Raw genomic sequence first — 117409 nt, 5'->3', positions numbered from 1 at the left:
CCACAGAACTCACTCTGTGTTCCAGTGCTGCCGCCCTTTCCTGCACTTTTTGCAGGTCTTGTTTGATTATAGATAGCTCCACCTTGATTTCATCCGTTTTTGAGCACTGTAGACTGTTGCTAGTTTCTTTTGAGGCTCTTATTTCAGCCATTAAATCAGCCATTGTGGGTTCCTGCGAGTTTGGGTTCTCGTGGCTTTGGCCTGCCCTCCCTTCGGGTTCTGGGGATTGGTCTCTGGCGCCATTTTGGTCGTGCTGCGCATCTCGTGCATATTTCTCTAAACGGGAGGCAGCCTCTGAGGCTCGCTTCACTGCCCGATTTTGCCCCATTAGTGACCGCTGGGGTATTACTTCACCTGTGGAAGCTTCTGGCTCCGTGTTCGAGCTGCTTTTTCAGGATACTATCAGGGGTTTTTAGGTCCGAATGCTGGAGCTACTCTGCTCTGCGTCCGTTCACATTGAGCTTCAAGCCACGCCCCCCGCACTTGATTCACTTTTACTTGTTTCACTTGAAGTTGATGCAGTTGCTGTACTTGCAGTTGATTCACTTTTACTTGTTTCACTTGAAGTTGATGCAGTTGCTGTACTTGCAGTTGATTCACTTTTACTTGTTTCACTTGAAGTTGATGCAGTTGCTGTACTTGCAGTTGATTCACTTTTACTTGTTTCACTTGAAGTTGATGCAGTTGCTGTACTTGCAGTTGATTCACTTTTACTTGTTTCACTTGCAGTTGCTGTACTTGCAGTTGCTTTACTTGCAGTTGATTCACTTTCTTCATCTTGTGCTTTTATCATCTGGAGCAAAGCTGAAAAACAGAAAATAATAATGATATAAAAATACAATAGGGAGCACTTTCAGTTCTAAATAATGGCTGCATTACTGCTATTGCTTTCTGTATATTCTTTCTGTGTATATGTATATATATATATATATATATATATATATATATATATATATTTGTGCGTTACCTTCTCCAGTAATCACTTCGCCAAGTGGCTCATCCTCATCATAGGGTTTATGTGGAGTGAAGCAACAGCGGCATAAGTCCTTCAGAAACACTCGAACACAATGACGTGTCAAACTGCCAAGGGGAAGAATAACAGAGAAAGTGTCAGATGATTACATTTCTATTGGAATCTCACAGTTCACCTAGATTCCAAGTATCATGGATTCTAGCATTGCCAAAAGGAAAAAATAAAATAAAAAGGAATATATATTGCAATGCACCGGGAGTACAAGTAAAGAGGGGAGAAATGTCAGTTCTCTATTGTTTTCTGTTTGGGAAATAAGAATTAACAGATGAAGAAGTTAACCAATACTTACACAAAACAAACCCCGCAGAGGAGGAGCATAACACAAAATTCCATTTTTTTTTCGGTGTAATAATGATAAAAGGGACCTATAACAGGTACCCTGTCTGACCCTACAAATAGAGAAAAACATATATTATTAATAAACTTACATAGACTGACTGTAGAACAGGAGCAGTTGGTCTAGTTTTGCCACTAAATTCTTATATGTTTCTTGTTTTAGTTGCCCTTTAACTGCCTCTGAGTATTTTAATTCCTTAATTAGATCTACTGCAAGGCCATTTATTGTATAGACCACCATTGTGGTATAGAAATGTTTCCTTATATTATAATAATTTATAAATGTGAGGGAGGAAAGCCTAAAGCTTAGACTATGGGCCTCGTTTGGGAAGAGTGTAAAATGCAACAGTGACAGGTGAAACCGTTGCATACTTTGCCCAATATTTATAAATGACCCACTGTGTTTTTACGTTTATATTTAAGAGCTTAGGAATCATCCTGAAGGGTTTCACCAAAGCAAGAGGAGCTAATGATAAATAAAAAAATACTTACAGTGAATGGTATCTGCGGAAATAGCTTCGGCAATAGAAAATATCATGAAAATAATGTAATATTGAAGAATATCCATAGTTCTGACTGATTAGAATAAGATGTCTGTAAGGAATGAATGTCTGTCAAGAATGAATGTCTGTAAGGAATGAATGTCTGTAAGGAATGAATGTCTGTAAGGAATGAATGTCTGTCAAGAATGAATGTCTGTAAAGAATGAATGTCTGTAAGGAATTAATGTCTGTAAAGAATGAATGTCTGTAAGGAATGAATGTCTGTAAAGACTGAATCAAGTATTTCAGTGTTTGAGTATGTGTGATATTATCATGGCATTGTGACATCACTATGGCACTGTGCCAGTTATTGTGACATCATCATTGCATTGTGAGATCATTGCATTGTGACATCATCAGGGCATTGTGACATCACACTGTGCCAGTTATTGTGACCTCATCATTGCATTGTGAGATCATTGCATTGTGACATCATCAAATGTGGGAGGGGCAGCAAGGCTAAAAGAGGTCAGTTTACAGTGGTGATGAGAATCTATGTGCTTGTCTGCAATGATAATGTAGTAACATTGATGTTCTGGGCAGTATCAATAATATCTGCACTATTATATTAAGAACCTAGGATTCATACAGAACCACATCTGTTCTCACTAGCTGTTCTATTTCAGCACAACAACATCTAAACATTTTAAATAAACGAAATACTTCCATGGCAAATATCATGAAAATGAGAATAATCCATGGCGGAAGTGGTGGTTATTGTTAATGTTTGTGATTAAAGGTCTTGTCCAGAGGTTTGAAAGCAGTGGATGTCATTGTTGCATTGTGACATCAGCTGCCCTACTGAATGTGAAGAGATGGCAGAAGTATTGCCATAGTAACAAATAGTCATAACCATGAAGCACTTTAAAGCAGTGATGAGGGTCACATTTTTGATATGTGATACCATTTATAAATAGCTTCTGGGGAAACAAAATCATTATTATTCTGCTACATTTTCCCCATTGGCAAATGATTTTGTTTTTCTATTATTATTACACTTCTTCAACACACACTGGCAAATTATTTTTTTGTATTATTATTATTATTATTATTAATAAGCTTCTTCAACCTAACATGCAGGAGTTTGTAACAGCTTACGAAGTAGATTTGTTGTGTTACAACGAATCACCGGTATTAACTGATCCGCGCCTCCTCTGTAGGGAGTGTAGCCAGTGGGGCACATGTAAATGCTGAATGAAGCCTGGGAATGGCCAATGTTATCTGCATTGCTTGTGCTCCTGTGGGTACAGTGTCCATAGAGGAGACTTGGGCCAGTTCACTTATTTGTTCCTGTACAGTGGGAAGTGCATAAATCCTCATTGTAGTAACATCGAAGTGGATGTAGAGGGTCCCCCCCCAGAGGGGTGAGATTGACCTGACCCCACACAACAGTACTTCGGTCTAAACCACACATCTAGGGGTCTATTTATCATGCTGTGTAAAAAGTAGAGTAAAACATTACCAGTGATGTTGCTCATAGCAACCAATCAGACCCTTTGACATGTAATTGCTGATTGGTTTCTCTGAGCAATCTCACCAGTAATGCTTCTCTCTACTATTTATGCAGCATGATGAATAGACGCCCTACTCTTCTCTGAATCTTCTAAGCTCCTTTGCCAGTTGGACTTTAGTATGTTATGGAATGACTTTTTCATTGGCCTTCATTTTTTCCCCCTTTTATATAGTTTTTGAATTATTTGCCTCCTTTGTCTGACTCTCTCAGTGAATCTTACTTGTATACATGTGAATGTACGGTTTAGATCAGGGGTCCCCAACCTTTGAGCCACATTTAAATGTAAAAAAGAGTTGGAGAGAAACACAAACATGAAAAAGGTCCATGGAGGTGCCAAATAAGTGCTGTGATTGGTTGTTTGGTAGCCCCTATATGGACTGGTTGCCTACAGGGGGCTCTGTTTGGCAGTACACTTGATCTTTATACAACCAAAACTTGCCTCCAAGCCTGGAATTCAAAAATTTTCACCTGCTTTGAGGACACTGGGTGCAACATCCAAGGGGTTGGTGAGCAACATGATGCTCGCGAGCTACTGGTTGGGGACCACTGGTTTAGATGATGGGTGTCAGGAGATAGGCCCTGAGAAGCAAATGTCACTGTGCATCTTGGGACAGGGTCTGTGTCACGTGATTTTTTTCTGTTCAAATTCTCTTTATCGTGCGTCACATAACTGCCCAGGTTAGGGAATTTTGGCATAAGGTACTTTTAACAATTTCATTACACACAGCTGAAGTTTCATGCTGAACAGATTTGTTACAAATTCCATCTTAAATCAGACTCCTGTGGCACATTTGTTATCAGAAACAGTAAAGCACATATAATGCAGGGGAGACGGCAAACATTTTAAAACAGTATATCGGTAGCCTCTAAGGTCTTCCAGGGATTTGCATTGCATGTTAAATCTTCTGCTTCTCATTAAACGTGATAATCTTCTAAAGCAGCCTTCCCACATTTAATAGAGTGTCCTTTGTTCAGTCGTAGAAGATTTATTTACAAAGAGAGTCAACAATAGGTGCTGCTCATACTGGCGCCGCTGTTTGAATACATAAAATCTGTGCCTTTTAATCCCTGTCTCTTGTGCTGGTTAGCAGTGTGATAATATACTGTGCTATAAATGCCTGAATAGAATAGGAAATGGCAGTGACAGGAGAAAAGCCTATTGCCTTAGGTGCCCCCAAAGACAGATGTACTAAGGTTGGTAAATACTAACGGATCTTTCTGTAATTTGGAACTTTATGGCTTAAAGGGTACCTGTTTAGTAAAAATGTTATCCCCAACCAAAGTTGTGGGCTAACAGAGCCCGCATTCCAGTTGGGGATAACAGTAGTTTTTTTTGTTTGTTTTTTAAGAAAAATGCCCCCCGCCAGTGTGTAAGGGGGGTTAAGGGTTAACACCGAATTATGAAAGGGTAGGAAGGGGTTAACACTGTCACCATGGAAACCCAACTTGATCCAAGGATTGAAGTCCACACTCTTGATGATAAAACAAACTTGAACTGTTTATTTGGGTACACTTTCTTTCATCAGATGACTCTTCCACACATCATACATATAGGGCATACAGATATACAATCCACGGCAATGATACACTTCTCCTTTGCTGGCTAAGCCGACACTCCAAACACACAAAGGTTTTTCCCCGAAACCTTCCGAAGGACATCCCTTTCCAGGGTTACTCACCACCTCCCTGCTTCAGCCGGGCTGACACCACGCCAGTGCACCACTGACCTTTCAGGGTAGGACTTTTCTTGTGACACCTTCCGGTCCTACCAGTCCAGCATACGACCTATGCCCCTCTGGCCTACTCCGGATAGGACTTTTCTTTTCCCCCTCCGTCAGGATGTCCTTTTTCCTATAACTTCCACCCTAACTGGCTTAGCCTTGGCACATATGCCTCTACCTCCTTGTTGGGGTCTTAACTACCCATGCTAAATAGTCCTGACTATCTGAAATACCTAGTATTTCACACTTGTGCCCTCTCTCTATCTTAATCCAAATGCATGTGAACAAACCTTTGGGTGTGTCTCCCCTTTAAATACCTTCTTCAATTAAACACTACCCTAACACTTACTGTTCATGTGCTATTCTCAATACTGTACATGTGCTTTCCCTCTGTTACCCAGCATGGAACCTTTACCATTCATTTATATGACAACACTGCCATCTTGTGGTACATTTTACACATTACAGTCTTCCAACACATTTAACACTTTCAATCACTTAAACATTACTTTAACATTTTTACAGCACTCACATTCACTTTACACATTCAATACATTTTCTCATGCACACAATCCAATCACCTTCTTACAAGTTCACCGCTTCCCGCACCACGAGCAGCCATGTCCGATCACTCACCATGCGAGTGACACAACATGGCTGCTTGCACCAGGAGCTCCCTCCCGGTGCAGGTAGCATAGCGCTGGTGGGGGGCATTTAAAAATAAATAAATAATAAAATACTGTTATCCCCAACTGGAATGCGGGCTCTATTAGCCCGGACCTTTGGTTGGGGAAATTTTTTTACCCAACAGGTGCCCCTTAAGTCTACTAGAAAATCATGTAGCCCATTGGCTGGTTTTGCTTCCAATAAGGATTAATTATATCTTAGTTGGGATCAAGTACAAACTACTGTTTTATTATTACAGAGAAAAAGGAAATCATTTTTAAACATTTTGATTATTTGGAAAAAATGGAGTTGGCCATTCTGTTATTCAGAGCATTCTGGATACCGGGTTTACCAGATAAAGGATCACTTACCTGTACAAGGTATTCTATTACTAGTCTTTAGAAGTAAATAACACCATGCCCAGCTGGCAGCCAGCCACAGCCAGATTATGGATAAGAAATAGACTGTTTATGTAGTAGAAAGCCAAGGTCGGCATGGCCGAAAACACACCAAAACAACAGCGTGTAATTTACAAAATACTTTATGTAAGGTCAGCAACTGAATTAAATACACAGATTGGCAATCATTTACATCACTGATGTTAAAGGGAAAGTATTGGCAACAAGAATGAAGAATAATCTGTGGTTTTTGAGTTTTTTATCTTTTTATTCAGCAGCTCTCCAGTTTGCAATATCAGCAATCTGGTTGCTAGGGTCCAACTTACCCCAGCAACATGCACTTATTTGAATAAGAGACTGGAATATGAATAGGAGAGGCCTGAATAGGAAGATGAGTAATAAAAAAGTAGCAATAACAATACATTTGTAGCCTTACAGAGCATTTGTTTTTAGATGGGGTCAGTGACCCCCATTTGAAAGCTAGAACAAGTCAGAAGAAGGCACCAAATAATTAAAAAACTATAAAAACCTAAAGGTGAACCATGCCTTTAAAGAGGTTGGGCTGTTTGGTTGAAATCAGCCAAAGTGCCTAATCAAACAAGTGTGGGGGTCGAAACTAGGGATAAGCAGGAGACGCACCACCCTGGGGCGCAATGGTGGGGGCCACTAGGACCCAAAGCCAGTTGTCCCTGCAGCCTCTAAATTTGTCCCTGCGCTTTGATTGGGAAGCGGCAATGAAAAAAACATAAAGCCTGTGAGCAGTAGTGTGAGCACGGAAGGGTTGCTGAGTGAGGTGTGACCAGGATATAGGCTACCAAACAGAGGGCTGGGGCACCCATTGTGTGACACCTTGAATGTGACCAGGCCAGGACTGGCAATCTGTGGGTTCTGGCTATAAGTTGCCATAGACAGTGGCTATTTATTGGGCTGGTGGGGGAGGGCTGCTTGAGCCTCTGTGTTCCTGAACATGCCGGGGCCTATTCTGATTTGCAAACCAGATCGGAGTGTGACTACCTTTAGTCTTGCTTAAAAGTGTTCTAAAGCCTGTTCTAACGCCTAAAGGATCAGGCTACAAATTTTACACTTAAGAGGGTTATTTATCAAATTTTAGAGTTTTTTTGACCTACTCGAAAGAACTCACAACTGGAACAGTTTCTAATTCATGAAAAAACTCGAATGGAGACAACTCAAATCAGCGAGTCGGAGTTACCAACTCGAAAACTCAGATTGATAAAGAGTTTTCGACGAAAAAACCCTCAAATTTCTCATATTGTTTGAGGGGCTAACCCCTCTGAAAAAAACTCGAACATCATAAAGGCTATTAAAGGCACACAAAGGCTATCAAAGGCACACAGGCAGATTCGGGGAGATCAGTCGCCCCGGTGATAAATCGGCTCTTCTTCGGGCTGACAATCTCCCCCAACTGCCTCCCCGCCGGCTCAGGTACAAGGAACTGTTTTATCATTAGGTATGGAATCCGTTATCCAGAAAGCTCTGAATTACAGAAAGGCTACCTCCCACAGACTACATTTTATCTAAATTTGTAAAAATTATTTCCTTTTTCTCTGTAATAATAAAACAGTAGCTTTTACTTGATCCCAACTAAAATATAATTAATCCTTATTGGAAGCAAAACCAGACTATTGGGTATGTTTAATGATTTTCTAGTAGACAAAGTATGAAGATCCAAATTACAAAATTTTTAGAACTAGATTATTTTGATAAAATGGAGTTTATGGGACACGGCCTTTTGGTAATTCGGAGCTTTCTGGATAATGGGTTTCCAGATAACAGATCCATACCTGTACAATATTACAAATTCTTTCCATGTTTGTTTTTAGGTTAAGTTCTGCTTTGAGTTGTCACAGACATAACTGCACCAGGGACAACTCCTTACACTAAGCACAATTTACAAGAAAATGTAGTGTACAGAAGCCCTTATTTATAGGAACAGGTATATAACATTTTCATAAGACCAGTTCTGGAATTTAAACCAATTAAATAACACAAAAAAAAGAATTCTTTACTTTTTCTCAGTTTGTCATAAAAAAAAATTGCAATATACAAAGTATAAATCCCTCCCATGAATTTGTTATACAACATATTTTCTTTATTACAGTGTCCATGTACAATAAGAGTCTATTTACAAATGCAATACAAGTCTATAAACCCAATTTATTCTGTTACTGGCAGCTGCTACAGTTTTAAGAGGTAGCTTTAAAAATTTGACAAAATAAACTGAAGCCTTAGTCCCCCCCCCCCACAAATTGTGCTCTATCCAATAATTTACAATACAAAAATAGGCTAATTATGTACAGCTTCAATTTCGTAAATCCTCGGTTACACTGTTATACAGGAATGTCTATAGACAAATAAAGATACAGACAAACGCATGGACATGAATTGGATCAGAAGAATTGTGCTTCGCCTGCGCCGTTCATTACATTCAACAAATATGAGAATTAGCAACGTACGATGTACGACGTGTAGCTGCTCTAAAATAGCTTGGAATTCATAGGATGCGACTGAATCAAAACTAATTGCTGGAGTAATTAAAGTTTACATTTATTTATAAGTGCTTATAAAAGGGTTGATGATGTTTAAAGGGATTGTTCACCTTTGAGTTAAAGGGATACCGTCATGGGAAAACAACATTTTTTTCAAAATGAATCAGTTAATAGTGCTACTCCAGCAGAATTCTGCACTGAAATCCATTTCTCAAAAGAGCAAACAGATTTTTTTTATATTTAATTTTGAAATGGGGCTAGACATATTGTCAATTTCCCAGCTGCCCCAAGTCATCCGACTTGTGCTCTGATAAACTTCAATAACTCTTTACTGCAGTACTGCAAGTTGGAGTGATATCACCCCCTCCCTTCCCCCCCCCAGCAGCCAAACAAAAGAACAATGGGAAGGTAACCAGATAACAGCTCCCTAACACAAGATAACAGCTGCCTGGTAGATCTAAGAACAACACTCAATAGTAAAATCCCATGTCCCACTGAGACACATTCAGTTACATTGAGAAGGAAAAACAGCAGCCTGCCAGAAAGCATTTCTCTCCTAAAGTGCAGGCACAAGTCACATGACCAGGGGCAGCTGGGAAATTGACAAAATGTCTAGCCCCATGTCAGGTTTCAAAATTGAATATAAAAAAAAATCTGTTTGCTCTTTTGAGAAATGGATTTCATTGCAGAAGTCTGCTGGAGCAGCACTATTAACTGATGCGTTATGAAAAAAAACGTTTTCTGATGACAGGATCCCTTTAACTTTATTATAATGTAGAGAGTCAATTTGCTATTGTTTTTTAATTTTTAAATTATTTGTGGTTTTTGAGTTATTTAGCTTTTTATTCCGCAGCTCTCCAGTTTGCAATGTCAGCAATCTGGTTGCTAGGGTCCCTAGCAACCATGCGCTGATTTGAATTATAGACTGGAATATGAATATGAGGTTGGAATATAAAGAGGAGTAATAAAAAGTAGACAAATGAACAAAAAAAGGACCGCAAACAGCTCACCGCTTTCCCCTCAGGCCAGGTGCTCAGTCAAACAGTGTCCCCACTGTACGTACAACAAAAAATCGAAAGGCAGACGGCACTTCTGAAATTGGGGTTTATTGGAGTTCCTGCTGGAAAGACCTGACGCATTTCGGGAGTTATCCCTTAGTCATAGGTTACCATACCTATGACTAAGGGATAACTCCCGAAATGCGTCAGGTCTTTCCAGCAGGAACTCCAATAAACCCCAATTTCAGAAGTGCCGTCTGCCTTTCGATTTTTTGTAATAAAAAGTAGCAATAACAATACATTTGTAGCCTTACAGAGCATTTGTTTGTTTTTTTTTAGAAAAGCTGAAAAGAAGAAGGCAAATAATTAAAGGAAAACTATAGATAATAAATAATGAAGATTGCTTATAGTAGAACATTCTGACAGTTAACTGAAAGGTGAACCACCCACTTTGGTTTTCATAGGCGAGTTTAACTAAAGTGCAAGGGTTTATGAGATGCCGTTGTGTTGTTATTGGAAAGGCAAACATCCTTGGGCCAAAGGTTGCACCTCAAATGTTTGCACCCCCTACAAAGACTAGAATGTCCTGACAAAAGGAAATAAGAGTAATGTGAAATTGTGTGCAGGCAAGGCCGGAACTAGGGGTAGACAGAGTAGGCACGTGCCTAGGGCGCAAAGGTGGAGGGGCGGCAGGCCCGTACTTACTCCTACCCCTAGTCCGGTCCCTTCTCTGCCAACCGCCCATCTGTGCGAGTACGCGAACACATTTGTCGATTCGCGCATGCACAGAAGCGTCTATGCGCTGAAGCGTCTTTTCGCGCATGCGCAGAAGCGCGCAACTAGCCTGCGCAGCAGCCGGGCAGGCTGCCTAGGGCGCCTGCCCAGCTCTGTGTGCAGGTATTTCAGCAAAACTGGGTTTCAGGTCTAGACTGAGAATTAAAAATAGGCCCCTGGCATTTCAGTTACAAAGAGGCCCAAACAGCCCCCACCAACCCACTAAATACCGATTTTCTATGGGACCTTATAGCAGCCCCTCTGGCATTTGCCAGAACCCACAGATTGCCAGTCCGGGCCTGCTGGGTTTATCCAAGGTAATTGAGTAACACCATTATTTGGCCATGGGATGTCACACTCAGATGTTCATAACCAACTTTTTTTAGAAGAGTGTTTGCTGCTCTATGGGGTAAAACCATATTTTATAAGGATTAAAATACTGATTGCAAAGTTATGAAAGGAATCTGGGGAAACCGTATTTGCAATTTACCATCCCATATCAATCACAGCTTAGCAGTAACCTTTCCTGATCCTGTGCAGAGATGGAAAGATACAATTGGGTCCCAGACATAGCTATAATTTGGGGTTTCTTACCTTTTAGGATAAGTAGTAAAGAAAGAAAAAGTTAACCCTTGAAATTGCACCACCCCATCATAGAGTCCGATAACTCAGGGAACAATATTAAAACTTAACTTTTACTGATAAATTAAATAAAATCGAGAGTCCAGGAGAACATTTAAAATAAAGTTAAGGAACAGGGAGACGAGGAACCTAAATTAGGTAAAGCGATAAAATGCCGTTTTAATATTGTTCCCTGAGTTATCGGGCTCTATGATGGGGTGGTGCAATTTCAAGGGTTAACTTTTTCTTTCTTTACTAATCTCTTTAACCCTGCACACCATCTACTGTTTCTCTCAATTGATGGGTGGTGCTCCCTTATTTTGTGTGTGATTATATGGTTCCTTATAGGATAACCTGTATTGTGCCCCACAAAGCAACAATTTTTGTTGCGGCAATTTTTCGCCAGTTTCGCAAATTTGTCCCTGGCAAATTTATTCGCTCCTCGTCAGTCTAGAACAGTGATCCCCAACCAGTATCTCGTGAGCAACATGTTGCTCCCCAACTCTTTGGATGTTGCTCCCAGTGGCCGCAAATCAGGTGCTTATTTTTGAATTCCAGGCTTGGAGGCAAGTTTTGGTTGTATAAATACCAGGTGCACTGCCAAACAGAACCTCAATGTAGGTTGTCAATCCACATAGGAGCTACCAAATGACCACAACACTTATTTGGCACCCCAAGAACATTTTCCATGCAAGTGTTGCTCCTCAACTCCTTCTGAATGTTGTTTAGGAGTTCAATAGGTCGGGGATCCCTGGTCTGGAACATGGGGGAGACCCTAAAACTGATGGGGATTTCCATAAAAGACTAGGGAGCTTTCAAATAATGAAGCTATGAACCACCACACTAACTGGCACACACTCTGGCTGCAAAATGTGAAAATGATTCTCTTTTTTTGGCCCTGTGTTAATGCACAATTATAGCTTAGTTAGAGTACGTTGGTGCCAGCTGAATTCAAACCAGCTGGCTTTTTTTTAATGTCAACATACAACAATCCTACTCATACTTGAAGGGGGTCATAGAAAATGAATCTAAATTTACTCCGAGTGCTCCTCTCAGGCACGGTCAGTTAGCATTAGAGGAGCTTATAAGACAACTGCTGAACCGAAACCCTGGTAATAGCAGTATAAAACTGCAAACATGTGAAACAACGAAATATACGTTGCAGAAGTGCTCAGTGGAGCACCCAGAGTCAGTGGACATTCGTTTTCCGTTTGGGACAAGAACCCTCTACAACTGAAACAAAGCACAGATACACATTTAAATGGAAAACATAAATTGTAAAGAGCGGCAAGATACTACTTGCTTTAAACAGAAAACATTAAACAAAAAAAGAAAACGATAAAACATTTAGCGACAAATTTTGGTTTACAAATTATTCATAGTCCAGGCAACATTTTTGACAGTGAGACGTGAAACTGAGAGCTCCCGAACCAACCGCATAGCGTTTTAAAACTCCAGAAGTCTTTTGCCTGCTTCCCTTCTTTTATTACAAAAGTGCTCCTTTGCTTGTCAAGGCATTTGTTATGTTCTGAATAGTCCTGGTCTCCTCACAGTGAGGAGGTCTAAGCCCATGGCTTTCCAGCTGTTCTACATCTGCCAGACTTGTGCTGGCTATCTCAGCCTCACAAGAGTCAACTAGTTTGATGGATTCAGTCTTTCATTCTTGGTATATTATACGCATAACGGACCAAAGGCAAACCTCGGCTTTGGTAAAAGCAGGCTCGGCCACAGGCCTGCACTTGGTCTGAGCTGTCAGAGACAAAAGAGTCCTCTTCATCTGCACAATCCGAGTGGGCAGACTGGGTACCGAAGTCGGACCAGTAATTATCAGGTCGTTGGCAAGGCACAACTGCCAGCGTAGGGCAGCTATGAGACTTTATTAAATGTTTACAAGGTGGAGGGTTCTTTAAAAGAACTGACTCGCAGTAGTCACAAACTGCAAAGTTTCCCCCCTGCAGATGTGAATACATGCCAAAGTCATGGTAAAAATCCTGAGTGACGCATTCTCTTTGAGAGTTTGTGGCGACTGGAACGGAGCCGCTTCTTTTGGTCAAACGCCATCTCAAGAGCTTCCAATCTTCTTTAAATTTCGGATTGAAGAATACATACAGGACAGGATTGAGACACGCAGGCAAGGGCAGAAATATTAATGTGATGGATTTCATAATCTCCGGACTAATGTAGATGGCAGTGATCAGTGGGGCGAATGAGCAGAAGGCCACAGGACAGAAGAAGATGCAGTTGGTGAAGATGAGCCAAGCGATGTGCTTGATCATGCTGGACTCTGCGTTTTCCGAGAGATCCTCTTTCTCTATGGTGCAATATAGTTTGGTGTAGGTGATAACCATTATCAAAAAGGCCAATGAATTTAGAAGGACCAGGGTTACTGTGAATCCCAAAGAAGGTGTTTCGCCTGTAGGGAAAGGCAAGCAGAGAGGGGAGGAAGAGAACTCTCCAACGTGGAACAACGGTAGGCATCCTGCGGCAGCGGCCAACAAAACAGCAAGAAGGGAAGCAACCTGAAATTTCCTCAAATGCGGATGCTTCTCTTTTTTAATGATGTCTTTGGCTAATAAGCTTCTCTCTAAGGCAGCCAACATCAGGAAGAAAATGGCACTTTCAGAAGAGAAGATAGCAAGGAAACCGGCCACTTTGCATCCACTGCCAGTCTCCCACCATATACCGAATTCAGCAAACTGTCCCCACGAGATGGCGTCTAGGAGGGTCAGAGTTCCAGTGTACACTCCCATGAAAAGGTTGGAGACAGCAATGAGACCGATGAAGAGTTTGGAGGAGGTGAGCGGGGAGCAGGAGGCAAACATTGTCACAATGACAATTACATTGAAGATCAGAGCCAGGAGGAAGATGAACCAAACAGTGAGTCTTATCATCCAGCTGCCAAGGAGATATTCGCATGGTTTGAAGGGCCCTAAAAATAAAACCCGAAAATAATTAAATGGTAATAACAAAGGGCTTTACTTCTGCATAGAAATTTCCAGTGCCCCTCTGTAGAGGTTATCCAATATAAGGTTAATGGAACAAGATGCCAACCAGGGGAGAATTTGGAAGAACTGCACAACTCTGAGCTCTACTACTGCTACTGCTACCTTCCCTCGCTTTCTTTTCAATAAAACCTTTATTTACCTGTGGCAGGATTGCACTGGATTAAGGTTTGAACGTGTTCTTTATCATCTTCTGTACCAATATAATCAGGATCCACAGCAGCGGCTGTACAAGAGGGATACAAAAGGTGAAATAATAATTATACAATTCTTCCTGTCCAAAGCTACATGTATTTGTGCGACAGCAGAAACACTGAGCATCTCTAATAGATTTGATCACAGGATAGCAGACCAGGGTTATCCTAATGGAGTCCTGCTGCCTAAATGCATTTTTATGGCCCTGAGCCTGCCCCAATGGCACACCACTTGCTTCCTTAAAGGAGAAGGAAAGGTCCAAGCCAGTTTATTCAACAGATTAGCAACAATAGTGCAAGTTAGAACACTATTTTTATTCTGCAGAATGCTTTATCATACCCGAGTAAACAGCTCTAGACACTGTCTCTGTTTGTTTAGGATAGAAGCTGCCATTTAAGCTTGGTGTGACATCACTTCCTGCCTGAGTCTCTCCCTGACTCATAGCTCTGGGCTCAGATTACAGCAGGGAGGGGAGAGAGGAACAAACTGAGCATGCTCAAGCCCTAGCCCTGGAGGTTTAAGCTGAAAACATGAAGTCTGATACAGAAGCCCATGAGTACACAATAGAAGGAAAGAAATGTGGTGTTTCTTTTGACAGAGGACTCAGAGCAGCTTTACTTTGAGGGTTTACTGGTGTATTTATATAGACCTTTCTGATAAAGCTTACTTAGTTTTAACCTTTACTTTACCTTCATTTTATTAGAACATGGCCTCCAAACATGTAGAATAAATATAAAGTTATAAGTATCATCATATAATTCTATATAATAATTCTATTCCTTCCCAAAAAAAGGGTGCTGTTTATGTAATTTTTTTTGGGGGGGGGTCGTTTCAACCTGGAGCAAGATGGTGCCGAGCTTGTGCAGTGATCAGAGCACTCTGGCCATCGACTGTACATCCATTTCAGATACCGTCAATAACAGCTTGTGTCCAGTTTTTGCTAATTCGCCATAATGTGCACAAACCTCTGTCCCAATAATAAATGACATACCTCTGTCGTGGTCAAGCAATAGTCTTTGGGCCCTCAAGTGGTCTTCTTCTATGCTTGTGGCCATATAGGAATTACATGCAGAAAAGGCACAGCATTGATATGCATATGGAACAGACAAAAACCTGCAGAAGGAGAAGGATTCGTAGATTACAGATGGACACTATAAGGCAGAACAGCTCATCTGAACCAGTTATTCCCTTATAGTAGGTGTGTCAGACTCTAAGAATCAGCATATGAAATATAACATGGAATACCTGCTGAAGCCCTGTTCTATCTTTCTATGTTCCCCTTGGGTGTAGCATCAGGTCTGCAACTTACCCTAGCAGCTGTAGGTACCCCCACCCCAAACATGTAATGGGCTATGTAATCACAGAGCCCAGGAGGAAAGACAGAATATAGCCTTTATTCCATTAATTATAATAAAAATAGGGTAGTGAACATCAACCCTGTGCAAACAAAAAACTAGGCTTTATGCCTGTCTATAAAATCTTTCAAAAATGTTCTCTGCTTTCGTTACATCGAATCCTTCCGCAGATCACTTACGAGAGCTTAACTAGAGCCTTTGCTGCTAGTGTTTCTTTAAAGTCTGGGTTCCCTGTAAGCTTCAGTTGATTCAGGCCATGAAGTCCATCAGTTGGAAATGTAGAGAGGTCATTGAAACTCAGGTCTCTGAAATTATAAAATCAATAGGTTACTGCCAGAAAAATCATCAGAACCCGGAGGAACATATTCTACAGACATACGGATAAGCCAAATGGGATATGGCACAAGCCGGGTGTTCATGTTGGGTCTGTTAGGAACTAATTTCACATGTAAAACGTTCTGTTTTAGCGCATTTTCACCCCAAATTACTTACAGGCTAGTCATTGCTTTCAGAGTGATGAAGGCTTCCTTATGAATCATTCGAATTCTATTTCGACTTAGATCCCTGGGGGAAAAAATACATAATGGAATAAGAGGAAAATTTTGCACATACTTGGGCTGTATTGGATATTATAATGAATATGTGTTGGGGTTAATGATGTAGTTTAGTACTGGTCAATAGAATGAGTGCAGGGTCAAATTAAATCTTTTCGAAAAACCATGTGTTTTAATAAGAATGGTTTAACTTAATTAAGTTAATTAAGAAAGGAGAAGGAAAGTCATTTGCCACTTGGGGGTGCCAAATGTTAGGCATCTCCAAGTGATTGTATATACTTACCGGACACCCCGGCTAGTGTTTCTCAGCAAAAAACTGCTTCTTCAAATTTCCCAGGGCAAACGCATGCGCAGAAGAATGAAATAGCTCAACTGTGCATGCGCACCCGCGAGTAGAAAGTGGAAGACGGAAGAGGATCTCTCTGTGGTGGTCGCTGGAATAACCCAGGGTCGGTGTAGTTTTTTTCTGATAGGAGTGTCAGGTAAGTAAATACAATCACTTGGGGTGCCTAACATTTGGCACCTCCAAGTGGCAAATGACTTTCCTTCTCCTTTAAGAGCATGCCAGCCAACCAAGCCAAAGGTGCATAGGGTCTTGGGCATTTACACATAATACGGTGGTGAAACGGAAAATAATACAAATATGTACTTACAGCACCCGTACAGCCGTCAGGCCTTGGAACGTCTCGTTCTGGACTTCTTGGATCTGATTATTCTGCAGGTAACTGCAAACACAACAACATTAGCATGCAGCAAAATGCATGGCGTATACTGGGAATATCAAACTCAAACAGGATTTGTGTGTGATGTGGGATCAGGAAGGGAAAGCTGTTACAAGTGAGTATAACAAGAGACAAACAGGAAATGTAAGGAGAGAGATAAGCGATGGAGGTGCTGACGGATGCTGCTAAATGAAGTGTGCACAGAGCTATCCATGCAATTGCCATTTCCCTGATCTGATTCATGGCAGGGTCAGGAAGGAGGATACGTTTGTAATTGCTACACTGTGGTACATGAATAGTTTCAAGTAGGATTCTTCATATTCTAAATCCGGCAATTTTATAACGGGGTTTCTTAAATCAAGGACACTATATGCTTGAATTTGGCTTAGGACTCCAGAGAGTAGCCATGCAAGCTTCTGGAATAGCAGTTGCGTGTTAACAAGACAAAAGGATAAGCTTGGAAGACTGCTGGAATCACCAAGACAAGCAGAAGATTGTCCATCTCCAACTGAATGCCGATGTGCTGTAGCCTCCATTTCCCAGGAAAACGAGTTAAAGGGATACTGTCATGGGAAAAAAACATTTTTTTGTAGTGCTGATCCAGCAGAATTCTGCACTGAAATCCATTTCTCAAAAGAGCAAACAGATTTTTTTATATTCAGTTTTGAAATCTGACATGGGGCTAGACATTTTGTCAATTTCCCAGCTGCCTCTGGTTATGTGACTTGTGCCTGCACTGTAGGAGAGAAATGCTTTCTGGCCGGCTGCTGTTTTTCCTTCTCAACGTAACTGAATGTGTCTCAGTGAGACATGGGTTTTTACTATTGAGTGCTGTTCTTAGATCTACCAGGCAGCTGTTATCTTGTGTTTGGGAGCTGCTATCTGGTTACCTTCACATTGGCTGATAGGGGAAAACGGAGGGGGTGATATCACTCCAACTTGCAGTACAGCAGTAAAGAGTGATTGAAGTTTATCAGAGCACAAGTCACATGACTTGGGGCAGCTGGGAAATTGACAATATGTCTAGCCCCTTGTCAGATTTTAAAATTGAATATAAAAAAATCAGTTTGCTCTTTTGAGAAATGGATTTCAGTGCAGAATTCTGCTGGAGCAGCACTATTAACTGATACATTTTGAAAAAATGTTTTTTTCCCATGACAGTATCCCTTTAAGTGGGTATCTGGGAATAAATGCATTGGGCACAGGGACACCTACATCCAGCAGGATTCTGTGAAACTGTGATACTGCTCTTCACGCCATCATCAGCTGCCCCCAGGCATTGGCCAACATGGTGCCCGTATCCATGGTACATAGTTATTGGCCAGGATTTCCTGGGCATCCAAAAGTGGCCTCTCCTTCCTCTAAAGTTCTTGTCAGTTATTCCTTCTCCTTTTCAATGTAAAGCTGAACAATCATCAGCAGATCATGGACTAGATTTTAAAACAGATTTTAAAAGGAGGTAACCCCAAAGCACTGGTTCAAGGGCCAGAAAATACCAACTGAACACGGTCTACAGCATTAATTTTGTGGGATCTTTTCTGCGTCCACAAATCAGAACATCAATCAAAGGCCTATACAGTACTAACTGCACAGGAGAAAATACCCCAGGGCACTTGAAGCTGATGTAGATCACAGCTTCCGAGGAGTTACAGTCTTCTTTCCTTTTTCCTAAGAAGTGATGCATTGACATCGTTTCATGCATTCCCTCTGCTGGATTGTGGGAGTATTTCAGCACAGTGTTTTTATTTTTTCCAAAGCTTGGAAATTCCAAGATGCAAAGTGGCATAATATTACCTTCATAACTTTACCTGGAGCTTAGAAAGACTATCATTTAGCTCTGCTCAAACCCTACATAGCGACATGTGAAGGTACCTACCAATACTAATGGCATAAATGAAAGGTTTGTGCACTTACACTTCCTCTAAGGCACTGCAACCTTCGAATCCAACCGGTGCCGTGATCTCATTGTAGGATAAGTCCCTGCAAATAAAAAGGGAAAAATAAATATATTTCATGTATATAACTGGTCATACAAAGTAGCACCACTGCTCATTAAAGGGGATGTAAAGGCAAAAAAATAAAATCCTAATTTAGCTGGTTATGAAAGTTTAAAAACACTCCCTTTCCCTGCATGTTTGCTGCTCAGCCGTCGCTTCCCCTCCCTGCTTGTTGCTGTCGACCTTCCCTTCTATGTCCGTGCTTGTCCCCCACTCATAAGCAGTTTAAACATATGTTTATGAAAATAAACATATGTTTAAAAAAAAAATGTTTTATGCACTATATTAGGGGAGGGGCATTAAAATAAATTTACTGTGAAGTTCAGCGACCTCAAATTCTGAGGGCCTGAAGGTTCCAGCAGGGCAGGGTGTGTTAACACAGTAGAATTTTATTTAGACTTTTAGAGACTCTTGCCGTTCAGAGTATGGCCATTATTGCTATTATGTGTGTCAAGCAGGAGTTGAACAGCAGCTGAAGGACTCAATGACGGCCAGCAAGTTCCTAATGTCCCCCGCGCAGCGGCACCGGAGGGGTTACACATTGAGCCAGGCCATGTTCTCTTTAAAAGGGCCATGCTGGGGGTCTGATCCCATGTTCTGCGCAGTCCACAGCGGGTTACACATTCTGTGGAACAGAGTGTCAGAAGCCCAAGTGGGAGCGGGTGCTATCTATCCAGGTCACCTCACCCTCTGTTGCGCTTTGGAAAGTTTGCGCAAACTCCACCGTGCTTTGTATTTGTGAGGGGAATCTGCCGCTGCCCCAGGTGGCATGAGACTGGCAGCAGGGGGGCTTGGCACAGGGATCGTGAGTGATACTAGATTCGTCGCGATGTCCCGTAAGCAGCGTTTGATGCCTGGAACAGGTGAGCAGCTGGGAGCACTGGTGTGCTGCTTTATCTGTGGAGGAGGGGTCCCCAACGTGCGAGAGGTGAGGTGGAACGTCCAGTGTCCTGCCCGGGAAGGTTGAGCCTTTTTCCCGTTTCTTCAGCAGCAGGAGCCGGCCCCTGGTGCTGAACCGCTGAGTCTGGGGGTGCGTCCAAGTGTGTGCCAGCGGCTCAGTGGGACACATTCAAGCGCAGCCGGACACTGCTAGATAAGCGCATGTACTGGCTCAAGCAGTCCTACCAGTGTGTGGGGACAGAATGCAGGGACTCCAGGGACTGAATCCCCAACTACGACTCAGACTTCTCTAACCTGTCCAACAATGCTCTCAGCGAGCCTGAGGAGAGCAGGGAAGCCTGGCCAGAACCCAAACAGAATAACCGGAGACCGTGGGCATCCACAGCGCCTAGCTTGGCACCCCAACACTGCGCCAGGCCCCAGGTCGTGGTCTACCAGGAACTTGACAGGGATCTATTTGTAGACCGCGATTGACGTCCCGGGCACCCCTGCCTTAAATGCTCTGCAGGGAAACGATACTTTCAAAAAGCATGGGGAGCCCCCCACCTTACTTCCCAAAACTCAAGCTGCTTTGTTTGTTTCCCTGTAAAGCAGCCGGCGACTGTGTAGAAATTTGTATCCGCAGACCCAGTGCAGTCTGTATATTTTGATTACTAATCAGTCTTGCTGTATCGGCTTCTATGGCAGATATTATTTGACTTGTGCTGTCTTGATAATTTATGACGATCCCTAAACTTAATCTCACAACTGAAGTTCAGACCACACTGAGCATGTGCACAGTCTTGGTCTTGCAAAGATGTTTAACATAGTGACAAAATGATGACCCCCTGCGGCCAACTTTGAAAGCATAAATCATTTGTTTAATCAGGCTTCTGGTGCAGTAACTTCATGTTTATGTTTAGTATACAAAATACAGCATTTCTAGTATTATTCTATTTTAGACTTTAGTTCCCCTTTAACACTCGTGTTGATCAGTAGTCATCTCTGGTGTCTGTGGTTGTTGCCATGTATTTCAACATATGAAACACATTTATTTCTCTGGTCTCCTTTGTCCTTTATGGTCTATGACCCTGCCATATACCTTTCGAATCAATCGGAAATGCATATTAGTACCGGTACTTTTCAGACAGAAAAAGTTCCAACTCTAGTTCTGTCGTGCATTTTTGGGGTGTTTCTCTTCCGGCTCAAATATGGTGGTCAACATTACTTTCAACTTAGCCAAAAGTCTATACCCAAGGGAAGGGTGCTTCAGGGCTAAAGTACTCATACAGTTCTTTATTACTTAAAAAAATTATATAACAGAAGGTAAACCCTAATTATAAATGGATATTTTCCCATTTTATGTTAGACGAACATAAAAATGATATTGACCTATTTGGCAACCAGCTCGGTGGACCTCTCCGGGACACTGATCAGTGGCTAAAAAGATTTGTATAGGAAATATATGCCATAAGGTTGTAATGATGACCAAAAGAAACATACTGTATGGTTTGGCTTTACTTGTCCTTTAAAAATAATTGTACTGTATGAAAATTAAAGGTGTGTACTTACAAGGTTCGAAGCATCTTTTGCTCTTCGCAAAACTTTATTGGAATACTTTTTATCTTTGTGCCCGTCAAGGTCCTTTACAACAAAACAAGACGCGCGTGTAAATATTTAACAAGATCTTGTGATAGCGGATGTAAAGATAAGATGCAAGAGAGAGAAATGCCTGCAGAGCCTCCACATTTACTGCCCTTTGTTAGCACTTTGGGAAGAAACACGGAACCATGCGCCAGTGATAAATGAGCATTCTTCTATCTGCTTTCTATCTCATTCACCTCACTCAATAGGAGAAATGCTGAGAGATGTTTGGTTTGTACCAAAACGTCCATTTGCAGAAGCCCTGGTATATGTTTAGGGGCAAATCTCAGTCTAATTTGGTCACCCAAGTTATGGACCCAATCAGACTGGCTCACCAAATCAAGCATGGACACTTATCAGCTGCAATCAGGGGATTTCTCTACTGGCCCAATTCAGTAGTACAAAATTGACTGGTTATTGTGAGGATGGCTTCCATGTCCTTGCAAGACTGGGCTCTGCATGTATAGTAGCTAACCTCTATAAGGGATAAACAACCCCCTTCTACCCCAGTTATTACAGAGACATGAAGAACATGGATGAGAAGGAAGTCTTCATTTTTACACAGTTCCTCCAGCAACTGGGCAGTTTTTGACCTGCGTTGGTGTGCCTCCAAGTTCGGAGCGCATAACAAATAGATTATCTCCTTAAAGGAGAACTAAACCCCTGTGATGTTAATTGCCCACTGACCCCTCTCCCTGCTTCCCCCCTCCCTGCACAGTCTTACCCCAGAATTCTGTGCCCTCTTGAAATAGTGACCGCAGATGCAGAGTGAGCGCAGCGGAGCTAACGGGCTCAATCTTCTTCTCTTCGGTAATCTTTGTGTCTTCTTCCTCCCCTTCGGCAATTTCCATCTCTTTTGGCCCATGCATAGTTGTCGCAAACCGGAAAATTGCTTCAACTGCGCATAAGCCATTACGCCACTAACTTCAAGAAGATTACCGAAGAGAAGAATATTGCACCCGTAAGCTCTGCTGCGCTCACTCTGCATTTGCAGTCACTATTTCAAGAGGGGACAGAATTCTGGGGTAAGACTGTGCAGAGGGGAGGCAGGGAGAGGGGCCAGTGGGGACTTAACATCACGGGGGGGGTTAGTTCTCCTTTAATCTAGGTGTTTGGGACACCTGGATTCGGACCACGCTGTTTAACTGGTGTGTGACCTTCTACCTGCTTACTCTCTGAAAGGACTTTAGTCTCCACTAAGTCTCAATGTATCTTAATTGAGAAATTTTAGTTCTACTTAAGGTATTTGATCGTTTCAAGTGACAGAACCAAACCATTGGCACCTGGGTCTCAAAAATTGGTGAATGTCAATGGATATTTAAATTGGAGCCATACAATTGTTCTCTTTTTACTCCATCATACCTTGCCCTGGCTCATTAGAATCATGGCACCTACATAAGAAGATGGTGGTATTGGACACATTTGGTCAAAGCCATCATAGGCAAAAGTGTGAACAATTAAAAGCTGCAAGAAGGTGACTCCCCATTTATAGCAAAAAAAAACAAAAAACAAATAAATACTTACAGGCTTTCTAGATTATTAGTCCCAGTCAAATTAGGAAACCATTGAACATTGTTTGCCCCACGAATGATTCTAGTTAGAGACAAAGGAGGACATTTAGTTGCAATTTAGGGATATATTTATCCCTATAAATGAAATATTGTCTAAAAACAAAACAAAAAAAACAAACAAATAAGCTTTATTTTCCCACAGCTCTGTCCATGTAGATGTATCTAAGGAACCGTTCCCCCTTCAATCCATTTAGAGGTCACCAAATCACACACGCAGAGTTGTAGAATGCAGACAGTGTCATTGCTCCTTTCAAGTATCTCACTTCACACGTTCTAACAAGGGGTAGACAAGTACTTACAAGATGTGGAGGTCTGATAAGTTCTGAAATGCTGAATTCCCAACCAAAGACAAGGGATTATCATACAACTGTCTGAAAAAAAAAGAGAGTTATCTGGTTAATGAAACCGCTCATCGACTTATAATAAGCGCAGAGGAGGAGCAGTTAAATGTTCAGCGGTGCAAGGGGGCCAGGAAAGGATTTCTCTCCCGGCAGAAATGGTTTTACCAGTCACTGTTGTGGGGTTCAGAATGGGATCCTTGTAAGTGTAGCAAATTAATTAGGGATGCACCGAAACCAGGATTCGGTTCGTATTCAGCCTTTTTCAGCAGGATTCAGATTTGGCCAAATCCTTCTAGGGCAGGGTGGGCAATCACATGACCTTTTGTCACAAAACAGGGAAGTAAAATTTTTACCCTTCACACCCCTAATTTGCATATGCAAATTAGGGGTAGGATTTGGTTCGGTATTCTGATGAATCTTTGGAGGTTTCAGCCGAATTCAAAAAAGTGGGTTCAGCCGAATCCAAAATAGTGGATTTGGTGCATCCCTAAAATGAATGACGGGATACTATATCATAACTTGCAATGCCAACTTTAAGGAACAATTAGGATGATATTTCTCATGACAACCACCACAACTACTGTGTAATATTCCAGAATGTTACAGTAGCTATATGAGCCCAAAAAACCCCAATAAAAACAGACAAACACCCTACAGAGAGCCTAAAGCAGACCACTTGCTGCTTGCCCCTACAAGGAATAACTAGCAACAGCCTGACTTCCGGTGCTCCACTACTTTTTTGGGCTATTGTTGCCCGTATTATGTTTGAAATCTCACATTTATAAGTGAAAGCTTTTGTATTCTTATAGATATCTGGAGTAGCAGCTCCACTTTTGCTGTTAATGAAGGTTGAGCCCTTTGACAGATAGAGAAATTCATTGGATATTTTGCCTTCTGGACCTTTCAGGCGATTCCAACTGAATAGAGGGTAGACTGAACAATTTCATATGGTCCAATGCTTTGTATTCAGGCGATGCCTAATGATTGCCCCATGTGCTGTAGGCCATATACATATTTTGTCTCAATAGCAGGTCGGAACGATACATAACAATACGGGTAATATTATACTTACATGGTCCTTAACAGTGGGTTCTTCACAAACGCTCCATCTGGGATTGTTGTGATGGAATTACTGTGGAAACCTCTAGACAGATGTGGAAACAAAACAGTATGAGAAAACGTATATATATCCAATGAACTGAATGAAGGATTCTCACAATCCACCCTGATCTTAGAAGGAATTAACAATACTTACAACTCCTTCAAGTTGGGCAAAGATTTGATGGCGTCAGGGAAATCTATCAGGTTGTTGTAATTTAAATCCCTGAGAAGAACAGATTAAAGGCATTTAGGAAACAACTGCACATACAGTGTAATTACCCATAATAAATGTGAAGTGTATGTTGTTCAGGATGCATTATTAGAAGAACATAAATTGTCTTTCCTTTGGCAATTACAAAGGGTGGAGGGAATTCTATAATTCAATGTTGTTGACCTTTAGTGCTCAGTGCATACCCCCTGCAGACTCTGATAAAAGAAAATAGAATTGTTTGAGGGTTTGAAGGGGAGTAAAGGCAGAGACACATGGTCAGATTCAGGGAGATTAATTGCCTGGTGACAAATCTCTTCTTCGGGGTGACTAATCTCCCCGAACGGCAGTTGGAGCCGTTTGTTTCCGAAGTCTCCTGAAGTTTCCTCGTGAGGCAACTTGGGAAAACGAACGGCTCCGAGTACCATCCCGCCGGCGATTTTCATTCTAGCTTGCGGGAAGGCCGTTGGGGGAGATTAGTCGCCTTGAAGAAGAGGAGATTTGTGGCTGGGCGACTAATCTCCCCCAAATACCATTGTGTGCCTCTACCATTAAAGTGGAGCAGAAACAAGTTGTGGCTGTAAGACAACCAAGACCACTTATTTGATTATGGTAGGGTTAAGCGATTTCCTTAGTAGGTTGAAGTTGCTTCAAAATTCAAGTTTTATTCAGCTTTAAGGTTGGTGCATTTGGGGGGTGTAAGAGAAGCCTAATGTTTTGTCATTTTTCTCTGCAAAAATAAAAATGTGAAGAAAAAAACAGTGTTGAGAACAGAAAGAGCTATTGGTTGCATTTCTGCAAAAACAAGTCCACAGAGAAGTTAATTTATAGATTTTTTTTTTATTTTTTTTTGGCAAGATTATCTGATTATCTGGAACGTCACCCAAACTTCCAAAATAAGCTTTCTGCAAAGGAATGGCATTTTCTAGGTAATGTGTCTAAATGAAATCCTGCCCACATCCTGGATTTTATTCTGTAAAAGCAATTATACTGTGCGGATACAAACCATCCTTGCAACCCCTCTGGGCAAAACAACTGTAATGAAGGGAAGTATCCTTTGTCACAATATACAAACAAGTCCTGCTTTGGGGTCTGATCACTGCACAAAAGATTAAGTCCATGGAGACTTGAGTTAAAATAGAAAGGACATTTCCTTCTACTTACAGAGCTTCGAGATTATCCAGCCCATGGAAAGAATGTGGCCCAAGAGTCCTGATTCTATTGTTGTGAAGATGTCTGGAATTAGGAAAAAGGACGCAAAATTGTGATGGTTAATCATGATGTATGGATAAATGGTTTTGCTTAAGAAGAATTACAGACGGAATGAAAACTTGCTTCTTTTGAGAAACATTAGATTCGACTTTACAAAGGCCCAGACTTGTATGGCCCCAATAAGTGTTTCACTGGTTTAAAGCAGCTTGATTGGTGAAAGCAGAAACATTTATTCAGAACATGTTTAATGGGTCACACTGCCCCAGGACCGCCATCAGAAATCGCAGGGCCCCGTACGATAAATTTCCTGGGCCCCCTGGGCTGCATCCACCGCAAGCCCCACCTACAGGTCCGCTCTCCCAACCACACAGTAAAAAATGGCCCCCCATAAAAAAACATTTGTGGCCAGTGCCCCCCATTAAAAATATTGGTGGCTAGGACCCCACATGAGAAAAAAAAATTGGTCAGCCAAAATTGGTGGCCAGGCCCCCCCCCCCACATTATAAGAAAATTGGTGACCAGGGCCCCTTAAACGTCCATGCCTTCCCGAAGTCAGCAGCTCTTAGAAAGATGGGGGGCCCGGCTAATCAAGTAAGTGTGGCGTGGCCGGGGCCCCCTACAACTCTCCCCCCTGTCCCCCCCTGATGGCTGCCCTGCACTGCCCCATCGAGGAACACACAACACCTTGATTGTAGCCCAGAAGACCCATGTTTATAAAAGCCTTAGTACAGTGGTTGTTGGACTGTTCCAATTTAAGCCCCCGTGGAGGTCCAAACTCTGACCAGGGTTCTCCTGGTTCAATGTTTCACAAAGAAACCAGTGGTGTATCAGTCGTTTGTCACCTCCATCTAGCAAGGTACTTGTGTAAATCCAGCTCTGGTATCTCAGGAGGCTTTTGTAGGCACCATGAGAAACCTGTCCTGTGATATTTGCTTTTAACTCCAGTAGTCACAGACTATTAATAAAAAGGAGACTATTAGTAATAAAAAGGAGATGGCTTGTTTGAAATAGGCCATCAAAGCTGAGTAACCTACACCTATTTGTGAGGAAAGCCAACAATATATCATTCATTACTTCCTCCTGTTCATCTTTATAGTGAATGGCATTAGATAATGCAGGGTTTTATAGATGGATACACTTTTAGTTCTAGATATCAATGCATTCATATTGATAAACAAGACGGAAATCTACAGGTAGATCCTATAGAACACACATGTCCAGTATTTTGGCGAACAAGTTAAATACTTACAAAACCACAAGGCTGGACAGATTGGAGAAAGCATAATCGGGTATATGGGTGATTTTGTTAAGCGCCAAGGTCAAGGCCTGTAGAGATGGGAGGTTGCTGAGTGGACGAATTGGCACTTCAGTCAAACTGTTGTCGTCCAGCCAAAGATGACGGAGTTGCACAAGGCCCTCAAAGCTATCTTCTGGAACGGTGACAATGTGATTTGCATCTAAGCGCCTGCAGGAGACAAGCACGGAATTAATGCTTTTAGATTCAATATCGGGTGCCCAAAGCGGCAACTACACCCTGTGGTAGTAAATGACGGTACAATAGGCATCCTTCTCAAATTTCCCTGGCACAGCCTGCTGGCTTTAACATATAGGGCCCATGGGCAAGTGGCAAGGGCAGTGTGGGATGTTTTGGCAGCTGAAACTGAGCTTTAGGGCATTGGCACAAGAGGCAGTTGAGAGCCTTTGGGCAAGTGAGGAAAAAACTTTCAGCGCACTGTATATTTGAGCGAATATCAACTGACCCACAATCAAACCGTCAGGAACTGAGTCAATTAAGATTTAATGCCGGGGCAATTTTAAAGGAATACTGTCATGGGAAAACATGTTTTTTTCAAAATGCTCCAGCAGAATACTGCACTGAAATTCATTTTTCAAAAGCGCAAACAGGCAATAGACATATAGACAATAGACATATTGTCAGTTTCCCAGCTGCCCCCCGTCACGTGATAAACTTCAGTCACTCTTTACTGCTGTACTGCAAGTTGGAGTGATATCACCCTCCTCAACCCCCCCAGCAGCCTAACAACAGAACAATGAGTTTTGGAAAAAACAACAAGTTTTCCCATGACAGTATCCCTTTAAGTGTTTGGCCGCCTGCCGAGCTTGAAATCACGCGTATAGCAAAACGATGCCCTTATGCCGGGTCTCTCCTTTCCATTAGATCTGGCTCTGCTTTTAGACGGGTAACTTGCCGCTGTGTTGGCTCCTGTCAGTACAAATAGTAACACACACAAAAAACTATTCTTTATATTGTTCAGGGGATTACATGTCCCAAATGTCTGCATTCCACTAAACCGAGCGATGGCACTGGAGAAAAAACAATGTTGTGAAGTTAATTAAACCGAACTGTTTTTCTTTTATTTGCCTTTAAGACAAAAGGTCTGCATTATTACCGCACAGTGCTACGCAATATGTTGGCGCTATATAAATACATGTTAATAATAATTATCGCTCAGAGCCCCGTGGAACGACATAGGGTCAAACAAGAAAACACCGGCTTGCTCTTATTTAAACAAAAACCACCTGCACCCTCCTGTCAGCTCCCTGATTAATAACCGCTCGGCCCAGGTTTCCCCAAACAAAGCCCAGGGAGAGAGGGATCGGTTACAGGTCACTGATCCTTAGATTTCTCCCTTTGTTTCAGCTGAAAAATGAAGATAAAATGGGCAAAGGGAAAACAAAGTGCGATCAGAGGGGCTTATTAATGACCTTATAGGGAGAGGGGGTAGCGGTGCTAATCTGCCAACAGCTGAATTGATTTTGCCGCATAATTGTGCATTTAATATTTTACATATGTTCTACGTTCCTTCACACGGGGGCATCAAAGACAAGAGGATCCCATGGGTGAGTCTATAATATCTGTACCCATAGCACACAGGGATCCATTGCATTTAGCATTCTAGTATTTGACAATGAATCAGTGGTACTAGTTGTTTCACTCTTGTAGGAAAAAATGGAATATAAAATGAATACACCACCACTGAATATTCTGCAGCTCCGTGAATAATCAGAATAAAACTTAATGGGGTGGTTCACCTTTCAATTAACTTTTAGTATGTTATAGAATGACTAATTCTAAGCAACTTTTCAATATGGATTCACTGAATCCAGGATTTGTCCAGGATTCTGCCTTTTTCAGCAGGATTTGGATTCAGCTAAATCCTTTTGCCTGGCCGAACCAAATCCGAACTTGCATATGCAAATTAGGGGTGGGGAAGTAAGTAAAAAATGTTTCCCCTTAACACCCCTAATTTGCATATGCAAATTAGGATTTGGATTGGAATTAGGTCAAATCTTTCACGAAGGATTCGGCCGAATCCAAACTGATTCGTTGTATCCCTACTTTTCAATTGGTCTTGGATTTTTTTCTTTTTTTTTTTATCGTACAATTGCCTTCTTTTTCTGACTCTTTCCAGCTTTCAAATGGGGGTCACTGACCCCATCTGAAAAACAAATGTTCTGTAAGGCTACAGATGTATTGTTATTACTGTTTATTACTCATCCTTCTATTTCAGCCCTCTCCTATTCATGTTCCAGTCTCTTATTCAAATCAGTGCACAGTTGCTAGGGTAATTAGGACCCTAGCAACCACATTGCTGAAACTGGAGAGCTGCTGAATAAAAAGCTAAATAAGTCAAAAACCACAAATAGTAAAAAATGAAAACCAACTGTATCACTCTCTGCATCATACTAAAAGTTAATTCAAAGGTGAACAACCGCTTTAATTTATTTTCCCAGTTCATTAAAACCTTTGAATTCTTTTAGCCTCATTGAAAATAAGTAAATGTGACTTTTTGCTTAAAAATACTGTTGTGTTTTTTTCTTAATTAGTAAATATATCAAGAAAAAATGTATGTAAATTGTAAAAGTGCTCAGAAGAGTAGCGCATTAACAGAAACAGAAGGAAATAGTTATACGATTAAGTCAACCTCTTACAGGGCATTTCTGTAGAGCCCAGTAACCGTTTCAGTTCCAAAACTGGAATGTTCCAGAACAAAAAGAAACAGCACAGGTATGGGATCCGTTATCTGGAAACCGGTTACCCAGAAAGCTCGGAATTACAGAGAAACAGTCTCCCATAGACTCAATTTTATCCAAATAATCCTAATTTTTTAAAATGTTTAAAAAGGCTATCCGATGTAATCTACATTGTTAGTACAAGCATGGGATCTGTTATCTGGAAAGCTCCAAATCACAGCAAACCTTGCCTCCCATAGACTCTATTTTATGCAAATAATGAAATTTAAAAAAAAAAAAAAAAGATTTCCTTTTTCTGTGTAATAATAAAACAGTAGCTTGTACTTGATCCCGACTATATATAATTAATCCTTATTGGAAGCAAAACCAGCCTATTGGGTTTATTTAATGATTTTCAAGTAGACCCAGGGTAAGGTCACACGGGGAGATTCAGTCGCCTGGCGACTAATCGCCTCTTTTTCTGGGCGACAATCTCCCAGAATTGCTTTACCCTGCCTTCCCATCGGCTATAATTAGAAATCGCCAGCGGTATAGCACTTGCAAAGCTTTGTTTTCTGAAGTCGCCCAAAGTTTCCTCGTGAGGCGACTTCGGAAATGGAAGCGATGCGAGTGCCATTGCACTGGCGATTTTTCATTATAGCTGGCGGGAAGGCAGGGTAAAGCAATTTGGGGAGATTTTTGTCAGGCGACTAAAGATGGCCATACACGGGCCGATAAAAGCTGCCGACAGACCGAGTCGGCATCTTATTGGCCCGTGTATGGGGCCCCCCAAAGGGCTTCACCGATCGAGATCTGGCCGAAAGTCGGCAAAATCTCGATCGGATGGGACTAAAAATCCCGTCAGATCTCGGCCACATCTGTTCGTTGATGCGTTCCCTCGATCCGACCGCCCGTAAAGCCACTGTTAGGATCCGATCGTTGGGCCCTAGGGCTCATGATCGGATCAGCCCGATATTGCCTCAAGGTGGGCATATCGGGCAGAGATCCGCTCCTTTGGCGAGATCGCAAAACGAGGGGATCTCTCCGTGTATGGCCACCTTATATCTCCTCGAATCTCCCAGTATGACTTTACCCTTAAAGGAGAAGCAAATCCTAAAGTTAAAAAAAAAACCCTACCCTACATAAACCCCCCAACCTCCTTTCCCCCAGCCTAGCTGCTACCCAGGCAAATGCCCCTGAGTCTTTACATACCCCTCGGTGTAGATTCTGTCCAGCAGAGTTCACGGTCGCCATCTTCAGCCGCTTCAGTAATCTTCGGGTCTTCTCCCAGAGATTCTGCAATTTCCGTGAGTTTCATCAAATGCGCAGTTGTCGCAAAACAGAAAATTGCTCCAACTGCCAATTGCGCCCATACGGCACTTACTTCCCGTAGATAAGAAGATGACGGCCGTGAACTCCGCTGGAAAAAATCTGCACCGAGGGGTAAGCAAAAGCATTTGCCCGGGGTAGCAGCCAGGCTTGGGGGGGGGGTACATGTAGGGTAGAGGGGTAAGGGCATTTTAGGGTTTGCTTCTCCTTTAAGGTACGAAGATCCAAATTACAGAAAGATCCGTTATCCAGAAGAACCTAGGTCCTGAGCATTGTCCCTTACCTGTAATCCAAAGAGGCCAACTGCAAATTGTCTGACTGCGGCATATTAAAGATTAATTTTAAGATGAGCTGTCCCATAAAACCTCCTATTACACTGCAGTCTCTTTCTCGTTTACTTGATGTTTAACACCCAGGACTTTTCCCGCAGTGTTGACGTGGTGCCCAGTGAATTGGGGGTAAATAACAGCAAAACTAGTCCTTTAAAAAAAAAAAACACTCTCTCTAAAAGAAAAGGCCACTCAGAAAATACTACAAAACGGGTCCTTTAAATGCTAAGGGCTAAAAGTATGAAGTTGCTGGGACTTTCCTGGAATGTTTCCTGTGCTCCGAGTAACGTGGCCCCTCTCTGCCCTGCATTGTTCCTGCTGTCAAATACTGACAGTTTGCTCATGGGCAAAACATCTGTCACTGCCATTTGCACTGGGGCAGAAAGACATTCTCAGTAAATATTTACTGAAAAGATCTCCTCGCCTTCCATAATGTCTAGCACCCACCTAGCACCCGCCTAGCACCAGCCTAGAACCCTAATCAAAGAAATTGTTCCTTAGCACAGACATTGGATCTATTATCAGGAAACCAGTCATCCAAAAAGTTCCAAAATATGAAGAGCTTCATATAGTCTTTTTTTTCTCATTTTAATATTTAAAGGGGAAGTTCACTTTTCCAATACATTTAAGCGTGTTATGGGAAGACCAATTCCAATCATCTTTCCTATAGGTCCACGTTATTTATTTAGTATGTTTTTTTTTAGAATTTTCTGACTCTTTCCAGTCGGAATCTGACATTTTTTTTCCCTCTGAAGGAGGTCGCTGACCCCAGCATGTAAAACAATTTTCTGACTCTTTCCAGTCGGAATCTGACATTTTTTTCCCTCTTAAGGAGGTCGCTGACCCCAGCATGTAAAACAAAAGTTTGACTGTGAGCTTTGATTTTTCCTTCAAGACTGTACCTTGGTTGCTAGGGTAAGTAACTCCTGGCAACCAGAAAATATTTCATATCCCAAGCCCCAGAACCAAAAAAAAGTAAATAACTGGGTAAAGAATCACACACAAAAAACAAAGACTGAATCTGATTTTTTTCCCTCTAAAGGAGATCGCTGACCCCAGCAAGAAAACAAAAACTGGACCGTGAGCTCTGATTTTACCTTCAAGACTGTACCTTGGTTGCTAGGGTAAGTAACCCCTGGCAACCAGAAAATATTTCATATCCCAAGCCCCAGAACCAAAAAAAGTAAATAACTGGGGAAAGAATCACACACACAAAGACTAATAAATAATCCTGTATATCTCATACCTGTGAAAGGTGAACATTTAAACACAGATGCAGTAAATTCTTCAAGCTGACTTATTGCCCGAGGCTCCATTAAAACCCTCAAATACCCGTCTATCTCAATTCACACGCTTCCCTGAAGATCAGAGACTTGTTTTCTAGTAGGATAATGGAATTCTGTTATTAGCAGCCAACTCAACTGTTACTCCTTTATACACAGTACGTTGCTTCTCTACATATTTGCATTCATATATTAAAGTGGGAAATGCCATAGAGCTTGGCTCTGGTGAGATGGTCCTCGTAGAATGCAACAGAACAGCTTGCTCTGCCTGGCCATCCTAAACTCATCTCAGTAATTCACATCCATTTTTAGTGGTTTCTGAGATATTAACGGTTTTAGACTGCTAAAAAAAACCAATACGCTCAACAGTTCTCTCTCTCTTTACTGACTATACACAACCTGAACAGAAGTTAACCTAGGCTCTCTGACTTCCAAAAGGGGCTGTTGAGCCAAAAGGCTGTTAATAGCAGTCTAAAATTGCTAATACCTGTGAATATTTGTATGGGGATTATTCGATTATATTGACAGGGAGTCTTTAGGAGGCAGCAGCCAGTCAGTATTACTTTTACAGAAGCCAGGAAACCTCCTACTTTGACATACGATGTTATATTCCTTTAAAAGGATAAGTAAACCATAAAAAAAAGTGAATAGAAAATTAGGGATTTGCATATATGCAAATTAGGGGCAGGGAGGGAAACTGTGTGACTTTGTCACAAAACAAGGAAGTAAAATAGGTTTTTCCTTCCCACCCCTAATTTGCATATGCAAATTTAGATTAGGATTCGGTTCGGTATTAGGATTTGGGGTTTCGGCCGAATTCAAAATAGTGGATTCGGTGCATCCCTATATAAAGTTTAAGAGGGGGCTATTCTGAGCACTTTTGTAATGTACATACATTATTTATTTATTTTTAATTCCAAAATATTAGGATACATGTGCTGTTAACATGAATGAATTCTGGTACAACAGCGCCACCTGCTGGTCAGTTTCAGACCAGTCTGACCACCAAGTAGTCAAGGAAGTTGTCAGGAGAAAATAAGAGGCTGCTCTGATGTTCTTCTGCTTAGGAATAAAATTAATAAAAACCTTTCTCAAATCTTTCCTAAGTAGAAGAACATCAGAGCAGCCTCTTTCTTTCTCCTGACAACTTCCTTGACTACTTGGTGGTCAGACTGGTGGAAAAATGACCAGCGGGTGGTGCTGTTGTAACAAAATTCATTCATATCATGGATCCTTAATATCTTGGAATTAAAAAAAAGAAAAAAAGAATGTACATTACAAAAGAGCTTAGAACTAATAACCCCCATTTTACTTTCATTTATTTTTAAGGTTTGCTTATCCTTTAATATTTCCCTTTGCTCAGTAAGAAAAATTAATTTTTTTTTCTTTTAAAGTTTTATTTATTTGTTTGAACAACAACTTATTTGTCGATGAGTATAAAAAAAAACATTTCTTCCTTATACGGGTGAAAAATGAAGGTTTTCGTTGTCCTTATCTGATCTTTGCATATGGATATCTAGGAGCAGCACATCCCTCTACCTGAACAAGCAGCACATTTCCAGCACTTAGCAAAGTAACTGTTTGTTCAGGAAGGAACAGTGAATGGAACCCGATGGCACCAACGATATTGTGTATTCAACTGCAGCTTGGCAGCCGCCCGGTAGCTACGCAAACACGGCAACCTCTAGAAGGAGCTGCTGTAGGTTAGACCACCTGGTAGGTCCAACGTTAGCTTGTGCCAAGCCTGCCCGGCTTAGTGGGCTTACTATATGCCAACAACATCAAGTAGGAATGCCTTTCCTGGCCACTAAACAGAAGTATCTTTCAGCAAAACATCCTGCAGGATAAATAGTAATTCAGAATACAAAGGTATGGTCTGTTAACCCTCACATTTATGAAAATAAAAGGGGAAGTTGACCTTTAAATATGACGTAGACCGTGGCATTCTGAGACAATTTCTAGTTGGTCTTTCTTTTTCAGTTTTTTTTAATCAGGTTGTTTATTGTTCAACAGTTATGCAGTTTGGATTTTAGCAGCTCTCTGGTGTTGCTAGGGTTCAATATACCCTAGCAACCAGGCAGCAGTTTCAAAGAGAGACTGCCATATGATTAGGAAAGCCCTGAATAGAAAGTTAAGTCATGAAACGTACCGATAAAATCGTAGCCTCTCTGAGACAGTAGCTGTTTTAGCTGCTGGGGGTCTGTGACCCTTTTTAAAAAGCTGGAGGCTGAAAAGGAAGGCAATTCCAAAACGAACAAAAATGGTAAACGTTGCCAAGAATAGGACATTTTACGACGTACCACAATAACTATGAAGGTGCACACTCCCCCCTCTCCCATTAGTACATAAAAACCAACAATCAGGGTTTTGCTTTCATTATTTTATCTGCACTGAACTAATGAAAGCTCATTGCTGATTGGTTGTTAATGAATAATTCCCTTCTAGCAAACGAGGACTGACAACACCTAAGAAAGGGAGGCTGCAGTTTGAAAGTTACACCATAGCCAAAAGTTTTCCCAAATACCAGAAGAAGGGGTATTTAACCAGTGATGTTTCCCGAGAGGGCGACTTTCCAGCCAAAATTTGCCCATGTTTGATCACCTTTAGATCATTATCTGACACTATATCCAAGGTCAGATGTGGGGGCTGTAAAATGAAGGGCCCTCCTTGCAGTCCCCTGGGGCCCCTCCCGATCTCCAAACTCTCACCCCCGTGCGTGCATGAGTGAACACTCCAGCGGCCACTGTTTCTGGGGGAGCAGGTCTGGGCCGACAGGGGCGCTTGAGGGCAACTACAATGCCCAAACATACAATACACTAACACTTACAGCGACTGCAGAGATGTGAGGCCCTTCAGAGATTCACTGGGGACAGTCTTCAGCTGGTTGTTTTGAAGGGTCCTAAGCAAAGGACAAGTAAAAACACATGATTAATGCATATGATCTATTTATCCATCTTGGTTGCATTTTCTGTATCTTATCTGTATATTCAATGTATAGGCCCATCTAGTGTACTGTTTTGTAACATGTTTATATTAATAACAATTGCATAAGTTACATTTTACTAGGGTTTTAGTGTCAGCGAGTGTCTTCTCTATAGAGATCTATATCCCAGCGTGTCATCGCGTGACCATTAGTGAATGTTCTAATCCCTTCTTCCTACCCATTATACTCTTAAATGAAAGATAGAAAATAAAAAATAAAGTATAAAAAGACCCACAGGTCTGTACTTGCACGGCTCACAGATGCGCCCAGTATGAACGTGTGTATGTATATATATATATATATATATATATATATATATATAGATATATATATATATAGATATATATATATAGATATATATATATATATATATAGATATATATATATATATATATATATATATATATATATATATATATATATATATATATATCCCAGAATAACAGGACTAGAGTCTGCAAGTACGGGGCCATGTGAAATTTGGCCAAATAAAATGTTTCTTTGATTCTGGTTAAATAAGCCCTCGGAGGCCTGTTCTTTTGGACTCGGCTCTATTAGCTTTGGAACTCTGTGTACCGAATATATTTGTTTTTTTGTGAGCGAAGCCAGCACCCCTCTTTCACATCCCAGCACATAAAGGGTTAGGCCTGTTCCCAGAGTCGGAGGATGGGGGCGATTTATCCAGTTAACATTTTAGAAATGTAAAAAGAGAACTAGAATCAAGGACTTTTTAGGTGGCAGAAGCGCTAGCAAGCACAACTGTGCAGCCATTATTATGCAGTAATCGAAAACATCATTTTTTGGGAGCCAAATTACATTAACTAGGACTTCTTAATGTCCCTTTCCAGAGAATTTGTGCACTTCCCACCACAGAAAGCACTTCATGTCCAAGAACCCATCACTGGGATTCCAGTGGAACAAGGAGGAGTCTAATGATTCTGCCAGCCTGAGGGTGGGAGGGCAATATTCCCTGTAAGTAAGAGGCAGACTGTCATGGCCTCCTCCCTATCGGGTATAACTGTGTATAGAAACATAAATATATGTTTATTTCTGGCAGTTCAGTGGGTGTCTATGCAGCTATTATTTTACATAACCCCAATCGAACAAGTTAATGTAAAAAAGAATTTGTTCCTTAAAATTGAAGGGACACGAGTTTGGTTTTAAGTTAGTAAATATGTCACTTATGCGCGAGGCGAAATTGGGCTGATAAACTAGTTGGTCCGGTACAACGTGGCCCTCACCCAACTGCCGATATAGGCCGAGCAGCCCAGAGCACCCCATACAGGGGCCTATAAGGTGTCAACTAGGTCTGGGTGAACCCAAATCTGCAGCTGTTATTGGCTCATGCATGGCCAGCGTAACTCCTTTGTGAATATTTATTAAAAACAAAAAAAACAAGAATTAACTCATGGGAAACCACACAATGTTAAAGTGCTGGTTTGGGTTTAAAGGAGAAGGAAACCCCCTGGGCGCAAAAACCCTCCCCCCTCCCCTGTGTTGCTTCCCCTCCCTCCTGGCCTACCTGTCCCACTGGGCAAATGCCCCTAACTTGTTACTTACCCCTCTGCGCAGGTCCAGTCCACGGAGTTCAGACGCCATCTTCTTCCACGCGATCTTCTTCCTGCTTTGACCGGCGTTTTGGCGCATGCGCAGTAGGAGCATTTCGCCGGTATGGATCTACTGCGCATGTGCCAAAAGTCGCAAAGTTTTCCGATTTCACTTCGTGACTTTTGGCGCATGCGCAGTAGATCCGTACCGGCGAAATACTCCTACTGCACATGCGCCGGTCAAAGCAGGAAGAAGATCACTTGGAAGAAGATGGCGGCGGTGAACTACGTGGACTGGACCTGCGCAGAAGGGTAAGTAACAAGTTAGGGGCATTTGCCCAGCGGGACAGGTAGGCCAGGGGGAGGAGGGAGGGGAAGCAACACAGGGGAGGGGGGGAGGGTTTTTGCGCCCAAGGGGTTTCCTTCTCCTTTAAGGGCAGACTAGTGGAGTGTGGCTCAGAATGGGTTTCATGAAAAGGCACCAGTGAGCGGATGGAGGGATCAGGGTGCTCATGGAACAAAACATGTTTTGTAACATGTTTATAATAAGAACAAATCCATAAGTTACATTTTACTAGGGTTTTAGTGGCCCTCTAAGAATGAATCTGTCAGCGAGTGTCTATAGAGATCTATACATCAGTGTGCCATAGCGTGACCATTAGTGAATGTACTAATTCCTTCTTCCTACAGTTACTTACAGTACTTTGAGTTCTTTCAGGCCAGACAAGGCCATGGGGTGGATGAAGGAAAGGTCATTGCCCGCCAGTCTCCTAGAAGAGAAATGGAAACCGGTGAAATATGGAAATAATGAATAAAAAAAGTGTCACAGATTTACATAGAAAGAATTACCTGTGCTGAATCCTGAAATGACTTGTTAGTTTTCTAGTGTGAATCACTAAATGTGAATTACGCAACAGAAACAATTATACCAAAGCTATTTGCACAAACTGGCAGTATAAATACACCACTTACTAAGCACAGTCAAGATATTGCCCTTTGCTGGAGCTTTCTGGTTCAGTTTATAGTTCCACCACTTTCCTTGAGTCCACAGCAAAGCACCCAAAGAGTCTGCAGCCTTGCCAAGCCAACTCAGCTATGTACCAGCCGACAATAGTTACGATGCCACTGAGATGAGACAAGAGCAGGTGCCCAGTAAGTGGTCCCCAACCAGTAGCACATGAGTAACATGTTGCTCTCCAACCCCTTGGATGTCGCTCCCAGTGGCCTCATACCAAGTGCTTAATTTTGAATTCCAGGCTTGGAGGCAAGTTTTGGTTGTATAAAACCAGATGTACTGACAAACAGAGTCTCAATGTAGGTTGACAATCCTACTTTTTTTCATGCTAGTGTTGCCCCTCAACTCCTTTTACTTCTGAATGTTGCTCACAGGATCAAAAGGTTGGGGATCCCTGCCATAGGGGGTTTTGGATAACTTGGGACAATCCTGTTACATGTGAGGACCCTGAAATATTAAATGGTGCCAACAGCAGCAAAAAGGGCCACCCTTTAGATCCGGTGTGGAGTTAGCACACTGCAATACCTTTTCAATAAAAGAAACAGCCCCAAATGTTCTTTTCTGCAACAAGCATGGGGGCCTCAGGACAATGGATATAACTGAATTAATACTGATTATAAAGGGATCAAGTGCCCAATTTAGCATCCGTCAACGGCTTCTACCTTTACCAAATTGGGCTGCACAAATTGTAATATTTGGTTTACCATCCCCTAATTTCTTTTCACCCTTCCTCTCAATTCTCTTACTGCTAACATCACATACACACATACATAAGTATACATATAGGAATACCTTGTGCACATGTATTTTATAGGATGGTTTCCATGAGAGCCAGCTGCATTTTAAAGTTAGCATCCTCTATTAGAGAACGTGTAATTATGGCAATGCAAGGCATGATGCTGGCAAGAGATCACGGAGCCACCCCTTAATTACTTACAATCTAGTCTGCTGCACATTAAGGGATTCAGACAACTTTTGGCCGACAAGCTCCTTTAAAGGAGAAGGAAAGCTACGGAGGCATTTTATTGCCAATAGATTAGCTGCAATAGTGCAAGCTAGAATGCTATATTTATTCTGTAGAATGTTTTACCATACCTGAGTAAACAGCTCTAGAAACTCTCTGTTTGTTAAGGATAGGAGCTGCAGTATTAACATGGTGTGACATCACTTCCTGCCTGAGTCTCTCCCTGCTCTTGGCTCAGATTACAGTAGAGAAGGGAGGGGTGGGGGGAGAGGAGCAAACTGAGCATGCTCTTGCCCAGGGCAATGATGTTTAAGCTGAAGGCAGGAAGTCTGATACAGAAGCTCATGTGTACAGCATAGAAGGAAAGAAATGCTGTGTTTCTTTTGACAGAAGACTCAGAGCAACACTATTTTGAGGGTTTACTGGTATATTTAGGTGGACCTTAGTTTTAACCTTTCCTTCTCCTTTAAGACTATATTTATGATTCAGCATGCTCCACTTTACAAAAGCACTATGTTTAGCACCCCCAAAATTCTAAATGGTAACTTTAGCTACACTACGGAATAAAGCTTTAGCACATTACACAGCACTCGCTGCTCCAGTGGAGCTTACAATCTAATTTCCTTACTGCAAGCACATAAATTGGAGTCCGCTTCATCATAGGTCAGTTAACCAATCACGATGGTTTTTGGAGTACGTATCGTTAACCCGCTAAATACAGGGAGGCAAAACCAAGTTCATGCAGATAGTGCCCTTCTGAAAACTGAACCCACCAGCCGATTGTAGAGGGACTCAGTCTCTGCACTTTTGGTTTTGACTCTTGAAACAAAGTAGCCAAAGAAGCTTGTTCTGAACAAACAGGACTGGATTCTGCTACATACGTTAAATGGTCAGGACACAATAATGCTGCTTTCAATTGCAAATACATTTATAAATAGCCACTGAAAATGTTTAAAGGAGTTGTTCACCTTTAAATTATCTTTTAGATAAAAAAAAATAAAGCCCCATTGAAAAAATTGCTTAGAATTAGCCATTCTACAATAGCTAATTCTAAACAACTTTTCAATTGGGCTTTATTTTTATAGTTTTAGATGTTTTTCCTTCTTCTACGAAGTCTTTCCATCTTTCAGATGGGGATCACTTACCCCATCTACAAATCAAATGCTCTGTAAGGCTACACATTCACTGGTATTGCTACTTGTTATTATTCATATTTCTATTCAGGGCCTCTCCTATTCATATTCAAATTAATGTGTCGTTGCTAGGATAATTTGGACCCTAGCAACCAGTCACTGAAATTGCAAGCTGGAGAGCTGCTGAATAAAAAGCTAAATAACTCAAAAACTACAAATAATAAAAAATGATAAGCAACTGCAAACTGTCTCAGAATATCCCTCTCTACATCATACTAAGGGGGTAATTTTTTTTATAAAATAGGACTCTTCAAAAATTTTTTGGAAATTATTAAAAGCAAGAATGGAAAAGTCCAATTCTGAAAATCTGGCATCTCAGAACTGTTGAGGTTGCATATACTGTAAGTCAATGGGAGAAGTCCCAATGATTTTCTGATGTGAGATACCCCGAAGTTTTCGAGTGAAAATTCGGGAAAAAATTTTGAAAATCGAATGAAAAATCCCCCAAAAAAATAGTGAAAATCTAATTTTGTCCCGCAAAGAAAATTTTCTGTAAAATTTAATAATAAATTAGTGTAAAAAACCCGAGCGGATTTGATCAGAGTTTGTATCAGAAAATATTGAGATAATTTCTAAGTTTGATAAATAACCCCCTAAATGTTAAGTCAAAGGTGAACAACCCCTCTAATGAAAGTTATAAATATGTCACTGCATTATGCAATAAAACAATTAAAAGTGTGATGGGTTATGTAAAATAAAGAAATATTTCTATAGAATTAAACGAGGTTAATTGAAGGAGACAAAGGAGGCCTTGCAATGGGCATTCCACTGCAGAACATTCTCTCTTCAGATTGTTTGAATGATTGGCCGACTTCCTGATAAACATTCCCTGTGTGGTCCAACCTGGGCTGCACCAAAGCTTAAATATCACAAGTCCCTTCCTGAAAGCAGAATTAGAGAGGTGCTAAAACCTGGCACAACTAGTATTCCAGGCGGCACGGATGCCAAGGCTCACGGATCTTGTCTCAGAAAACTCCAACCAGATTTGGCACAGTTATTAGAGAGGAGAAGTCTGCAGAATCATTGGCTAATTAGTTTTACATCTGGCACCCCAGACTTGCACAGCACTGTCATACCGTTTTATACACAATAGAGAGAGATAGAGAGAGATAGATAAGATAGACAGACAGACAGACAGATGGATAGATAGATATAGACAGACAGACTGACAGATGGATAGATAGATATAGACAGACAGACTGACAGATAGATAGATAGATATAGACAGACAGACTGACAGATGGATAGATAGATATAGACAGACAGACACAGATGGATAGATAGATAGATAGATAGATAGATAGATAGATAGATAGATAGATAGATAGATAGATAGATAGATAGATAGAGACAGACAGATAGATATAGAAAGATTATAGATAGACAGACATTGATATAGATGATAGACAGACAGGATAGCTAGATAGATGATAGATATAGACAGACACACTGAGATAGACAGACAGACAGACGATAGATTGATATAGATAGATTATAGATAGACAGAGTGATATAGATGACAGACAGATTGATAGATAGATAGATAGATAGATAGATAGAGATAGATAGATAGATATGGATAGACAGACAGACAGCGTGATATAGATAGATGATAGATAGAAAGACAGAGACTGATATAGATGACAGATATAGACAGACACAGATAGATAGACAGACAGACAGATAGAGAGAGAGACAGGGAAAGATAGATAGACAGAGAGATGGACAGAAGGAGATTGATAAATAGACATTATTTTTTGGGGATCAAGTTTTCCCTTTAACTTCCATTAAAGGAGTTGTTCTTTTAGTATGATTGAAAGTGATATTCTGAGCCAATTTTTTTTTTATTATTTGAGTTATTTAGCTTTTTATTTAGCGGTTTCATCAATCTGGTTGCTAGGGTACAAATAACCCTAGAGAAACATGCATTTATCTGAATGAAAGACTAGAATATGATTAGGAAAGGCCTGAATAGAAAGATGAGTAATAAAAAGTAGCAATAACAATACATGTGTAGCCTTACAGAGCATTTGTTTTACATGGGGTCAGTGACCCCCATTTGAAACTGGAAAGTGTTAGAAGAAAAAGGCAAATAATGAAAAAACAATAAAAAATAAATGAAGACCAATTGACAAGTTGCTTAGAATTAACCATTCTATAACATACTAAAAATTAACTGAAAGGTGAACCACCCCCTTTAAACAAAAAAAAAATATTTATTCTGTATATCTATATCCATGTGATGACAGTCTTGGGTTTGATTTTAAACAGGACAAATATAACCGTTTTTCAGTGCAGGTCAAGCCACAGATCAAACCAAAAAGGGATGAATTGTGCAGGGAATGGAGCTGGAACCAATAGGTGCCATTAAGTAGAGATGCTCGGTCTATCTCAATGCAACTCCTGTTTATTCAGCAATGACAGAAAACATTAATCATTCAACTTCCGATTCTCCTGACCCTGGCAAGATTCCAGGAAACAGGATACAACTGGCCAAATGTGTTTGGGACTCCACTGACATGGGCGCTAGATATTCTCATGTTGCTGACAGACGCAACGCTCTGGAGGGTCAAGGAACTCATAATAAGGGGGATGTACGGCATTATCTTAGAATAGGATAACATTTCCATAGGGATGAGGAAACGTTGGATGAGCCAAGTCTTGGCCTTAAGGTAACAACGTTTTTTTTAGAACATATTAGACCTTTAAAGATCAACATCAAAAATTACCATTACTATAGATAACCGCAGAAGAGAGCGGTCATGTAATTACCCAATTTGGTACTGATCTTTAGGCCAAAGAGAAGCAGCTCAGCGACTGGTCAGCTAGACCTGGACACCATAAATGGATAGATGGATGGGAAGGGACCTGAGGAACCTTCTAGCTTATTGTTAGACAATTATAACAAGTTAAAGGTGCCGATATAAGCTGCCGACAGACAGGAGCCTATTTGCCAGTGTATCGGGCCATCCAATGGGCTTCCCCCGATCAATATCTGCCACATTTAAAATCCTGTTGGATTAAGGACCACATCTGTTCGTTGACAAGGTCCTTGTTCAGACACACTGCATTCTTGGCGTTGTGATTCAATTGTTGAGCTCGAAGGTCCACGATTGGATCAGCCCTATATTGCCCACCTCAAGGTGATCATATCAGAGAAAGATTGCCAAACGAGCAGATCTCTGCATGTATATATTGTTATAGTGGTCCTTTAATGACAAAAGTAAGGAATTTAATCCAACTGGGAAAGAATTTGGTTTCAACCCATGGCTTCATAGTGATCAAATAGGTGACAAGATCCACGTCTGTTATGATGGTAAAATGTAAAAGCTGTTTGTTTACATTAGTGAAGAGGTGCCATGGGGCCATAAACACAACATGTTAAGGGCCACACTATTACTCTGTGGGAACCAACTCACTAATAATTCTCAGAGGGCACAAGGGCATCACTTATGGCTGGATGAAAGGAGGTTTCATATCCCAATGCAGAGAAGTTTTTAACCGTGAGAGTAGTAAAGTCGTGGAATGTATTGCCTGAAGAGATCATATTGTCATACTGGATTTAGAAAGAAAAAAAATCTGAAAATACAAGGTACTTATACTAATTCATACTATACTGTCTTAATACAGAGATTAGTGTGATTGCCATTTTGGATGCACCCCTTTGATGGAGTCTGGAGGCGACTTCTGAAGATGAAAAGGACTTCATTAGACTTTAATAACTGTTCTTGCTACGTCTCATACGGTGGGCTTGGCAGTTAATCCAGTGACTTTTGTCCCAGAGTAATGACAGTTCTTTTGAAGGTCTTTTTTTCATAACCAATTGAAGAAGGGCTGGCGTCAGAGGGTAAAATGGGTCCCTGGCAATGTCGATGGGGCACCCATATATATTATATAAAAACATATACGTCTCTTCCCTGAGGCTCATGTGATATTTAAACTGGGTTCTTTAACAGTGAACCCAAACCATACTTTAATTACTGCAGAACCAGATTAATGATGCATGGGCTAAAGCTGGACATACATGTACTAATAAGATCAGTTCATGCATGGTGGCTTGCTGATCTATACGCATGTACTATGGATAACGGTCGGTTCATGAATTGGGCAGGTTTGAAAAAGTATGTCCCTGTGGTTTCTCATTGTGCACCCTCTTTGCACAAATGGTTGCAATAGGAAGATGACTAGCAATTAGGTCTTAAGCTGGCCAGGACTGGCCATGACTAGCAATTAGGTCTTAACAGGCCAGGACTGGCAATCTGTGAGTTCTGGCAAATGCCAGAGGGGTTGCTGTAAGATGCCACAGACAGTCACCGTGGAGTGGGCTGTTGGGGGGCTGGTTGGGCCTCTGTATACTTGAAATGGCAGGGCCTATTATGACTCCCAGTTCAGAGCTGTATATGGAGATCCACTCATTTGGTGAGGTCAAGAAATGAGTGGATCTCTCTCCGATATGCCCAACTTGAGGTGGACGATATTGGGCTAATCCAATTGTAGGCTTTAGGGCTTCCCCTGATCAATATCTGCCACATTTTAAAACCCATAGACAGAAGTAATATAAAACTACAAAACTTTATCCATCGGTAAAAATTGGCACATTACAGACGTTGCTTGACGCGTTTCGGGCGCATACGCCCTTAATCATAAACATCCCGTTGGATTATCCAGACCTGTATATGGAGATCCACTCATTTGGCGAGGTCGCAAAACGAGTGGATCTCTCTCCGATGTGCCCACCTTGAGGTCAACGATTTTGGGCTGATCTGATCGTAGGCCTTAAGGTGGCCATAGACGCACAGATAATATCGTACGAAACGAATTTTCGTCTGATATTCGTTGCGTGTATGGTGGAAAAAGAGCCGACTGATATCGGCAGAAGACTTGGATATCGGTCGGCTCGTTGATCGGGCTGGATGGAAAATTTTGATCGGGTGCCTTTGAAGGGACCCAAACATCGCCCATTGTTAGTGCTGAATAGTCAGATACAGGTAGAATTCTATTGTTTCTCCCTGTATATCTACCTGTATATCTGACAATTCAGCTCTACACGTGTGTATTGAAACGAACAATCTTTCTTGGAAAGATCTTTTCCAAGAAAGATCGTAATTGTTACGTCTATGGCCACCTTTAGGGCCCATTGATCGGAACACAAAGAGCAGAATACGGGCGGTAGGATTGCATCTATGAAACAATGCAGTCCTCAATCCAACAGGATTTTTAAACCCGTCCGATCGACATCTGCCTGACTTTCTGCCAGATATCGGGGAAGCCTGTCTGAGGGCCCATACACTATCTTTCTGCAACTCATATCTGCTAGTGTATGGGGGCCTTTATGCAATATTTGCCATGGACGCAATGTTCTAACATGCCATGGCTAAAATGTAGTTTTACCAAAAGAGAGAGAACAAGATCAACACAATCTTCCCCTTTTGATTTTCATAAATGGCAATATCTAAGGATGCTTTGCTGCTGCCCAGACTTCCTGAGGTCCATGACATGGCCACTAACATTGTATGGGACTACTCATACTTCATATACAGTAATTGCCCTGCTGAGGTGACTTCCTTGACACCATCATTTGTTTCCCAAGTGCCACAGTCTGTTTCATATGTAAAGCAAAAAGAATATTTTGGAGAGGCGCCCACTGGCGTATTGTAACCTACTGCTTTTACAAAGTTCACCCACAAGTCAAATTACACTCATCTTGTTTGAACAATGACTTAATCGTTCTTCTATTCCTATCCGTCAGATAAGTGGATCAGTTCTTGTGCAGAAACATGACACTTCATTCAACACTGACTTTAACCCAAAGTAAACCTGCCTAACCCAAAAAGTGGTAATGTGTGATCATGGGGTTGTGGCACAGACACAATTTGCACATTTATTATTTACTGATAAAGATAAATAATAAATGGATAAGGGGATCAAAAAACGAATAGAAACATAATTGTAGTGTTGCTTTTGCATAGTGATTACATACAGCGATGTCTCAGGAGCAGTTCCATCCAAGGAATATTTCTAGCAAACCACCTTCTGTCACAGAGCACTGTAGTTGCCAATGCATAAACAACGGAGCTTCCAACAATGGTCCGCAAACTATAAACAGATAAAACTTGTCTGCAAAGCTGACTTTCTTACAATTACTGGATAAAAATAGCTGGAAATTCAGGTGTTGAGTTCAGTTTATCACTCTTTACAATCGTTTGCCTCTGGATAATAGAGAAAGATATTTCCCATGTCGACAAAGTTAAAGAAAAGTACAGACAGGCTTATTTCATGCAGCTATGCAAACATTTACCTATGTAAGCGTCATGTCTTAGCTTGCCACTTCCTAGAAGGTTCATGTGTTTTTATTCAATGGTTCCCCTTTACCATGAATGCAGCTCCCTTCTATGTTCCAAGCTCTATACGATCTACTCCACCAATATTATTCTTAGCTCCAGCTACACAAACATTTAATTAGGGCCCATATTATATAGCAGAAAGTTAACGGAGCCACACATCAGACTATGTAACCTGGATAATCAACAAGTGCCAGGTGACAGTTATTAAGAAGTGGGTATGGTGTGGATGAAGACCATTATTGGGGTATCTGCGGCATATTAGAGATAACAGTTATTTTGTAATTGTGTGTTCATAAACACTATCCTGGTACACTGAAGAACAATCTACTTTCTTTTTCACATTACAGGTATGGGATCCGTTAACTGGAAACAAGTTATCCAGAAAACTCTGAAAGATGGAAAGGCCATCTTCCATAGACTCCATTCTATCCAAATTTTTAAAAACTATTTCCTTTTTCTCTGTAATAATAATAATAAAACAGTAGCTTGTACTTGATCCCAACTAAGATATAATTAATCCTTATTGGAGGCAAAACCAGCCTATTGGGTTTATTTAATGTTTACACGGTTTTCTAGTAGACTTTAGTTATGAAGATCCAAATTACAGAAAGATCCATTATCCGGAAAACCCCAGATCCCGAGCATTCTGGATAAGAGGTCCACTGGTGTGGGACCTCTTATCCAGAATGTAATTTGGATCTCCATACCATAAGGCTACTATAAATAATTTAAACATTATGTATGGCCACCTTTACATGCAGATACAGGCCTGGCATCTGTTATCCAGAAAGCTCAGAATTACGAGACGCCCATCTCCCATGACTGCATTTTAATCAAAGAACTCACATATTTAAAAATGGATTTCCTTTTTCTCTGTAATAAAACAAAAACTTGTACTTGATCACAACTAAAATATAATCAATCATTATTCCAGGCAAAACATTTCTATTGGGTTTAATTAATGTTTAAATTATTTATAGTCGCCTTATGGTATGGAGATCCAAATTACGGCACATTCTGGATAAGAGGTCCCACACCTGTACTAATTAAGGCTGTCCTTGATACTTCTGAGTGACTATTTGGGTAAAGTCCCTAGAGAGCTGGCTATTAGTTCTTCCATTCTCAAAGCCTGGCCCATGATCAAGCCCATGGCTGAAGGGAGCAGATACAGTTTTTCCCCAGAACTTGGAACAATTCTTTAAAAAATTTAATAGGTGTCTTAGAACTGTTTTTTTTAGGAGATGGGGCCTAGTATAGCTAGATGAGTTGTTTATTGGGCTGTGAGATATTAGGAGGCAAAAAAATGATTTACTGTGAATCATGGCTGAATTTAAGGTGGCCATACACAGCTGCCAATATCGGTCCTTTAGACCAATTCAGCAGTTTATCTGCCCGTGTATGGGGCGTTCCAACGGGTCTCCCCAATCATTATCAGGCCAAATATCGGGCACATATTGATCGGGCAGGTTTGATTTTTCTTGGCGATTGAGGGTCGCATCTGCTAGTTGATGTCCTCATCCCGTTGTGCCCATTTCCTTTGTTGTAACACGACTGTTTGGCCCTAGGGCCAAAAAATCGGATTAACCTGATATCACCATGCCTTTGGTGGGCATATCGGGTTAAGATCTGCTCATTTGTTGACCTTGCCAAAACAAATGGATCTTATTGTGTATGGCCACCTTTACATGCAGATACAGGCAAGGCATCTGTTATCCAGAAAGCTCAGAATTACGAGAAGCCCATCTCCCATGACTGCATTTTAATCAAAAAACTCACATATTTAAAAATGGATTTCCTTTTTCTCTGTAATAAAACAAAAACTTGTACTTGATCCCAACTAAAATATAATCAATCATTATTCCAGGCAAAACATTTCTATTGGGTTTAATTAATGTTTAAATTATTTATAGTAGTCTTATGGTATGGAGATCCAAATTACAGCACAATCCCTGATTTGGAAAACGCCAGGTCCTGAGCATTCCGGATAACAGGTCCCATACCTGTAACATAGAGACAGCAAAGGAAGGACATTCCTCCACCAGACCTATAGATTAATGATTACCAAACCATTTAAAACAGTATATGCAGATAACTTTACTGTTGTAAATAGCTTTGCACACTGTGAAAATACCTTGCATTCCATTCTAGTGGCACAATTTGTCACTCTATTAACATCTGTCCGGCACTGAAGGAGTTTCGGGAGCATGAAATGTAGCCATCTGGCCGAGCCCCAGTAAATAGTTTATTGGGCACACAGAAGGCATAAGTTCAAGGTGTAAAGCGTAGGAACATATAATAAATACACACTTGTAGTTGAGTAGAAATAGCTCTGCCCAAGCCGGGGTGATGGTAAACATTCCAGGAACCAGGATAACACCTTCCAATCTGGACGGGAATCTGTGGACATTTTTCACACCTCAACAGCTGGCAGATTGTGCCGTCTCTTTAGGGCTATTCCACACGGGGAGATAGCCAGGCGTTTGCGGTCGCGGCGACAAAGCGCCGCGCCAGTCGCCGCGACCGGCGCAGGCGACAGTTTTGTATGGGCGCCTATGTAAAAACGCCTGTGCTAACCACACGAGGCGATGCGCTTTTCAAAAGTCGCCTGAAAAAGCCTGGCGAGGCATTTTCAGGCGACTTTTGAAAAGCGCATCGCCTCGTGTGGTTAGCACAGGCGTTTTTACATAGGCGCCCATACAAAACTGTCGCCTGCGCCGGTCGCGGCGACTGGCACGGCGCTTTGTCGCCGCGACCGCAAACGCCTGGCTATCTCCCCGTGTGGACTAGCCCTTAAAGGATGATCAAGGAGCAGAGCTTCCCAACAATGTTCCTTTTACGCTGGTGGTTCCCATAAGGTCTTGGCTGGCCTAAAAGCCACGACTAGGGAGGGGAGTTCAGCTTAAAGATGAGTTAAGAGTGAAACTTGGGGAAAATGTTCTCCTTGGCACTCTTAGAAGACCAGCCTTAAGGTCAGTTGGGTTGTGATTTCTGATTAAAGTAGAACTAAACCCTAAAAATGGATAGGGCTAAAAATGCCATATTTTATATAGTGAATTTATTGCACGAGGCTAAAGTTTCAGCTTGTCAATAGCAGCAATGATCCAGGACTTCAAACTTGTCACAGGGGGTCACCATCTTGGAAAGTGTCTGTGACACTCACATGCTCAGTGGGCTCTGAGCAGCTGTTGAGAAGCTAAGCTTAGGGGTCGTCACTAATTATCAAGCAGAAAATTAGGTTGGTCTGTGATATAAGCGGATGTTACAGGGCTGATTATTAAATTCTGATGCTAATTGCACTGGTTTCTGTGCTGCCATGTAGTAATTATCTGTATTAATGACTAATCAGCCTTATATTGTGACATTTCTATTCTATGTGTACTGTATATTGTGAGTGGGTCCCTAAGCTCAGTAAGTGACAGCAGCACAGAGCATGTGCAGTGAATCAGCAGAAAAGAAGATGGGGAGCTACTGGGGCATCTTTGGAGACACAGATGTTTACTGCTAAAGGGCTGTGGTTGTACAACATTTCTACCTATTTCTTTAGTTTAACTTTCTTTGTTCTTTAAAACGGTTTGCTCCTGTGTATGCACAAGTTATGTGCACAGAAAACAGCGGAACCCAAAAACGATATTATCGTGTGTCTATGGCCACCTTTACAAAATAACCCCCCAATTGCCATAGTACAAGTGACACAGTCCTGAATGACGCACCCCAAAAGGGCTAGGGCTGACCTGAATGCAGGGAAGAGCTTGGATAAGGGCATAATAGACCAAACCTTAAATCAGCTCAAGGCAGGGCCCTTTGACCTTGGCTTGTTTCTGCTTGTTGCATGAGAGAATATACTGGCTTTTATAAATAAACTGTAATAATTTAATAAGTGTTCTGATTAATTACAGCATGCAGAAATGCAAGCAGGGAGAATCAAAAGGGTGGAGTGCAGATATCCTCCTACTGAGTGCAAATTTAATAGCACCAGGGAACATGTAGTTTTATTTATTTAGCACTCAATCCCTGTAATACATGAAGGAAAGAGGTGCAGCAAGAGAGAGAGTTCACAATAGATGTCGTGTTTGACCATAGCCCTGTAATGTTCTGAGTAACCCAATTCCTTGTTGAAACGTTGCTCTTATAAGTTCAAACCTCCGCAGCTGTCCTCTGTAGTAACGTGTTAAAGGCTGCCACAGTCTAGTAACCCATAGCAACCAGGGCATTGCATTCAATATTCTAATTAAACCAAGCTGGAACATGGCAGCCAATCAGTGGTCTAAATTCCATGAATCCAGAGCTATTGGGTCCGGCGTTAGACAGATAGCAGGAAAAATCCCACCAGTGAGGCAGATGACAATGACATGGAGGTCAGTGACGGGGGGCCAGTCTGACCCTGACTTGGTACCTTTGTAGTCAAGTCAAGTCTTTTGTTCAGGAAGCACAATCCATACTCTTCAGATATAAGGAAATTATAACACTGCTCCTGGAAACTGATATTAATTTCTGCAAGACTTGTCCCATTGATCAGGTCCATATGAGGCCTACTTTCTATTGTTTCCCCAGTTTGTATTCTTATCCATGTAACCCCCTACTTCTCTTTTGGCCAACGCTCAAAACAGGGCGTCAAAATTATATTTTGGGCTCATAGCGAGTAGTCTGACCAAATACAGCTACAAAACACCCCCCAAAAAATCCACACGTGGCCATGGGCCACAAGGAGAGTATATGGTGCTGCTTTTTTATTATTTGCTTGGGGTTCTTATCACTCAACATCATGTCCTTGGAGTAGGTAACTCTTCCATCACAGATCGCGGAGATCCATGCAGAGGTAAAGGCTTTGAAGCTGCTAATGATAAATTCCAGTTTTGTCACGCCCTTTGTAAAGCATGAAAAAAGGATTCGCCAGAAAGCGTGATATTCTCATTTTCTGGAACCAGGTCATCTCAGGACAGAGGCAGCTGCAACTATACGGTTCCCATATAATGTCCCCAGGAACAAAGTTCTGTGTCTTCCCATATACCTGACCAGCCCTTCTTAAAGGAATAGTGACACCAAAAAATACAAGCATTTTAAAGCAATTCATATACAATGGACTGTTGCTCTGCATTGGTAAAAGTTACCTGTTTGCTTTAGAAAGACTATTACCATTTATATAAATAGACTACTGTGCAGCCATGGGGGCAGCCATTCAAGCTAAAAAAAAAAAAAAAAAAAAGGTAGAAAAGGCACAGGCTACTTAGATGATAACAGATAAGCTCTGCCATAGAAACAAATGGGATGCTATGGAACCTGTGCTTTGAATGGCTGCCCCAGCAGCTTGTTTTTATAAACAATAGGAATGTTTCTAAAGCAAACACACCAGTTGTACCAGTGCGAGGAAACAGTACATTATATTTTAATTACTTTAAATAATTAAATTTTTTGGTGTTGCTGTTCCTTTAATAACGCTACCAGTACTCTGAAACTCTATTAAAAGATGAACCCTGATATAGGAAATATTTTACCAATCAGATTGGCCCTTAAAGGGGAAGTAAAGATTTCAGGACAATTTTTATTTTAATTGAATAACCAATTGCATTACCCGAACCACATCACCGAGAATAACAGTGACACTATAGCAGGTTTGTGGGCGCCATCCTTGTTTGTGTTACTTCTCCACTTAGATCCTGGGGAACACAGTAGATTCCCTTTTATCTAATGTTATAGCTGAGAGAGAACCTGAACCCCAAATCCCGGAAACTAGACTGACGAATCAGGTCCTTCCAGAGTTGCTCAGAGACCTTCATACGGAACAACAGTCTTATTATAAAATGTGAGACTGTCTGATTACTAAAGCAAGCTGTTAGAGACAGAACAAGTAGGAGACCCCTTATCAGGAATATATAGCAAATATATATATACACTTACAGTTCTTCAAGGTATGGAAAACCATTGAATGTGCCTTCAGGTAGCTTGGTGATGTTGTTCATACTGAGGTCTCTGTGGGAAAGAAAAATGGAAAGCATTAAAGTCTCACAATGGGCAGTTGGGCCTCCAAATATTGCTGAACTACAACTAAAAGATACCAGCGACCTACACGGTGGCGCTACTGTCATTGCACTTCCTCCTCCTCTAAATGAAAATCTGTTGCACAGAACATTTATCCTACATGTGTTGAGTGCAGAGCCAAAAGACTGCCCTTGGGGTCATAATCTGGCCTCCTAATGCCGCTCCCACTAGTCACTGATTCACATTTTAAACTAAATGACATTGTCCACCTCCCTCTGGTTTGATATGGTATAAACTAGAGTCCTGTGCGGAACCAATTTCTAAGAACCGGACCCGCAACCAGAAAATTTATCCACTTTGATCAGGCTGGTTTTGCTTCCATTAAGGATTAATTATATCTTAGTTGGGATCAAGTACAAGGTATTGTTTTATTAATACAGAGAAAAAGGAAATCATTTTTAACATTTGGATTATTTGAATAAATTGTAACCGGCCTTTCTGAATAACTGGTTTCGGGATAAAGGATCCCATAGCTGTATACATATAAAATTCCCCTGTAGCTCCCAATCATCTTTTCTGTACATGTTCTGGGCTGCTGTTACCTGAGCTTAGGGGCCAACTCACAATATACAGTAGATATAAATAGTAAAATCCAACACAACGCCCGTTACATAATGAATTCCAATTATCAGTTGCCCGGCAGCACAGAAACCAGTGCATTGAGCATCAGTCTATACATGATTTCCATGACTCCCTAAGCTTAGTTTCTCAACAACAGCCCAGAACAAACTGAGCATGTGCAGTGTTGCCGACTCTCAAACTATGGTGAGCTCCTGTGCCCAACAACGAAGACTTGAATTGTTATTATTAAGGGGTTGCTGAACCTCTGAGCTGCTAAAGTAAGTTTATCATATAAAATACACCATTTCTAGCCATATTCTTTTTTTTTCGATTTCAGTTCTCCTTTAAGTCCCGTCATTTCTTTTGAACCAGTCGCTGTAGTCATAGACTCTCTTGCAGAACTCGGAGGGTAGGGAACTGATTTATTTCTGCCTCGTGTTTGTGAGACATCAAAAACCAATCGGAACTCTCCAAACACAAGTTTTATATTCTAAAATAGAAATCGGTTATTATTTATAGTCAAGTAAATGTGGGAGTTTAGCAACGCAGTAATGATGTGATGCAGAGATAAAATGCGCTGGTGTTTTAGTTACCAAGTAAAACAACAAGCGAGCGGGGAGACTTCAGTACAGACCCAAGAGCACCTCCAAAGCCAAGAGTGGAACAGCAGCTTGCTCCATGGCAGGACTCTGGCTACAGTCCTATATGAAATGGTTAAGGAGCAGCCTTTCCTATGTCAGTTAGGTAATGTACGGTTTCTTGGGAACAGCGTAGCCATGCAATGATCCAGCTATTGATTGACCAGTCAGTGGAATAACATCCTCCATGATGCTCCAAAGTCCAAGTGAGATGTGAGCAGAAGCAGCTTTGCTGTGACTACAGTTTCATGAATATTGCAGGCCTACTGCACCAGGTATCATTTTATTTTTTCTCCACTGCTGAAAATGTTAAGATGCCGAAATTGCCCCCCTACCACTTCCCATCAGGTCCATCTATTCTGGATAACAGGACCCATACCTTTCCTACTTTTTCAAAATGAATGTGCTAATACAGCCCCAACCCCCAGTTTTTTACCTCTAGACATTTTGATACCAGCCCTTCAATAATGACATTATTTCTAGACTGATACTTGTTAATGTGCTCCAGCTTCCTAGTGATCCAGAGCAGAACCATGAAAAAGCTTCACCTTATTAACAGGCAAGCAGGCAGGGTTGTTGAGCTGGCCCTGAAGGCCCTAAAGACAGTGGTCCCCAACCAGTGGCTCGCAAGCAACACGTTGCTCACCAACCCCTTGGATGTTGCTCTCAGTGGCCTCAAAGCAGGTGCTTATTTTTGAATTTCAGGCTTGGAGGCATGTTTTGGTTGTATAAAAACCAGGTTTGTGGACTAACAGAGCCTCCTGTAGACTGTCAGTCAACACAGGGGATAGAGTATAAATAAGAGTATAAATAATAAGAAGGTTAAGTGAGGCGAGGAGGAATAATAGTTTGGAAAGTGGGCCCACGGTCTGGTGGGCCCCGGCATCCCAGTCCAACACTGGTTGGATACAATACAGGAATGGCCAGTGTAGGGCCACCTTAAAACAAGAGAATGAAAGAATGTACAATGAAATAGAGGCATGGGATCAGTTATCCGGAAAACAGTTAATCCAAATAATCTCAATTTATTTTTCCCTGCTATAATAAAACAGTCGCTTTTACTTGATCCCAACCAAGATATAATTATTCTGTATTGATAGGGAAACAATCCTATTACATTTATTTGACGTTTAAATGATTTTATCCAAACAAGGCCCAAAACAAGTCCCAAGTTATCAGTGGGTAATGGCAAGTAAAACACCCTAGATATCAATCATGGCTCATTGGAGGAAAAGCGTTCAGAGTCGCACAAACAGCAGCACATTTAGCTTAACAGCACTGCTACTTTTCTTGAGAAAAGGAATACCCTCAAGCATCCCACAAACCACACACAGCCAAACATATAAAAAGAAAACACACAATCATATGACAATAATAAAACATATTGTGTTACTGTTTGCATTGGCAAAGGTCCCAAGTAGGAAAAGGATAATTCTCGCTCTTGTATTTTAAGCATCACATATCTGCAGGTTCCAACTAACGATGATCATGCTACAAGTTGCCCGTGCTGGACCTCGTGCCATCCCTACACCCATTTAATATTGTGTTAGTGTGACAATCTGCAAGGGTGTGGGGGGGATTCTAGTATCTCAGAAAAAAAAAGTCAAGTTGTGCGTTCATGTTAGGTATTTGAGTAATGTGCCTCACTGAAGTCAACAATCAAACAAAAACAATCTTTAAATTTAGAGCAAGGTATATATACATAGTTCTCTTTGTGAGTGCCATATTTGATTCTCAAGTCTAGTGCTGCCATTCCAACTCCATATATGACCACCGTATTCTCTCAGCTCAGCTCTAGGAGGCAATTCATAAGGAAAGCCTACTGTGTAAGTTATTGGCCCCTGGCAAAGGGGGGGGGGAACGCCACCTTACTCAAAGTAATGTTTGACTTATTCTTCTTTGATCAGTTGATCCCATTAATGGTCCTTAAAGGGATCCTGTCATCGGAAAACAGTTTTTTTTTCAAAAAGCATCAGTTAATAGTGCTACTCCAGCAGAATTCTGCATTGAAATCTATTTCTCAAAAGAGCAAACAGATTTTTTTTATTCAATTTTGAAATCTGACATGGGGCTAGACATTTTGTCAATTTCCCAGCTGCCCCTGGTCATGTGACTTGTGCCTGCACTTTAGGGGAGAAATGCTTTCTGGCAGGCTGCTGTTTTTCCTTCTCAATGTAACTGAATGTGTCTCAGCGAGACATGGGTTTTCACTATTGAGTGTTGTTCTTAGATCTACCAGGCAGCTGTTATCTTGTGTTAGGGAGCTGTTATCTGGTTACCTTCCCATTGTTCTTTTGTTTGGCTGCTGGGGGGGAAAGGGAGGGGGTGATATCACTCCAACTTGCAGTACAGCAGTAAAGAGTGATTGAAGTTTATTAGAATACAAGTCACATGACTTGGGGCAGCTGGGAAATTGACAATATGTCTAGCCCCATGTCAGATTTCTAAATTGAATATAAAAAAAGATCTGTTTGCTCTTTTGAGAAATGGATTTCAGTGCAGAATTCTGCTGGAGCAGCACTATTAACTGATTCATTTTGAAAAAATGTTTTTTTCCCATGACAGTATCCCTTTAAGGGTCAGGGCACACAGGCAGATTCGGGGAGATCAGTCGCCCGGCTACAAATCTCCTCTTCTTCAGGGCGACTAATCTCCGCGAACTGCCTCCCCGCTGGCTAAAATGTAAATCGCCAGCGGGAGGAAACTTCGGCCGTCTTCGAAAAAATAATCGTTCAGAGTGCCATCCCGCCGGCCATTTACATTTTCAGGTCAACCAAAAGATGGCAATATTCAAGGGGCATCAACACCAGAGAAAGGTCTGCCAGGCATATTTTTATAGCCATTTACAATGGGGCTCTGCTTCACCCAATGAAAAAGAAATTCATCATGAAACCAGGATTCCATTTGTCCCCCAGCGGGAGAAGCTTTCAATCAGCAGCCTGAAATGTGTTTATTGCTCTGCTCAGTAATGCGTTGCAGGCCTCTTGGCAACATATCACAGCTCTGAAAGGGAAAGGCTTAATAAACTTAAACAAAAACAAATGCTAAACAACTTGCTATAATATAAAAGTATGTTGTAACAGCCATAAATGCACATGTACAACCCAAGTCAACGTCTCCAGACTGCTCAGCTATGAGAGCAAGAAGATTCTGCAGATTATGGCTGGAGGTTAGCAAAAATGGCATAAGGCTCATCTCTGGCCTTTAGATGAGCCTGGTGGTAGGCATTGCACTATAGGTTATAGCACACAAATAAAAAATGTTTCATTGGCTACATAACATGGTGATCAAACTGCAACACACTGTCCATGAGAAAGAGATCTGCAATGGGCATTTTTTGACGACTAACGGAAGTTCCTCATTCAAGTGAATATATCTGGATTACAACTACAACTGGTTGGTCTTTGCCTGTAAACGTCTACAGATTCGGTCTAGCATCACCAGCTTCAAAGTTGGCTACACATGAGCACACAATACCAACAAAGAAAAATGGACACTGTAATCTCACAGCTCCATGGTCCACCTGAAAAGTAGCTCCTTTCATGGAGTTGTGACTTGTTATGATAACCTGGAGCTCGGTAGAGGTCAAGAGATAAGATTTGCATGATGATAATGAAGGCTCATCAATCAGTGGTATCTTCTGGTGACCTCAGCCGAGCAGGACATCACAAAGCACACTTAGGTGTCAATATTCTCTTCTAAGGAAACCTTTGAAAGTGATACCATCATAAAAAAAAATTGTAGCCCCAAACAAGGTATAAATGGGAAGTTCATGGAACAACAAGCGCCCAAAACAATATTCAGCCAAAAGAACTCATACCTTTACTTCCAACGCATTCCTATAAAGGTTTATGGAAGCTCTGTGTTCTCATAAAATGTAGTTCCAAAGAAAATGGAAATACCGCACACAATACGTTCCCAAATCTCTCCTCTTGGTGCTCCGTGATGGGGGAATCGGCAACCTCCAGTTAAACGTATAGGAATATCACCGGCACACAAGATATGCATTTTTATCAAGGGTCAGCCCTTGCAATTTTATTTATTGCACGGTGCAACGTTTCGGGGACACTCCACTATGCTTGGCAAAGGGGAGTGTCCCTGAAACGTTGCACCGTGCATTAAATAAAATTGCAAGGGCTTGCCCTGCTGAACGCATTTCTTGTGTGCCGATGATATTCCTATACTCATAAAATTTCGCTCAGGGGTTCGCTGACCAGTACCAGCCCGTTGACATACTTGAACTGGGCCACCGGGCCGAGCCCGCATTTGACTTGGCGTGCGTCTTTGATTTTATGCACCTCTCACAGACGAAAGCCCCCCCCATTGCAAAAAATTTGGCCCTCACACCGATCCCTAGAGTGAAAAGGTTTCTGCTGTATGGACCTGCCACCGTTTCTGCTGCATGGACCTGTATTTTTGGATGTCAAGTGACTGTACCTCAGTCTGCCCAAAAAGCAGTTGCCATATCATGTTTTAAGACTATAATTAATATTTCAATAAAAGGCACAGTGGTTAGCACTGTTAGAGCTGCCTTCTGTTGTTGGATCCAAGGTTCGATTCCAGCCACAACACTACCTTAAAGGGGTTTATATTTTCTTCCCATGCCTTTGTTGGACTCCTCTGTTTCACCCCCACACTATAAAAACATACAAGCAGCTTAATTTGTTCCTGATAAACAAGAGTATAGTGTGAATGCAAAAGGGACCTTTGATTGTAAGCTCCACTAAGGCAGGGACTGTTGTGAACGACGTGCAGGTATTGGATCCATTATCCAGAACACAGTTATACAGAAGGTTCCCAATTAGGGGAAGGTCATCTACCATAGACACCATTTTAATCAAATAAGTCAAATGAAATGATTTCTGTAATAATAAAACATCTCAGATCCAAACTCACATATAATCCTTATGGTAGGCAAAAGAATCCTACTGGGTTTATTTAACGTTTCAATTATTTTTTTAAGCAAAGTATGGAGATTCATGTTTATAGAAAGGCCCCTTATCTGGAAAATCCCAGGTCCCGAGCATTCTGGATAACAGGTCCCATACCTGCATTTAATCTCTGTATAATACAGGTATGGGACCTGTTATCCAGAATGCTCAGGACCTTGGGTTTTCCGGATAACGGATCTTTCCGTAATTTGGGTCTTCATGCCTTAAGTCTACTAGAAATTAATTTCAACATTAAATAAACCCAATAGGCTGGTTTTGCTCCCAATAAGGATTAATTATATCTTAGTTGGGATCAAGCACAAGCTACTGTTTTATTATTAAAGAGAAAAAGGAAATCATTTTTTAAACTGAAATGTTTTATTGATTTTCCAATAAAAAAAAATCAACATGTTATTGCATGAGTACAGTCACAGAAAATCGTAAGATATCATATGTAGGTTCAAGCATGAATAAGAGAGCAATAAGATAACGGAGTTAAATGTAGAGTAAAAGAAACAAAGAAAAGGGGGGAGAAAGGGGGAAAGAAAGAGGAGGAAAAAAAAATAAAAATAAAAAAGAGGGAGGGGGGAAAGGAAATCATTTTTAAAAAATTTGGATTATTTGGATAAAATGGAATCTATGGGAGACAGCCATTCCGTAATTCGGAGCTTTCTGGATATCGGGTTTCCGGATAAGGGATCCTATACCTGTACTGTGAAACTATATAAACAAAACTAATAATACAAGACCTGTTTGATAACATTTGTGGCAAAAACATTGATCTGGATAATCTAAAGAATAATAATCTAGAACCCTTAAATATACAGAGCATTCAATCTCTGCTGAAATGCTGGTCTGGGGTAAACAAATGTTTTTAGTGCCAAACACTTTCTTCAATTTAATTTGAATTTCTCAGAACCAAAGAAACCAAGCTTCCCACTATACGTGTATGTACATATACACATATTATATAATATTTTTTGTGTGTGCAGCTTGAAGATGGTAATAGCTACACATTTTTATGTAGAGAAAGCAAATTGAACTCTAATGAATGATTTAAATGAATGAGACCTGTAACTCAGCTAGGAATCTTTATTAGTTCATGTGGCTGGCAGGGATATTTCAGGAATGAGAACAGTAAGTCGATAAAACGCATCTATAAAAAGGTTCTCTTTAGCAATCCCTCATTTTTATTTCTTTTTACCAGAAATGCAGAGAATGGTTTTAGGAAAATAAATCTTGTAAAAACAAAGAAGAGCGTGTTTATCAAAGGCCAGCGAGCCCAGACACTTTTATACTTGGGCCTTGATGGTTTAAAAACACCCAATGTCGAACAGAAATAGCCCAAAGGAGCGGGACGGATATTGAGCCTTAAAATGGAAAAAATTTAGTGTTTTTATAACAAGGCTATTTCCTCCTACCAAATACAAATAAAAATGCCTTATAATGAGACTGGAAATGAAAAACAAAACAGAGAAAATAATGCCAGGGTAGTAATTAGCACGATCAGTGCTTAAAAGTTAAAAATAAAACCGTTTCAAAAGTAGATTTATTTTCCCTTTACATCGATTTTGCAGCATATGGATCTGCTAGCGTGTACAGAACATTCATTCTCTGTATATGGGCAATTAGAAGTACTAGAGATATAGAATTCACTATTATACTTCATCATTATACTTATACAGAACCAACAGCCGGTTTACCATGTCAGGCGGGTTCCAGACACAATTGTCGAGTCGCAGGCAGGTTCATGTTGAGCTCTCCTTTTGCTCTCCCCGCCCGCGACATTTTTGTCCCAGTGCTCGCATTTTATACACTTGTGCCTGCTTGGCCCGCCCCTTCCATGTTATCATAGAGGGCCAGGCATGGGTCTATAGTCAGAGGCGTGCCGGGTTATGGTCGGGTGCGGGTGGAGGAGCAGCAGGTTAGGGTCAGATGTGAGTTTTTCTTGACCTGCACATCACTAAAACACAGTACTTTAGAGTCATTGTCTATCGGTCACATCAGTCCCTACCAAAGTGGAGCTAACGATCTAAGGTCGCACAACACACATTTGGTTCCATTCCAATTAACTTGCTTGTATGTGTTTTTGGATAGTTCTCCGATTGGAATCAAACTCAGGAATATTAAAAGACAGTAGTACTAACCACCAAGACTCAGTGACATCTTGTATGCTGTATTTTAAAGCAAATCCCATTAACTTCTACGCAGCCCTGTCTCTTACGTTACAGCTCCCCATTCAAAACCCACTAAATTCATGGATTGCTCCAGAGTTTTAAGGTGTCATTCACAAAAATTAACAAGTCCAAGTTCAACCTATATATTATAAGGCATTTGGCATATTCTAAATCTTAGAGGAAACCCTGCTTTTCTAATGATAATCCATTATATCGTTATTTATTATTTCTTTAAAAAAAAAAGACAGCCATAAGCCTTCATCCAGATATCGTGCTCACCCTTTTTGGCCGATGACCTGGGTGTTTAAACCCCAGGTCCTACGCTCCTGGATTCGCACAGTCTTAACTCAATTTCTGCAAATTAGGGAAAAAGGCCGTACTCACTATAATTGACGAATGGCCCGGGTGCATCGCCCCGAACCCGTAGCTGGTGTATAATCAAATCATGTATTTTGGCAAGCACTTCACAGTCCACGCGTCGAATAAAAACTTCAAGTTTATTTCAGTAGATTAAAAACATATTAATCCTGACGCGTTTCGTATCACAGATACGTAGTCATAGGGTATAATGCTTCAGGATTATGTGTTTTTAATCTACTGAAATAAACTTGAAGTTTTTACTCGACGAGTGGACTGTGAAGTGCTTGCCAAAATACAAGAGTTTTAAGGTGGCCATAGATCCTTCCAAGAAAGATTGCTCGTTTCAATACACACGTGTAGAGCTGAATCGTCAGATATACAGGTATAGAAACAATAGAATTCTAACTGTATCTGATGATTCAGCACTAACAATGGCCAATGTTTGGATGCCTTCAAAGGCACCCAATCAAAATTTTCCATACAGCACGATCAACGATATATTCAATTCTTCTGCCAATATCGGTCTCCTCTTTTCCCACCATACACGCACCAAATATCGTACGAAAATTCTTGCATATGATATTATCTGTGCGTCTATGGCCACCTTTACCCTCTTCCCCCTCTAAGTCTGAGGAGTAGCTCTTGGCCAGACAACCGGCACACACAGACCCCCTCAAACTGCGCAACAACCTTATGGCCTAATGGTAACTAAACAAGCTAACATTTACTTGGGGCTTGTCTTGTCTTTTAACGTCAACATACACATTCAAAGGTTGAGTATTCCTTTCAGTACTGTACATGGCCAATCAAAATATCTCATTGCTTATGCTGGCATTAAACGGGAAATTAAAAAGGGGATGAAAACAAATGATTTATGTTCTCATCTGGAGCAAAAGACATTCCATCAGCCAAAGTGGTATGATCAATCCTTATATGCACTGGCAAATTATGGCTGGGGCTCCGCCAGAAAAACACCAATAAACAGCTAAATACTCCTGAGAAACTTGTAATCATTGCTTCACCGCAATCAGAACTAGACTTTCTTGTCTCTTCCTGGTTCTGGAGTCAAAGGGGGTGAAGTCAGAAAATGTGGGACATCGCAAAAAATCTGACCCTACACAGGGTTTAATTGGCTTCTGGTGAACATAACCCTAGTGTAAATGGCCAATATCAGAGAACCTAGATTCCTAGGTCAGCTCCATCTCCCATTGGGTAAAACACCTACCAACCCTATGCTTGAGTGCCAATGAAGGGCCACATGTATAAACTACTTAAGATGGCCATAGACACACAGATCCTATCGTACGAATCGAGGATTCGTACGATTTTTGGATCGTGTGTGGAGAGTGCCGACAGCTTTCGTCCAGCGGAGATCGGTCGTTTGGTCAATCGGTCAGGTTTGATTTTGACCCGACCGATCCCGCCGGAGCCCATTGCACATCGTAATCGGATCGTTCGCCCAAACAATCAGATTGCCCCGATATAACCATGCTGGTTAATGGCATATCGGGGAAAGATACGCTCGTTTAGCTATGTCGCCAAACGAGCGGATATTTGCGTCTATGGCCACCTTTAGGTATATATGTAACCCAATTCCATCAGACCACGCCAAATAAGATATCATTCAGCCACAATAATAAGTTGGAAACTTATTTTCAGACGTCTATGAGTATATTTACCTGGGAAAACACTAAAAACACTAACAGCTCAGGGACCAATACTGTCTGTAGGGCTAATTTGTCTTAGAATTACTAATTAAGTACGAACTAATCTTCCCTTGTAATACTTTATTTGCTCCTTTAGCAGTGCTCTGAAGATAACCAAATATGAGTGACTAAAAATGCTTTACAAAAAAGGGGCCAGAACCTTCTTTACATGAGCTGGGCAAAAAAAGTTGGAAGAAATTTGTGCTACACAACTGGAAGGAATTAGGGCAGATATGATATGTTACTATTGCCATCTTGCCCTACTACTTCCACTATCCCCCACCTTTCCTACCTCTACTGTCTACAAGGCCTCCAACTCTGTGTGTGGGACCCAGGCAGGCCCCCTCCCAGAAGACTTAATACATTTGGCCAGTCTGTGCTTTTGACAGACAAAACCATTTGCCATAATTAGTTCTAGTTGCTCTATGTTGACTTGCCTGGGGCTTACAAAGTGTCCAAGATGGCGGAAATAGAAAACTGAAGAACAAACATTGGCAAATCAAGACGTGCTGAGCCGAAGCCAAAGTCGGGAGGAAACAACTCGAGCAATGTTCAAAGTCACTTGGGAGATTTTGCTTCCAGCTGATCAGTTCTTTCCCATTTACCTCCACACAAGGAACAAATTAAATGAAATATGTAATTAAAAGTACAAGTATGAAAACGACTTTCTAGAAGTCCACGCCAGGAGCATTAGTTTCTAACGGAGAGGAATAAAGCAGGAAATTGATACATATATGGAAATATATTTTAAAATGGGAAATAGGTTATATCCTATTAACTTTACCAAGTGATTCCCAGGTGTTTTTAAAGCCCTCTGAAATATCTTCAAATCTTCCCCAAAAACCCACAATATTGACATGGGGAATCTCTCCAGACATGGGACTGTGTATTTTTTTGGGTAAGAATTGTAACTGCCTGTGGTGGTGATTTGATGTGATCTCTATAAGAACATGTGGTCGCCCTTTAGGGACATTTCAAGGAATTTGAAGTATTTTAAGTGCCACCAACTCTAAAATATACAAGTCCAGGAGACCCATGTTTGAGGTTAACACAAGTAAATCAGTCTACACAGCAGGGCCATATTTATATATAGCCATCGGAGGGTATGTGCCTAGGTAGCTTTTTGGGGGGACGGACCTTGGGTGCCTATATATTTGATTTAATATTTTTTCAAAATAAAATTTTAAAAATCCCCTCCGCTGTGGAGACTTGGGGGTAAATTTATCAAAGAGTGAAGTTCCGCCACTAGAGTGAAATTCCGCAGCTCTCAATTCATTTCTATGGGATTTTGAATGGCGTATTTATCAATGGGTGAAAGTGAAAGTTCACCCTTTGATAAATACGCCTATAAAAATCCCATAGAAATGAATGGAGAGTGGCGGAATTTCACTCTAGTGGCGGAATTTCACTATTAACTTCACTCTTTGATAAATATACCCCTTGGCGTTTAATCCCGGCGGTACAGCTGGGGGTGCAGTTCAGAGTGCCGGAAGTGACATCACATGCACTGTATGCATGACATCATTCCCCACATTGTGGAGGGGGCTCTATGATCCAAGGCCTAGGGTGGCATCTGAGATAAGTACATCCCTGCAGTGATCAGTGTGGCACTCTAATGACATTGATAAAGACATTTCCAACTGGGTGATTGGTCAGCATGGCCTCTTTTGGCCAATCAAGTCTGGCACTGTAGCTGATTATCATCTGCCTCTCAGCAAAGGGGCCTTAAATTCGTTTTAAGGATTAAACAATTCAATCAAAAAGACGGGTGCAAGTCAGAGCAGCATCTCCTGCAAAACTTCTATGTCAGTCATCGAATCACTAGTGTGAACTTGCCCTCAGGGTGAACAGTAAAAGAGAATTATTTACCTAGAACAATTTGTCAAGGTCTGTACTTTACCCTGAAAAACAGCTACAGCTTATTTTTTGAATATTCAGCTGGCTCTAACACCACATAAACCCTCAGACCATTTGGTCCTAGTAACCTATATATCTACAATACACAAATGCCATGAAAAACAACTGGGACCTGGGGTATATTATATGAATATTTTTGTAATTTGGATCACTGTGCTTTAGGTCAAGGTACGGTTTTATTATTAGAGTGGAAAAAGGAAATCTATGGGAGCTTTATGGATAACTGGTTTCTGGATAAGGGATCATACTTTAAACTATAAGGAATAAACACAGGTCTCCATATTTCCTTCAGTTTGATCAAGTTGCAGCTGCCCTTTAAAAGAATTAAAAAAATAAAAACCCCACAGCTCATAATTGGCTTCTTTCACCTGCATTAACCACGAACAAAAGTGTCAGTTGTGTTCAGAATGCAAAGTGCACCAATGGAAGGCCGGCCTGCTCGGCCAATGGGGACAGACAACAATAACCCTGGAGGATTTTTATCGCCCCCCTCCTTTTTGGTAAGATTTTTCAAAGCCCTTAATTAAGACCTGAACAAAGCACCCCTACAGACTTTGCTCAATAACGAATTACACGCCTGTTTTGCTGAATTTAAAGCAAAAGGGAGGGTGGGTTGGAATCAGCCTTCTGAGACTGAATGTTCAAGCGCCTGTAACCTTTTTTCAACCATAAAGTAGTAAAAATACAATATATATTTATTTTAAAAAGATGCAGAATTCAATTTTTATATTATATCAATCTTTACTGTACCTGGCCTAGGGAAATAAGTTTATTTTGGTAAAAAAAAAAAAGAAGTAAATGCATCATGTGCCAAGTACATGATAAACCAGTAATAATATGCAGGAGGACGTAGGATCAAAAATACTGTATGTAGAACTCCCTAAACTTTAAGGGTTCAAGCTAATGATTGCACCTCACTTTTGAGCAATAATCTCAGGTTCAGAGAAACTCACTGCTCTTATTGTTGCCATAAATAGTAGCCAAGTTCTATTGCAGCCTGTGTGCCATAATTATTTTGCAGATGTCTAAAAAATGCCTAAACTCACCTGCAATTGCCACTACTGGAGCTTTTCAGACCCAAACAAGGCTACAGTTACAGTTCTGGGGCTGGAAGGATGAGTATCAACTCAGCTTTGTGTTTCCCATTTAAGTCTATGGGAAATGCCATCAGCCGTAGCGTTGGACAATAGTCAGGAAACCATAACAAGTATTCTGAGAATTACAATTTTCCAAGGCAAGGGTTCTGTTGAGAATCATCCAGTTTGGTTTAGAACCAATTTTGCACTTTGTTTTATTTAGTATATTTATTTACTATATGTCACTATTATAAGAGAACCATTCTCAGAAGCATGAGGAGCAACTTTTGGTTCCCAATCCATAGGTTTGTCCTAGGGAAAATGCTTCTATTATAGATTAAATTATCTGCTTATTAACCCACCAATATGTCCTTCCTCTCAACCATAGAGGATCTAAAAGTCAACAAAAAAAACATTGCTATAAAACAATGATCCCCAACCAGTGGCTCCTGAGCATGTTGTTCTCCAACCCCTTGGATGTTGCTCTCAGTGGCCTCAAAGCAGGTGCTTCTTTTTGAAGTCTTGACTTAAGGGTAAGCTTTAATGGCATGGTCTGGCCAAACAGAGCTTCAGCCTATATTTTGCATCCCCTGGAACTTTTAGCATGTTTATGTTGTTCTCCAAAAAATGTTCACATTTGAATGTGGCTCACAGGTAAAAAAAAAAAGTTGGGGACCCCTGTTATAAAACAACTACACAGCCATGTTAGTTATCAGTGGCTCTAAACAAATACCAAGAAGAGCAAAGACCAGTTCTATTGGCAAAGTATGTGACCATTGGGGGTGCAGTTCAGAGTGCCGGAAGTGACATCATATGCACTGTATGCATGACATCATTCCACACATTGTGGAGGGGGTCCTATGATCCAGGGCCTAGGGTGGCATCTGAGATAAATACATCCCTGCAGTGATCAGTGTGGCACTCTAATGACATCGATAAAGACATTTCCAACTGGGTGATACTTTGAAATAAATATAGATTTTAGATAGACATTACCTACGAGCCCCAGTGTACAGAGAGGACAGTGTAGAACAAATGTCTCTCACTTATTAAAGGGATACTGTCATGGGAAAAAAAATTTTTTCAAAATGAATCAGTTAATAGTGCTGCTCAAGCAGAATTCTGCACTGAAATCCATTTCTCAAAAGAGCAAACAGATTTTTTTATATTCAATTTTGAAATCTGACATGGGGCTAGACATATTGTCAATTTCCCAGCTGCCCCAAGTCATGTGACTTGTGCTCTGATAAACTGCAATCACTCTTTACTGCTGTACTGCAAGTTGGAGTGATATCACCCCCTCCCTTTTCCCCCCCAGCAGCCAAACAAAAGAACAATGAGAAGGTAACCAGATAACAGCTTCCTACAGGGGCGTAACTATAGAGAAGCAGACCCTGCCCCTGCAGGGGGGCCTAGGAGGTATAGGGGCCCCACGAGGCCCTAATTCATATACAGTTTAAATAAATATTGGTAAAACAAGTCAACTGCTAAAAATTTTGGGGGCCTGAAAAATAATTTGCTGTGGGGCCCAGTAATATCTAGTTACGCCACTGGCTCCCTAACACAAGATAACAGCTGCCTGGTAGATCTAAGAACAACACTCAATATTAAAATCCCATGTCCCACTGAGACACATTCAGTTACATTGAGAAGGAAAAACAGCAGCCTGCCAGAAAGCATTTCTCTCCTAAAGTGCAGGCATAAGTCACATGACCAGGGGCAGCTGGGAAATTGACAAAATGTCTAGCCCAATATCAGATTTCAAAATTGAATAAATCTGTTTGCTCTTTTGAGAAATGGATTTCAGTGCAGAATTCTGCTGGAGTAGCACTATTAACTGATGCGTTTTGAAAAAAACATGTTTTCTGATGACAGGATCCCTTTAAGTTTTTGTATGAGTGGTTTCAAGGAACATCACAACAGATTAACATAAGGTCTGGTCTCGCCTACAGTTGATCAGCCATGAATACAAGTCTCCAGGAGCAAATGCCTTACACGTTCAGAACCCTAGGTACCCATTTAACTTCAATCAAAGCCTATATAAGGGATCTTTCAGACTTTATTCTAGGAAGGAAGGTATCCCATGGCTTGTTCATTGGCAGATGTCTATCTGATTGACAGACTAAAGTCCTCCAAGAGAGACGCTGTCAGGATATAGTTGTATAGAGATGGAAAGCTGAAGAGGAGAGGGGGGTAAGAAATACAACTCTTGTTCTGAAAAGCACAGCATGGCTCATGTAACATGTGGAATGTTTTGTCTTTCCACCTGAAGTATGTACCGAGATCTGTAGAGGTGAGCTCCTTTGTAATGCAGGAAACGCAATGGGGTCTTGTCAGGCTCCTTGTTTCCTTAACCCTACGCTGCCTGGCAACTACTGAACAATATACGCAATAAAACTGACTGCTATCAAAGGGGTACCTGTGGAGATACAGTGTACCTGTCGATCACAGAAAATTATATCTTGGGGCAAACAGATTTTTTTTTTTTTTTTAAGCTTTAGCAGCCATCACCAACAACTTCAGCCTGTTAACATGGAAGTGCAATTAGCACATTTGTAAGCTACAGACACTTGTCACAATACACAGCAAATATACGTGAAAAGATGAAGACAAATCTTGTAATATTTTCTATAAGAATACATCAACATTTTATGCAAGTAAATGGATCATTCAGACAAATTGTGTAGCGAATTTGTCCTGTTCTGCTTAAGAATAACAAATATATTATATATATATTCATACATTCATAATAAATATATAATAGAATGGACAGAGATGGACCTTCTGGTGACACGTATCATATTAATGATTCACAAGTACAATGCAGCCATGGAAACCCTATAGATCTGTGATGTCTAAATGGCGGCCAGTACCCCCCCTTGTGTGGCTCCCACATAAAAATCTGCCTGCTGCGACTGTGTTACCCTATCTAAGCTTAAGGGTCATACTGGGCGTTTTGGGGAGATTTGGTCGCCTGGCGACTAATCGCCTCATCTTTGCGGCGACCAACCTCCCCAAACGCCTTCCCTCACTCTGCGCTGGCTAAAACAGGGGGAGATTGGTTGCCGCAAAGTCAAGGCGATTAGTCGCCAGACGACCAAATCTCCCCAAAACGCCCAGTGTGACCTTACTCTTAAATAGTATCACAGAGATTATCTGGCCCCTGCATTGTTTACACTTCAAATTCAGACTATAAACTCCTGCATTGTTCACACCTACAAAACTCTGTACATTTCACATCTCTTACTCAAACTGAAAGTGCCCACATTGTTCACCCCTCATACAAACTGCTGGAGAGGCACCAGCACTGTGTCACTGTATGTAGCACAGTATGAACTGTTCATTTTATTGCCCGGATAGGTTTCCCTGTCTCCTGCTGTATTCAGTCTTTCCTATGCTCCCGGTGTTCCATATTCTGCCTGCCCTATGCTCCGTGTCTGCGCCATACTCTTCCTGGCCTATGCTCCCTGTGTGTGTCATACTCTGCCTGTGTGTGCTTCATTCTCTGCCTGCCCTTCTCTACATGTGGTTAGCTGTGTTATCACAGGGGAGAAGGAGGCACATGGATTCAAGGGTATTTATTAATATGACAAATGTTTCATCATCCTGCAGTGAGCACCAATCAAACAATTTGGAGTGTATGAGACTGGTTAACATTCAACTACCTGACTCAGTGCCATCTACTAGCTGCCAGTTGTATTAAATATCAGACCAGTTAGCCCAGAACTTGGCATGGGTGGCCAACCTTAGCTTGCAAAGCAGCTCCCGAAAAGCCACATACACACTAACTTGTGGGTACATGCCTTTTAATTGAATGAAGAGAAATTACATGGATAAAATAAATTTTAATCTTGCAAGACCTGTAGCTATAAATGTCACTTTTTTTTTTTTTTTTTTACAAGCAAACTTCGTGGCAGGGATGCAGATTTCTACAAGTACAAACTGGCAGCAGTTAACCCATTTATGAGCAATGATCAGCTCACAATCAGTACAATCAGGATATGAAATATCAACTGTTTGTCTACACACCCAGCGCGGTGCCAAAGAGAACCAGTTCCAATTAGCTGATAGCAGGGAAAAGGTTCTAACGCCCTTTGGAATACAAGCCCATGTGATAAGGACCTATAAAATAAAGCAGAAAGAAGATTGGGGCTGCAGGACTGCCCAGCAGGGAGAGGTTACAGCGTGTCCCTTTCAGGTGGTGACACATGCTAAGATTCGGGGAGATTTAGTCGCCCAGTGATAAATTGCCTCTTCTTTGGGGACTAATCTACCCGAAAAGCCTTCCCACCTTCACAAGGAAACTTCGGCGACTTTGGAAAACGAACTGCTCCAAGTGCCATCCCGCCAGCGATTTAGATTCTAGCCAGCGGGAAGGCAGTTCAGGGGATATTAGTCGCCCGAAGAAGAGGCTATTTGTCGCCGGGTGACTAAATCTCCCCGAATCTTAGTGTGTCACCACCAGAAAGGGAGAGTCAAGTTTCCAGCCGAAAATCAGGCAATTGGAGGGGGGCATTTTACAGCCTTTATTAGAAGACAATGGCAAACGTTTGATTTTCGCATCTGACGTGTATACAGCCCTGGGTGTAAAATAATTAGCAACTAATGAGCACTGCAATTCTCCAGACAAAGGAAGTTAACGGGTGTGAGTGAGGTGTCGGTGCAGAGAGCCAGTGTCCTGCAGTAACACAAAGTCATTTGTTTAATACAAAACAGACAGATATAGGAGCCTGCATGTCCGGGGCAAGAGTTTTTTTTTTTTTTTTAACACTTTCATAATTTCCCATTAGCTATTAAAGGAATTGTTCAGTTTAAAAATAAAAAATGGGTGAATAGATAGGCTGTGCAAAATAAATAATGTTTCTAATATAGTTAGTTTGGCAAAAACGTAATGTATAAAGGCTGGAGTGAGTGGATGTCTAACATAACAGCCAGAACACTACTTCCTGCTCTTCAGCTCTCTTGGTTTCCACTGATTGGTAACCAGGCAGTAACCAATCAGTGACTTGAGGGGGGGGGGCCCATGGGTCACAACTGTTGCTTTTGAATCTGAGCTGAATGCAGAGGATCAATTGCAAACTCACTGAACAGTTATGTCCCATGTGGCCCCTCTTTAAGTCACTGACTAACACAGAGTTAGAGAGCTGAAAAGCAGGAAGTAGTGTTCTGGCTATTATGTTAGACATCCAGTCACTCCAGCCTTTATACATTACATTTTTGGCTAACTAACTATATTAGAAACAATTTTATTTTGCACAGCCTATCTATTTACCCAGTTTTTATTTGTAAACTAAACTGTTCCTTTAAAAAATAGTTGACTGGGGGAAACAATTTTTTTGCATGAAAATGCCCCTCAAGCCATATGCTGAGAACTCCCCCATAGTGAGCCACGACCCAGCCCAAAACCTGCAGGACACACAGGTCAGAGTTCGGACAGACATCCGCACAGTATTGCCGGGTCACAGGCGGGTTTAGGTTGAGCTCCTCCTTCCACTATCCCCACCCGTGACCTTACTTTTTTCAGCCTCTATTTAAAGGCGTGTGCCTGTCCTGCCCCTTTCCAGATGTAAAGGTGGGTGGGTCGGGCACAGTTCAGGGTCAGTTTGTTTTTTTGTTGACCCCACATGCCCAATGCGCGGCTCGGGACGAGCAAATAATCCTGATTTGCACCGTCACTTGTGGTTTGGCATGGTGAAGAAGGTTGTGGAAGCAGCTAATGCACATACATAATGAATGAGTGGTACAACTCGCAAGGGGAGGCATCAACTAATTTGTGGAATGGTTCCTTACAAACCAACTGAAAATCCTTTGCACCCAGAACAATGAAACTGGTGCTAGTATAACACATAAACAGCATCATTGTGAACAGTGGTGAAGACCCCAGGCGCCTAAGGGCAGAGACACACATGGAGATTCGGGGAGAGTAGTCGCCCAATGACAAATTGCCTTGTCTTCGGGCGACTAATCTCCCTGCAATGCCTTCTCGCCAGCTAGAATGTAAATCACAGACGGGATGGCACTAGGGGCACTTCATTTTCCGAAGTCGCCCAAAGTTGCCTCACGAGGAAACTTCGGGCGACTTTGGAAAACTAAAGCGATTTGTCATTGGGCGACTAACCTCTCAGAATCTCCACGTGTGGCTCCCAATACAGCACTGTCCCCTGACCCTGATCATAACTGGCAGCTGGTGTTGGCAGCGGGGCTGACGGCTGTCATGTTTGGTCACATCTCTTCTTATCACTGGTTCTCGGTCAGCAAAGCCCAACCAACCGCTTGCATGGTGGGAGCCAATCTGCTCCTGACTTTAACAAGGACCTAAAAGGGGAGTGGTTTACTATAAAGGGAGGTGCTCAACAGCTATTGGGAAAGGTGTCAGGGCAGTGGGTTCAATCCCTGCATCAATTTATTGAGGCCTTGAGCACTTAATCGCTCTGTGCCTCAAGCACCAAAACCAACATAGAAATATGTGTGAGACAGAGATGCATTGCACCTGGAAAGTCATGTAGGAGGACTGCATAAAATCAGTACATCATACTAAAAGTTATCTCAAAGGTGAAAAATCCCTTTAAGGTATAAAGATCCAAATTAAAGAAAGATCCATTATCTGAAAAACCCCGGGGAATGGGCCTAATTATAGGGTTACAGGCCTGGGTTTTGCCTTTGGCAGACGCCACTGCATGGCCAAATTTATCCTAATTTTTGCTTAATCATAGGCTAAAAAGCGGATATAAAACCCAACGTCAGAGGGGTGTGTGAAATACAGTACTTTGTTGAATTAATATTATTATCCTTTATTTCTACAGTAGCGCAGACATTATGATTTGCCTCAGTCCCTGCCCCCGAGGAGCTTACAATCGAATGAATGTTCTAATAGTGTCGTAAACACTGAACTTGATCTGACAATGTAGGGGATAAACATTTGCCGAGCACAATAAAATCGCAGCGAGACAGAGAGCGAAAGAGAAAGAGCCATAGTGATTTATTAGGATCTCCTGCAGGAATAAAAAGGACAAGTAAAATTTACGACATTCTGAGATCTGCCTTCAGATAAACAGAAACTTCATCACTAACCAGTACTGACAGATACCAGACATTGTTAAGGTGTGTGAGAAATTAAGTCTGTGTGTGTGAGAAAGAAAGAAAGAGAGAAAGAGAGAAAAGGTAATTTGTACCCTAGCAACCAGACGCCTGAAACGGCAAACTGGAGAGCTGCTGATTAAAAAGCTAAATAACTCAAAAACCACAAATAATAAAAAATAGGAATGCACAGAATCCAGGATTTGGTTCCGTATTAGGCCAGGATTCTACCATTTTCAGCAGGATTCTAGCCGAATCAAGAGCATGCGGCACTTTTACCCTCCCCCTCACTGATTTGCATACGCAAATTAGAGTTCAAATTCGGTTCTGTATTCGGACAAATCTTTTGCAAAGGATTTGGGGGTTTGGCCGAATCCAGAATAGTGGATTCGTGGGCCTCCCTAATAAAAAATGAAAACCAATTGCTAATTGTCACTCTCTACATCACATTAAGGGGCCTATTTATTATGCCGTGTAAAACAAAATTCGCTAAAATGATGGTGTAAAAAGCGGTGTAAAATAAATGGTGAATTTATCAAGTAGTATATTTCACAGCAGATTTTCCTGTGTTGTTTTACACTGCTTCAGTGATGCCATTTTTTCATGTGTGGCTAATTATTCCGTCATTTTTTTTTTTTTAAAGTCGATTTAAAGGTGAACAACCGTTATAAATGCTGCATTTTCCCCGCTCTCTCCTATTTATCTGCCAGCCTGGCATTCAAACCACTCCCTGGTTGCTAGGGACAGCGACCCTGGCCACTGGATAGCAGTTAAAATAAAAAGCGACCAACTGCGTACTGTTTTATAATAACGATTAGCTAAAGTGAAACCTCATTATTACACTCCGATTTCTCTAATTTTTACACTTTTTTTTTTTTTTTGAGGTCCTACAAATATAAAGTGCATAATGCAATTTTGCCAAATGAAAAGGGGGGGGATCTACTGTATAAGAACAACTAAGTTACAGAAGACTTCACTGTGATGTGTGTTGTTGGCCCCTTTAACCACCATGAGCTTTAACTCCCATAACCCTCAGATTTCTGCTGTAAACATAAAAGGCCACAAAACCTTATTATTTACCCTTTATAATAAGCTAATGGGGTATTTATAATGGCGCATTCTGTTGGCAAGTGGGGGGTAGCCTGGGGGCCCAAAGCAGCCCCACTTCTGACCAGTGGGGCTACATTAGTGCTCTACTTATAGCTAAGGGGTTCAGGGGGTTGTTCACCTTTGAGATAACTTTTAGTATGATGTAGAGAGGGATATTCTGAGACAATTTGCAATTGGTTTTCATTTTTTATTATTTGTGGTTTTTGAGTTATTTAGATTTTTATTCAGCAGCACTCCAGTTTGTAATTTCAGACATCTGGTTGCTAGGGTCCAAATTACCCTAGCGACCATGCATTGATTTACATAGCATTTGTTTTTTTTGTTTTTTTTGAGGGTGTCGGTCAGTGACCCTCATTTGAAAGCTGGAAAGAGTCAGAAAAAGAAGGCAAGCAATCCAAAAAGCCAGAAAAAATGAAGACCAATAGAAAAATTGCTTAGAATTGGCCGTTATATAACATATTAAAATGTAACTTAAAAGCGAACCAGCCCTTTAATAAACCAGAGCTGTTCCATATTTCCCTGTCCCGGCCCATACACAGGGAAGAAACATGAAGGGAGGATGAAATACTAACCCTGAATTCTACAACCTTACACCAATATATGTTAGAATTGAAACTGCCAATTGCTTTGTACAATGAAAGATCAGGGTCCCACGGCAGTTTGTTTTCTTGCATTGTTTCCTTTAGCCGGCCCATAATGCTTTCCACAGCGTCATGGAATACGGCCCTTCATAAACAATAATAAATAGCTGTAGTGAGCCTCACGGCATTCCTTCAACTGCAAATACAGACTCCTGGCTCCATCCATGCAGGTTATAGATTTATAGCACTATAAATGATTTTGCTTGTTTGAGTCACTACTGCTAAGCAGGGAGTTTTCCTGAGAAAGACTGCAGCCAGCTGTGTGCATTCATTAAATATATTTATGGATCTCTCTCATATGTGCGACTGCAGGAAATAAAGAAGAGGATAATTAAAGTTGTGGTTCACCTTTAAGTTAACTTTAAGTATGTTACAGAATGGCTAATACTAAGCAATTTTTCAATTGGCCTTTATTTTTTTTATAGTTTTTCCACCCCATTATTTTCCTTCTTCTTCTTCTGACTCTTTCCAGCTTTTAAAGGGGGGTCACTGACCCCATCTAAAAAAAACAAATGCTTTGTAATGCTACAAATGTATTGTTATTGCTACTTTTTATTACTCATCTTTCTATTCAGATCTCTCCTATTCATATTCCAGTCTCTTTTTCAAATCAATGCATGGTTGCTAGGGTAATTTGGACCCTAGCAACCAGATTGCTGAATAAAAAGCTTAACGCAAAAAACACAAATAATAAAAAATGAAAACCAATTGCAATATCACTCTGCATTATACTAGAAGTTAATCTAAAGTTGAACAACCCCTTTAAATTAAAGGATTCATGATTTTTATGGTGTAGTTTTTATTTCTAAATGACACGGTTTACACTGCAAATAATTCACTCTACCATATAAAATTTTATTCCTGCCCCTGCAACCAGCAAGTGTAATTTTTTTTTTGTTTATAATATTGGTGTGTAGGGGAATCTCAGGTTATTTTGTCTGGTCATGTGATTTCAGAAAGAGCCAGCACTTTAGGATGAAACTGGCAGACTGCTGTTGTTTTTCCTTCTCAATGTAGCTGAATGTGTCTCAGTGGGAGTTGGCTTTTACTATTGAGTGCTGTTCTTAGATCTACCAGGCAGCTGTTATCTTGTGTTAGGGAGCTGTTATCTGGTTACCTTCCCATTGTTCTGTTGTTAAGGTGGCCATACACAGGGAGATCGCCAAACAAGCAGATCTCTCCCCTAGGGCCCAACGATCGGATCATAATGGAGGCGATACGGGCGTTCGTATAGGGGAATGCATCAACAAACAGATGCGGCCACAATCCGAGGGGATTTTTTACGCTGCCAAATATCGACCGGGGACGCCACTCGGATGGCCCCACACACAGGCCAATAAGCTGCTGGCTCTGTCTGTTGGGAGCTTTTATCGGCCCGCGTATGGGGGCCTTTAGGCTGCTGGGGGGGAGGTGATATCACTCCAACTTGCAGAACAGAGTGGCTGAAGTTTATCAAAGCACAAGTCACATGACTGGGAGCAGCTGGGAAACTGACAATATGTCTAGCCCCAAAAATCTGTTTGCTCTTTTGAAAAATGGATTTGAGTGCAGAATTCAGCACGATTAACGGACGCATTTTGAAAAAAAAAAATCCCATGACAGTATCCCTTTAAATTCATATAAATGCTGTACAGAAATTTAACACGCTGTCCCTTTACCCTATATCTATAAACACGAGGCCTCCGGATTACAGGTTTATCCAGTAGAAGCATTTATAGGTAACCAGTGATATTTACCCAAGTGTACAAAGGAGGGAAATGGCTGTTAACAAGTGCAAATTAGAATTGGGAAAGGCATTTCATGAGTACAGAGCAGGCTGAGAGTTATCAGCTCAGGACTGATGGGGCCGGATTATTTTCTGTTTGTACTTGGTAGATATTTGACTAAAATTGATTGGCTCCTATTTTATTTCACAAAGGAACTTTGCAGTGAATATGTGGGGCAGCCGGGCCCCGAGCACTTTGTCAAAAACATAAATCATGTTGAGATGGGCCTGGGGCGCTGCCTTGTTTGCCAAAGATTATAATGTTACTCCAAACAAACTAAATGGTGCAAAGAGCAGGGAAGGTAATTACTGGGGGAAATCTCTCAATAAGCCCCATAGTAGCTCATGTAGAATTATAGTGACGAGTCAGGAAGCTGAATGGGGATAGGGAAAAGGGCAAAAGAGAGTGAAAATACAAAGAAGCACAAAAAGTAAAGAAAAACAAAAACACCCCTTCAACATGAGTGAAATGTGGCGAAACTGTTTTAAAGGGGTTTGTTCACCTTTAAATTAACTATTAGTATGATGTAGAGAGTGATATTCTGAGACAATTTGCAATTGGTTTTCATTTTTTATTATTTGTGATTTTTGAGTTATTTAGCTTTTTATTCAGCAGCTCTCCAGTTTGCAATTTTAGCAATCTGGTTGCTAGGGTCTGAATTACCTTGGCAACCATTAACGGAGTTGAATAAGAAACTGGAATATGAATAGGAGAGGGGCTGAATAGAAAGATTAATAAAAAAAAATGTGAAGCCTTAGGGTCAGGCCACACGTTTTGGGGAGATTTGGTCACCTGGTGACTAATCGACTCGTTTTTGCGGCGACCAATCTCCCCAAACGCCTTCCCTGAATATGCACCGGCTAAAATTAAAAAAAAAAAAACGCTGCCGTTAATCACATGCGGCGATTCGTTTTCCGAAGTTTCCTCGTTTTTCATTTTAGCCGGCGCATATTCAGTGAAGGTCGTTTGGGGAGATTGGTTGCGCAAAAACGAGGCGATTAGTCGCCAGGCGACCAAATCTCCCCAAAACGCCCAGTGTGGACTTAGCCTTAGGGTCAGGGCACACAGGCAGATTCAGGGAGATTAGTCCCTCAGCGACAAATCTCTTCTTCGGGGAAACTAATCTCCCCGGTCTCCCCTGTCTTCCCGCCGGATAAAATGTAAATCGCGGGCGGGATGGCACTCAGGGAGCTTCGTTTTCTGAAGTCGCCCCAAATAGCCTTGCCGCCGATTTACATTGTAGCCAACGGGAAGGCAGTTCGGGGAGATCAGTCGCCCCGAAGAAGAGGAGATTTGTCGCTGGGCGACTAATCTCCCCGAATCTGCCTGTGTGCCCTGACCCTTACAGGGTTTTTTTTTTTGTAGATGGGGGTCAGTGACCCCCATTTGAAAACTAGAAAGAGTCAGAAGAAGAAGCCAAATAATTCAAAAAGGGAAAAAAATGAAAGCCAATTGAAAAGTTGCTCAGAAATAAACTAAAAGAAATGTAAAGCTGCTCCGTGTTTGGTCCCAGTGAGGTAGATCTTCTGCTTGTTTGTGTGCCTAAACAATCACGACAAAGGGTGGAGGAAAGGATGATTTATGCAGAATATGGTGAGGGGGGGGTGAGAGTAAAAAAATAGACAGTAGATAGTAAAGAACAGGCATGGATGGCTTCTTTAAGGCAATGTGTTGAGAGAGAGAGAGAACTCTTCCTAGCGCACCTGAATACAAGGCCAGTGAAATATTAACAGCTCGGTCAATACCATGTGAGAAAAGCCAGGAGAAAGCAACAATGGAGAGGGACAAGCCAGAGTCACACAGAGGGGGGTTTCAATACAAATGTGCAACAGAAAACAACCACTTTATTAAATCAATGATTTTGGGTGCAACTGCCCCATTTTATACCTTATTCCACCTCAAGTGCCATTAATCTCATGGTCATTTCGTGCTCACAGAATATTTCTTCTCTGTATCTAAATACACACTTTCCTGCAGCGCGATTATATTCAATACATTTTGTTTTTTCACAAGTATTCCTGTTAAAAGTGGTACTGTCACTTTATTTACCAGCGCCCGGGCAAGTTGCTATATACATTTAGGTAGTGCTCCTCCATGGTTCTTATATACAGGTATGGGACCGGTTATTCGGAATGCTCAGGACCTGGGGTTTTCTGGATAACGGATCTTTCCGTAATGTGGATCTTCATACCTTAAGTCTACTAGAAAATCATGGAAACATTAAATAAACCCAATAGGCTGGTTTTGCTTCCAATAAGGATTAATTATATCTTAGTTGGGATCAAGTACAAATTACTGTTTTATTATTACAGAGAAAAAGGAAATCATTTTTAAAAACTTGAATTCGTTGGATAAAATGGAGTCTATGGGAGATGGCCATTCCATTATTCGGAGCTTTCTGGATAATAGGTTTCTGGATAACGGATCGTGCGTGTGTGTGTTTTGCACTCTTAAGTCAGTCTTGTATTAATGTGAGGTCTGGGTCAAAGCATCTTGAACCTTGAAATTATACAGTGAATAAAGTACCCCCTCTTGTAAAATATAAGGATATTATAAGTTCCCGAGGAGTTTCACGACCATATAAAAGCACGAGGCCAATTTATTTATTATAATACACACGTTTCAGTGAGTCATGTGACAACAATGACATCACTACTCACCGTTTATAACTGATTACATCACTAGTCACCGTTTATAAGGATATAATTTACACGATATTCATGGATTTAGATAGATAGATAGATAGATAGATAGATAGATAGATAGATAGAGGAAGGCGGTAGTGCAGCTCCCATGTAAAGTGCAGGAATGCTCAGGGCATAAGAAAGATGACTTATCAACAGAGAATAAAACATAATTGAATTAACATGCATTTTATATCAATGTCAGTATGCAACATGCAGGACTTTCAGATGAAAGTGTTAAAGCCTACCAGCAAATCAATCATCTGCCCAATTTTTTGGCTACAAATAAACAGAGATTTAGGGTAATAAAACCGCTACATGGCAGTAAAAAGCAGACACATTTGTATGTATGTATGTATGTATGGAGTGCGTTATGGAGAGTGCGTGTATAGAGAGCGCATGTATGGAGAGCGCATGTATGGAGAGCGCATGTATGGAGAGCGCATGTATGGAGAGCGCATGTATGGAGTATATGCTTCCCCCCACCCGAGCCCGACACTCTGCTATTCAAGACGGCAATGAAATATCCCATATGTTCTCTCTGTTAACAACATGCCTACTCAATCCAGCGCCACATAAGCCTCCTGCTGGGTTACTCGCTCGGCCCATTCATGTGTAACTGAGATGCTAATGAGGAGAAAAACCCTGCAAATAGCATCCTCGCAACTGAATGAAAACTGTAACAATGTATCCAAACCCCGCGCATTTCATGCGGCTGAGCACTCGCCATTCAGAATACAGCCGGGGGGGGCACAGAGTAGGAGTAAAGACATTTGGGGATGCAGAATTGGTTTTGTTTTAATTACCTATGATAATATGTTTAAGTAATTCACTGTAAAATGGGAAGTTGCTTCAAATTAGATTTTCTTTTAGGCAAAATTTTATTTTTTGGGGTTTATATCCCCTTTAAATTTGTATTTTTTTTTTTATAACTAAATCTGATATGACTACTTTAATTCTTTCAGTTTTGCTTGTACACATCAGTCAGTGCTGTCTCTTGGAGCAGCGGGTCTGTTTTATTGTTCAACCCAGCGAGGGTGAGGACAGCAATGAATGACATGTGACCTCTGATTGTCACCAGGGAACAATGGAATCCTGAATGGCTTCTCAGTTATTTGTGGTGCAAACGGAGCCTCTGAGCTCTGCATGGAAACCTCCACCGCTGTCTACATGTGAGACTTGTCAGCAGATGGGGCTCAATCGGATGCAGGGTGCCCCAGCGAGGACCCGTCTGCATTTCTTTATTGCTGTAGGTTGGCTATTTAGCAGGCTTTACTGGCAGTAGTAATTATATAGTGAATAAAGTACCCCCTCTTGTAAAATATAAGGATATTAAAGTTACCGAGGAGTTCCATGACCATATAAACGCATGAGGTTGAAGGCTGAGGTCATGCAACTCCGGGGTAACTTCTAATATCCTCATAATTTGCAACTGGGGCTACTTTATTTATTATAATACACAAGTTTCAGTGAGTCATACAGAAATGACATCACTACTCACCGTTTATAACTGATGACATCAGAACTCACCGTTTATAACTGATGACATCAGAACTCACCGTTTATAAGGATATAATTTACAACATATTCATGGCTTTTGTGTATTATAATGATATAATATTACAGGATATCCATGGCTCTTGTATTATAAATAACTATATAGTGAATAAAGTATCCCCTATTGTAAAATATAAGGATATTATAAGTCACTAAGGAGTTCCATGACCATATAAAAGCACAAGGCCGAGTACTTTAATACAGGTCATGGAACTCAGAGGTTACTTCTAACATCCTCATATTTTCCAACAACCGGTACTTTATTTATTATAGTCATGTGACAGAATCACACTTCTCACCGTTTATAACTGATGACATCACTAGTCAACGTTTACAAGGATGGAGCTTACAATCTATCACATTCATGTCACACAGAAGGGCTGATTGTATCAGACACTCATTAAACTGCCAGTTTCCTCCAAGTGTACGTGGAGGAAACCCCCTTGTAGATAGTGCCCAGGCCAAAATCAAACCCAGGACTCCAATGCTGCAAGGCAGATAAGACCTTCTCAGCTCTTAAAGCAGATTCACATCAAGCTAAGTCCATACTGTTATATTACCCAGTATTCAGGCAGTCATGAGCTTTATCGACCTATTCTCAAATTTGGCATCTTTCAGCATGGGGCCCCTGATACAATTCAGATCTGTTAGAAATGTTTCTAATGTGTTTGCTCAGAAGCGAAAACCTGATTGACAAGTTTAATGGCATTTGGTGGTGGGCATGTTGACCTAGAAGTAGTAGATTGGGCTGAATTTTCCTGTGCTCCTGTAGCCTAAAACATATAAGAGAGAGCTAGAAGCCTGGATCAGTTTTCAGAACCCCATCTTATCTCCCTGATGTTACTCTTATCTGGGATCTTTTTAATCACATGGGGGGAGGCATACGTATATCTACCCAACTAATCAATAAAAGCAATGCAGGCTCTATGGTTGACCTTTCTTCATAAAGGCCCCGGTTTTCGGAATGCCAATAATGTTCTTCAGAGCCTGAATACCAACACTCTATTGTTCCCAGCAATGTAGCCAATTCTGAAAAATGTGAGAAAACAAAAGCAAACAGGAGCCAATGGAGCAAAAATAATATGTCAAAAAAAAAATTTTGAATGTTCAAGTTGACTGATGATATGTGCAAAAGTAAATGGAAATGTCAATAATAAAGGGCATGTTTAATTGAAGTTAAATTGTTTGGAGCAATGCTCTGGGCTCATAAATAAAATGTATTTTAAAGAGCCAATACACCTTGCTTGTTTAAGTACAAGGCTGACTTGAGCTGAGATTGCCCCACTGACAACTTTGGTGTCCCAGGGGTGAAAGAGAACTGGTGATGTTCTAGTGAGGTCCCAAGGAACCCAGATCAATAAGTATCCTGACCCAAATGTGGAATAGACTTAATTATGGTCCACATCTAACTTACTATTGTCTATTGCATCAGGTACTAATGATGGAGACCCAACAGAGATGTATTTTTGGGGCATGACTAGGCCACCCGGCTGGTATTTTACTGGCCTAGCCGGTAAAACACTTGCCAGGGCCGGTATTACAAATTTACCGGCAATGTAGCCATTTACCATTTACAAAAGCCCTTGCCCCGCCCGTGAAAACGTACATTTTCTTGGCTTCGGGCGATGTAGCCCCATCCCTTTTTGGCACTACCCCGTGGCCCCGCCCCTTTTGTGTCACGCATTTGCCGGCTCTGCCCCTTTTTGCATCATGGCCCGCCCCCACCACTTGCCACCTTTTTTTTTTAAAAGGTGGCAACCCTAGGCATGACTCACAGGTCCTGACACATGAGAATGTTCTGTATGTCATAAGGTGGCCCTACATGGGTGAGACTTTGCCAGCAGCTTATTGAAAAGTATATTGGGACCTCCGATGGGCTTCCACTAGAGGTCAATTGGGCAGGCTTAAAATTCCTGTCGAATCGAGGACTGTATCCATTTGTTGATGTGTCCTCGATCCCACCACCTGCGTTCCAATCAGCTCAATATCTCCCAATCAACGTGGGCATATTGGTGCAAGGTCCGGTCGGCAGGCAACCTCTCTAAACAAGCAAATCTGCTCATGTATGGCCACCTCATTATCTTAGGCTTCTTAAGCCTCAGGGCAACACTTGGATCATAATAGGAGGGCACCAATCAACTACATGATGCCATTGCTTCATCATGGCATTTTAAAACTTGTCCTATAAATATCTGGCCAATCCCCAGCCTGATAACTAGTCAGACAGGACACTGGTTTGATCCTATGCATGGGCTTAAAGGCTACTGAATCCGTCAAGAGAGGTCCAGCTGGCAGTTACTGTTGTCCCCAAGTATGGCCACTTTTACTAGCCTAGGGTGAAAACACAGGACAACCTTGTATTCTAATAGCCTGCAGAGTGAGAGATAATAAAACTAGCCAGAACAAACATTCCTCTGTACTAAGGAGTTTACAAGCCGTTTACAAGCCGTACAAGCCGTTTCCCCAAGATCTTTCTTTCCCAAGCCCATTCATTTAATAGGAACTTTAAGTTACACCAAATGGCCAGTTGTAAACTTGGCAGTGGGAAACTCGAAGGCAGGCCATTGAGATTGGGTGTAACATAGATAAAGGGGAGAGGTGTCTACTTTCCCACAGATTTCACTGCATCGCCAATAAATGGTGCACTACAGTGAGGACCAGATCAGGAGAACTAGAAATTTAACTTAGAAGAGAATAAAAACTATACATTGACAATAGGGCCACTGCCCAGACCCTACTCCCCTCCAACAACATCAAGGATGTCCCTGTACCGAAAGGGCTGAGCATCTGGCACCTCCATATTTGGCCACTGTACCTAATTCCTATGCTTAATATGGTGCTTAAAGGAGAACTAAACCTGAAAAATGAATATGGCTAAAAATCCATATTTTATATAGTGACCTTATTGCACCAGCCTAAAGTTTCAGCTTGTCAGTAGCAGCAATGATCCAGGACTTCAAAATTGTCACAGGGGGTCACCATCTTGGAAAGTGTCTGTGACACCGACATGCTCAGTGGGCTCTGAGCAGCTATTGAGAAGCTAAGCTTAGGGGTCATCACTAATTATCCACAGAAAATTAGGTTGGTCTGTAATATAAGATGATGCTACAGGAGTGATTATTAAATTCTGATGCTAATTGCACTGGTTTCTGTGCTGCCATGTAGTAATTATCTGTATTAATTACTAATCAGCCTTATATTGTGACATTTCTATTCTATGTGTACTGTATATTGTGAGTGGGTCCCTAAGCTCAGTAAGTGACAGCAGCACAGAGCATGTGCAGTGAATCAGCAGAAAAGAAGATGGGGAGCTACTGGGGCATCTTTGGAGACACAGATCTTTACTGCTAAAGGGCTGTGGTTGCCTTGGGCTGGTACAGAAGCCCAAAACATAATGTACAACATTTCTAGCTACTTCTTTAGTTAGGCTTTAGTTCTCCTTTAATATGGGGGAGATCACAATGTAGTCAAGTCTGTTTGTAGTGGTGGCAGGGCCAATGGCATCAGGGAATGCTGAAACCTAAAAAAATCTTAAGACTATTGTGATCTCCCCCATATTAAGCACCAGTCAGTCGCTATCACACGGAGCAGTGCTAATACCCATGCATGTCTCTGCTTGTTTGTTTACTTTCAAATTCCTCGGCTACAAATGTTCATCAGCCGTGTCCCTGCAATCGGCACAATATACACCGAGTTGTGCAAATTTCACTCTGTAGGAACCTTCTATGTCCCACCGAGAAACCCAAAGAGTCTGCACAGTGAGGAAATAAAACTGAGCTTTAGCACATTAATGTGCAGCCATATCTCATTTCTTATACAGCTATGGGATCAATCCACATTTTTAAAACAATCTCCTTTTTCTTAGTACAGGTATAGGATCCTTTATCCGGAAACCAGATATCCAGAAAGCTCCGAATTACAGAATGTCTGTCTCCCACAGACTCAATTTTAGCCAAATAATCCAAATTTTTAAAAATGATTTCCCTTTTCTGTGTAATAATAAAACAGTAGCTTGTACTTGATCCCAACTAAGATATAATTAATCCTTATTGGAAGCAAAACCCGCCTATTGGGTTTATTTAATGTTTAAATGAATTTCTAGTAGACATAACGCATGAAGACCCAAATTACAGAAAGATCCATTATCCAGAAAACCCCAGGTCCCAAGCATTCTGGTTAACAGGTCCCATACCTGTACCAATAAAACTGTAGTTTGTACTTGATCCCAACTAAGATATAATTAATCCTTATTGGAAGCAAAACCAGCCTATTGGGTTTATTTAATGCTTTCATGATTTTCTAGTAGACTTAAGGTATGAAGACCCAAATTACGGAAAGATCCTTTACCCTCAAAACACCAGGTCCTGAGCATTCTGGATAAAAGGTCCCATACCCAGAGTTGTAACTAGATGTTACTGGGTCCCACAGCAAATACATTTTAGGGCCCCAACATATCTAGAGGTTGTCCTGTATTACCAGTATAAATTTAAAATGCTCATTAATTAGGGCCTCATTGGGGCCCTATACCTTCTGGCCCCCCCTGCAGCCGCAGGGTCTGCTTCCTCTGTAGTTACCCCCCTGCCCATACCTGTACATACAAACAAGATGGGGATATAACAAAGCACTGTGCAACTGCAACCTAGCTTTTGCTGAACAGCACCCACTGGCTAACAGGGTGCATCCGAGCATGAGCCACAATTAGGGCAGAGACACACGATCAGATTCGGGGTGATTTAGTCGCCCAGCGCCAAATCTCCTCTTCTTCAGAGCGACTAATCTCCCCAAACTGCCTCCCGCCAGCTAGAATGTAAATTTCCGGAAGGATGTCGCCCGAAGTTCGGGCTTCGGGCGACTTCGGAAAAACTAAACTTTCCAAGTGCCACCCCGCAGTTCGGGGAGATTAGTCGCCCCGAAGAAGAGGCGATTTATCACCGGGTGACTAAATCTCCTCGAATTAGAGCATGCAGGACTACAGAAACGATTTTACAAGTCGCATGCGACAGAAATAAGGTAAAAAATGGAATTGTCACTTGGTGTCGCAGCGTTGATCCGACGCTAAACGACTGTTGGATGCAGACGCAGCAACTCTGTCGTATGAGACTTGTCGCAGGCGTTTTGTCGCAGCGTGTCGGATCGCAACGAAATCGTTTGTGTAGTCCTACCCTTAAGCAGTGCATGAGCAGGTGTGACCCCCCCCCGAGTATGCGTGAGTAAACACTTTGCACACCTGCACGCTAATGTTTGCTTTTAGGAGACATGATTAGTTCTAAGCGTGAATAATGCGAGAATAATGCGAGAATAATGCGTGCAACAACAGAGCCCCTACAAACCATTTATCACTTAGACAAATGCACTTAGAATAGCATTCCTCCTTTACTGAATGGCAGTTTATCACATGTATGAATGGGAGCTGCCATACTGCCGGCCACTGCAAATATATGCTTTATAGACAACACATCGCACACGTCTACTGGTGATAGAGATGCTGCTTTTGCAGTGAGTGTTTATGGACAGTGTTCCAGCCTAAGTGAGTAGTATGGTAGTTCCAACACTAAAATATCTAGTTAAAGGTGAAGCAAATTGTCCCGCTTGGTATTTAACTTTTGGAGCCTGTGCAGAAGACCCTTTACTAGCGCACTTTTAGTATGATACAGATGGACTTAGTCTAAGCACCTTTTCATTTGGTTTTCATCTATTTTGATTTTTTTTTTTATTTCATTTTTAGCCTTCCTATTCTGTCTGAATCCAGACAGGGGTCACTGACCCCAGCAACTAAACATAAAATGCACTGGAAGGCTTCAACCGTTATTCTTGGTTTTTTTTTTTGCTGCTTATTTTTCTGTACAGACCCTCTACTATTCACCTTCTATACTGACTTCTCGGCTGCTCCCTGGTTGCTAAGGGCTTTAACCCATGGCAACCAGATAATACAAAGGAAGCCACAAGACTAAGGGGCAGATTTATCAAGCGTCGAAATTCTGAGTTCATGGGAGTTATTTAAAACTCCCATAAACTCGAAATTCAACCAATTGCAATTTTTTTTTTAATAATAGTTTTTTTTTTTCAAATTTGGCAAACTCGGGTGAATAGGATCAACCTGAAAATTCATATCAAATTTGAATCAAATTCGATTCGAGTTTTTTTCCTCCGAAAAAAAAAAAACTAGAATGTCAGGAAGGCTGCAAACAACTCCAAATTGATCCCAGGACGTCTTCCATCGGCTAAAACAGCAATTCGGCAGGTTTAAGGTGGCGAATAGTCGAATTTGTGCTCTTAAAGGGCCAGTGTATGATAAATCTCAAAAAATCAAATTCAAATTTAAAAAAAAAAAAAACAAAACTCCCTAGTCGAATTTCACAGTTTTGGGCATAAAAAAAACGTGAAAATTTTAATTTGAAATTCACTTCAACCCTTGATAAATTGGCCCCTAACAGTAAGGGGCAGATTTACTAAGCTCGAGTGAAGAATTCGAATGTAAATATAATTTTTTTTGTGTACTTCGACCATCGAATTGGTCATATTCGATCGAATCGAATGATTTGAACGATTCGAAGTAAAAATCGTTCGACCATTCGATAATCGAAGTACTGTCTCTTTAAAAAATACTTAGACTTCATACTTCGCCACTTTAAACCTACCGAGGTACAATGTTAGCCTATGGGGACCTTCCCCAGCTCTTTTCTAAGTTTTTTTTGATCTAATAAAAATCCTTCGATCGATCGATTAAAATCGTTCGACTCAAACGATATAATCGTTTGATCGAACGTTTTTTATTTGATCAAACGATCTAAGCATTTGCACTAAATCCTTCGAATTCGATATTCGAAGTTGAAGGATTTTTATCCTTCCAATTCGATATTCGAATTCGAAGGATTTTTACTTCGAGGGTCGAATTTGAGGGTTTTTTAACCCTCGAAATTCGACCCTTGATAAATCTGCCCCTAAGTGTGCTTCTCCTTGCAAGCAGAAAACCTACATTAAACACAAAATATACATATAAATGCTATAATATACACACATTAAACAGTATAGTAACGTTATCAGGCCCGAGTGGAACCATTTTAACGACAGTTTCACATTTAAAAAAAAATAAAATTCTTGCACAAAGAAAATAATGGCAGCCCGTGGTTTATATTTAATAAAGCCTGAACTCACATTATAAAGGTCGCACTCCATGGCTCACCGTAATAAATGGAAAGTGTAAAACCACATAGTAATTACAACAAATAAAGACGCGGGCTTCCTGGTGCCAAACGGCCGACTTATCCCATCTGGAACTAGGGGAACAGAACCCAGATTTGATTTCATTCCTGACACAGATTAGTCTGGGCTATTCGAATAATGAAAAAAAATAAAATCTTAAAAATATAAAACCAAAAAAAAAAAAAAGATTTATTATAGAAGGGAAAAGCAGTCGAAATTAAAGGGGACATTGCAACGAACATATAAAAAACTCCAGTCTGCAACTGGTAACTTTCCACGTATTCCCTAGGCACAAGGTCACTGGCCTCACAATAGGATTTTATTGCACAAATCTCACACATATTCTGTAATAAAAGATCCCTGTGATGCTTTCCCTACATATTCTCAGGTTACATGGGGCCCCGACTCACTGTCCCACTGCAACAATGAATGCCGGAGGCCTGGGACACAACAAACGGATCGTGCCTTGTACTTCTGTGTTGTGAATCTGGCGCAGGCATCTGTGCTGTATATAGGAGTCCAGGTACTGCGACTACAGGTATGGGATCTGTTATCCGGAAACCCGTTACCCAGAAAGCTCTGAATTACGAAATGGCCATCTTCCATAGACGTAGATAAACAGGTGCACAACCTGGTCTCTCAATTTCCCGTACAGTGCTTGGGGTATAGGAAGACGGCACCTCCACCAATCAATTCAAACTAAATACTCCAGCACACGTCTCTGCTTAAGGGTTATACCCATGTTTAATGTCAAGCCAAAAAGGTAACCTTTTGTAACCCTTAAGCATCTCCCATAGACTCCACTTTCACCAAATAATCCAAATATATTTTTTTTTTAAATTTTTTTAACTTTTAAAGTTGACTTTTAGTTATAGAATGGCTAATTCTAAGCAACTTTTCAATTGGCCTTCATTTTCTCTTTGAATTATTTTCCTTCTTCTTCTGACTCTTTCCAGCTTTCAAATGGGGGTCAATGACTCCCATCTAGCTCTGTAAGGCTATAAATGTAGTTATTGTTACTTTTTATTACTCAACTTTTCACTCAGGCCTCTCCTATTCATATTCCAGTCTCTTATGGACATTGGTGCATGGTTGCCCACAGACAGCCTAGCACATACCACACTAGCCCACAGATAGTCCAGCACATGCTGCAATTGCCCACAGATGGCCCTATATGCCCTGATTCCCCACAGAGTGTCCTGTATAACACTGCTTGCCCATAGAAAGTCCATGTAATTGTATATATCCTAAGTTCCTTCATGGAAACATCTCTGAGACATTTCTGTAGACAAGACTTTCTACACAGCAAAGCTCTTTATTAGAAATATAAAGGGCCATGAATGTCACTCAGACCTTTTTTTGTACTAAGCCAATCAGCAGGTTCTCGGGAGGCAGGAGACAATCCCTGCAGGAGAGAGAGGGTCACAGAGGGTAATTGGAGAAAGATTACAATAATAATGTGTGTGTTCTGAGGAGCAGCCGGTCATGGAGTGATGTGAGAGAAGCCCCAGTGAGCAGCAATGATGTGTCTCACACAATTTTCTTAACTCGTGGTTCTGTTTTCCACCAACAGAGGACAGAAAGTCTAAAGTGGTGTAACTCCAGGTTACACCAGCCTCCTACATTGGGCCCAAGGATAAACACAAGGACCTCGTATCAGGATTCAATCAATGCTCCCTTGGCTGGAAGAGAAACCATGGCTCGTTTGAACTACAACTCCCATCAACCTCTTACAGCCCCATCATGCTTTGAATTGCAGCTCACCAGCTGCCAGAAGGAGGCAGCTTGGACTTTGGCCCAAACACAAAATAAATACCTATAAGCTTTAAAAATTAACTTAATTCCTAGAATAACGCATAAAGGCCATGGACATTGGCTGGGTCTTCTGTCAATCATCTCAGTACCTTAAAACAGTAAACAGTGTAAACAGAAGTTGCTGGGGCTCACCAAAAACTCTTTTTGGGCTTCATCAAGCTTTGGGTGGTGGGTGTCACTTTCATTTCCTAAAATTGTGCCTAATGACCCTTACTGAGACCTCAGATACACAATGTCCTCTTGAAGATCTCATAAAACCCCAAAGCCTCGTCTTTCCTAAAAATCACAGTCCTGTTTATCTCTGCTCTGTTCCATGGCTCATTAATAAAGCCACATAGAATCTCCAAAAATAGGGCGATTGCAGGGCAGAGCCACGATATAAACAACTTTTCCTCCTAGAATGGGCAGAATGGGTTTTGCAGAAGGTCATCAGGTGGTGACCCCATACATGTCAGTAGATAGCAGGAAAAAATGTCTGTGACAGCAGAGGTCAAAGGAACACCAATTATAAAAACATGGAGGCCCTGGCACACAATAAGGGTTGTGAGTGCAGCAGAACTGCAGGGGGAAATGCAGTAGCCCCATCACTATCCAACTTATGAACGGAATGGCTGGCACTTAGCGATGCAGTTGACAGTTGCAGCTGATAAACACTTATTTCCAAAGACAACTTCTGTTCTACAAACACATTCACATTTGGCAAACGTGTGTGCGAGTTTCCTAAGCAACTGAAACATAGTTTTCCGGTGTTTCTAACTAGCGTCTATGCCTGCGCTAGATATTTCTATCCAGAGACACCACAGCTTGAGGTTAACAATCGGCCCTTGCAAATCTGCCAACGCAGAAGGGAAATGTATCATCTACCTGGACTTAACGCCACATGGAGCCGTAACAAAGGGGGGCTGACGGTTACCTACTTGCAGGAGAACTGCACACAAGCTACTTATTGCAGGTAGTCGCAACAGGAAGGACAGAGGTTCTGTAGAACTTTTTAGAAGGGGAAGGTGATGTTTTAAGAGAGATCGCAACACGCTTAAGGTGGCCATATACGGGCCGATAAAAGCTGCCGACAGACCTAGTCGGCAGCTTATTTGCCTGTGTATGGGGCCCCCCGACGGGCTTCCCCGAAAGTCGGGCAGATCTCGATCGGATGGGACAAAAAATCCCGTCGGATCGCGGCTGCATCCGTTCGTTGATACGGTCCCGCGATCCGACCCCCATTCCCATTTGTTAGGATCACATCGCCAAACGAGCGGATCTCTCCGTGTATGGCCACCTTTAGGGTAGGGGCACACTGGGCGATTCAGGAGATTTAGTCGCCTGGCCCAAAGTTGCCTCACGAGGAAAGTTTGGGTGACTTTGCAAAATGAAACGCTGCATGTGCTTTAGAGCAGGTGATTTTTCATTATAGCCAGCGCAAGAGAGAGGGAAGGCTTTCGGGGACATTGGTCGCCGCAAAGATGAGGCGATTAGTCGCCAGGCGACTAAATCTCCCCGAATCGCCCAGTGTGCCCCTACCCTTACAGCAGCCAATGGGTTTAGCCTGTAGCCCTTCTAATGCCACACTTTTACTTGCAGAATAAAAAGTAACATTCAAATTTAGGCGGCGGAAAGATGAACCAGGTTCCCATTGGAAATGCTGAGAAAATATCCCAAGGTGGGAGGTGTGAATGTGCCAAACTGTCAGTCAAATCCAATGACAGAACTCACAGCACCTGAGAACTGGCAATTTGAGGAAAGGCAAATGTAAATGAAGTGAGTAGAGCAGGAGCACAGCATGGAGTCAGCTTGTTGCCATACTTACAGGGAGTGGGTGAAGAGGCCGAGTCCCTCGGGCATGGCCAGTAATCCTTTACCAGAGCAGTCCACTCCTCCGTCCAAGTCACAGGCACAGGGGGTCGGGCAAGGAGCGGGCGAGGAGACTCCACCTGAGCAAGAAGCGAACACTGAGGCGACCAGAGCAACGAGACACCCGGGAGAGCTCATTATCAGCCCGGCCAGGGGGGAGCAACAGCTTCCACGGTCAGGGACAGAGCACGGAACTTTGGGTTTGTTCTGCACTTTATTTCTCCCCTTTCTCTTTGTGAATGGAACAAACAAGATCCCACTCACTGCTCCCAGGCTCCCACTACGGATACAATGTAACTGCAGCCATTCCTTCCCCCGCTCACTACACAGCGACACTCACACAGCCTGATGCTTCTCATGCTAATGAGCCGAGGTGCAGGTTTCATCACAACGCGCTCTCATAGGCCAGCGGGCTGCCATATGCAAATCCCAAGGTTGGAACGGAATGCCTGGCTCTGATTGGCGGAGAGCGCAGGGGAGGCGGGGCCCCTCCAAGACTTGTGCGGAGTGGATTAACCTTTGCCTGTGCGACTGGAAATGGGATGGGGAGGGAGGGTTGTGTGTGAGGAAACAGCGAGGGAAAATAAAACTAAGCTCTTTCTTACTTTTTATTATTGTTTTTAAATCCGTGACCCACCCCTACCTGAAATGGTTTCTTCCAAAGACAGATTTCTCTTTCTTCGTGCGATTATAACGTATGAAATAAATCTCTATATGTTTAGTGCAAGGAAGAGATTTCTTATAATACACACTCCTTTAGTTCACCTTATAGTTAACATTTAGGGGCACATTTACAAAGCTCGAGTGAAGGATTCGAATTAAAAAAACTTCGAATTTCGAAGTGTTTTTTGGGCTACTTCGACCATCGAATGGGCTACTTCGACCTTCGACTACGACTACGAATCGAACAATTCGAACTAAAAATCGTTCGACTATTCGACCATTCGATAGTCGAAGTACTGTCTCTTTAAGAAAAACTTCGACCCCCTAGTTCGGCAGCTAAAAGCTACCGAACTCAATGTTAGCCTATGGGGAAGGTCCCCATAGGCTTACCTGAGTTTTTTTGATTGAAGGATATTCCTTCGATCGTTGGATTAAAATCCTTCGAATCGTTCGCTAAATCGAACGAATAATCCTTCAATCGTTCGATCGTAGGATTTGCGCTAAATCGTTCAACTTCGATATTCGAAGTCGAACGATTTTAGTTCCTAGTCGAATATCGAGGGTTAATTAACCCTCGATATTCGACCCTTCATACATCTGCCCCCTAGTGTGGTATAGCATGGCTTATTGCAAGTATTCCTTCAATTGGTCTTCATTTTTTTTTTTTTATAGTTTTTGAATTATTTCCCTTCGGATTCTTTCCAGCTTGTAAATGGGGGTCACTGACCCCATCTAAAAACAAATGGACTGTAAGGTTGCTTGATATTACTCCTCTTTCTATTCAGGTATCTATTATTCATATTTCAGTCTCTTATTAAAATCAGTGCATGGTTGCTAAGGTAACTTGGACCCTAGCAACCAGACTACTGACATTGCAAACCGGAGAGCTGCCGAATAAAATCTAAATAAACCCAAAAACCACAAATAATAAAGAATGAAAAGCAATTGCAAATTGTCTCAGAATATCAATCTCTACATCATACTAAAGTTAACTCAAAGGTGAACAACCCCTTTAATAAACTGTAGCATATATTGTTATAAATGAAACTTAGTGATGTCATAAGTGATCGCAATTGGCACTTGCTGAGGTCAGTGTCACCGCTCATGACTTTTGTTGGGGGTGTAACTATGGGTATCACGACCCCCTTACCACCTACACCAGCAGGGCACTGTGGTATTGACCCCCTGCAATTATGGTTTTTTGAAGATATTCCCGGGTCAAAGCTGCCTGTCCGGGTTTTCCAAATTAGGAAAACTGGGCAGGATTTCCTATAATTCCAGCCCATTGGCGGCCGTCGCGTCATAGCCCCGCCCCTGATGTCACTGCCCCACCTACTGACCATACCTCCCAACATTTTGGAAGTAAAAAGAGGGACAAAAAATTTTTTCCCGCACGTAGCGCAGCAATTTTTTGACCACACCCCTTTCTGTGGCCACACCCCCTAATTACCAGGTTCATTTTACAAAATTTGGCAGGTTATGAAAGTTTGAAAATATTTCTCCTTATCTAAACTGTGTTTTTGTGTCTCAATATTGTTACAAAGTATCTTATTTGCACCTGTTCTGGGCTCTCTGCCAAAAGCCAATTAAGTGAGAAACTTTGTGTCTTTTTCTGGCTGTTCAGTGCAGAGAAAAGAGGGACTTTCCAGTACAAATGAGGGACTGCGGGTTGAGCTGTCAAAAGAGGGACTGTCCCTCCAAAAAAGGGACAGTTGGGAGGTATGCTACTCTACATCCCCATCCCGCCTCTGACGCATCACAGCCCCGCCCCCTGCCTGGATACAACGGGCTGAAAAGGTGACAACCTTACCTGCAATGCAGTATTGGACTGGGGTGTCAGCTGGCAGGGGGGCTGAAGGGGGACAGGTGGATTTTAGGTGGGGGTGGCAGAGGGGGGTTAGTGCGGTCCTCTGTGGCAGGCCGTTGGGCTTGGACCCCTCCAGTCAGACGCTGCCTAGCAAGTTTGCTCTTTCTCACCTTCTGCCTTTGCAGTTGGTCCTACTTGGTTACTGGGATCCTCAGAGACTGTTATACTGAACCCTAGGGTAGGACAGCCCTCAGGAAGCCCATTATTTCCCTTTGGGGATCCTCGTGATATAAGGCACCTTGGTAAATGTTCACTTTCATGGCCCGAGCAATGAAGGGGTTAGTGATGTGCAGGCCGGCCCTGTATCCATGGGACCCACGCACCGGTCAGGTTTGGCCCGACTTCGCACCCCCTTTGCAGGTGGCGGGCGGTCCGGGTCAAGCTCTTCCTTCTGCTCTATCCCCGCCCACCACCTTACACTGCCAGCCGGAGTCGGGCGGATACGGGTTGAGGGAGGGCTGGTTAGGGTCGGGGTCTGTTAAAGCCAGACCCACACATCATTAGAAGGGGCACCTTGTAAATGAACCACCTCCAGGGTCGGACTGGGCCAGCGGGACACCGGGAAAAAATCCGGTGGGCCCCGCCGACCCAGTTCCGCACCCACATTAGCTTCTTAATTCAAAAAAACATTGTGCGCATTTGCGTATATGCGCACACATGGCACACGCGTACATAGGCGCCGCACCGGTGCAGCACAGGGGGACAGAAGGGAGCCCTGGGATAGCAGCCCTGGGCCCCCCAGTCTGACCCTGACCACCTCTTCTCCCCCCATGGATCCCCGCAGCAGATACAGTCTGTATATAGGTCACAGGTTGTTTATGGATTATGTATCAAATAGAAATATACACTTGGAACGGTGTATTTTTCTATGTGACTAATTGGGAGGGTGCCGATCCCTCCAACAACGAGCACCAGGCATCCTGACTTGAAGGCCATGATGTGCGAGCGGGCCTATTATCCATTATGTATCAAATATACATTTTGGGGATCATTTACTGAAGGCTCATTCTAAGTAGATTTCTGAGCCTTTGGAACCAGCCCGATTTCATATAACAATGAACACGCGCATGTTTTACTGAAAAAATGATATAGGCCAACCCTCCCAAATTCAGCATTTCATGTCACGCAGCTCAGGGTGCAACGCCTCGGGGGAATATGGGAACATTATGATCAGAATGTAAATGAATCATAAGCACGAAGGGTCACTGAGAGCACATACAGCTCTCTGCTTACAGATAAAGACCTTTATATCTTGACATTTTTCTTTCTTTTAGTATACAGGGGTGCCATCTATTCTTTACAAAAATGGGCCTCAGCTTTACTGTTTCTGCCATCTTTCTTCCTTTAAAAGGGATTCTTCTCATTTGTGTTAACGTTTAGTACAATGGTTTTATTTTACTATTATTTGTGGTTTGCGTTATTTAGCATTTTTTATTCAGCAGCTCTCCAGTTTGCAATTTCAGCAATCTGGTTGCTAGGGTCCAAATTACCCTAGTAACCGTGCATTGGTTTGGTTAAAATATATGAACCGCGGTGGGTCTGTGTTTTTTTTTAGATGGATTAAGCAACCCCCTATTAAAAGCTGAAAAGGTCAGAAGACAAAAGCATATCATTCAAAAACTATAAAAAACATAATGAAGACCAACTGAAAAGCTGCTTAGAATTGGACCACCCCTTTAAGGAAATTGGCAGCAAGTATTTTTTTGACTGTTTCTACAGGGTCTAGTTACTCATGGCAACCAATCAGCAGGTAGTCCATACTTTAGTGGGTGGAAACTTTACTCTTTTGTGCAGAAATTAATTGTAGAGAGCACCATGCAGCCCTACACCTGGAGGTGGCCATATTGGTCACATGGCTAAACCTAATGGGAGAAGCTGGGATGGGCGATTTTTTTCACCTTGTTTTGCCGCGGAAATGACGCCCATAGACTTGTATGGGGTTGTGCGTCAAAAAAAAAAAAAGGCGTGCGTCAAAAAAAAAAATCGCTGCACGTCAACATTTTTGGATGCCCATAGACTTTAATGCGCGTCGCGACATTTTCGCCGGGAGTGAATTTTTGACGAACCGGGTCAAATTCACCCATCCCTAGGGAGAGGTACTTTTTAGTATGTCATAGCCAGTTCTAAGCCACTTTTCAATTGGTCTTCATTATTTATTTTTTTTAGTTTTTAAAAAAATAAATAAAAAAAATTGCTTTTTTCTTCGGATTCTTTTCAGCTTTCACATGGGAGTAACTTGAACATTAGCAAGCAGATTACTGACGGTGCAAACTGGAGAGCTACTGAATAAAAAGCTAAATAACTCAAAAACCACAAATAATAAAAAATTGTTAATGGCAGAAAATGAGGGGGCAGGGAGTTGTAGGTGGCAGTGGGCACCGAGGGGTGGGTGGTTTTGGGCAGACTTGGGCACCAGTGTATAATTACATTGTACTCTTTAAGAAGATTTACTGGTCCACCTTTGATAGATATACATATACTGTATATATATACTGTAGTATAGATAGAGACAGATCATATCAGACTGTATAAGGAATGGAAGGCAGGAGGTTCAACTGAACTTAATTGATGGTGATGTCTCGTCCTTTAGAACAAGCTTGTTTGTCTGCCCGTTTAACACTCTCTGATCTCTCTTTCATTTGATCTTTTCATGTTCCTCCATACTTTTAGAAAAGATCAGGGTGGCACCCGCAATAGGAGGCAACAATGCTCCAGAACATAAAGCCTGTGTTTGATCTTTCCTGCATTTGTAGCTGGAAGTTGGGCTGCGCATTCAGATGCAGGAGGCATGGGGACGCTCAGTGTCTTGAAAGGAAATTCACATTTCTTAGATCACTCGTAAGCCTTTTAGAAATGAAGCTCTTTAAAGGGGTTGTTCACCTTTAAATTAACTTTTAGTTTTACCCGTGAGCCACATTCAAATGTAAAAAGAGTTGGGAGAGCAACACAAACATGATAAAGTCCACTGGGGTGTCAAATAAGGGCTGTGATTGACCATTTGATAGCCCCTATGTGGACTGGCAACCTACAGGAGACTCTACTTGCCAGTACACTTGTTTTTTCGAAGCCTGGAATTCAAAAATAAGCTCCTGCTTTGAGGCCACTGAGAGCAACATCCAAGGGGTTGGAGAGCAACATGTTACTCACGAGCTACTGGTTGGGGACCACTGCTACAGAGAGTGATATTCTGAGACAGTTTGCAATTGTTTTTTATTTTTTTATTATTTGTGGTTCTTGAGTTATTTAGCTTTTTTTATTCAGCAGCTCTCCAGTTTGCAATTTCAGCAGTCTGGTTGCTAGGGTCCAGATTACCCTAGCAACCATGCGCCGATTTGAATAAGAGACTGGAATATAAATAGGAGAGGCCTGAATAGACAGACGAGTAATATAAAGTAACAATAACAATCAGGGTTGAAGTGGGCCAAACAATGCATTTGAAGCCTTGCAGAGCATTTGTTTTTTTAGATGGAGTCAGCGACCCCCCCCCTCCCCATTTGAGAGCTGGAAAGAGTCAGAAGGCAAACCATTCAAAAACTATAAAAAATTAAAAAGGAAGGCCATTCTTAAAGTTAACTTAAAGGTTAAGGGATGGTTATAGGCAGAGCACTGTAATACATAACAAACAATCTCAACTTTTTGATCAACCATGAATGTAGACTGTGGTCCAGCAATCCTTGCCTGTGGCACTTGCAATTGAAATGTTGATAAAGATACATACGAAAAAAAACACTGTTTCAAGCCATTTCACGTCTGTTTCACACCATTATTGTTTTATCGGCTCATCAGGAGCAACCTTAACCCTAAGCCACAGCTAAATCCCTGGAAAGAATGGCCCCCATTTTTTTCCGTTAAGATTTGGTTAATCTAGTCCCTAATGCCGGGACAATTATATGGAGAGAACACATAAGGGCAGATTTATTGAGTCGAATGGAAAATTTTTATTTTTAAATCCGAATTTCGAGTTTATTTTAGTGTAATTTGACTAGGGAATAGTTCAAATTCGATTTGAATTTAAAAAAAAATAGAAATTCGAATTTTCAAGTTTATCATGTACTGTCCCTTTAAGAATTCAAATTCTACTATTGGCCACCTAAAACTTGCTGAACTGGTGTTTTAGCCTATGACTGACCTACTACAATCAATTTGGAGTCATTTGGGGGACTTTTTAAAAAACTAAAACTTTTTTTTTTTTTTTTTGCATTTTACCTGTTTTCGATGCATACATGCATCTGTGTGAGTACAACCCCATTGGCAATAATTCAGTGCGTTTACTCCTGCGCTCCCCTGCGGCTGAACGAAAGAAAGCGCAGCGCAGAGGAGCGCGGGTAAAACCGCTCGTGTGTAAGAGCCCTTATAATGCAACACCTGCTATCCCTTGCTTCTCTTGCAATTATTAGCATTTCTTTGATATAACCAAATGATCTAGACTAGTGAGGTTGCTAAAATACTCATGAATATAAGACATTCCATAATATACATATCCCATAACATATATTTTGCAGCTGTAGCTCAACAGCTGATAATGATGTCATAATGCAACCCCAGCTGCAAGCTCATTATGATGTCATAATGCAACGACAGCTGCAAGCTGCCTGGCTTAAGTGCTGACTATTTGCAGACAGAACATTATCGAAGAAAGTTGTGCAAGAGAAGTGCAGAAAACATGCATCTCTTTAATTGCACAATATTTCTTTTTTTAACATTCATAACAATTCAACAAACTTATTGTAAGTATAACAGCTCAATTATTTATGTATATTTGAATTTATGGCAGTTTAGGTGACTAAATACATGTATGTGTATCTTTCTAAGGATGCTTTCATCTATAATGTATAATATATGATATAATGTTACTGAGTTAAGGAGTTAGGGGCAGATTTACCAAGGGTCGAAAGGAAAATTTGTATTTTTAAATTCGAATTTTGACTTTTTTAAGGGGGGCGATTTATCAAAGGTCGAGGTGAATTTTTGAATTTTGAGCAGTTCTTTCTGCGTAGCGATTTCTTCCGTTCAGCCGCAGGGGAGCGCAGGAGTAGACGCACTCAGTTATTGTCAATGGGGCTGTACTCACACAGACGCATGTAAGCGCCGAACGCAGGTTGGGACGCAGCATGTTGCATTTTACCTGCGTTTCGGCGCATACATGCGTCTGTGTGAGTACAGCCCCATTGACAATAACTGAGAGTGTCTACTCCTGCGCTCCCCTGCGCAATTATTAGCATTTCTTTGATAGAACCAAATGATCTAGACTAGTGAGGTTGCTAAAATACTCATGAATATAAGACATTCCATAATATATATTTTGCAGCTGTAGCTCAACAGCTGATAATGATGTCATAATGCAACCCCAGCTGCAAGCTGATAATGATGTCATAATGCAACCACAGCTGCAAGCTGCCTGTCTTAAGTGCTGATTACTTGCAGACAGAACATTATAGAGAAAGTTGTGCAAGAGAAGAGCTCACAACATGAATTTCTTTAATTGCATAACATTTCTTTTATTAACTTTTATAATAATTCAACAATCTTATTGTAAGTATAACAGCTCGATTATTTTTGTATATTTGAATTTTTGGGAGTTTAGGTAACTAAATACATGTATGTGTATCTTTCTATGTATAATATATAATATAATGTTACTGAGTTAATGCGTTAGGGGCTGATTTATCAAGGGTCGAATTTCGAGGTAATGGGAGTTTTTTTTTTTTTTAACTCCCATAACTTCGAAATTTGAAGAAAAAAGACCAACCGAAATTTATTTAAAACTAAAATCAAAAGGGTTTTTTTCTGCGGGTGAATAGGCTGTATTTGAATCATTCGGATCGAAGTAAGATTGTATTTGATCTATTTCGATTCAAAGTTTTTTTTAAAAAAAACTTTTATTTTTTATAGTCCACCAAATGACTCCAAATTTGGTTCCAGGAGGTCCCCAATAGGCTAAAACAGCAATTCAGTAGGTTTTAGATGGCGAATGGTCGAAGTCGAGGTTTTAAAGTGACAGTACATAATAAATTTAGATATTCGAAATTTTAATACTCTAATCATTCAAATCGAAGTAAGATATACTTATCTATGTTATTTGATCTATTTTGATTCAAGGTTTTTTTAAAGTCCACCAAATTACTCCAAATAGGTTCTAGGATGTCCCCACATAGGCTAAAACAGCAATTCGGCAGGTTTTAGATGGCGACTGGTCAAAGTCAAAGTTTTAAATAGACAGTACATGATAAATTTCGATATCTTACAATGAATACTTTAATCTATAATGAATAATATGTAATGTACTTTACTGAGTTAATGCCATTCTCAATAGCATTGTAACATCATTAATCACACGACCTAGACTAATGAGGTTGGTTAATTACTCTTAAAGACAAGAAATCACATGACATACATCTGTTAGATTATGATGTCACAATGTGTCTGATAGCAGACAATGATGTCATAATGCAACGACAGATAATGTGATAATGTTTTCTGGCTTTAACTTGTTTAACTACAGGCAGAACAGTACAGAGCTAGGTGTTAGAGAGAACAGTTGGTTGAACCATGTTTCTCTTTAATTACTTAGCATTTCTTTTATTAATCATTAACAGTTTTGATCTATCTATATGTAAGTTTTTTTTACTTGTACTTAAATTTAACGTTCTTGCTAATTAGATACATATTTGTCTTTCTGGGAATGTTTTTGCAACAGTGTAATGTAAGGGGCAGATTTATCAAAGGTCAAAGTGGAAATTCTAATTTAAAAAATTCAAATTTCGAGCTAATTTTTTACTTCGACTAGGGAATACTCCAAATCCGATTCGGATTTGGGAAAAAAAAATCTAAGATTTGAATTTTGCGATTTATCATGTCTTTGACCATTCACTAAAACCTAAAAGCTGTCGAATTGCTGTTTTAGCCTATGAGGGACCTCCTAGAACCTATTTGGTGGACTTTGAAAAATCAAAATTTGTTTTGGAAAAACTTTGAATCGAATTTTATCGAATGCGATATTCCTTTGATTCGTACAATTCAAGTTCAAACAAAAACGTATCTATTCGGGCAAAAAAAGACCTTTGATTTAATTTTTGGTCGGTACTTTTGAATTTTTCGAAGTTTTTCAAATTCGAAATTCGACCCTTGATAAATCTCCCCCTAAGTGTATTGGTGGAATCCCATACACAGTATCTGTATCAGTGTAAAATGAGAGTTTATTTGTATTGCTATGTTGATTCTGTCATATAAATTATATATAAATTGTCATTTTGAATTGCTGTTGAAATTCTGTTATTTTGTGTATTAAAACAGCACCAAATATATTTTAACATCATTTTTCTTTGTTTCAGCAACATCAGAACCAAATTTAATTACCTACATTTTCCCAGTGAAGTACAGTAAGTACATGTTATTTACTTATACACATGTAATTGTAATAACCCTATAACAGTTAGGGGCAGATTTATCAAGGGTCGAATTTCGAAGTAATGGAAGTTTTTTTTAACTACCATAACTTGGAAATTCGGAGAAAAAAGACCAACCAAAATTTATTAAAAAAAAATAAAAAAAATGTTTTAACTCCCATAACTTGGAAATTTCGAAGAAAAGAAGACCAACCAAAATTAATAAAAAAAATATATATATTTTTTTCTGCGGGTAAATAAGCTGTATTCGAATAGTTCGATTCAAAGTAAGATCGTATTCGATCTAATTCAATTTGAAGCGTTTTCAAAATAAAACTTTGATTTCTCAAAGTCAACCAATTTACTCCAAAGGCTATAGGCTAAAACAGAACTTCGGCAGGTTTTAAAACGCAAATGGTTCGAAGTCAAAGTTTTAAAGAGACAGTACATGATAAATTTCGATATTCGAATAGTCGCTTATTTTTCAAATTTGCATAGATTTTTGGCCTATTTGATAGTCGAAGTACACAAAAATAGCTCTAATTTGATATTTTATTTTTACTTTAAAATTTTACTTCGACCCTTGATAAATCTGCCCCTTAATAATGTAATTCTTTATTAAAAATTAACAAATACGTATTTTGATCATACACAATAAGGATAATTCTAAGGGGCCTATTTACTAACATTCAAATTTCGATATTTTCATAAATCGAATTTTCTCTAAATTTTTTTTTTAATTTCTCTAAAACACTAAAAAAAATCAAGATTTCTAAAGTGTACAATCTATGAAAAACTGTTATATAACTGTGCAACTGTAATAGAAAACAAAAGCATTTGAGGTCAATGGGAGCTGCGCTGATCCTATTGGACCATCATTTGTTTAGTAATTGAGCGTTTTCAAGATTTTCTGACTTTTCTTCACTAGTAATTGTCAGAATTACTCAATGTTTTAGAGATTTGCATATTTGTTAGCACATTGTTTAGTGGGTTTTTTTTGTACTTTTTATATTTGGATTTTTAATAAATTATATAACATCCGTGGTTTTCGAAAAAAATTATTTAGTTTCATAAAACTTTAAAACCACTAAATGTTGATAAATGGGCCTTCCGGTGTTATTAACTTGGGGTGCCCATTTGCTTGTGCACCCATGGTAAATATAATTGCTAACCTTAGTTACTATTCCTTTAAAGTTCCAATATTGACTATACTGTGTGTGCACGCTGTTTAGGAGTATCGCTGGAAAGATGGCGGCACACGGTCCAAGATCAGCAATTATGTTCACAGGGAATGCCTAACAAATTGGCACCCATTCACATTTAGGGGCAAATTTATCAAGGGTCAAATTTTTAAATTCAAATTTCGAGTTTATATTAGTGTAACTCAACTAGGGAATAGTCCAAATTCAATTTAAAAAAAAAAAAAAAAAAATTCGAATTTTGAACTTTATCATGAATTAACTATTCACCATCTAAAACCTGCCGAATTGGTATTTTAGGCTATGGGGGATCTCCTACAATCAATTTGGGGGCGAATTTATCAAAGGTTGAAGTCTCTTTAAAAATTTGACTTCAACCATTCGACATCTAAAAGCTGAATTGCTGTTTTAGCCTATGGGGGACCTCCTAGAATCTATTTGGAGTCAATTGGTGAACTTTGAAAAATCTAAGTATTTTTTTGGAAAAACTTTGAATTGAATTTCAGGCGCAATGAGCGGCGCTTGCATCCATGCTTGCTCGGCGCGTCATATAGGGGTGAGGGGTCGGCGGGGGGCCGGAGGGGGCCCTTGACATTAGTCCCGGTGGGCTCCCCAGTCCGACCCTGTCGCTATTACTTCGATTCGTATGATTTGATCGAAAATGGACATATTCAGCCAAAAAAAAAAGCCTTAGATTTAGTTTCAGTTGGTCTTTTTGAATTCAAATTTATAAGTTTTTTAAAGATCGAAATTTGACCCTTGATAAATCTGACCTTTGGGGTCGTCTGGTGGACTTTTGAAAAAAAACATTTTGAATTTTTTTTTTTTTTTTTTAAAACTTGAATCGAATTCGATTTGAATTAGATTCGAGTTTGCAGGTTGATCCTATTCACATGCATTTGCATTTTTCAATAAATTTTGTGTTACTTTATTTAAAATGAAGCCCCAACCTATCTCTGTATCTTTTTACTTTTTTTTTTATAGTTTACAATGAAAGATCCCCTGGCAATGCCATAAGGGAATGAAACACAAATGCGTTATCTGTTTTTGTACAAGTTCATGCATCCAATCTCTTATTTAATTCATCCTTCTTTTTGTTTCAGTGAAAATGAATTTAAAGAAGTACACATTAATTGCTGAAAGATATTATGAGATATGTAAGTATATAAAAGAATATTTGTTCAATTGCATTATTCATATTTACATGCTGGGAAATGGGATTTAAAGGGAAAGTGAAGTCTAAAATAGAATAAGGCTAGATATGCTGTATTTTGTATACTAAATATAAACATGAAGTTACTGCACCACAAGCCTAATCAAACAAATGATTTATGCTTTTAAAGTTGGCCACAGGGGGTCACCATCTTGTAACTTTGTTAAACATCTTTGCAAGACCAAGACTGTGCACATGCTCAGTGTGGTTTGGGCTGCTTAGGGATCATCATAAATGATCAAAACAGGGAAACAAACAAAGCTGATTGAGTTCTGCATGGCTGGGAAGTAAGGCGGGGGCTCCCCCTGCTGTTCATAAGTATGATTGTTTCCCTGCAGAGCAGTTAGGGGCCGTCTGACAATTCCTATCCACTGCATACAGTCAGGTTTCTTATAAAAACGGTGCACATTTTTTAATTAAAGTATATTGGAGATAGGTTAAAGACAGTAAAAAAGTAAAAATGGGATTTTTTTGCCTTTACATGCCCTTTAAAGTTTTTACCATAAAGCCTTGTGTTCGGGATTATCCTGTTCTATTAAACACATGAATCTGCATAACATTAGCCATGTGTTAAATTAACTTGGTAAGGCTATAAGAGCCGTGCTGCTTGGCACATTAGTAACACCTGTTTTATGTCTTTATTTCCTTTTAGATGATGAAACCGTGGGCCTACTGGTTAAGTTCAGCAATATAACAAAGAATAACAGTAAGTAGATTACAAATATTTCTTTAATAATTTTGATTCTGTAATTATGTTATGAACCCATACACTTAGGAGCAGATTTACATAGGATTGAATATCGAGGGTTAATAAACCCTCGATATTCGACTGCCGAATGTAAATCCTTCGACTTCGAATATCGAAGTCGAAGGATTTACTGCAAATAGTTTGATCGTTCGATTTGAAGGATTTTAATCGATCGATCGAAAGATTTTTCTTTCAACCTAAAAATTGTTAGAAAGCCTATGGGGACCTTCCCCATAGGCTAACATGGCACCTCGGTAGGTTTTAGGTGGCTAAGTAGGGGGTCGAAGTTTTTTTTAAAGAGACAGTACTTCGACTATCGAATGGTCGAATAGTCGAACGATTTTTAGTTCGAATCGCTCGATTCAAAGTGGAAGTCGTAGTCGAAGGTCATAGTAGCCAATTCGATGGTCGAAGTAGCCAAAAAAAAAACATTCGAAATTCGAAGTTTTTTTTATTCTATTCCTTCACTCGAGCTAAGTAAATGAGCCCCATAGACATTTATGGGGTTATTTATCAAAATTGGATTTTTCAAGTAAAAAAAAGTCCAACCAAACTAGAATCCATGATTTGACCTTATGTATCATTGAAAAAACTTGATAAATCAGTTCTGGAAAAAAAAAACTAAAATAATTCAGGGTTTTGTGGAAATAAAATCCACATTTTTGTGGTTTTATACTTGAAACGCTCACATTTTTTGTGAAATCGCTCAAAACCACAACATTTTTGGGATTTTGCTGAAATTCAGCACAGACCATTATATCTTCAAATTTGAAATGGGACCTTTGCTATTGACTTCTACAGGACCCTGACAGCTTGGAGATGGAGTATTTTTAGATTCAGACTTTTAGCAGCCTCAGGGTTTAATAAATCACAAAAAAAAAATCGAGTTTTTGCCCCTCTCAAAATTGTGGCTTTCTAGAGAAAAAAAAACAAAATGTTTTTGTTTTTTCCATTCTGAATTTAAAAAAATAACCCCATAAGTAAAAGTGATATATATATATATCTGCTGAATACACAGTTTACTACCTTGAAAGATTAGGGGGCAGATTTCGAGCTAATTTCTGTGCAATTCGATTAGGAAATAGTCCATATTCTAATTGAATTTGAAAATAAAATGTGAAAACTCGAATTTGGAAATTTATCATGTATTGTCTCTTAAAAAATTTGACTTCGACCATTCGCCATCTAAAACTTGACCTCCCAGAACCCATTTGGAGTCAATTGATGGACTTTGAAAAACCAACGTTTTTTTGGAGAAAAACTTAGAAAATTACTTACATTCGTACGATTCTAATTCGATTGAAAACGGACCTATTCAATTGAAAACTTACCTATTTGGCCAAAAAAAACCTTCAATTTTATTTCAGTTGGTCTTTTTGAATTTGAATTTTGAATTTTTTCTAAATTCGACCCTTGATATATCTGCCCCTAAATCTTAAAAGATCATTTATATTTACCATAATCTTTACTTTTTTCTATTTTAGCTGACAAAGAATTGTTAAACACCTACAAGCAATTCAATGAAGCCCTGGATGAGAGTGAGTAAAGTAACTTGTATATATTCTTTTCTTAAAGGGACAGTATAGGGTTATAAATTGAATGTGCTATGCGAGTAAAGAGTAAACAAACAGGTGTAGATCACCAGACTGATAGCTGAGACTAAAGTGGCACATTGCATTAAACTTGGATCTATTTATGACAACAACACAGTTTATTACAACATTATGTTTCCTTTTTAGTGGATAAAAGAGGAAGTTTCCCTATATCCTCGTTGGACGAAGTTCCTGGAAAAAGTAAGTTGAAAAACTCTTGTCAGATATTTGTGATTCCACCATAAGTTTCTAGTAAATTGTATGTTAATTCTAATTATTTTCTATTACAGTAAGAGAAAACCTGCTCTCACAACTTGATACATTTAAAGCAACACTGAGTGAAAGTAAGTACAAAACATGTTTTATATAAAGTAAAAGCATGTAATAAAATAACATTTTTATTAGGTCTAGCAGGTCTGGCTGCCTTTATTACATTACCCCATTAAAGGAGAAGGAAAGCTACGGAGGCATTTTATTGCCAATAGATTAGCTGCAATAGTGCAAGCTAGAATGCTTTATTTATTCTGTAGAATGTTTTACCATACCTGAGTAAAAAGCTCTAGAAACTCTGTTTGTTTAGAATAGGAGCTACAGTATTAATGTGGTGTCACATCACTTCCTGCCTGAGTCTCTCCCTGCTCTGGGCTCAGATTACAGTAGAGAAGGGAGGGGAGGGTGGAGAGGAGCAAACTGAGCATGCTCTTGCCCAGGGCAATGAGGTTTAAGCTGAAGGCAGGAAGTCTGATACAGAAGCCCACGTGTACACAATAGAAGGAAATAAATGCTGTGTTTCTTTTGACAGGGGACTCAGAGCAACATTACTTTGGGGGTTTACTGGTATAATTAGATGGACTTTTCTGATAAGGCTTACTTAGTTTTAACCTTTCCTTCTCCTTTAAGACTAAATTCTATAATTCATTAAATATATTTATAAATCCAAATTAATGCGGTGGGGCCCATACCTCTTGCTTATATAACCTTAGTACAGGCCCTTGTGCCCAGGGTTGGACTGGCCCGGCGGGATACTGGGAAAAAACCCAGTGGGCCCCAACCCTCATGGGCCCCCACCGGGCCAGACCCCCTCTCCCAATGTTTGGCTTTTCCAAAAAAAATAAAATAAATATTTTGGCGCATCACAGTAGGGGGCGGAGGGGGGCCTGGACAACAGTCCCAGTGGCCCCCCAGTCCGACCCTGCTCGTGCCCTTCCAGTATTGCCCATTCCTCACTCCCCAGATTCTCTCTCTTCCCCAATCCCGGCGTCATTTAGGGGCAGATTTATCAAGGGTCGAATTTCAATTTTGAAAAACTTTGAAATTCAAATTCAAAAAGACCAACCGAAATCTGTTTAAAAAAAAGTTTGTTTTTTTGCAGGTGAACAGTCCATATTTGTTTGAATTTGTCTGAATTCAAATCGTACAAATCGAAGTAATAGCGCATTTGAATTGTACGATTCTACATTTCCCCCCCAAAAAAACTGTGTCCACCAATTGACTCCAAATAGGTTCCAGGAGGTCCCCCATAGGCTATAACAGCAATTCGGCAGGTTTTAGATGGCGAATGGTCGAAATTGAATTTTTAAAGAGACCGTACATGATACATTTCAAATGTTTTTTAAATTCAAATCGAATTTGGACTATTCCCTAGTCGAAGTACACAGAAATTAGCTCAGAATTCACATTTTTTTAATTTGAATTTTCACTTTGACCTTTGATAAATCAGCCCCTATGTGGGAGCACTTGCACACTCACGCTCGGGGGGTGGCAGGTATAAAGCGGGGTTGCCTAGAGTGCCTGACCGGCCAGACCCAGACCTGCATTGACTCTTTTGAATTTTATTCAAATATAATACATGATGTAATGCATCATTTTTTAATCAATTGCATCTATTTTCTTTGTTTTAGTGAGAAAAAAAGCAGAGTTTTTACTGTTGCAAAATGGAATAACCCCTAAAAGTAAGTCATTTATTTGTTTTTATGGAAGTTTTTTCGTTGTGATAATATTTTGTTGGTGGTTCATTTAATGCAAAAGAGACTGGCCCAATCCTACCCAGTGTCAAGTAGCTCCATGGTAAGCTGGCCACCAAAGGGTTAAAAATCACTAATATAGTGAATGATGAATGACATTGGTCATAATGAAATATACCCTGTCTATTTATTAAAAACAAATAATAATGCACTTTTAGGGGCAGATTTATCAAGGGACGAATTTCGAGGGTTAAAAAACCCTCGAATTCGAAGGATTTAAGTGAAAAAGCTTCGATAGAACGATCGAATAAAAATCATTCAATCGAACGATAAAATTCTTCGAATCGAATGATTTGACCAATTCGATGGTCGAAGTACCCAAAAAAATACTTCGAAATTTGAATATTTTTTCATTCGAACTATTCACTCGAGCTTAGTAAATCTGCCCCTAACTGTTATTGCAAGTTTTATCAAGGGTCAAATTTCGAATTCATGGGAGTTATTTTTATTATAAAAACAAATTTGAATTTTTAAAAGTTGGGTGAGTGAAAACAACCCAAAAACGCGAATCAAACTCTAATTTTCTCCGAAAAAAAAACGGGAATGTCAGGAATAGTGATGGGCGAATTTGCGAAACGGCGCCGACGTCTCGTTTTAGACGCGTCCATTTTGGCGAATTTTTTTTTTGACGCAGGCGAATTTTCGCGGGTGTTTCGTGAATTTATTCGCTGGCGGCGAATCGCGCAAATTCGCCGCAAATTCACGCCTGGCGAATAAATTCGCCCATCACTAGTCAGGAAGCCAGAAAAATTGCATTACCATAAGGTGCATGACCTGAAAGAATAGCACTGTTATATATTAGAAATGTTACGTATAAATGTATGTTCTCTAATATTCCTGTTTTGTGTCATTTATTACTAAAGCAGCAGCAGAAGAAATTGAGAAAAATACAGTAAAGCCACCGGACGCAGACAATACGGAGGGTACGAGTATATTTTTATATGTCTATGTGGCTCCATAAAGTGGCCAGTTACAAAGCCACTACCAACATCTAGGGGCAGATTTAACAAAAGTCAAATTTTGAATTTGAACAACTTCAAAATTCAAATTCAAAAAGACCAACCGAACTTGAATCCAAGTTTTTTTTTTGGCCGAATAGGTCAGTTTTCGATCGAATTAATAGCACATTCGAGCTGTGCGATTCAAAGTTTTTCCCCAAAAAAAACCTTCGATTTTTCAAAGACCACCAATTGACTCCAAATAGGTTCTAGGAGGTTTCCCATAGGCTAAAACAGCAATTCAGCAGGTTTTAGATGCAGGCGAATGGTCGAAGTCGAATTTTAAAGAGACAGTACATGATACAGTTCAATATTCACATTTTCGGTTTTTTTTTTGCAAATTTGAATCGTATTTGGACTATTCCCGAGTCGAAGTAAAAATTTTAAATTTTTTTTTATTCGAATTTTCACTTCAACCCACCCCCTAATATTAAACTGTAACCCCAACTGACTATTATCAGCCACCATATCGTATTTACTTAAATCTAAAGCCTCTATACTGGTCTGGTTTCTTGTGATTGACTTATAATATAATTTTCCTTTGTTTTAGATGTTGCTAACCCTAATGAGGAGTTGTTCCAGAATATCAAGAATTGTGAGTATTATATTGATACTTTACATTGTTATAAAACGTTCTTGTTATATTTAAAGCATGTGCATTTTTATTTTGTAAAAAATATTGTGGATTTTACACCACAAGAAAAACAGTATAGAAATGTAACTTCATTCTTTATACGAAAAAAAATTGGTATTTGTAGAAATAGTAGGGATGCACCGAATCCACATGAGAGATTCGGCCCAATACCGAACCAAATCTAAATCCTAATTTGCATATGCAAATTAGGGGTGGGAAGGGGAAAACATTTTTACTTCCTTGTTTTGTGACAAAAAGTCATGCAATTTCCCTCCCCGCCCATAATTTGCATATGCAAATTAGGATTCGGATTTGGTTCGGCAAGGCAGAAGGATTCGGCCGAATCCAAATCCTGCTGAAAAGGGCCGAATCCTGGCTGAATCTTGAACCGAAATCCTGGATTCGGTGCATCCCTAAAGAACAGCAGATTTATAAAGGGTCGAATTTCGAATTTGAAAAACTTCGAAATTCAAAATGACCAAACGAAATTAAACCAAAGGTTTTTTTGGGCAAATAAGTCCATTTTTAAATCAAATTCAAATCATACCAATCGCAGTAATAGCGCATTCAAATTGTACAATTCAGTTTTTCCAACAAAAAAAAAAGTCCACCAATTGACTCCAAATGGGTTGTAGGAGGTCCCCCATAGCCTAAAACAACAATTCGACAAGTTTTAAATGGCGAATGGTTGAAGTCAAATTTTTAAAGAGACAGTACATGATAAAAAAAAAATAATTTCAAATTCAAATTGAATTTGGGCTATTCCCTAGTCAAAGTACACAAACATTAGCTTGGAATTTGATTTTTTTTTATTTAGAATTTTCACTTCGACCTTTGATAAATCTGCCCTTAAATGTAATATGTAATTATTTCTAATAGTAATAATTGCATCTTGGATAGACCTGGCTATACTTTCCTAGCCCCCAGTATTAGACACAGTAACAGTAATTAGTCTTATTTTAGTAATACTTTTGTTTCTATCACCTTTTGAGCATTGTATGTGCTATAATATCCATTTCTTTGTGTTTTGTTTTAGTGAAAAGAAGCCTGAAGATGAACAGACTTCTTGCAGAGAGATATTATGAGATATGTAAGTAGAATGAAATGTCCAGTAGCAATACATAACATTGATTTTAAGTAGGGAGGCACCGCTTCCAGGACTCGGTTCGGGATTCAGCCTTTTTCAGCAGGATTCGGCCGAATCCTTCCACTCGGCCGAACCGAATCCTAATTTGCATAGGATAGGAAATTGCATGACTTCTTGTCACAAAACATGGAAGTAAAAAAAAGGTTTTCCTCTTCCGACCCCTAATTTGCATATTGGGATTTGGTTCGGTATTCGGCCGAATCTTTCATGAAGGATTCAGGGGTTCGGTTGAATCCAAAATACTGTATTCGGTTTATCCCTAATTTTAAGACTAATGTCACATGCCAGTGTGCCCCTAATGGAACATCATGTGCCTGTCAGTGCTCCCAGGCTTTGGATTCTGATTTATCTAAATCCTAAAAACTCACAATTTGCATCTGGTGTTATTTATTGAATCAGGGCAAATACAGTAATGAAAATCAAACTGCTGGGAATCTGATTTTTCTCAAATTAAAATTTCATTCATCTACTCACAGACGGATCAACATTTTTATATCCCTCAATATACTGAGAATTTGACCATTTGAGTGGAATTTTATTTTTACACATACATACAGTATAACAAAGCGAGACGCTATATCGGCTGAAAATTCATGTTTTTGATAAAGTAAAGGCAGCAATAATATGTATAAAAATGTACAAATAATTTGACTTTTTCTTTCAGTCAAAGAAAAGGTGACCGATATGACGAACAATATGCAGACAACAGACAGAGACAGTAAGTAGGCTTCAAACCACTTTGCTTCTTATGGGATTCAGTAAAATGCCACCATAAAAATATGGGGAATAGGAAACACTTTGGGGCACATTTACTAAGCTTGAGTGAAGGATTCGAATGAAAAAACTTCGAATTTCAAAGTATTTTTTTGGGTACTTCAATAGGCTACTACGACCTTCGACTTCGATTCAAACTAAAAACCGTTCGACTATTCGTCCTAGTCGAAGTACTGTCTCTTTAAAAAAACTTTGAATACATACTTCGGCAGTTTAAACCTATAGAGGTACAATGTTAGCCTATGGGGACCTTCCCCATCACTTTTCTAAGCTTTTTTTGATCGAAGAAAAATCCTTTGATTCGAAGGATTTTATCGTTCGATCGAACTGTTTTTACTTCGATTTTTTTTTACTTCGATTGATTTGCACTAAATCCTTCGAATTCGATATTCGAAGGATTTAAATTCGAGGGTTTATTAACCCTCGATATTCGAACCTTAGTAAATGTGCCCCTATGTATTAGGTTTAAAGGAGCGGTTCACCTTTGAATTAACTTTTAGTATGTTATTCAAATTCAAATTCTAAGCAACTTTTCTATTGGTCTTCATCATTTATTTTGTATAGTTTTTGAATTATTTGCCTTTGTCTTCTGACTCTTTCCAGCTATAAAATGACCCCATCTAAAAACAAATGCTCTGTAAGGCTACAAATGTATTGTTATTGCTACTTTTTATTACTCATCTTTCTATTCAGACTTCTCCTCTTCATATTCCAGTCTCTTATTCAAAACAATGCATGGTTGCTAGGGTAATTTGGACACTAGCAACCAGTTTGCTGACATTGCAAACTGGAGAGCTGCTGAATAAAAAGCTAAATCACTCAAAAACCACAAATAATAAAAAATGACAACCAATTGCAAATTGTCTCAGAATATCACTCTCTACATCATACTTTGGGGCAGGTTTTTCAAAGGTCGAGGTGAATTTTCAAATTTAAAAAATTCAAATTTCGAGTTATATTTGTGTACTTCATGTACCTCGACTAGGGAATAGTCCAAATTCGATTTGAATTTCAAAATTTATCATGTGCTGTCCCTTTAAGAATTCGAAGTCAACTATTCGGCCATCTAAAACCTGGCGAATTGGTGTTTTAGCCTATGGGGGACCTCCTACAATGAAGTTGTTGTTTTAAAAAAACAACTTTTTTTTAAATAGATTTCAATTGGTCATATTATTTTTCAAATTTGAGTTTATGGGAGTTGACGGGCGTTTTTAGTAGGGATGCGCTGAATCCAGGATTTGGCCGAATCCTTGCGCCTTGCTGAACCAAATCGGAATCCTAATTTGCATATGTAAATTAGGGGCAGGTAGGGAAATCACGTGACTGTTCGTCACAAAAGAAGATTTTGTTTTCCACTTTCTCCTTTCCTGTCCCTAATTTGTATATGAAAATTAAGATTCGGTTCAGTATTCAACAAGGATTCAGGGATTCGGCCGAATCCCAAATAGTGGATTCGGTGCATCCCTAGTTTTTAGAAACTCCCATAAACTCGAAATTCGACCCTTGATAAATCTGCCCCTAAAGTTAACTGAAAGGTGAACAACCCCTTTAACGTACATATTTGTCTTACATTAATTGTCTATATGTAACCTGCACTAACAAAGTGTGCTTGCAGGGTCGGACTGGACAGTTGGGGGCCCACCGGGTTCCAAACCTCCGGGGCCCCATCGGCGCATGTAATGTGCATGCACAAGTGCTGGAATGCATATGCAAATGCTGCGGAGGGCGTGCTTGCTTGAAAGCCAGCGTGTATGCAAGGATGCAGCCGCTCTGGTCCACATTTTATTTTGATTATGGGACCAGTGAATGGGCCGGCTGGGACCCATGAGGGCTAGGGCCCACCAGGTTTTTCCCCGGTGTTCCTCCAGCCCAGTCCGACCCTGTGTGCTTGCCAGTATAAGAGTAATAGAAGGTCACTGGCTTACTTCATTCCAAAGCTCCGCCCGTGTGCCCCAGACTTTAGCATTTACTGCTCATACTGTACCAGCAATGGGAATTTCCTCTTCTAAATATTTTTTATTTTTATTTCAGCAATAGATAATCTGGCCGTCCTGTATGTGGAATATAAAGAGGAACTGGATGAAGGTGAGCACAATGGACTTGACAAGTGATTGCGGCAGATTGATACTTGTTAGGTGTCATGGTGTCACAGCACTTTATAATAAAATACGGTTGTATGATTTTTACTTTACCATTTAAGATTTTTTTGTTAATAACTGAAGCTTTTTTCATATTAAAATCTTTTGTATTCATTTTTTTTCAGTAAGGAAGTCGGGAAGTGTATCTAGCTACAGACTTTATGACCTTCCTGAAAAAAGTAAGTAAAAATAAAGTATTATTTGCCAGAATTTTTTTTGGAATGCACAATATTGTGGGTGGCCGTACAAATGTCCCTAAGCCCCTATTTTCCGATATTGGGCCTTGAATAATATATATCTCATATATATATCATCTTTCTAGTGTATTTTAGTCAAATCATTTAAATGAGAAGTAAAGACATAACCAGTGGTGTGGCTATTTTATTGGATCCTTCCATGTTTAAAATCTTTTACCTGGGACTCTAAGCTTGTGCTCCTGGTCACTAAAAACTAGGGATGTACCAAATCCACTATTTGGGGTTCACTGAATACCGAACCGAATCAGAATCCTAATTTGCATATGCAAATTAGGGGCAGGAAAGGAAAAAGTGGAAAAAAATCTTCTTTTGTGACGGCCAGTTCGGCCAGGGACAAGGATTGGGCAAATCCTACTAAAAAGGGCAGAATCCTGGCCAAATCCAGAACCGAATCCTGGATTCGGTGCATCCCTACTAAAACCATCACCAGCTCAGGGTACTGTAGGAGCGCCACATTGTCATCTTCCTACTCTTCATTGAGCCTCTCTACAGCCCCAAATGCGCAGTAGAACAAGATGCTGGCTTTTTGCTTTTGTATTGTATCACCCCGGAAGGATCACTAGTAGTGACAAGAAGATGTAGCATTGTGCTCCTACTGTACTACCCCTTTTCCGGAACATTATCCTGCCAGTGATCATGACCGTCCGTGTCCTTTAAATTTAAAATGGCTGTTCCATGATTAATATGTTTTAATAAATTGCACATTGTGGTTTAATTCAGGGGCCACGTTTTGCAGATATTCCATTGTATCAGTTTGCCATTCTCTAATAAAGCAAAAGTCCTATAATTCTTTCTGATAAACCCGTCAGACCAAAACGAATGTTTATTGATAGCGTTATACTTTACGATATGATTAAAATGTTTATCTATTTTATTACAGTGAAAGCAAGTGTTTTGGAAAGACACAAGATATTTACAGAGGCAATGGATGAATGTAAGTACAATACAGGTTTTATAATAGAAAGATACAAAATATACAAAGAGAGAGATTTGCGTCCTTAAAGGACAAGTAAACCTTAAAAATAAGTGCATGTAAAATTGACGAGGGTACAATTCTAAGCACTTTTGTGATGTAGATTTATTATTTATTTATTTTAAATTCCAAGATTTTAAAGGATACATGTACTGTTAACATGAATAAATTTTGTTACAACAGCGCCAACTGCTGGTCATTTTCCAAACAGCCTGACCACCAAGTAGTCAAGAAGTTGTCAGGAGAAAGAAAGAGGCTGCTCTGATGTTCTTCTGCTTAGGAAAAAAATTAGAAACCTTTCTCAAATCTTTCCTAAGCAGAAGAACATCAGAGCAGCCTCTTTCTTTCACCTGACAACTTCCTTGACTACTTGGTGGTCAGGCTGTTGGGAAAATGACCAGGAGTTGGCACAGTGCATGTATCCCTTGATATCTTGGAATTTAAAATAAACAAATAATGAATGTAGATTGCAAAAGTGCTTAGAATAGCCCCATAATCAATTTTACATTCACTTATTTCTAAGATTTACTTATCCTTTAAGGGCAATGATGCACAGAATGTTTTGCACAAACACACTGCATTTGTCTCATGTATTAAGAAAGGCACATTTTTTAATTTAAATAATTAAAACCCATGTATGGTTCTTGCTACAAAATATAAATTTTCACTGCATATAAATAAATTAGCATAGAGTTGCTTTTTGCAACCTGCATTAAATCGTAGGTATCAAAATGTCCAAAATGCCTTGCTATTGCCCACAGTATAAATTGCAGCAGTTAAGCCATTTAAATCATTTAACCACATGGTCAGGCTGGGCTGGCGGGAAACCGGGAAAAAACCCGGTGGGCCCCGGCTCTTTAGGGCCCCGCCGGCCCAGACCTGCTCCCCACATTTCCTCCTTACCTCCTGGGTCCCGGTCATGCGCACATGTATGTATGGCGCAGGCCCGCCGGCCCAGGCCTGCTCCCTGCTCTTCCTCCTTACCTCCCAACGGCAAAAGGTATGCATGCGCACATGCACGGGGGAGGAGGTGGTTTCCCAGCAGATTAGACTTTGCGGCAGGGGGGCCCTGGGGACGGTGTGGGGGGTCCCTGAAGCTGTGTCCTGGTGGCCCTCCAGCAAACCAAATTCTCACCAAGTTGAACAGGTGGCCCAGGTGCTCCTGCCCCAGGCCCTCAGCCCAAGGGAGCAGACAATCCATATGTGGAGACACAAAATGTTGGCACTCTGATAAGTCACGCATAGATCAGACTGATAGTAAAGTTTTATTTATGTAAAATATCTCATGCCTAATGCGTCACTGGGACACTTAGTCATAGGCCCTCCAGTCTGACGCTGTAACCACATGAAAATACCCATCGATTCGCAAATTACAACAAAAACTACTAAAAGGCCAAAATGGCTTAAAAAAATGGACCAATAGGATCAGTGCAGCTTCCGCTGACTTAAATAGGACCTGGCTGGTTTTACTTGCAGAAGTTTTGTATTAGAGTTTTTAGTGGATCGATTTGTGAAAAAGTTGAAATTCAAATGTTAGTAAATAGGCCCCTTACTGGATGGAGATCCAAATAATGAAAGCATTTCCAATAATGGATCCTGTACTTGTATGCGAATGTTGATATGGTTAGTGATTTAGTTTTATAAGGGATGACTTAAGATGAATCTATCAAAAATAATCTTTGTTTTATTTTTTAGTGGAAAGAAGAGGACTAGACGAAATTAGGAAACATTTGCCGCCCCCTGAAATAGGTAAGTGCATATAGATCTATATAAGTGATTATTATGTGTAGTTTTAAGGGTTAATGACTTTTGGACTAATGAATGTTATCTCTGATCTTTTTT

At 40.7% G+C, this 117409-nt stretch overlaps 2 protein-coding genes and 1 long non-coding RNA gene across 3 annotated transcripts in view; 2 read left to right on the top strand and 1 right to left on the bottom strand.

Annotated features, from left to right (window-relative positions):
• Window positions 1-12365: 12365 nt before the first annotated feature.
• Window positions 12366-92403, bottom strand: lgr4.L (leucine-rich repeat containing G protein-coupled receptor 4 L homeolog). The gene is made up of 18 exons (XM_018257462.2): window positions 91912-92403; window positions 52748-52819; window positions 38035-38106; window positions 35634-35705; window positions 27140-27355; window positions 25843-25914; window positions 24625-24693; window positions 24442-24513; window positions 23328-23399; window positions 22982-23050; window positions 21386-21457; window positions 18852-18917; window positions 16869-16940; window positions 16154-16225; window positions 15841-15966; window positions 15298-15419; window positions 14254-14337; window positions 12366-14038 (listed from the first exon to the last, which is right to left on the bottom strand). Exons 1-18 carry the CDS (start codon window positions 92091-92093, stop codon window positions 12759-12761), a joined length of 2862 nt encoding a protein of 953 aa, XP_018112951.1. The 5' UTR covers window positions 92094-92403; the 3' UTR covers window positions 12366-12758.
• A 9402-nt stretch (window positions 92404-101805) lies between these two features.
• On the top strand, window positions 101806-106568 carry LOC121402841. The gene is made up of 4 exons (XR_005966810.1): window positions 101806-101864; window positions 104173-104226; window positions 104935-104988; window positions 106515-106568. It is a non-coding gene; the product is annotated as an uncharacterized LOC121402841 (long non-coding RNA).
• Window positions 106569-106587: 19 nt separating this feature from the next.
• Window positions 106588-117409, top strand: part of LOC108713817 — an 11355-nt gene continuing 533 nt past the window's right edge. The window contains exons 1-10 of the mRNA XM_018257460.2: window positions 106588-106966; window positions 108524-108574; window positions 109510-109569; window positions 110195-110239; window positions 111315-111368; window positions 112090-112143; window positions 114231-114284; window positions 114463-114516; window positions 115475-115528; window positions 117263-117316. Coding sequence (XP_018112949.1) covers window position 106966; window positions 108524-108574; window positions 109510-109569; window positions 110195-110239; window positions 111315-111368; window positions 112090-112143; window positions 114231-114284; window positions 114463-114516; window positions 115475-115528; window positions 117263-117316 — 481 coding nt within the window. The 5' untranslated portion in view covers window positions 106588-106965. The remainder of the gene's footprint in view (window positions 106967-108523; window positions 108575-109509; window positions 109570-110194; window positions 110240-111314; window positions 111369-112089; window positions 112144-114230; window positions 114285-114462; window positions 114517-115474; window positions 115529-117262; window positions 117317-117409) is intronic.

This window comes from Xenopus laevis, chromosome 4L, assembly GCF_017654675.1.
Source record: "Xenopus laevis strain J_2021 chromosome 4L, Xenopus_laevis_v10.1, whole genome shotgun sequence".
In the NCBI taxonomy this organism is placed as follows: Eukaryota; Metazoa; Chordata; class Amphibia; order Anura; family Pipidae; genus Xenopus; species Xenopus laevis.
Note: the sequence above shows the minus strand (reverse complement) of the source record. Positions and strands in the feature narration are given on the sequence as shown.

Bases quoted from the DNA above. Each gene is read 5' to 3' on its own strand.
- lgr4.L (XM_018257462.2), bottom strand. From the start codon at position 92,093: ATGAGCTCTCCCGGGTGTCTCGTTGCTCTGGTCGCCTCAGTGTTCGCT. The intron at 25,915-27,139 runs GTAAGTATTTAA...TCCTAATTCCAG, and splicing joins CTGTCCAGCCTTGTGGTTTT to ACATCTTCACAACAATAGAA. The intron at 21,458-22,981 runs GTAAGTATTTAT...TTTGTTGTAAAG, and splicing joins ACTAATAATCTAGAAAGCCT to GACCTTGACGGGCACAAAGA.